This window comes from Trachemys scripta, chromosome 1 (assembly GCF_013100865.1).
Source record: "Trachemys scripta elegans isolate TJP31775 chromosome 1, CAS_Tse_1.0, whole genome shotgun sequence".
In the NCBI taxonomy this organism is placed as follows: domain Eukaryota; kingdom Metazoa; phylum Chordata; order Testudines; family Emydidae; genus Trachemys; species Trachemys scripta.
Window position 1 is genome coordinate 304,027,433 of NC_048298.1, and position 144,179 is coordinate 304,171,611.

Below are 144,179 nucleotides of genomic sequence, written 5' to 3' on the forward strand. Positions count from 1 at the left end.
GGAACATCACTAGTTACCCCTCTCCATTCTGAAAATTTACCATTTCTTCCTACCCTTTGTTCCTTGTCTTTTTTTTAACCAGTTCTCAATCCATGAAAGGATCTTCCCTTTTATCCCATGACAACTTAATTTACGTAAGAGCCTTTGGTGAGGGACCTTGTTAAAGGCTTTCTGGAAATCTAAGTTCACTATGTCCACTGGATCCCCTTTTCCACATGTTTGTTGACCCTTTCAAAGAACTCTAATAGATTAGTAAGACATGATTTCCCTTTACAGAAACCACGTTGACTTTTGCCCAACAATTTATGTTCTTCTATGTGTCTGACAATTTTATTCTTTACTATTGTTTCAACTAATTTGCCCGGTACTGACGTTAGACTTACCCGTCTGTAATTGCCGTGATCACCTCTCGAGCCCTTTTTAAATACTGGTGTTACATTAGCGATCTTCCAGTCATTGGGTACAGAAGCCGATTTAAAGGACAGGTTACAAACCATAGTTAATAGTTCTGCAATTTCACATTTGAGTTCTTTCAGAACTCTTGGGTGAATGCCATATGGTCCCGGTGACTTGTTACTGTTAAGTTTTTCAATGAATTCCAAAACCTCCTCTTGTGACACTTCAATTTGTGACAATTCCTCAGATTTGTCACCTACAAAGGACAGCTCAGGTTTGGGAATCTCCCTAACATCCTCAGCCAAGAAGCCTGAAGCAAAGAATTCATTTAGTTTCTCCACAATGACTTTATCGTCTTTGTATATCTATTTAAGTGCTCATTTTGTATTTGTATTTTGTATCTATATTTCTACTTTAAAATTATAATAAACTGCTTTTGAAGACTTTTAAGGTAAGTAGTAATCTCTCTCATACCTCCCCACCAAAATAAGGGCAAGCCTGGGTCACTTCAGAGCATGTGTTTGTCATACAAAATAGTATCACCCAGTAAACCTATTTATTCAGCAACTAGTTGCTTTTTTCACTGGAAAAAGAAGTTTACTTGAAATGTATAAAGTTAATCTTTTAAAATAAAGAACCATTTTGAAATATATTTTAATTACGCCATGTAGGAATTGTGTTGCTTCTGGAATTTAACTTATCAGATCAAAATATTATTTCTACATCTATATATGAACATGATTAAAAGATGCAGAAATAATATTGTGGTGTTTATACATATTGCACATAATATATAAAAAATATGGATAATTCACCTACTGCTTCTCTGATGTCTGGTAAAGAAGGAATTGTATTCTAGTGATTATCCCTTAGGGTTGGGAGTCAGGAAACTTTGACATTGATTACTATAGGACCTTGTGCAGGCAGATTCAGGTGTTGCCCTTCAGTTTTCCCCAGACCACCCTACAGTCTTACTCCAATGTTTGCTGTGACCAATGGAAGGTGTTGGGGAAGAGCTAAATCATAATTGACATTCTATAGACCTTGGTCTCTGAGCACAGACAAATTCAAACTCTCCTTAGTTGACTTCTCATGTCTTCCCTGATGCTAGATAGGTAAAATGTCTGTAATAGAGCTGGAATTTTTGCCTGGGCAGGCTGCATTTTTGACCCAGACTACTTAAGATGTTTCCCTCATAAGAATGGTCTCTCATAAGTGTCACTGTACTTAGTCACCACAGTTATGTGCTAATCTAAGTGGTATCCCATTAATGATCTGGAGGATGGCGTGCACTGCACCCTCAGTAAATTTGCAGATGACACTAAACTGGGAGGAGTGGTAGATACGCTGGAGGGTAGGGATAGCATACAGAGGGACCTAGACAAATTAGAGGATTGGGCCAAAAGAAATCTGATGAGGTTCAACAAGGACAAGTGCAGAGTCCTGCACTTAGGATGGAAGAATCCCATGCACTGCTACAGACTAGAGACCAAATGGCTAGGCAGCAGTTCTGCAGAAAAGGACCTAGGGGTTACAGTGAATGAGAAGCTGGATATGAGTCGACAGTGTCCCTTGTTGCTAAGAAGGCTAACTGCATTTTGGGCTGTATAAGTAGGAACATTGCCAGCAAATCGAGGAATGTGATCATTCCCCTCTATTTGACATTGGTGAGGCCTCATCTGGAGTACTGTGTCCAGTTTTGGGCCCCACACCACAAGAAGGAGGTAGAAAAATTGGAAAGAGTCCAGCGGAGGGCAACAAAAATGATCAGGGTGCTGGAGCACATGACTTATGAGGAGAGGCTGAGGGAACTGGGATTGTTTAGTCTGCAGAAGAGAAGAATGAGGGGGGATTGGATACCTACTTTCAACTACCTGAAAGGGAGTTCCAAAGAGGATGGATCTAGACTGTTCTTGGTGCTAGCAGATGACAGAACAAGGAGCAATGGTCTCAAGTTGCAGTGTGGGAGGTTTAGGTTGGATATTAGGAAAAACTTTTTCCACTAGGAGGGTGGTGAAGCACTGGAATGGGTTACCTAGGGAGGTGGTGGAATCTCCTTCCTTAGAGGTTTTTAAGGTCAGGCTTGACAAAGCCCTGGCTGGGATGATTTAGTTGGGGATTGGCCCTGCTTTGAGCAGGGGGTTGGACTAGATGACCTCCAGAGATCCCTTCCAACCCTGATATTCTATGATCTGTTGGCAACTGATGACTTCTGAATAGTGACCACTGGTACCTTTGCTCCCAGAATATTATTTATTATTGTCAGCACCTAACAAATATTACTAATAATGCTTAGCACTGGATAAGACATATCCAGATATATACTGTCCAGATACAGGCTAATGTAAACAATACAAAATGAATGAATTCAATGGGCTTACATAAATAAGGGCCACAGGATCAGGGCCATTATCAGCAGAGAGATGTCCTGCAGTGTCTTCAGGGAGACAATAACAATCCCAGCTCTGTTGTTCAGAGCAGACTCCTTGAAGGATTTCTGGAGCAGATTGTTAAATTAATCACAGGGATTCAGAAATGCTCTGCCACAAGGGCTTATAACTGTGTATATTCAAAGCTGTGTGTCATGGGTCAGAGAGAAAGAGGAAGATGCATTGACTGACATTACAATGCAAGGACTTAATTTTTTTCATATATCCAAGTGAAAGAAGGGCGGCCTCTCCTACTTGTAAGTGCTTTGATGCTCTAATTAATGTGCCCTGAAGTCAGTAGGCTGAATTCTCCCCACTGCTGCCTTGAGTGGAGATCACATAGACTGAATATGGGCCATAGTCCCTGGTGTCAGAAGGAGTTGGTTGCACAGAAGCAATTCTAACTCACTAGAAGCTCAGAAGTAGTGGAATTCTGCTCTTACATGCTGTGTCGCACAGAACGGCCCCCCATTCACCCTACCTCCCCTTACACGGGGGATAGCGAGGGTGGCTAGCACAGGAATTGGCCATGTAGCTTCCACTAGCTTGAAATTTGGTGAATGGCTGTTGTACGCAGGGGAAATTCTCCATAGAGGCTAGCTTAAGTGACTTTAACAAACCAGAGAATCTGGCTGTGTGTGTGTGGGGTAAGAATATTGTTTGCTTGCTAAGAGCAGCTGGAAGCTTTGCCATTTAAATTGTGCAATTGCTTTATGCTGCTGGTCATGGGTGGCTGAGTCCCATCTCCTCAAGGTGCCTGAACCCTGGTTGAACATAAACCCCCACGCCTAGGACTTGATGCTGCAGGTAGAACAAAACCTCAGTTGCCTGTTATACTTTCTCTTTTAGGCCTGGGGAGGGACAAGGATAGCAGTAAGCAGTGTCACCCCCACTTAGGGTAACCAGATGTCCCGCTTTTATAGGGACAGTCCTGATATTTGAGGCTTTGCTTTATAAAGGCCCATATTATCCCCCATCCCTTATCCTGATTTTTCATACCTGCTATCTGGTCACCCTACCCCCAACTCTCACTGGGAGGGTTATTTCAGCAAATCTTAGAACCAAGATTTGGTGTTGGAATAACTATTCATTCGTTTAGACATTAGGCCCAAGGAAGCAGACTAATACTTGTTATCCAAGACCTATGACAAGGGTATGTGAAGAACACAGCCCTCGGGACAAGAAGCTGGATTTTAAAGAAAGCATAAAGACCAGTTTGCTCTGCATTTCCAAGTGTGACCCCTTGGGTTGAATCCTGTACTTGGTGCCTCACACCTTAAACAAGCAGGGACTGACACTTGGGCTGGATGAACAGGGAAAGAAAAAACAGGAACGTCTTTCTGAACCTGAACTCCAACCCCCCTGAGGGTTCCCTGGCCTCTCCTAACTGACAGCCCTGCAGAAACTGAGCCAAATCCTGCTCTGACTTCTACTTCATGCAGCCTCCCTGAAGTCAACATGTGGCTAGAATATTAACTTGGGGGGAGGAGGAAGGAGAGAGAAGGTGCTGTCCTTCCAGACTGAGGAGGTACAGTTTCTGCTTTCACTTACCTTGGTGTAAATCTAGAATAAATCTCAACTTCAATGGAAAAAGAACAGGAGTACTTGTGGCACCTTAGAGACTAACAAATTTATTAGAGCATAAGCTTTCGTGGACGAAAACTTATGCTCTAATAAATTTGTTAGTCTCTAAGGTGCCACAAGTACTCCTGTTCTTTTTGCGGATACAGACTAACACGGCTGCTACTCTGAAACTTGAATGGAGTTGCCCTTGATTTATGCTGCTAGGAAAGCAGTACTTGGTCTAGCAAGTAGTTGCAGTACTGCAGGACAAGTGTACAGGGAGGTTACATGAGAAGAAAAAAAAGCCTTCATGAAAAGTGTAGTTTTTAACTGAATCTCTGCTAGGCCTTGGGTCCCACAATGAGGCCACTGTTTCTTTGTTTATATAGGTTTGTTGACTTTAGTTTGAATGATTCCTCTTTTAAAGAATCCAGGGCTCAGTTTTAGACAATTAATTGCAGTATAAATGTTCTCTGTCCCTGTGTATGTGTGTTCTTTTCTGGCCCATTGGATTTTTAGCGAAGGGAACTGAACCCAAAAGGGTTGAAGTATTTGTCATTTCAGAGACAATCCCAGAATCTGCACTCCCTTTTTTTTTTCCCCCCCAGCTGTAGTGCTGCTCATTAGAAACAATTAAACTCTAGTGCTCTCATCTGTTAGTTCACTCCACTGTCATGTGCCCAGTCAGCTGTGAAGAGGCAACCAGGCATCACAGGCTGACCATCTCTTCAAATGTTTCTCCATTTCCCCTTCTCACAGGGTTTTAAATACACAAGTGCATGAACACAGTATATTTATGACACTCGCATCTAAATGCAACAAAACCCTTCTTTGAACACCCTTCTCACAAGATAAAGGGTATCTGGGCACCTTCTGCTGCCTTTGAAAATTAGTCTTGTGATCTAATTAGTATTGGATTTTCAAGCGAGGGGAAAATTGTATTCATGGGTGTCTGAGTGCTTTGAGAGGACCAGCTCTGCTAGGGAGGATGATGAGGAGGATTTAGCCAGAGCCCTGCCCTAAATTTTCTCCAATAAGTGTTTTTCTTGTCAGCAAAGCAACTTGAAAACACAGTTTTAAAACATTGGCACATTCTCTCTAGTGGCTTCTCTTTGAATAACTGATGCTGTCATTAACCAGTGCAATTGCTGAAACACATTGGGGAGTGATGGGGCATCACTCAGCCAGCTCAGGTTCTATTTTTCCATACCCTTCAGCCATGCTCATTATATGAACCTTTGTAAAAACCTGTTTTCCCCTCTCCTCCCACATCTGAAATCTGGATTAAGGATTTCATGAATAGTGTGTGTGTCTCTGTCTCTCTATATAATTAATTTGAAAATGCTCTATGTATTTCAATGGTTTCCAACCTGTGGGCTGTGCACCAGAGGGGAGTTGCTAGCAGATGTCTAGGACGGCTAAGCTTGCTCAGTTCCCTGTCTCTCATCCTCATGAAGTAGATTTGCTTAACCCTTTGTAACCAGGTCCACACTGTGACAGAATACACCCCTGTATTCACACCCTACACTCTTGTAGTAATCTCCGTACAAAGAATGCCTTCTAAGGTATCCTTTGAAAACACACATTTACTGGTCAGTGTTGTCTTTAGTAAAATGAATATGGCAACGTTGTATGTGAAGTTAAGATTCCACTGTAGACTCTTAACACATGTTCCAAACCCCACACAGCCTTGCCCAGGCAGAAGCCAGGTCTGTCCTAAGCAAAGGAAAGAATGTATACTTGCCTTTAATCTGAATTTAAGTAGTAAACAGTCATCAAGCAGGAAGGGAAGACAAAGGAAGTTCAAAGAGATGTGGGGATAAACATCAGGGACTATCCTTCCATGTAGACTGTCTCCTGGATCTCAGCTGGAAATGTTTCTCAAGGGGGAGACTGAAACTATAAAAAAGAGGGACAAGCCACCCAAGGGACCCCTCTCTCCCCCTGCCCATTGCATTCACTGAACCTGAGAATATAAAAATAAACAGCTATTGGACTGGGGGCAGTCCTGACCTGAAAGCTTGTTCAGTAATCTGCTAGAGCATGTGGCAAGTTGTATTTTTTGGGGATAGATACTATAAGTATTTTATCTTGTAACTATTTGACATTTATGCCTCATTACTTATACACATTTAAAATCTCTTTATAGTTAATTTGTTTTACCTAATCCAATATGTCTAAATTAAAGTGTCTGGGTACTCATTAAAGGAATCATACACCAGCTCATTATTTTAAAGGAATTACAGACTTAATATATTTTATCCTGTCTAGGAGACCCACTAAATCAACCACCAATGCATTGATCACTGCATGTTGAACCCCCAGTAAGCATAGACAAGCCCTTACATGCTGGAGGATGTTTGGTGAGCAGTCCAGGTTGGAGATTACAGCAGCAAAGCAGTATAAAGGGCACCCCAGGTTACAGGGCAGAGATGACACAGCCCCCCTGTAATCAGGTGCAGATTCACCCAGCAGTGCCTCCTGCTGGTAGTCTCAGGAATTAGTATCCAGCCTTTGGAACACCTTCTGCAGGCCAGGTGTCCCACCTGTTGTTGGCCCCTGTGTCCCTCCTGGACCCCAGTGCCCTTGGCTTGGGTGCTGCCTCCCCCGCAGTCATAGCTACTGCCAGTTACCATCTAGCCCCATGCCCTGAGCAGACTGCAGTCTATCATCACAGGCAAAAGGGATTTGATCTGGCTGCCTTTACCCACCCTCAGGCTGCCCCTCTGCAACCCCAATACCTATGTGGGCCTAGGATCAGGCCCTGCAGCCTAGGATGTTGCTGGCCTAGGGCTTCCTAGCCTCTAAGGCCTTTCTCCAGCCCTGCCTCACTCTAGGTCCCCGGGTGAGGTCGCCGGCCGGCCGGCCCCTTCCCTTCCCTTCCCTTTCCTTTCCTTTCCTTCTCTCTCTCATATCAGAGTGAGACTCCTGAGTTTCTGGCTGCCCTGGCCTTCTTATAAGGCCTAGTTGCTCAGTTTGGGGCATGGCCCCAGCTGCAGCCACTTCCGCCAATCAGCCAGGGTTTTGCTCCCTTCCGCAGCCCCAGCCCTGTGCAGGACTTTTCTAACCCCTTCAGGGCTGGAGCAGGTGTTCACCCGCTACACCCCCACTAGTCTAGATTGTGCCCTAGTTTGTTGCACCTACTCAGAGGCCATAAGTGTCCCCCAAGACATTACACTGATTCCTGCAACAACTGCTGCCAGAACTGACTCCTTTAAATCACCATGGGAACCAGCACAAAGTGTTTTAGGGAGCACCCGAGGAGGACTAGGTGGGAAAGGCTGAATCCATATTCCCAGACTGAAAAAAGGCTGAGAATAACATCATGTTAAGATGTCTCTGTAAAGCTTCACACCGTATGCCTGGCTAGAGATCCAGATAAGCAGGGAGTAAATATGACCACCACTATACTGCTCTGTTGGCAGTGACATGATGTTTCAACACTTATTCTTTCCCTTGGGATTTCCTAGTGCTTCCTATTGTCCCTAGGCTGGTCTGTCTTTCAACCCTGTAAATTCTTCACAGCAGGGGCTGTCTTGTGTGCTCAACCAGTAATACATAGTAGTAGTCACCAAAAGGGTTAACAGTCTAAAAAGAACTGTGTTGTGTACAGAAAACCCCCAGAAGAAACCGAGAGCAGGTTTCTCCAGTCTGCTAAAATCACTCAGCAGAGTGGCATTACAATGGCTGGAGACGGCCAGTGGAGAATTTTCTTTGGTGCAGTGGAGCAGTCTGCCCAAACAGAGCTCCTTTGGACGCAGCTCTTTGAATTTCTGTGACAGCCACCCCGCAGGCTCCTGGCACAAAGGGAGGAAGGGGGCATGAGGGGTGTCCTGGGGGTGGTGTGTGGACAGAACAAGGGGGAAAAGAGGGCACAGTGGAGTGGAGCTTTACCATACACATTCTCCACTGGAGAAGGAACCTTACTCTAGTGGCATAAACTAGAGCATCTCCTGGGCAACTCTATTTGTCCCAGGACTGTGTGGCTGATAATCTGGATCTTTGACAGGGTTTTCAAATCAATCCAATTTTCTCAGCTTTAACCCCATCACTCTTGAGACCTCCTTTCTTGTGGTAGAAACAGACAAAATTTGCTTTGCAGCACGTTGACACCTTTCCACAACTCCTTCACGGCTGCTGCTTGATGCAGCTTCTGTACGTTGGTCAAAGGTACCTTTGAAGAGGTACTAATCCAGTTTCAGGGGTTGGCCAGAGTAGATGGAGTACTGGACTAGTACTCAAGAGACTTGGCTTCAATTCCTAGCTCTGCCACTGAGTAGCTGGATGACCTTGGGCAAGTCACTTCACTTCCATGTGCCTCAGTATCCCCGTCTATAAAATGAGGATAATGAGGCTTGCCTCTTCTTTTTTTTTTTTTTTTTGGACAAACACTTCTAGATTTATGGTTGAAAAGTGCTATATAAGATCTAGGTATTCTTACTACTTTTGCTCAGTGTACCTCGTCTGGCATCGAAATGGTTAGCTAGAGGAATTTGTAAAGTGCTTTCTAAGTACAGGTGCTGAGTGAGTTTCTTCTATACAGGGCCGGCTCCAGGCACCAGCTTACCAAGCAGGTGCTTGGGGCGGCCACTTCGGAGAGGGGCGGCACATCCAGCTGTTCGGCGGCAATTCAGCGGACGGTCCCTCACTCCTGCTCGGAGCGAAGGAGCTCACGCCGAATTGCCGCGGCAGATCGCGATCGCGGCTTTTTGTTTTTTGTTTTGTTTTTGTTTGGCTGCTTGGGGCGGCCAAAACCCTGGAGCTGGCCCTGCTTCTATATCACTTCCTTCCTCCACTAGTGTAGGCTGAGACTAGACATTTTTCTTTTTGGAGTTCTTTACGCAACAAGCCAAACCAATACCCAGTGCAGTAGTTAATACAAAGGTAGCAGGAACATGGCAGTGCTTAGATGTCTTTTGTGTTCAGGACTGGAAATTAATATTTTATCCCAATTTATGCAGAATATTGAACTGTGATCTGATAGAGGTGTGGGTGAACGAATCTGGATGACAAAAGAATCCACCTGACTCTTCACCCAGAACTTGATCCAAACTGAGCTGTTTTGAAGTTATCCTAATTGCTTTTTGTTTTTATTTGCTGTTGAAGGGTGATGTGCAGTGACTCATGATGCTTCCCAATGGTCTGTTGACATTTGGGATCAGAAGGATGAACTCAACGGTATGATGTGCCAAATGCCAGGAACTCAGCTGCCTCTGTGCTTGGTTGCTTATTAACCCAATGAGCTCAGCTGGGCCGAATAAACTCACTAAGTGATTGGTCAGAAGAGCCAAGAGATCATCATTTAAGATCTGCTGCAACAGCACTGTGGCTGATCAATGTTCCATGCCTGCAGCTGTGCTAATCTGCTTCCTGTGAAGCCCTGGCTCTCCCATAGCCTGCTCCATGCCAGCCTAGGCCCTGCCTATTTCTGAACTCCTGCCTTCCTGGCCACTTCTCCAGTCCTGTCCTCTCATTTTGCCCTGACTACTAGGCCAGACTCCTGCTCTGACCTCTAGGTCACACCACCTACACCTAGGTGTGTGACATCAAATACCTGCTGTGTTGCTTCCTGTTTGCTGTCTGTGACCCAGGGACCTCTTGGCACCAACTGGTAGATGGCACGGGGCTCCTAGGAGTTTACAGGGATCCCTTGGGGCTGGTATATGCATAATAATTCACCAAAGGGTGACCTGTAAAGTCTCTACCAAGACTCAGGAACTTACTGGTCATCATAGTCATTGTGATATGTATATACTGATAACATTTAAGAAACTGTATCCATATACTAGAAATTATGGTCTCGAAGTTAAAAGCAGATCCCCAGGAGGTGGCAGGTCTTGGACAGGTTCTGTTCAGGCAGGGGGTAGGAGACACCTCTCTCTGTCTGGTCAGGTGTGTATTGTGTGTCTCGCATTGAAAGTCTATTTGCAACATAGAGCCACCAACTAATCAAGATTGCAAAATTGACAAGAGATTGTGAAATCTCCAGAAAGGAACACAGCAGGAGGGGGTCTGGCTTATGAATGTAGATCAAAGGACTGTTTTGATATATCTGGGCTTGCAAGGAGAGAGACAATATCCTTCACCAAGGAAAGGAATTGCTAGCATGTTCTGCCTTATGAAAGGAGGGTCCTAGCCAATCTGGCTGAAAAACTTCGCAAAGCTAAATTTCATTAGACAGGGAAGTATCTTGATTAATTAAGTGTAGGCTGTAGAATGCATGCTATGGTTTTGTTTGACAACTAATTATTTCCAATATTTCTATTTTCTATCATTTTGAGTCTCTATCCTTTTGTTAAATAAACTTGACTTATTTTCCATTATAAAAAAACTAAGTGCTGTGTGTTAAATGGAGCAGTGACCTAAAGGGAATCTGGTAAACTGGTGTACATTGCTTCTCTGGGAGCAGAAAGTGGACCAGGGGATGGTCACTCCAGGGGGAATCTCAGAGGGCTTGGAGGTTGGAGCATGCCTATTGCTAACCTGCAGAGGATAGCAGGACCTGCATAGGCTCACAGAGAGAGTATTTGTGTGGCCTGTGAGCATTGGAGTCAGGGAACTGACTCATGGCACACAAAGGCAAGGCTTTTTCACAGTAAGGGCTAGTGGTTGCAAGGTGCCTCCCAATCCTGGGTGCCCCAGGAAAGCATCCCACTAAGGGCCAGAATCTGGTTCCTCACCCATGTTAACTGTTACATCAATCCACAAATAGTCCTATTAAAATCAATGGGACTATACTCGGAGTAAGGCTCTACGCAGTGGTGTGGTAGATCCAGTGGAACAGAGTGCCATAATGGATACTTGGCTGAACTGTCTGTCTCTGGTCCCCAGTGCCACAGCATTTCCCACATATATTCCCAGATTTCATCCACATATGGGCTCCCTGACTCTGGGTCAAATTCTGTTACATAGAAATCTGGAGTCACGCTGATTTCCATTATTAAGGACTGACGGACTATTAAGGACTGAGAGACTGTGATGTCAGTGGAGTGACTCTGGATTCTTACCTGTTTACGTGAGAGCAGAATTTGACCCTGCTTCCTGACACAGGAGAACAGAGTGAAACAAGGGTGACCCATTCTTCAAAAACAGGAGGACCTGCAACCATGTCACTGCCTTAACTAGGAGATCAGAGAGAAGTGTGTTCCTATGGGAACACTAAAGCTGAATATCTTGCTTGTTTATGGGTATAACTCTCATAGCTGTTGCATTAATGCCATTTTTATATTTAATTCTGCAACTTCCTCAGGCTTTTCTTTTGTGCTTTCTGTATCTGAGCTTTTGTTAGTCAATTGCTATACAGGGAGTTTTACAATGTTTCTTTTACGAACAGGCCTTTTCAGCTGTCATGCTTTGTGGTAATCCCATTCATTCTAGATGTATAGTACATCTATTGTTTGGGGTGTGTGGTTTTTTTAATGCATGTTTCACTTGAGATTCAATCTCATTTGCCACTTGTCAGCAAGATCAATGACCTGTTGAATTTAACTTGCAACAGCTTCTGTTCACAGGTCATTGCTGTCCAGGTCTTGTTTTATCAATAGCTGTAACGAGGCTGCAAAACTGTCTGCCAATCATTTATAGCAGATTGAAGATGGCACAAGTCTAAGTACAGACCAAACTGGGAATTCTTCATTTTTTTTACTAATCAGACAATGATCCATTTATTCTCATGTCACTAGTAAATGTCTAGAGCTCCATTTAAATGTGATGTGTAAAGAGAGAAGACAGGTTTGTCCTCTTTTCCCCTTTATAAAATATGAATTGTGTGGGGAAAAAATGTTTCCCTTTTTGCATTAAAAATCCAGGGCTTGTCCATGGATTCTTCCAGGACAACTGGAGTATTATGATAGCAGAGATACTATATAAGTGAAACCTGATTTATTAAGAATGTGGTCCATTTTTTGCTTTTTTTAATTATACCCACTTAATTCCAACACCCAATAATATTTGGGAGAAAAGATATCCTGGTTAAAGGTTTGGTAACTCTCTGTCCTTTCAGTCAAGGACTGGGTAACCACAGCTCTGAGACCTCCAGTGAGGTAAAGTAAGCAGGAAGAAAATTTTGCAACTAAGCAAAATTCTTTCAGGCCTTGTTACTATATAATTAAGTGAAAGAGCACAAACCCTGTTTATTTCCCAGGTCACCTTTTAACTGGAACTGAAAAAAGCCTTTTTGAGAAATTCCAATAAGCATTGTTGTTTGGTCTGGTTTATAACCAGAAACAGATTAACATGTAATGACTTAACTTTGCTGATTGGGTTTGCTGTTGGGGAAGCAAAAACAATTGCCAAAAGCTCTTAACAGAACTAGCAACATCCTTTCTAAAATACTCCAGCATTCAGCTCTAATGGTCTCAAATGCTGCAGCCTGCCCAGCAGTGCTACTGTAGTGTTTTGGTCATGACAGTGGTGGTTTGTGGTGTGTTTACTGGAGGACACCAAAAAACTGGTTCTCATTTTCTTTCCCCTCACCCCTTTTCTTTCGTTGATCTACCTACTTCCCGTGCATGTGTGTATTTGTAATACATCCATCATTGTGGCATGGTATCTGAGCACAGTTCTCCCTTCTAGTTCACTATTTAAAATAGGATTTGCATTTATAAAAAGCCCCATTATTCTGCTCCACTTCTTCTACCAGCTGCTGTTAATTTGCCTTCTTCCTTCCACACTATATGAGGGCTTAAAGAGGCAGCAGCAGCACCCCATGTTAGCCATTCTGGCAGGGCTGATGATTCTAGGGAGAAAATGGAGGACAGGGTAGGTTGGACAAATGATTTCCTCCCCCCCCCAAAGGTAAAAATAAAATTTCTATAATAGAAAAAAAGAGCTATCGCTAAGTTCACGTATTCACAACAAGGAAACCACCATGAACCACCAAGACAGAGCTGTTCCCAGCCTCAAGAGTTTGCAATCTAAAAATAAGGCTAAGGCAAGGCATAGTTAATGAGAACAACAAATGGTGTAGGGAAGGGGAAAGGGGTTGGGAGGGCGAAGGTTACAATGATACAGCCACATGGTCACTTAGTCGAACAATATAGGTCCGTACGCTTGAGCCTGTATCCCATTTCCATCTAACAGTAAAATCAATTCTTCTACAGCTCTGGGATATTGTCTGGTTTTATTGTTGACCCAGCTCTTAATTATGGGTTTATAGACAATTTATTTTTATTTCTTTTAGTTAATCACACTAAAATATCAGCAGAATTACCGCTTAGCTGAGGATCCTTCCCTGTCTTAGTCCCTCGTGATCACTCCCTGGTCCTCCCTCAGAACAGCACACTACAAGCTTTGTTCCTGTCTCCTCTTCCACATCTCTGCTGCAAATCATTCCCCTCCCTCCACACAAGGCCCCATCCCCTGAGCAAAAGAAGAGGTTGAGAAAGTCCAACCTTTCTGTCTAGGTTTTTATATTGCACCCATTATTATAGTATCTGATCACCTCGTTGCCCTAGGAGGCAGATATGGCTTCCAGTGCTATAGAGATTTCTTTCATAAAGGAAGGAGGTTTGGTAAAGGAAGTTCCCTGTAAATGAATATTTACTTACCAGCCACATCCTGGTCTACGTATTGAACCCCTGTCGGAATGCAAATATGTCCCAAGCTGAGGGATGCCGCAAGAAGCCTGAAATGCTGCAGAATCCTTTAGCATCTCTAGCATTTTTACGTCCTCCACTTCATGGCTTCTCATTTGTAAAAAGAGAAAATGCAAGGCGTGTGTAGGCCTGATATAGGAGAGGAAGATAAGTCTTGTGGTTTTGGCCCAAGGCAGGGAATCAGGAGACCAGAGACCTATTCCCAACATAGATCTGCTAGTCTGAGCAAGTCATCTAATTTCTATATTCCTCCGATGTAAAGTGGGGGTATTAATGTTTGTCAGTCTATCAATCATTCGATTAATCTAAACATTTCCATTAAGGTTGGTAAAATGAGTTTGAGATCCTTTTGTGGAAGCTGCTTTAGAATTTCTCCTGTGAAATGAGGGACAACCCCCACAAAAGGAGGAACAGCTCAGAGCTAAAGTAGCAGATATACTGAAGTGGGAGATGAGAACTGGCAGCAGTATGCAGCAGAAGTATAGTAGGATGAACCAATGGAGGGGGTGTGCGTACTACTAGTAGCTGAAAGCTCATGCAGTCACATGGGTGTGATTCATAAAGTCATATGTCTAGGAAGGAGTACGGCAGAAAGGGATCTAGGGGTTATAGTGGACCACAAGCTAAATATGAGTCAACAGTGTGATGCTGTTGCAAAAAAAGCAAACATGATTCTGGGATGCATTAACAGGTGTGTTGTGAGCAAGACACGAGAAGTCATTCTTCCGCTCTACTCTGCTCTGGTTAGGCCTCAGCTGGAGTATTGTGTCCAGTTCTGGGCGCCGCATTTTAAAAAAGATGTGGAGAAATTGGAAAGGGTCCAAAGAAGAGCAACAAGAATGATTAAAGGTCTTGAGAACATGACCTATGAAGGAAGGCTGAAAGAATTGGGTTTGTTTAGTTTGGAAAAGAGAAGACTGAGAGGGGACATGATAGCAGTTTTCAGGTATCTAAAAGGGTGTCATAAGGAGGAGGGAGAAAACTTGTTCACCTTAGCCTCTAAGGATAGAACCAGAAACAATGGGTTTAAACTGCAGCAAGGGAGGTCTAGGTTGGACATTAGGAAAAAGTTCCTAACTGTCAGGGTGGTTAAACACTGGAACAAATTGCCTAGGGAGGTTGTGGAATCTCCGTCTCTGGAGATATTTAAGAGTAGGTTAGATAAATGTCTATTAGGGATGGTCTAGGCAGTATTTGGTCCTGCCATGCGGGCAGGGGACTGGACTCGATGACCTCTCGAGGTCCCTTCCAGTCCTATAATCTATGAATCTATGAATCTATGAATCTATAAAAGCCTAAAATGGCTGAGTAGGTCTACACTTTAAACCGTTATAGTTGCAGAGCTGCAGCTGCTCTGTTGTAGCACTTCTCTTGTAGCCACTCGGTACAGGGAAGGAAGGGCTCTCCTACTGCTGTAGTTAATCCACCTCCCTTAAAGGCGGTTGCTAGGATGACAGAAGAATTCTTCCATCAACCTAGCGCTCTCTACACTGGGGGTTAGGTTGGCTTAACCACATTGACTTTTCCACACCCCTGAGCCTGGGTCAACTTGACTTTTTAAAATTGGATGGTAACAGACTGCGAATACCAGCGATGACTTAGCTTGGCGATTATTCTAAACAAAAAGAGTTGTCAGCCATGCCTGTACCTCTTCCCATGGAATCAACAGACAACCTCTGCTTCAGAATAACACATAGGTGGAATGACGGTCCTGAAATCTTCACTAGATGACATACAAAAACCTAAAAGCATTAGGTAACCTTAATTGGTTAGGCCCTCGTTCAGGAAAGCATCCCAGCTCAAGGAGGGCATTTAAGCATGTGTTTAAACATTACATTCCAATGACTTCAGTCGTGCTTAAAGTTAAATGTGTGCTTAAGTGCTTTCTTGGGTGAGGAGAGACCTAAGCATGTGATTAAGTGTTTCCCTATATCAAGGCTATAATGACTACAATTAAGAGAAGTGAAGGGAAATAAGAAGCAGAGGCTAAACTATTTGTACAGTATTTCTAAATGTCATTGTCCATACAGTAGTGTTGTAACTGTGTTGATCCCAGGATATTAGATAGACAAGGTGGGTGAGGTAATCTTTTGTTGTAGCAACTTCTGTTGGTGAGAGAGACAAGCTTTTGAGTGACACAAGGTCTGGGAAGTGTTCTTAAAATCTCACAGCTAAATACATGTTGGAACAATATAGTACAATACAATCTGTTCTACTCTGTATTTAGCTGTGATACTCTGAGAACACTTCCTAGACCTGAAGAAGAGCTCTATGTAAGCTTGAAAGCTTCTCTCTCACCAACAGAAGTTGCTCCAGCAAAAGAGATCACCTCACATACCTTGTTTCTGTAAGGCATCCTGGACAATATTAGTGTCACAGGCAATTGGCTCTAATTTTAAATAACTGAAACAATTGCATGATAAACTTAGAGGTATGTCTTCTTTTAGAACAATTCTCGGTATAACTGGCATTATTTCCCAGTCTATAAATTTAAAAATGAGCAGTCTTGTGCTGTTTTCTCATATATTTTGGAGTTTCTCAATCTGAAACCTTGCTTGCTAAGTTTTTCATTATGATTGTCATTGGCCTATTAATTCTGAAAGCTCTAGGGTAAATTCTATCTGATCTCTCCACTGATCTGTTGCATTTGAGTTGTCATTTATATAATCCATCTGCCTCTGATCTGGAAGCTGCCTATGGTCCTGGGTGTCAGACAGCATGTACTCAGTATACTGTAATCCAGGAAGGAGGTACAGAAAAACTCTACACAACTCCCAACTCTTATTCTCAGTGTCTGGAGAATCCGTGCGATTCATGTTAAAGGGCTGCACATGTCCTTCACATTTACAATGTGAACGCATTTAATGTATTGATTCTTAGTCTCAGATCCTGTTTCGGATAGGTGGTGAACACACAACTCTCACTGACTGCAATCTGAGTTACAGATGCTCAGCACTTCTTAAATAAGATCTTTATTAGGGCACCAAACCACTGTTGCTATGCAATAATTAAACGCAGATATAGAATTTACACAACCCTGCCTTTCCCAGAGATTAGGGCTCAATCCTGCAAGGTGCAGAGTGCCCTCAATGCCCACTGGTTGTCCTGGGAGGGGAGGGTGCTCAGTACATCACAGATTGGAACTTGTAGAGTGTAGACACAACACTGATGGGTGCCTATCTGCCGACTCTGTTGGACTCCATACAATAATGAACTTAACAATATTTTACAGTTCTCTAACACCTGCCATGCAAGGATTTTAATAATGTTCACGAGTAAGCCTAGCAATTGCATTGGGAGGGAAGGAAAGTATTATCGTTTCCATTTGTAATCATGCACTGAGGTGTGGGCTCACATCTCAATGAATCTTGAGCCCTTAAAAACTGGGCGCTGGTATTGTGGGGCACACGATTAGGAGTGAGCATGTGACCTTGAAGAAGCCAGATATAAGCCTTCTTGCCCGGTAGGCAGGGGTAGTAGACAGGAAACACAAAGGGTCACTCAGGGAAGTTGAGGGCTTCTCTGAGGGGCCCAAGAAGGGCTAAGAAAAGGGAAGGTCCTTTCTCTTTCCTTAAGCTGGTGGAAGGTGAGAGAGCCTCCTGGAGGTAATACCCAGTATCTTGAATTTAGTTGCTCTTGATTCGTGACCTTGCATTGACACTAGAGCAAGCCCTGAAGATAGAGACTTGGGATGCCTTGTATTTGGGACTGTATTTTCCCTCCCTGCTAGTGAATCTGCTTATACGATTTACCATTTCATAGATGAGGAAAATGAGGTATAGGGAGATGTAGTGACTTGCCCAAGGTTACCCAGAGCTGAAAGTAGAGCTCACAGATCTCCTGATTCCCAGTCTGGTGCGCCTCCTATTAAGCACTTGAGGAGATGGCTGCTATGCAGGGGTGGTTTCGTTTATGTACAATTTATGCCCTATCTTTCTCTCATGAATCCCCTTGACTTGTTAAGCTTTCTAGTGCTAGTAAATGTTACAGTGCAGCCTGTTAGACTGTGGAATGGTTTCCCAAGGGAAGAGCTAAAAGCCCATTGCTTAAACTGTTTGAAACTAGATTGGACAAAGCACAGGAAACAACACAGCTCTGGCAAAGAGACTAACTACATGACCTATTTTATCCCTAACATCTATGATTGGATGATTCCAGGGCTGCTGACAGCAGGAGCAATTGCTGTGCACAGAGTAAAATTCACTGTTTTGGAAATAATTGTCTAGTGCATTCCATTTTTACAGTGTCTGCCTCCAAGCAGAACTGTTATCTCTTTCTGTTGAAACTTCCTGCTTTATACAAGCAATGCAAACCCTGTATGTTTTCTAGCAACCAAACATACAGAAGAAATCTGCTGCCATGACAAGATAATGGAAATTGTATTACTATTGCTATTACTAATTATTTAATATTTATATTACCACAACTCTCAAAGTTGGCTTGGGGTGCTAGGTGCTGTACAAACCTATATGAAGACCAAAAAGTTTACAATGTAGGAAGAGCTACCTGGTACATCTTGAGTTGTGAGTGGGAGGGATACAATCAAATATAGACAATAGTCACATACTCTAATTATAAAGATAACATTTATTGCAAATGTATGTGCCAACTCTTCCCACCTTTCTGTCAGCCTTGCTTTCATTAAATGACTGACCTCTTATGAGATTCCTGACAGAGATACGCCTTAACAAGAGATTTGAAAAAGAAGAGGGAAAACGTGGATATCTATAAGGGGACCAAAGTTTCCTTTTGTGTCCTGTTCCCTTTTTCAATAGTGGTTTCTGCCTTGAAACTCTCCTAGGATTTTGCAAAGAATAAGGGAAAAATGTTCTTTTTCCATAAATTGTTCCCTTTTAGTCCACTGTTTTTTGAACAAACATGCTTATTTTAGAGGCAGTGGAATCTAGTGGCTTGAACAAGGGACTCAGAATCAGGAGTCCTGGATTGTGTTACAGAACTGGGGACACATTTGTTGCATGGCCTTGGGTAAATAATTTTACTTCTGTCTCTTAATCACCATTTCACAGCAGGAGAAAACTATGATGCTTCCCATACTAGTGTATAATACTCTGAAATCTGCAGCTGAATAGCACTCGAGAAGTGCAAAGTACTATTAATACTACATTTTTGTTTTTTATTTTATATTAAAAGACTCCTTGCAGCCTTCCTCCAGTTCTAGAACTGCCATTGATAACTGCTTCCAGTGTATGCAAATATGAGAGCAGTTTCCAGTAGGGCTGGAGCTATAGTCGCCTCATTTCCCTTCACTAGTATCATTAACATTGCTGGAAAATAGGGAGTGCTTAAGGAATGAACAAAATAAACATAAATACTAAGCAAATACTGGGAAATAGGCTCCTGCAGAGTAGGAAGAATTTAGAGGGGGCACAAGGACATGGAAGTAGAATGTCTCAACTGAGCAGTAACAGGAAACACACCTGGAAATTAATAAAACCTAAAATGTAGATAAAACACACAAAGGGGCTTTTCCCCCTGGGTAGAGTAATCCGTGTCTGACATTCTCTGCTCCGGAGAATCCACATTACTGGGTGTCAAGGATAACTGACAATTCCAAGATACCGATGGTGTTTCTCAGGGCATAAGAATGGCCATAGTTGGTCAGACCAATAGTCCATCTAGCACAGTATCCTGTCTTCTGACAGTGGCCAATACCAGGTGCGCCAGAGGGAAAGAACAGAACAGGACCAGTCAGGTGATCCATCCCCTGTTGTCCAGCCCAGCATCTGGCAGTCAGAGGTTTAGGGACAACCAGCACATGGAGTTACATCCCTGACCATCTTGTCTAATAGCCATTGATAGACCTGTCCTCTATGAACTTATCTGATTCTTTTCTGAACCCAGTTAAAGTCTTGGTCTTCACAATGTGCCCTAGCAACAAGTTCCACAGGTTCAGGTTGACTGTGTGTTGTGTGAAGTACTTCCTTTTGTTTGAAACCTGCTCCCTATTAATTTCATTGGGTGACTCCTGTTTATGTGAAGGGGTGAATAATGCTTTTTCTCTACACCATGCATGATTCCATAGATGTCTATCATGTTTCTCCTTAGTCGTCTCTTTTCCAAGTTGAACAGTCCCAGTCTTTTTAATCTCTTCTCACATGGAAGCTGTTCCATACTCTTAATTGTTGTTGTCACCCTTCTCTTACCTTTTCAATTTCTAATATATTTTTTTGTGTGCAATTCTGATTGCCCCACCTCAATGTTCAAGATGTGGGCGTACCATGGATTCATATAATGGCATTGTATTTTCTGCCTTACTATCTATCCCTGTCCTACAGGTGCCTAACATTCTGTTAGCTTTGACTGTAGCTGCACATTCAGTGGATGTTTTCAGAAAACTAGCCACAATGACTCCAAGATGTTTCTCCCGTCATTTTATATGTATAGTTGAGATTTGTTTTCCAATGTGCATCACTTTGCATTTACCAACATTGAATTTCATCTGCCATTTTGTTGCCCAGTCACCCAATTGTGTGAGAGCCCTTTGTAGCTCTTTGCAGTCTGCTTTGGCCTTAACTATCTTGAGTAATTTTGTATCATCTGCAAATTTTGCAATCTCACTGTTTATCCCTTTTTTCCTGCTCATTTATGAATATGTTGAACAGCACTGGTCCCAGTACAAATTTCTGGGGGACACTGCTATTTACCTCTTCATATTCTGAAAGTGGGATTAGATCAAATAAAAGTTGTGGGGTAGCATTCTATATTAATGATGAGGTAGATTCTAAAAAATTAGAAGTGATGGAATTGATAAAATGGAAACTGTTTGGGTCAAAATTACTTTAGGGAAGAGAGGTTCCAGGCTGCACTGGGATAATGCTTGGGGTCTGCTACAGACCACCAGGATCCAAATTGGATATGGATAGAGACCTTTTTAGTATTTTTAATTAAATAAATACTACTGGGAATTGTGTGCTTATAGGAGTCTTTAATTTCCTGAATATAGATTGGAGGACAAGTACTACTAATAATGGTAGAGACCGATATTCCTGGATATGTGATAGTCAACAGATTTCTTCATTAAAAAGTCACTGGACCAACAAGAGGTGATGCTATTTTAGATTTAGTATAGTGAGTAGCAAGGACCTCATGGAAGAACTAGTTGTAGAGGACAACCTTTCTTTGAGTGATCATGAATAAGGCAACGATTTAGTCACGAAATCTGTGACTTCCAGCAACCTGCATGACTTCAGTGGTGGGGAGCTGCAAGGTCCCCCGTCACCTGCGGGGGCCAGGAGCTGTGGGGTACCCCCACCACCTCTGGTGGCCCCTGCAGCCCCCAGATGCCACAGATGGCAGGTCTGCACATGTTTTCAAATCCAATTCTTTTTCTTGGAGAGCTTGATTTGTGTGGTAAAAGTGTTGTAAAATTTCATTCCACATGGTCAACATGAATACAAACTCTAGTTCTTGCATCTTGTTTGCAATGTTTTCTGCCTCTCATATAGTTTCTCCCTTTTGTGATTGGTCTTCAGCTATACTTTCTAATGTATCCACAATCTTTGAGTAGGACTCCAGAATTGCACTTGTTGCCGCTGCATGTGCCTCCCAGTGAGTATTAGAAAGAGATTTCAACACACGATCATTGTCCAAATATGTTTTAAGAACTGCTCATCGGTGTGTTGAGGCAGAGAAAAATGTATAAAGTAACTGGACTGTTGAGAAAAACCTTGTTGTCTGGGGGCAGTAATCAACAGCACTGCGGTCAACAAGATTGAGAGAGTGTGCAGCACATGGTATGAACATGGCATATTTGTTCTGTTCTAAAAGCTTCTTCTGCATTCCTTGATAATGCCCTGACATGTTGGCAGTGTTGACCTCTGCACTTTGAGAAATCTATTTTGCAAACTTGGCACAGATAACGCAGTACTTGATTTGCCATTTCTTCACCAGTGTGGCTTTTCAAATTGAGGAATGTTATAAATCGTTCAACTGGTTTTCCATCTGTGGGAGACGCATATCTTAGTACAATACTCAATTGATCAATATGTGAAAGATCAGGTGTAGAGTCGACAGATAAACTGAATAAGCTGTACTTATTTCATCCACAATAGCTGAATGAACTTTGTCACTCATTAGACCAATGAGTTCATCACATATTGTCTTGGATAAGTATGATGGGTTACCTTTGCCAGCATTCCCATATTTTGAGATATGACGTGCCAAAAATGGGTCAAACTGAGCCACAAGCTCCAACAATCCCAAGAAATTTCCATTCTGCAATGGTCCAAATGTGTCATTTGATCCCCAGAAAGGCAGGCCACGTTCAGCTAATGTTTGAATAACAGCTATAATACACTGCAAGACATGTTGCCAGTATTCACACTCCCCTTTAATTTGTTCTTCCAATTTTTGTGTCAATCCAAAGCCCTGTCTTCGATTTAAATATGTCAACATTGAATCTCTGAGTAGTGCTATTTTCATGTTGTTCAATTAAAACAGTATTCCGCTAGTCATTAAATTCATCTGCAGCAAACCAGGATGTTGAAGGTTTACATGCAAAAAGTTTGCAAACAAAACAGTACACAGACCTTGTTGATGGTGAATACAGTAGCCATTCTAGAGTGTATTTCTCACCATTTGCTTTCATGCTGAAACATATTTTTTGTGGACAATATCTTGTTTGTTTGCCACTTGGTAAAAGTCCAACATGATTTCTCAAATGGCCCAGTGTGGTGTTGACAGTCATTTGGTCCACGATCTATCCAGTAAGCTACATCATCGGTACTGAAATCAACCCACATACCAGGATCTTTTCTCCTATTATTTACAGCATGAGCTGGTTCAGTCTCTGACACATCCACACTTTCTAGAACAATGTCTGTTTTACCACCAAGAGTAGGATGATCAGTTACAGTATCTGACACATCCACATGTTCTGGAATGGTGTTTGTTTCACCAATAGAAGAAGGGTCAGTCTCTGAAACCACCTACAGGTTTTGGAACGATGTCTGTGCTACTGAGAGAAGATGTTGCTTCTGATGGATTCGCTTTGAAAAATGTCAGCTTTAGAAGATTTTGGAAAATTTCACTAGTTTGTTTGTTTTCTTCTTCCAGTTTACGTTTCTGTGCTCCTCTCAGTTGGTTACGTTTCATCCTGCCCCTTATCTCAGTTATCTGAACTTAAAAAAAAAACCAAATTACACAACGTACACTATTTTTGTGTGTGTGTGTGTGTATATATAATATAGATATGAAAGAAAAAAAACGAATCAAGTACGTATAACTCAGAAGAATATATCAATAATAAAACATAAATGTATTGCAATACATGAAAGGATCTGATTTCCTCGCATTATTTCAATCTACGTTAGTAGGACGCCCCCCTGGTTTAGATGGGGATAAGTAATAAAAAGAGAACAGAAAAACGGGGGAAGAGTGTATAGTGGAGTGTAAGGAAGTCTAACAAAGTTCTTATTTTTCCCATGATGACTACTTCGATGCTTTTTTTGAAATATCAAATATCAATTTTTTTTAATCTTTTTTTTTGGTGCCCCCTGCTTTGCTGGTGCCCTAAGCACGTGCTTAGTCTGGCTATTGGGTAATCCAGCCCTAAGTTTCTGCAACTTTGACTTAAAGTATCTGAAGCCTACATCCCAAGCAAAGGGGAAAAAATTCACAGGGAGGCATGCCAGACCAAATTGAATGAACAAACATCTGAAACAGGTTATTAAGAGAAAGCAGAAAGCCAAGAAGGGACTGATCAGCAAGGAAAGCTACCTCTTGTAGATCAGAAAGTGAGTACTGCCAAAAGCCAAACAGAGTTGGACCTTGCAAACAAAACTAAAAACAATAGTAAAGGTTCTTTTGCCATATAAATAAAAAGAAAACAAGGAAAGAAGTAGGACTATTAAGCACTGAGAATTCAGTAGAGTTTCAAAATAATCTAGGTATGTATGGTTGAACAGCTAAATTTAATACTTTGACTTAGATTTAATAAGAGTAACAAGGAGCTTGGGGACAGTGGCAGGGTGGCTAATGTGACCAAGGCTATGGAAGTAGATATTACCAAATCTGAGGTGGGCACCAAATTCAAACAGCTTAATGGGGCCGAAGTGAGGGGACCAGACAGAGGTGAAAGTAAGCCGGTACGGGCCGGTACGGAGGACCAGTAAGAAAAGGTGCAGTAGCATACTGGCAAGAAAATGGAGCATTCTCTCCCTCTCTGACTCCTCCTCCTGGCTCCAGCAATATTGAGGGTCTGGGGGCCCGGCTCCACGAATGTTTGGGGCCAGGGCTCCCCCCTGGCCCCACCCCCCCGTGCCTCCCCTGAGAATGGGCTGGCCCCCCTTTGCTGCCCCCGTGCATCTCCCTTAGGTGTCTCTCCCCTGAAGCTCCATGCTGCCTGCCTGCAGTAACTGCCGCCGCAGGGTCCTAGTGCCCCCCCCATTACTGCCAGGGCAGACTGCCCTTCGCCCTCAAACCCTTTCATTTTCCGGTGGGACCCTCCACCAGCACAGCTGCCCCCCCTGCCTGCAGTCACTGCTCTTGCCCCATGCTGGGCAAGGAGCAGCCCCATCCCCCACCCCCAGTGAGGCTACAGTGAAGGGCAGCAGCAGGGGAGGAGGTGCACATGTGATAGCAGCCCCCCCCACCAGCATGGCACCCACCACAGGGGAGGCGAGGGGGATTCCTGGACCTGAGAGGGGCCCTAGGAGCACGTGCAGTGACAGTGGGGGGGAGAGGTGGGTGAGTGTGCTGCCGGAGGGGAGAAAGGGGTCCCTACCCCAGAGCTCGCTGCTGCTGGCAGGGAGAGGGCTGGGGGGAGTCCTCCTCTCTGGCCCCAGTCCCAGGGTAGCCTGCCTGCACCCCAAACTCATCCCCAGCCCCGCCCCACCCCCGAGCCCACACCCCCAGCCACAGCCCTCATCCCCCCCCACACCCCAATCCTCTGTCCTAGCCCTGAACCTCTCCAACACCCCAAACCCCTCATCCCCATGCACCCGAACCCTCTGCCTCAGCCCTGAGTCCCCTCCCACACCCCAAGCCCCTCACCACCAGCCACACCCCAAATCCACCCCCAGCCTCACCCCACAGCCCTTACCCCTGCACCCCCTCCCTCCCCACCCTCTCTTATCCCCAAACTCCCTCCCAGAACCTGACCCCCTCCCTCTGCACTCCCTTCCATCCCCAAACTCCCTCCTGGAGCCTGCACCCCTCCTGCACTCCAGTCCCCTGCCCCAGCCCAGGGCCTGTACCCCAGACCTCCTCCCCCACCCAAACTCCCTCCCAGAGCCTTGGGCAGGTGGGAGGTGGAGTTGGGGGGGCAGAGTTTGGGCAGGACAGGTTCTGGGCACCACCAAAATTTCTACAAACCTGCCGCTCCTGCCGGCAAGAGCTGGTGCGCCATACCGGAGTGGACCAGCTTCCTGAGGCAACAATTTAAAGGGCTGGAGCCCAGGGCCCTTTAAATTGCCGCCAAAGCCCTGGGGTAGCGGCAGCAGGGCTCTGGTGGTGATTTAAAGGGCCCAGGGCTCCTGCTGCCACTACTGCCCTGGGCCCTTTAAATCGCTGCTGGAGCCCCACTGCCGCTACCCCAGGGATCTGGGGGCAATTTAAAGGGCCTGGGCCTGGGCCCTTTAAATAGCCCCTGGAGCCTGCCAGAGCCCTGGGATAGCTCTGGAGGCTATTGAAAGGGTCCGGGGCTCCCGCTGCCTCTACCACCCCGGGCCCTTTAAATAGCCACTGGAGAACCCCCAGGGCTCCAGCAGCAGGGCTCCAGCAGCAGGGCTCCGGAGATGATTTAAAGGGCCCTGAAGGGTAGCGGCAGCCGGAGCCCAGGGCCCTTTAAATCGTCCCCACGCCCCAGGGCTCCCAGACACCTCTGCAGCTGGAAGCTCAGGGGTGATTTAAAGGGCTTGGGGCTCCCAGGTGCTGCTACTATAGCCCTAGCTCCAGGCCCTTTAAATCCTGATTTAAAGGGTCTGGGGATTTAAAGGCCCCGCCTCTTCCGGTGGAGGCCACGCCTCTTCCGGTGGAGGCCCCTCCTCTCCCCAGGACTCTGGAGTACTGGCAAGTCCTTTAAGTTACTTTCACCCCTGGGACCAGATAATCTCCCTCCAAGAATATTAAAGAAACTGGCACATGAAATTGCAAGCCAATAACAATGTTTACTGAATCCATGAACTTGGGGATCGTACACTGTGACTAGAGAATTGCAAATATAATACCTATATTTAAGAAAGGGGGAAAATGTGATCTGGGAAACTACAGGCCCATTAGTTTGTCCTCGATTGTATGTTAGGTCTTAGAACAAATCTTGAAAGTAAGAGCAGTTAAGGACAGAGGTAAATGGTAATTGGGATAAATCACAACATGGTTTTATAAAAGGTAGATCATGCCAGACCAACCTGATCCTCGTTTGAGATGACAAACACAGTCTGTACCATTATGTTCATCCTTTTTACAAGACTATGATAAATTTTGTACAAAAGTGTCTTGTGAGGTATCCTTTGAAAACTCATAATTTGCTGATCATTATTGTTTTGGTGAAATGTGTGTGGCAAGGTTGTATGTAAAGTTATAATTCTACTGTATGACTTTACTGAGACATGCTCCAAGTTTAGAAAAGCAGGCACAAACCAGTTTCTCAGAGACAAAGGCAAACTGATGCTCAGCCAAGTGTCAACATAATCAAATGGACTTTGACCTGGTTAAGCGGTCATTCTTTGGCAGGAAGAAAAGTGTGAGTGAGAACTTTACATATTGGCAATGGAACAGCTGGCGGTTCCTGTTTAAACAGGCTGGCTGTTGCCTGAACCCGAGATGGAGACTATTCTTGAAAAGATATAAAAATGAGGAACAGAGGCCCCAAATAACCACTTCTCTCCCGTCATCTCTATTCATGGCATCAACAACATTTAAAGACAAAAGCATAATTGAAGTATGAGAGGTGTCCTGGTGGAAAGATCCAGCCAGATTTCCTTAAACATGTGGTGAGAAAAACCTTTGCTTTAAATTCACTTATTTTGTTAAGTTAGGTATTAGTTTGCATTTTACCTTTTTATTTCTTTGTAACCAATTTTGACTTTAATGCCTCATTTCTTGTAATCACTTAAAATCTTTCTGTAGTTAATAAACTTGCTTTGTCTTAGCTAAACCAGTGTGCTTGATTGAAGTGTTTGGGAACCTCCACTTGAGATAACAGTATTTGTGCATATCATTTTCCATTGGTGAAATGACAGAATTTCTATGAGCTTGTATTGTTCAGGAGGGTGCTGGGCAGTACAAGACCCACATCTCTGGGGACAAGTCTGGGACTGGGACAAGTTTGGGACAAGTTTGCTGGTGTCACTCTGCAATATAAGTCAGGAGTGGCTGGCTCTAAGCACTCCCATAATTCAGCAGGGGGTGATATTTTTTGCATGCTAGAGTAAACTGGCCAGGAGCGGTTGTTCTCACAGCAAAGCAGTGTAAAAGGCACCCCAGATTGGAAAGTTGAGGGGACACAGATGTTCATCAGTCCACATTGTACCCTGTGTAATATTGCAATAACCAATTTTCTAGACAAAGGAAATGCAGTAGATCTAATCGGCCTAGATTTCAGAAAAGCCTTTGTGCAGTTTCACATGAAAAATTTAAACTGGAGAAGATGGGATTCATGAGAATTGAAAGGGGGTCAGGGAACTGGATAAAAGACTCAGTGGGCCATACTGAAAGGTGAATGGTCAGGCTGGAGAGCGGTAGCTAATGGAGTTCCTCAGGGACTGGTTTTGGGACCAATCTTATTTAATATTCTCATTAATGATCTTTGCACAAATAGTAGGTGTGTATTTCCAGTAGAGATAGGGAAGTGTCATTACCATTATACAAGGTACTAGTGATACTGTGTGCCATTCTGGTCATCTTTAAGAAAGATGAGCTCAAACTGCAACAGTTGCAGAGAAGGGCTTCTAGGATGATCAGAGGAATGGAAAACCCTGAGAGAAGTCTTAAGGAGCTTGATTGTTTTGTTAGGCTAAACAAAGACTGAGGGGAGGTATGGTTGCTTTCTATATACCTCAGAGGGCTAAACACCAGGGAGAGGAGTTATTTAAGTTAAGTGCCAATGTTGACACAAGAACAAATGGATATAAACTGGCCATCAACAAGCTTAGGCTTGAAATTAGAGAACGGTTTCTAACCATCAGAGGAGTGGTATTCTGGACCAGTCTTCCAAGGGGAGTAATGTGGGCAAAAAACCTAACTGGCTTCAAGACTAAACTTGTGGAGGGGATGGTATGCTGAGCTTGCCTACAATAACGTATGTCCCATCTGTGACTGCTATTAGCAAATATCTCCAAAAGCCAGACATGGGACACTAGATGGGGAGGGCTCTGAGTCACTACAAAGAATTCTTTCCCAGGTGTCTGGCTGGTGGGTCTTGCCCACATACTCAGGATCCAACTGATTGCCATATATGGAGTCAGGAAGGCATTTTCTCCCAGGTCTGATTGGCAGAGATCCTGTTTTTTTTTTTTTTTTTTTTTGCTTTCCTTTGCAGTGTGAGGCTTGGTCTGAATTAAAGTTGAAGTCTTCAAATCAAAATTTGAGGACTTCAGAAATGTAGCCAGAGGTTATAGGCCTATTACAGGAATGGGTGATCGAGGCTCTGTGTCCTACAATACGCAGGAGATCAGACTAGATGATCATGATGGTCACTTCTGACCTTAAAGTCGGTGAGATACTGAAGAATAATACTTAGAACTTATGTAATGGTTTCGTCCATAGAACTCCAAGTACTCTACAAAGACAGGTAAGCATGACTATCCAAAGACAGGTAAGCATGACTATGCCCACTCTACATATAGAGGAAAAAACAAGACATAGAGAAGTTAAGTGACTCCAACACACAGCAGGTCAATGCCAGAGCCAGAAATGGAAGCCTTCCCACTCTTGTGCTCAAAACACATAACTGTGAAGGAAAGTGTTCAGTGAAGCGCAGCATGAATTCACTTGATGGACACTTACAAATGCAGGTGTCATACCAACACTTGGAAAGCCAAGCATGAACGGTGGATGGCAAGTTGTGCGCCTTTTGCAGGGCTAAGGGATCAGCCCAGATCACAATGAGCAAGGAATTAGGCTACTGCACATGTTAAAAAATGCCAGACATCACCCTCATTTTTAATAGTATTTGCCATAAGACTTTGTTCTCCGGAGCATTGCTCTGGAATCCATATATCTGAGTAGGACATGGCAGCCTGGTCCTGTGAGATATTTACACAACGGTGCCTGTAGGCAAGTACTGGTTTTAATATCCGATTAAATAAAGGGTGTTTCAACTGCATTCAACTAGTTGGCTTACATAGCTGAGCCCTAACCACATACATCTATCTTAAGGTTTTATCCTGCCATCCACTGTAGTATCTGAGTGCAGTGTCCATATAAATTCAATAACAATAATAAAGTCTGCAGTTTACTTAATGGAGTCTCTGGCTCTTCTCCCTTTTTGGAGTGAAAACTCTGCTGAGGTAGCATTTGTCTTGTTCTGGGGTTTTTTAGATTCTTTTGGGTGGGATGAAGGGGGTTGGGGTTGTTTATTGGATGTGGGAGGTGTCAGAGTTGTGAGTCATTCTCGTGGAGAAAAGGCTCTTTCGAAAAGCAAAGCTTTGCAGTGTCTCCTAAAGATAGACTCCAGATTTTCCTGATTTCCTCTGAGGGTTGTTCCACAGCCTGACCCCTTTACCAAAAGGTCATGTTATATCTTGACTTGAATAAAAATCCATGAACAGTGACATTAAATGGCTACCTTTCCTTTTATTTGTGCTCCTCTTAGAAACAGCCTGGGCCATAAAGTTCAGAGTCAAATTTAGATTTCAGCTTTCCCATCTCTAGAACCTCTGGGACATCTAAGTACACTTCAAGCAGCCATGATTTGTTTCTGTAAACGTTTCCTACAATGCAAAGTGATGCTGTCATGGGGTTTCTGGACCTTAAAGGGAGTCTGGGCCAAGGCTACCTGTGATGAGCTAATTTAAGGGGAATGAGTCCTAGTTTGTTAATTGAATAATAAGCACTTGGGCCTGATAAAAGGCCATCGGGACTCAAAAGAGCAGCTCTTGAGCAGCACCCTCTAAGGGTGAGGAGCTTTGAGAAACCGCAGGCCTCAAAGGGGAGGGCTTTCAACCCCTGGGCCCAAGTGTATTTGTATTTAATAAAGTAGAAGCCCAGGAAGGGAATTTCTTACACCCTTTTGGACTCTGAGGGGTTTCTAAGGCCCTCTGATAGAAGGAAAATTGAGGCAGGGAGTGCCTACAGCATCACACTAGAACAGGAGGGGTGCTCCATGGCAGGGCATCCTGTGACACAGGTACAATCCTTTTACATTTTATCACTGAAGTAGTTCATCTATTTGAAGAAAAATATAACAAAGCTTCTCTCCCCCTCACCCCCTGCGTTGGTTTCAAGCTTTCAAATCTGCAATTATCCTCACTGCAATTATCCTTACTGCCAGCAGATGGCAGCAGTAAAGCATCATTCATGTCTGATTTGCCTGCAGGTGTTAAGTTGCAAAACCCGTTTTGTTTTGAAAAATGTACGCTTTTAAAAAAATATAATGTCGTCAATGACATTCAAACATCGTGGGTCTATTCTTCAGTCACTGCAGGTGTGACTTGCTTTCATTTTAATGGGCTCTATGTATGTATCAAGAGTAGAACGCATCTTGTATGCATGCGTGCTTTTAAAAATCATGTGGGTTTTTATATTCGCAGAGACCAGCATACTATCTGTCTTAAGGAAAGTTGTCATGTTGCTCTAAATATTTTATACAGTATATACAATTAAAACAACCCGGTGAAAGGTAACTGAACGTCAGTGATTATTCAATCCAAACTATTTTTTTTAATTTGTATTATCATTATTTATTCTGTTCTGCTTTACAGTTTCTGGTGTCCCAGTGAAGACTAATTTAGAAAATCCCACAAAAAGTCTGAGATAGGAGTCTGTAGCAGGACTATTTATCAACAGAATAGATTCAAAGGCCAGAAAGGACCATTGTGATCTAGTTCATCCCCCCTGTCTAACATGGGCCGTAGACCTTCCCAAAATAATTCCTGGGGTCTGTGAGTACCTACATACATGGGAACAAATATTTAATAATGGACTCTTCAGTCTAGCAGAGAAAGGTATAACACGGTGTAATGGCTGGAAGCTGAAGCTAGACAAATTCAGACTGGAAATAGGGTGTAAATTTGTAACCGTGAGAGTAATTAACCATGGGACCAATCTCCCAAAGGTTGTGGTGGATTTTCCATCATTGACAATTCTTAAATCAAACCTGGATGTTTTTTCCAAAAGATCTGCTCCAGGAATTATTCTGGGATGTTCTAAGGCCTGTTATACAGGAGGCCACACTCACAATGGCTCATTCTGGCCTTGGAATCTATGAATACTGCCGCATGACACGCAGCTGAGAATGCACTCTATTGGATTAGAAGTAAAACCAAAGTACTGACCACTTGTCATCAGTGATGCCATGGCCCCAATTCCCATCTTCATGCCCCTCCCCAGACCCTCTCTTCAAAATTTCTCACCATATCAGGGTCCCTCATTCTGCCTGAGATTGTGTGTGACCTCTCCTCCGTTTCCTCCTCCCCAATGCCAGGGGCTCTGTATGCCCCCAGTTTCCCCCTTCCCTCCCATGCCAAGGTCCTCCATTCACTTCTTCCCACCACCAGAGGTTTTGTGACCCACCATTCCCTCCATGCCAGAGGCTCTATTTGCTCCTCTTCCCACACCATTGTTTCTATTTTCTGTGTGGGAGAGAAGTCATTCAGGGTGTCAACATGTTAAGCTTTTGGGAGGATGGGCTGAGGTGAGCTGGCAGGTATTGTTATGGTGCAAGGTGTTAACGGATGCCATCAACCAGTTCTTAACCTAGAGACAATTGCAGAGATGGTTGAAGCTGTGTTTTTCTCCCTTCTGCCTTTTCCAGTTTTCACCAAAATCAATAGGCTAGTGTCCACGGAGGTCAAGACCTTACCCATAAATTTGGGGTCCACAATCCTACCTCTACAATCCTACCCTCTGGCAATACTGGACCAGTGGGATCCCTACCAGCAAGCTCCAGAGATTGAACAGCTGGGGCACTGACCCTATCCCAGGCTGCCTCCTGTGGAAAAGCCTCAGTTCCTGCTGGAGCAACTAGAAGAGCAAGAGCAGCTGGTACTGCTGGATCTGCTGATGGTCTCTTCATCATCTCCAGAGGCCGTGATGCCAGTCTCCCCCGCTGTGCCAGAGGACTAGAGGCTGTATCAGGAACTGCTCAGGAGGATTGCTGAAATCCTCCAGAATCTGCTGAAAGAGGTCAGGATCCCACACACAGGTTCCTGGAGATCCTCCAGTCAATGGTTGCCTATAAACGAGGCCATTTTGGAACCAGCCAAGGACATTTTGGCAGATTCCAGGCACCTGTGCCCATTCCCCAAAGAGGGCCAAAAATATATATATTCCCCCTAACGGGTCAAATAGTTATTCTCCCACCTGAACACTTTCTGTCCAAGCAGTCCCAGAGTGGAACAGACTTCACCAACAGAAAGCCATTCTTTCTGATAAGGATGCCAAGAGGGTAGACCTCTGAGTGGCAGACAGAATTTCTCTTTGGCTAGCCGCCTCCTCTGGATCACGAAATACCAGGCACTCATGTCAAGATATGACTTCATGAACTTTAACAAGACTTTGGAGTTTGCCAATGAACTACCTCTGAAGTGTGAGACACAATTCTAGGCTATGCTGGATGAGGGGATGCTTGTGGCCAGATAATTACTTCAAGTGTCACTGGATGCGGTGGACTCGGCCTTTCGCTCCATTGTGACCCCAGTCATCATGAAGTGGACTTCCTGGCTGCAGTCTTTGGGATTCCCAAGGGAAATCGAATTGATAGTGGAGGATCTCCCTTTTCAAGGTATCCAACCTCTTCAGCAAGAAGACAGAAAAGTCACTTTACTCACTCACTCAGACTCTTTTGTCACCCTCTGTTCCCAGAGAATATACACCCCACTGCCACACAGGAAGTATTCCAGACCAGCACAGCATAGGTTCTGGCCAGTTCTGCAGCCTTCTATGACCAGAGGACATATGAACCACTGAGAAAGCACCAGAGGTTGCAGAGAGGCAAATATTGCTCCACCACTGTCCCCACTCCAGACCCAACAGATGCTCATGAAGGTGTATGGCTAGGATGCTTGAGAGCTGTTGACCAGTTGTCAAATCACCACTCTTGTTCCCTTTTGGTGGCCTCCTGGCCTGTTTCCTTCTGAGGTGGTGGTCTTTAACCTCTGATAAATGGTCCTGGACAGCATCTCAACTGGTTATACCATTGAGTTTGTCTACCCCGCCACCAACTCCACCTCCCCCAGAAGATGGGGGATGGGGGGAGGGCTAGAGACCAATCCTGGACTGCAGATAGTTGAATGTCCTAATATGTCTCAGAATGTTCAGAATGATTACTCTGGTCACTATGTTCCCCACCCTAAATAAACATTACTGGTTTGATGGCTCTCGATTTAAGAGACACGCGTGTGCGCACGTACACACCCAACATACAGGAAGTTGCTTCATTTTATAGTGGGTTCACAAAAGTCCACACTTCAGATCAACCTTATGTTGCAAGCAGTACACAGCATGCCAGCAAGTCCTACCTTTCATCTGCTCCACTCATGTCCAGGTCAAGTCAGACAATATGACCACTGTTTATTATATAAACAAATGGGAGAGCAAGGTCCACACCATTCTGCAGAAGGTGCATCCATCAGATCACCCTCTCAGCAGTACACCTTTTGGGGTAATGAACTCCCTAACAGAGAGCCTCAGCAGCCATTTTCATGAGGACCAGGAATGGGAGCTCTGCTTGTCCATGGCTCATATTTTTCATGAGTGGGGATTCCCATTTTGAGAGCTTTTTGCCACCCAGGCAAACAAGTGGCCAGAGTCCTGCTCTTGAAATACACAGGGACACAGCTCCAGAGGGGAAACCTTCCTAGTGCAATGGTCAGGCTCACTGGTACATGCCTTTTCTCCCATCCCCATCCTACTACGCATCCTCAGGAAAATCAAGATGGACAAGGTAACAGTAATCATAATAGCTCGTTGGTGTCTGAGGTAGTTCTAGTTCAGGATGGCTCTCCCGATGGCCTCCCATTCATGGACATCTCTGAACCTCCTGTGTCAGAAGAGGTTGGAGTGACTGGTTCTGACTCTGGCATCCATCATCTGACAGCCTGGCTTTGGGTGGGCAATGGACTTGGAGATCCTGCTCGCAGGAGGTCCAAGCTGTCTTCCTCAATAGTAGGAAGTCCTCCATGAGGAAGTGTTACACAGCCAAATGGAAGCACTTTTTTTTCCTATGGTCCCTTGAGCATCAATTGCTTCCAGGGGAAGCTGAAATTCCCCTTTAGCCAGACTATTTCCTCTCAAGCCGGACTATTTCCTCTCAAAATCTTCAGCCCCCTTACTCAGTTCACTGCAGTGTGTGTGTATATATACATATATATAGCAGCTGTTTTTAATGCCTTCCTTCCCCAGGTAGAAAATTGTTCAGTTTTTACCCATGTATAACAATAAAACTTGTAAAAGGTATCATAAGAACATTTCCATAATTATCAAGGCTGGCACCATCTTCAGATCTGAAGCTGGTGCTCTCTACACTAATGAGCCCACTGTTTGAACACTTGGCCTTCTGCTCCCTATTACATTTATCAGTTAAGGTTGCCTTCCTCATGGGTATCACCTTGGCTAGAAGGGTAGCAGTAGTACTTGGGGACCTTCATGGCAGATCCACCTTATTCCATCTCACAAAGACCTGAAATTGCATCCAAAATTCATTCACAAGGTTCCCTCTGATTTTCAGTTAAACTGGACAGTCCACTTACCTGTATTTTACCTGAAGCCTTGCAGGAATAGGGAGGCCATGAAGCTCTGCTGCTAGATGTGTAGAGAGCTTGAACACTGTCATGAATATAGGGGAAGCAGTTCAAATAACCTAGTTGGCACCTGACCAGAAGGACAAATGAGGAAAGAAGATACTTTCAAATATGGGGGGAAGGATTTGTTTGTTGTTCTCTTTTGTTGTTCCCTCTCTGGACAGAGGGAGAAGCCAAGCAGGCACAATATCTCCTGAAAATATACCTGAAATACTCCATCTAAAACCACAGAAATTGTAAGTAGGTCAAGGATATGCATTAGGTCAGTGATTCTCAAAGCCAGTCCGCCGCTTGTTCAGGGAAAGCCCCTGGCGGGCCGGGTCGGTTTGTTTACCTGCCGCGTCTGCAGGTTTGGCCAATCGCAGCTCCCACTGGCAGCGGTTCGCTGCTCCAGGCTGATGGGGGCTGCGGGAAGCGGTACGGGCTGAGGGATGTGCTGGCCGCCCTTCCCAGAGCCCCCGTTGGCCTGGAGTGGCGAACCGCAGCCAGTGGGAGTTGCGATCGGCCAAATATGTGGACGTGGCAGGTAAACAAACTGGCCCGGCCCATCAGGGGCTTTCCCTGAACAAACGGCGGCCCTAGTTTGAGAACCACTGCATTAGGTTATCTTTTGTTTTGGCTTGTGAATTTTCCTATGTTACAGAGGTAGTTTTATTCCTGTCTTTGTAACTGTGAAGCTGAGCCCAGAGGGGAATCCTCTGTATTTTACATCTTATTACCCTGTAAAGTTACCTTCCATCCTGATTTTGCAGGTGTGATTCTTTTATTTTTTTCTTTATTTATAAAGTTCTTTTTTAAGAACCTGAATGATTTTAATGTCCTAAAGACAAAGGGTCTGGTCTGTGCTCACATTGCTAAGGCAATTGGTTGGTAGTTTAGTCTCAAGCCTCCCCAGGAAAGCGGGTGAAGGGGCTTGGGGGGATATTTTGGGGGGATAGGGATTCCAAGTGACCCTTCCCTGAATTTTTGTGTAAATCACTTGGTGGTGGCAGCAATACTGGCCAAGGACAAGAAAAGAAATTTGTGCCTTGGGAAAGTTTTAACCTAAGCTGGTAGAATATAAGCTTAGGGGGTCTTTCAAGTGGATCCCCACATCTGCACCCCAGAGTTCAGAGTGGTGGTGGGGGGGAACCCTGACAGGCACTCTCTCTTGTTAGGATGAAAGCCTTTAGAAAACAATTATGTCTCTTCATCTCCACAGCAGAGAGGATGAAAGGAGAAGCAGTTTGCTTCCAGAGACACTCTCAAAATGGATTTCCAGCTGCATCCTTCTCTGTTATAAAATGGTAGGAGCTCCTTCTTCCTGATCCATCAGAGCTCATTTGACCACAGCAGGGGCAGCCTCCATGGAGTCTTTGAAAGGGATCCCACTCCTGGAGCTCTAGACACAATTTCACCAGGTGCTGTTCCATGATTCAAGCCTTGGTGGAGGAAGCTTCCATCAGGTCAGTAATTCTCTTCTTTGTGGTTCAAGACTCTTCTTTGCACCCACCTCTTTGTTAGTCACTGCTTGGGAGTCACCCACAGTGAATACCCATAGGAAAGAGCACTGAAGAAGAAACGAAGGTTACTTACCTTATAGTGATTGACGTTCTTCTAGATGTGTAGTCCGTGTGGGTACTCACGCCTCATCCTCCTTCTCCTCTGCTTTGGGTCCTCGAGTGATTCATGGCAGAGTAGGAACTGAAGAGGCGGTCAGTCTGTGCCACCACTTATGCCCTTATAAGGAGGCATAGCATGCAGGACTGGACTGATGGACATTGCTACTGAAAAATGTCCAGTCCCAGGCTCACGGAGTGTATGTGCACCCACAGTGAATACCCATGGGGATCACACATCTCAAAGCACTCCAGTTACTGTAAGACAAGTAACCTTCCCTTTTTTTTTTTTGGTAAGTATGCGTCTTGGCTCCTGCCTATATCCACAGATTAAAGTTTCTTCAAGTGGATATTTGTGGTATATATCATGATCTAGATCCTTGGCTACTGTAATTCAGTGTAGCTATTACTGTCTTTATTGAAGCTATGCTGATTCCACCAGCTGAAAATCTGGCCCCATATGTTCAAAAATTTATGATTCACCATGACAACAACTCACAGCTAATTCTGTCTCTTCTAGTTTCATAGAGATTGTAACTGATCTACAAGAAACAGTAAAGCAGTAAGTCTTGGTCAGTTGTCAGACAGGGAGAAGGATGTTCATGCATCTGCTTCTGTCTACTGTTTCAGACCTTCTGGTGAGAAGAAATGCTCATTCCCTTGCCAATAGCTATCCTCTGAGGACAGGTATACCCAATAAACAATTGTGGTGGTGGTTCTTCAGGGTCCAGTGAAATGCAGACCTAGAGCCTGATTTGTCACTGCCTTACTACACATTTCTACCAGTACAACTCCATTGATTTTAGCATTGTAAAATCTGTTTATACCTCAGATGTTGAATTAGCAGATTTTAATCAATTCCTTTAATACATGACAACCTGATTAGGGTAATGCTATGGGCAACTCAAGAGATAGCAAAGGCTATTCAACACTCGTCACCTGCCCAAGCTCCTGGAATCAATTGGATTCCAAGCTGATTTTATAGGACATTTTGGAAAGAGGTAAGACCAGTCCTGGGAAACTACCTCTCTCAACTATGCTAGAATGGTGTCATGCCTGAAAAGTGTCTTAAGTACCATCATGATCAAAGAGGACAAGGCAGGTCAGAACTGTGGAGAATTTCACTCTACAGCTAAACATAGAATGTAAGATTCCAGTAGAGATATAAGTAGCTAGATTTTTAATGACCTTATACATAAAGATCAGGTGGGGTTCATGAAAGGAAAACTCACAGCAGACAATACTAGAAATATTGTTCATTCACTCATCGTGCTCAGATGAAGGATCATGCTACAATAGCACTATCCTGAGCAGATAAGACTTCTATATAATTCTTTATTAGTATCAGTATTAACAAATGGGCAAACATCCACTTCATATCAGAGGTACCAGTAAATGGTGTCTCCCTTTTTGATTTAATTGTCATTGGAACTGTTAGGCAAAATCCTGTATTGTCAAGAAAACTTGAATGCTGATGATGCTTAAGAACACACCCCTATCTTGACCTCAATTCTTGACCAAATCATGAAATTTGGACGTCTATCTAGCTATAAAGTTAACTATACTGCAGCTAATTTAATAGATATTTCCAAAAGACTAGACTAGACTCAATGCCAATACTTCTCCATTCCAGCATGAGTGGTGATCACACACCTAGGAGTCAAGTTTGTGTGCTAACTTAGCTAATATCATGGTCTCTTTTCATATTCTCAAGATTTAGTATTTAAAGAGATTGCATGTCGACACAAACATCTTGCTATTAAATTGCATGAATTTGCTAGATACACATGTAGGACCCAAACTATTATAGTCTATGGGAATATTACCTAGAAGATATTTTTAAATGCTTAAATAAAGCCATTTTGAGTTGTGTAGGCTTCTAGGGGAAAAGAAATAGTCAAACACAATACTGAGAAGATCCTGGAGGAAATGGGGAATGGAGCTCCTAAATTTGTTCCTTAGGCTCCACCATGTGCTGGTTTGTCAAATTTTCTTCACTACAGGTGATTACATACCATCATGGCCCAGTGTAAAAAATGATTTAGCAATTCCATTTGATGCATTGCAGACATTTCCATATGTTAAAAACTTACCAGTACTCTTGAGAGAGAATCCCTTATTTAATACAACCTGCCAGTATCTTACAACAACTGATTCCACTTGTCAACTCAGATTTCATTTTCAGCCCCATGGGGGACAATCCAAAGTTTAAGATCAGAAAAATTAAAACACATGGATTGAAAATCAGCTCTCTCAGGCTCTGATTTTGAAAGCCATCTGTGTGACGAGATTCCTGTACTTGCATAGAACACCACTGAAATGAATGGGCTGTGCAGGGATCCCAGGGTCTGATCGCATGGAATATTTTACAAGATTGGGGCATGAGTTTGCTGTTTAATTTGTACTGACAAATTGAATTTCTTCCATTTCTTATGCAAAACATATCCCCTACCACTTTCTGTATATGACAGTTATATCACAGCAATTAGTCTATGCACAGACAAATAAACAAATGGCTCCAGTATCTTACGCTTAAATTGTAAACTTTGTAGGACAGGGACTGTCTTTTGGTTATGTTTTCATACAGTACTTACAAACCAGGTCCCCATTGTGCTGATTGGGGTCCATAGGTACTACCACAATACAAAGCATAACTAATAGATTTTAAGAAAGCTGGTAATGAAGGCTACAACTTTCAGGCATATGTTTCAGGCTTAGCTGTCTGTCATATCCACTGACAGTAGAGATGAAAGAGAAGTGGGAAGCTGATATCTCCCAGTCAGAAGAAAACTGGGAAGAAACATGGCAAAGTCAATGTATCTAAGTTCATTAACTCTACACATTTTTTTTTTCCCCCAGAACAAAATCTTAAACAGTGAGACGCTGTTTTGCAGAAACCTTTCTTTGGATTTTTCCACAGAAGGGAACAATTTAGCAATTAAATCCTGAAAGCCGTTAATGACCTGTAATCAAACTCTTTGAAAATCCCAGAGAAAAGCATTCATGACAGACGCTTAAATCTGTATCAGTCACTGTTCTCATAACCCAGCTGTTACAATTAGAGACAACCCAAGATCCAAAACTTGGATCTGAGCTTTCCCAGAAATAGGGAAGGTTTGGATCTAGGGTTTTGTTTATCCATCACGCTACACTTTTGAACTGACCCTTCCTCCCCCTTGCCCCCCCGCCACACACACACTGAGCAAAATAACCTGCATACAACTATGAACCTGTAATCCTTTATTTTATTGTTCCTCTATGGGACAGTGGCTGTACATGCAGGAAGATATATTATTGACGATGACTGGTTAGGCATCTTCATACCAAGGGGGAAAACCAGTATTATTGCTGCTAAATCAGACTCGCTCTTTCATCAAGCAGATGCTGGACTATTGGATTTTCCACGTTTCTCTTGATTGGTTGGTTTGATTGTGAGAATAGGATGTGACATCTGCCTGGGCTTTTGTGTGCAAAGTAGCAGTTACTTGAGATGTGATAGGCAATAATTGGCCTCCCACAGAGGAGGAAAACATTCACATAAGTGAGGTTCCTCTCTTCTAAAACACGATAGGACAGGAAACCTTTTGATAAGAGTTAGGCATCCTATCAGGAATGAACTGTCCAATCTGGTTACATCATTGTATTTCCCAGTTTAATGAGACTCAACTCAACCATTCATTAGTTCTGATGGTGCATCATCCTTCAATCACTCAAAAAGAAAGTGTCAATCACACTCTTTGCCAATCTTAGCGAAACTATTTCAATGCCTTTTAAACTAAAATTTAAATTCACATCCTTAGACCTTACTAATTTTGGAAGCAAAACTTTGCTAGCCTGTACATTTGTTACAGCCATGATTTTGGAGATGAAATATGTGACACGCAGGATTTTTACTTTTTTCCATAATCACAGACCACAATTTTATTTTTTTAAAGAAACTTTATTTATACTTTTCAGAGCAGATAAAAGTAAAACTTATTGTTCAATTTCAAATAATGTCAGAGCACCATGATGAGTTTTTGAGTAAGAGATGCTACAAGACCAGACATTTAGCATCCAGCAATTCTAATCAATCTATATACTGGCTGTTTAAAGGAACAGATAAGTGTCTGATTTTGTGGCTACCCTACATTCAGTAGTTGAGTGATTTCAACGGGATTTGCCCATGAGGAAGGGCTGCAGAGTTGAGCTACTAAACAAACTTGTAAATAGGAAACAATGCTGCCATCTGTGAAGTTGTCTAAACAAATGTGTAATAATTGGGTGAATAATGCTTCTCAGATGGAAAGATGTGTGGTGACGTTACTAGATATGGAAAAAGTAATAAATATCTTTGTAGATTTGAAGATATGGGGATAATATGGGGTTGTTTTTTCGTCTGTATTTTCTTGAATTTTTTTCAGTGTCTGTTAATTAAGGGGCACATTTCAGAATGAGTATAAGGTGTGTATTTTGCATTCCAGGAATGCAGTAATAAAATTGCACTGGGGAAGGTTGCAACAAACAGTGAAACAGAAGAGAGTGGTTTCAGTATTTTGAAAATTCACAAGCCTGGTACAATACTGTCTTTCTCCCCCTTTTAGTAAAGTGGATTTCCACGTGGGGCTGAGACCTGTTCACAAGCAGCAACATTTCTGACAATTTTTCAAGATTTTTTTTGGAAGTTTGTCACCACTGCTGTAATACCTACAAAACACTCAACAGTAGTTAGGCAGCCAGCATGCTGTGACCACTACTTATCATACAGTTCAGAATCAACCAAGATCTTGTGCTCCCCTGGCAGTCTCTTGCATCCACCTTTCATATAATTAGATTGTAATCTATTTAATGGTGGGAATCAGCCTTTTATTATGTTTGTATAGTATTTAGCACAATGGGGTTCTGATCTCTGACTGGGGTCTTAGGCACTTCTGCAATATAAATATTGTTATTCTGAAAGGTGTTAATGGCTGCCATAAAGCATGTCTTTGATCTATAGAAAATCTCAGAGATTGTTAAAGCTGATGGGTGTACTTACTACCCATCCTTCTTCCAGGCTCAATGGAAGGAACAGTTAAGCCTCTCTAGGGAGTAAAATAGCTAGAAACAATACTAACTGCTGCCCAAGGCAATCAGCCTTAGCATGGTTAAGCCATGTGATCTGAGGGGTTTCCTTCAGGCTGATTGCAAATGCAGGGGCTAAGGGATTGTTTGGAGGCAAGCTGTGTGTGAGAGAAGGGAGAGGAGCAAGGGAGCCAAGAGAGAGTCAGCAGACAGCCTTTGAGAGAAGCAGTGGTGAGAGTGGTCCCGAGAGAGAGCAGGGAGAGCTCCTTGGGGCACAGGACCTGCTGGAGAGGCAGGCTTGGAAACTCTGACCAAGGAAACTGCCTGCTGTTGTTTGTTCCCATTGTGTCCCATTGTTTTTTTTTGTTTTTGTTTTGTTGTAAAAAAACAGGATTGCACCAGAGAAATACCTGACACAATTTCTCCTAATAGAAACAACCTGAACAAGGCAAAGCCCCAAATACTGGCTGATCTTTTGGGCCAAAAAAGGGCAAAAGTAATAAGAATTTTGGTTCTCACACCTGGGCATCAGCAAGAAGCTTTTGACAGGAAAGGATTTTTAGAACACAGAAAAGCCCCTATCATCTCAAACTGAGACAGAGACCCAGAAAAAGCCCAGAGAAATCAGTAAATTAATTAGGGACAGGCAGGGAGAGTTGGTACTTTTTTATATTTATAATAATTTAAAAATTGCTCATATGGGTAACTTTTTGAAAAGCACCTAGGTGACGTAGGCTCCTAAATCTCATCGGCCTTTAATAAGTTTTAACTAAATGCAGCATTGCCTACCCTAGGCATTTCAAAATCATTCATCAGGCTTGGTTTACAAATCATGATTTTTAAACATAATAATTTTAGGTGCTTTTAAAAAAAATGTCCTTACTTGTTTCTGAGCTTTTCGGGTACACTTGGGTCATGTTTTCAAGCTTTTCTCTGCAACTTTGAGGATTAGAAATTGAAATGAAAGCTGAGTTTCTGCTCCAGAAGACCATTTTTTTCAGAAAAAAAATCAAGTAGTGCAACATTCACCGTAAAATTGTGAGATTTGGCGACCCTGTATATGTATAAATAATGACTATAACAACTCTGCAGGAGCTAGGGGAAGAGTACCTTATGCTGCTTATACAATAAACAGAGTGCTGAAACATAGACTACAAGGAACTTCTTTTTAAAGGAATTTAAAACTAATGATCTAATCCTGTGAGGTGCTGAATAACCCTCAGGTTCCACTGAGCTGAGGGTATTTGGTACATCCTAATAGGTTCTTAGTGCCTAACAGCATTGGAATGATGTGGCAAGCTGACCCCAAAAGAGTGGGGGAAATTGATTGTACAGGGGGTTGGTAATGGGCTGAGGAAGTAATGTTGAGGTGATGAGAGGCAGATGGCCTAGTTTATAGGACACCTGAGTTCAGTTCCAAGCTCTGCCATGGGACTGCTCAGTGATTCTGGGGAAGTCGCTTCACTTTCCCGTGCCTCAGTTTCGCCATGTGTAAAATGGGGAGAATGATGCTGTCCTCCTTTGTAAAGTGCTTTGAGATCTGTGGATGACAAATGCCATATAGGAGCTGGATATTACTGATTGTAGGGAGCTTTTCATCTCTAAATTGCTTGTTTAGTTTCATCTGTGGTGCAAGGGGTTAGTGCACAGTACTTATAGAGTCAATGATGCTGAGGTTGTGAGTTCAAGCCTCCTCTAGATCACCAGTTTAGGAGGGAGGGATAACTTAGTGGTTCGAGCATTGGCCTGCTAAACCCAGGGTTGTGAGTTCAATCCTTGAGGGGGCAATTTGGGGATGTAGTTGGGGATTGGTCCTGCTTTGAGCAGGGGGTTGGACTAGATGATCTCCTGAGGTCCCTTCCAACCCTGATATTCTAAGATCAGAAGTTGGTACATGGAGAGCATGGTCTGGAGAAGTGAGTTCAGGGGGTTCTGAAATCTCTACCACACTAACCATGTGGCCTTGGGCAAGTTTTCTTTGCATCTGTTTTCCAGTCTGAAAAATGAGGTCATAACATCTCAGAGGGTTGCTGCAAGGATTCATGATAATGCTTATACAGTGCTTTGAGCATCTAAATTGGTAGAAAAGTGCTAATATTAATATTAGGTTGTCCATGTGAAATTAACTGGTGCTCTGAGTCCTGTTCCCAGTGGATAGAGCTGCACATCACATACCTGCCCCATAGCCTTTGGCAGATTCAGCAGGGAAGGCATAGACTAAGCAGATACAAAATCCAAGCCGTTCTTTCACCACACCCACCCTCCCCAGTGAGGTCAAAAGCATGTTGTCAGGGCCGTATAGGGCCTGCATGCACGGACTATGCCTCTGTTGCCCTTGATCTGTGGATTCACTCCCAACCCTGCACCTTTCACCAGCGCCACATTCACTTTTTAAAATAACATAGGCGTGCGCACGGGATGTGCCAGGTGTGCCCAGGCACACCCTAATGCAGGGGTGGGCAAATGGTCCCACTCTCCCGGTGCGGCAAGCCGCTGGGTCCGCACTCCTAGGCCGGAGCGCCCGGCCGAGCGCAGCAAGTCACCGGCCCCTCTCCTGCCTTCCCCCCTCCTCTGGAGCCATGCCACCATGCGCACAGCACTCTGGGGGCCGGGGCTGCACACTTCCACAGGGCAGTGTTGGCTCCGCGGGGAGGCAGACATGCTCCCTGCTCATCCAGAGCCATGCCGCCATGCGTGCAGCATTCTGAGGGGTGGGGCTGCTTGCTCCTGCGGGGCAGCATGTCTGGCTCTGCATGGAGCAAAACATGCTGCTAGGAGCCTCATGATAAGGGGTCCAGGGCCGGGGGGGTTGGATAAGGGGTGGGGACAGTCAGGGGACAGGGAGCAGGGTGGGTTGGATAGGGGGTGCAATCCTGGGGGGGTGGTTAGGGGCGGGGGTCTCTGGAGGGGGCAGTCAGGGAGCAAGGGGGGTTGGATGGGGCATGGGAGTCCTGGGGTCTGTCAGGGGGCAGGGGTTAGATAGGGGTCAGGGCAGTCAGGGGACAGGGAGCAAGGATGGTCCGGGGGGAGGGCAGTTAGGGCTGGGGGTCTCCGGAGGGGGTGGTCAGGGGACAAAGATGAGTCGGCAGTTCTGCAGGGGGCTGTCAGGAGGCAGGGGTGTGGAGAGAGGTTCAGGCAGGTAGGGAGCAGGGAGGGTTGTATGGGTTGGGAGTTCTGGGGGTCCTGTCAGGGGCGGGGAGCGGTTGGATAGGCGTGGGAGTCCCGGGGGTCTGTCTGGGGGCGTGGATAAGGGTCGGGGCAGTCAGGGGACAAGGAGCAGGGGAGGTTGGGGGTTCTGAGGGGGGCAGTCAGGGGACGGGAAGTAGGTGGTGGGGCTAGGGGCAGGGCGGGGGTGGTGCTAGGGCAAGGCAGGGGCGGGGCTAGGGCAGGACTCCCTGGGTGTACACCCTAATGAAATGTGCTGCACACGCCTATGAAAAACAATAAAAGTAAATAAAACCAGCCTCACTTCCTTGCAATGAATGATCTTACTAAACAACACATAGGTAACTTACCTTCCATTTGATAAAAGTTGTAGGACAGTCTTACATGGGGACAGTACGGAATGCTGACAAGTCCCACAGAGCAGTCCCATGATTCCACCCAATTGGTGAAATGACGTTAGACCAAAATTTCTGCATAAAGATTGAACAATCAAACCCAGACCAGAGGGTTAAGCTGATGGTATTGTATGATATTACATGGCGGTGTCTAGTTCTGGGCTATTCACATCAGAGCAACATTCATTAACTAGTCAAAACACCACAGTCCAAAATGCATAAGACCAGCATAGAGAATTAGGGCATGAAAGACAGCTTATGTAGGAAGTCACAGACAATGAAAAGAGAGGGTATTGTGCTTGCGGCAATTCTCATCCATCAGAGTCTCGTCAGTCTGGTTAGAGACTGAAGAATAAATGTGTCTAATTACATTTTGTTTAACCAGAGTAGAAAACAAAGGTTACAAGGGCATCCCTCAATTTTTTTTTTCCATACAGCAACTAGAGACGGATGCACATGGTCTTCTTCTCTTTTACTCTTTACCATTTCTCTCTGTTTTATATTACATGGTGTTGTACCCTATATTATAAATGTTATGGAAATCAACCAACTTAGATACTTAAAACATGTGGGGCCAGATTCTCAGCTGGCATAAATCAGTGTAGCTCCATTGAAGTCATTAGAGTTATGCTGATTTAGATGAGCTGAGGGTGTATGTCCAGTTCTTAGCCTGCTGCCGGGTGCCTCTTACTGCTACAGGCCCTGAAAAATCCTTTAGGGCGCCCCTGTCTGCCTAAGTAGGGTCTCTATGGTGCAAATTGCCACAGATGGGTAGATGGGGCTAGGGCTCTTGGCTTCCACTGCCCTTGTCTGTTTTGTCCATTCTCAGATTCCTGAACCCCAAAAGAAGTAGAGGGAATCTGCTTGCCTTGGGGCTTTCCAAACCTCTCTTACCTGGCCAGTACACTAGGGTTATTGTCTCCATATAGGCATGGTGGGGGGGTGGGGGGGAGGGCTGGTAAATGGCCCTCTTGAGAGCAGTTCCCCTTTGATAGCCATGAGCTGCCATCTGATCTCTCCCAGAGCTGCCTAGCAACTGCTGGGAGTGGGAACTTTCTATTTTTAAGGCCTTATTCCACTCTTGACATGATTGACAGGGCTGGAGGGGTGGGGCCAGCCTTGCCCACAACAGCTCTTTAACCCCTTCATCATTGGTGTGTGGCTTATCTACCCTGTCAGAGTCTGGCACATCATCTGTAGCCATATTCTTCTGTCATTCTGCAAGTTCTTATAAGCTGGATTGGGCTGGGTCAAGATTTGGACGGGTGACTTCTAAAAAAAACCTTGTGTCACAGGAAGTAGTGATGATAATTCAGTGGATGAAGTTCTTCCCTTTGAGTCAGTAGTCAAGCAATGCCCCAACCCGGTGCTAGGGTGTGTTGCATTGCTACACATGCTGTCTTTGAGGTCAGACATAAAACTGTGGTCCTACCACTTATAGTAACTATTCCATGGCCTTTTGAAAAGATCCGGTTAATTTACTCTAGGGGCCTGGTTACATTCCAAATCAAGAAACTACATTCTTCCTGCTCCCTGACTGGATACAGTGAGGTCTTCTTCACTCTGAACTCTAAGCAGTTGTGCAGCATTTTTGTGCATGGTTAAACAGCTGCTGTGTCCTCCCCTCCCCCCCCTCATCCCCCCAGAGGCAGTTGCCATTCTAATGGCTTGCGGTCCCCTGTTTGGGACTAAGAGTGAGAGATCTGGGTGCATCCCTGTTTAAAGCTGGATAAATAATTCTGAATTCAAATTGCAGCATTCTTGTTTGCATTATTGTGTCTTCACTATACAAGTGGAAATGAAGGGTTTTACAGTAGTCATAACATTCACTGTAATCTAAGTAGCTCTAATGAAAAAAGGCTAGTTAATTAGCAGATGTTAGATGTGAGCAGTGAAAGAAATGTAGGAGGGAAAACATTGCTCACTTATTATATAAAATATTTCCATTTATATGCAGAATAGCTCCTTTGTGCAGGCATAAACCATGCATTCATTTCCTGTTGTAATCTTACCTAGAGAATGTGAGTGACCCCCAAGTTCTTATGAAATTTTCGTTCACGTACACTAAAACATTCTCTCCTTTTGCAGTCCTTTCTCCTTTGGCTTCACTGGCTGTCCTTTCCCTCCATTGATGGTTCATTGCCATCTGACAGCTTTGGACTGCTTTTGTGTGTATATATATGTCATTACAGTAAAAGTGAATGTGATCTAGTAATAAAAATCAGTTTTTCAAATTGAGTGAATCTTAATGTAGTCTCTCTCTCTCTTTTTCTCTCTCTCTCACTCACACACACACCTTTGTAACTGAAATACCGCAAAATTAGCAGATACTGTATAATTTCTTTTAAAGATCCTTTGCACCAGAGGATAGGACAGTGAAGGGATGGATAGCCTTGCCCACTTCAAGTCAAATTCTAAGAGCTCAGTAGCATTACTATAATCTTGCCCATTTCTGGGACTTTGCATTATCTTTCACTTTAGTATAAAACCACCTGACCGCCAAGAAAATAAATGACTGGCTTGTCCGTATGCCCCAGCTCCTTCCACTCACCAGTTACATTTTCCCATGGAGAAAAGCGGCTTTGTTGCTTCCCAGGCAGCAAGCCCCTTCTCCTCACCTCCCAAACAGTGTTCTTCACAGGGCTGAGGCTGTGGACAGGCTGGGGGAGAGGAGGGAATGGACATTAATTCCCCACTCTCCCCATCAACCTTGCAGAGTTCAGGGTGGAAAGATCATATCTGTATGATCTTTCCACCAGGAACCCTATGTGGTGCAAATCCCCCGCTCCCCCCCCTTCAGTAGGACTCGGGGCCAGCCGACTACTTCAGAAACTCTGGCAAAATGGCTGCAATGGAGCTGCACTGGCAGGAAGCAGGGGATCTATCAGAGCCATGTAAGTTCTGTGTGGATGGCCCTGGTCTCCTGGGATCCAACCCTGACCCTAGGCAATCAGCGGAGTCTAGAGAGCTGGCTCCACAGTACGTTCTGCAAGAGATGAACTCTTGGGGTACCAGTACCCATGAAATTTTCTAAAGAAAGGTGGCAGAGCTGTTAATGAACACAGATGGAGTTATAGTTTTCATGGATGATGTTCTGGTATATGGATATTTGATGGAAGAACACAACAAAACCTTCAATGAAGTCCTATGCCTAGTCAGTTAGTCTGGACTGAAGCAAAACAAGGAAAAATGCATATTTCACCTACCCCAAATCGAGTTTTTGGGGCAGACAATACACAAAGGTGGAATCAGTCCTAGCCCTAAAATAGTAAAAGCAATTTGAGAATTGAATGCATGAACTAATGTATCATAATGGAGACATATAGGGGATAGTAAATTACCTTGGTTGATATCCACATGACCTTTCTAGAGTGACAATACCACTGAATGAACTGTTAAAGTCCAACACATCTTGACTATGGGAGCCAAATCAAGAAATTGCCTTCAGAAAGGTAAAGGAAATGATCTCAACAGCTCCAGCTGTCAGGTATGGGGATGTGCACACACCCACAATGGTCAGTGTGTATGCAAGCCGCTATGGCGTAGTGGGGTATTGTTGCAACAACATGGCTGTGAGTGGAAGCCAGTTGCATTTTGCACTCTCACACTGAAAGAAGTAGAAGAATGATATGCACATATTGAAAAGGAGTCCCTAGCAAGCATATTGGCATGTGAGAACTTTCACAGATATGAATGGACTGGATTTGTTGACACCGATAATGGACAATAAACTGCTCATAACTCTCTTCAACAGAAAAGACCTGGATCAAGCACTGCTGAGAAGCCAACATCTATTGATAAGGTTAATGCGATTTTAATCCAATTGCCAAATATGTGCCTGGGAAATATCTGGTAGTAGGAGACACAGTGTCATGGAGCCAGCATTGCACCCAAATACCCATGAGCTTGAAGATGACCTAAAGGCGTACTTGGAGGCTGTGGACACATACAGCCTGGTCTTAGAAAAGAGACTACTCCAATTACAAAAAAAAGCAACCTCAACAGACAAGCAACTTCAGGAAGTTCTGAGTTACGTTGGGGTGGTGGGGTCAAATATCTAAAAGACACTAAGGAAGTGACAAGAGACTACTTGTGGTGTGTGGACAATTAAGGGAGTTAAATGGACTCATGTTTAAAGGCAAAATTGCATCATAATGTCAAATGAAATAAGAGGAGAAAATCCTAAACCGCATCCATGAAGGACATCAGGGATTAATTAAATACTATGAACATGCCGACCAGTCAATGTGGTGGCTGGGCCTGAGCAAGGACATGCTGACTAAGAAGAAGGCACGAGGAACCACAGACCCATGCCGTGGGTAGCAGAATCTACAGACTGGTGAAGACCCCAACAAGTAGAGCAAAGGTGGGAGCAGCCCAGGGACAAGATGAAGGAACTCTACTCAGCTGTCTTCAGGAGCCCAGAAGAGAGGGTGGTCCTGGGTTCTCCTACCTTTTTCACAGACCGGGAGGAGCAGTACAGGCATTGGGGGGTGGAAGAACCAAAAACCTAAGAATTCCAGGTGGAGGCCGAGGAGTGGGCTTAAAGGCTGCTAGATTTGGGGGTTTTCTTATTTTGGACTTTTCTGTTCACCCCGGAAGGGGAATGGCCTGAGAGGTGACCTGCCAGAGGGCTAGGCCACAGAAGCAGCAGATCGTTGTGGAACCAGGACAGACAAGGTGGCACTAGAGGAAAGAACCCCTATTACCCCGCTTTGACATGAGGGGGCACCCCAGTGGTGAGTGCACCCTGTAGCAGAGAGGCTAAGTGTAGCTGAGACAATATGCATGTAGGCTTTTATTGTGTTAAACTTTTCTTCTCTGCTTGTTAAATTCCTAGGAACAAGTAAATAATATTTTGGTTTTAAAGAAGCTGTCCTAAGTCACTGCAATTTCATACTGGTCTCAAGCTCCCAGAGAGTTCTGTTGTAGGGTCCAAACCTAGTCAGGCCTGCTGAGGTAATACAGCAGATAACAGTTGGGGTACTGTAACCCGGTGACCCAGTCCGAAAGGGGGTGAATTGTGGGATTCCACTCAGAGAAATGCAGGAGTGGACCTGTCACTTGGAAGAGTACCCATGGAAAGGAGGAGGAGAGTGGTCAATGGTTCAGTGCACCCGTGAACTGTAACAGCATCGTACAGCTAAAACAGTTTCCAGGAAATTCTAATCAACTACTAAACTTTTACTCCAGTCACCTTTAGCATAAGCAATTTCCATGTGTGCATCCACAAAACTAACGCCCATCTATGGTTTTTCTTGTAGTAGAAAAAATAAGTCTCTCTAATGACTCTGGATTGTTCATAAGTGTAAAACCTAGAAGATTATAATATTACATCATCAATATAGCAAAACACACCATGAATGCAGTAAAGCAGCCAGAGGTTTCTTTATATGTATTCCTAGTCTCTTTGTCCTTTTTGCCAAATTCAGACCTGGTGTAGCTAGGTGCCACTCAGCAGATAGCCGTGGAGTTGTTCCCATTTACACCAGCTCTGAATTTTGCCTGTAATCGTTAATCCATTCAAATGCTCTCTCTTCTGGAACTAGACACAACTGTACTCCGTGTATTAATCTCTCTTATCATACAACTACCAGTCACATAGCATTTTATAGCATTTATCCGTGGCCACCTGTAGAGATCTCTCGGTCTTTGTTTGGCTTTGACCATACCCTGATGAGTTTCTAGAGCAGTGGTTCCCAAACTTGTTCCACTGCTTGTGCACGGAAAGCCCCTGGTGGGCCGGGACAGTTTGTTTACCTGCCGCAGGAAGCGGCGGCCCGTACGTCCCTTGGCCCGCGCCACTTCCAGCAGCTCCCATTGGCCTGGAGCAGTGAACTGCCGCCACTGGGAGCTGCGATCGGCCGAACATGCGGACGCGGCAAGTAAACAAACCAGCCCGGCCTGCCAGGGGCTTTCCCTGCACAAGTGGCGGAATGAGTTTGGGAACCACTGTTCTAGAGCAAACCTGGTTGGAGTCCCATAGGAATAATAAAAGGATTAATGCCATTTACCACATATATTGTATGCAGGGCCAAGTCATCATGGATATACATAACATGCTAGATAATTGGATCATAATGTTTGGCCCACCTGCAGTTTGGCAGTTTTACTCTTTTGGAATTGTAGGATGTGTTTCATAAGGTGCTTTGAACTGTTTACTAGATGCAGAACTGTGAACACGTCATATCAATGCAACCATTTTGGCATTTTCTCCCAGGAAGGAGCAAGTTGTCTGCAGAGTAAGCAAACCAGAACCACTGACATGTGCATCCCCTGTCTTTATTTTGAACTTTATCGTGTGTGTGTATTTACACAAATCTAATCACTCTGACATCACAAACAAAAAATAATGTTAATAGATATGCTGATTAGGAGAAATCTATAGCTAACATGAAGAAAAACACAACTTTGTGTTCTTGCTTTACTGATAAAACAAAACACACAGTAAACTAATTCTGATTTGTTTGATGTTGTACTTATATAGGTTTTAGTTGAACTAAGACAGTGATTTTGGGAGCTAAGTTCGCTTACCAAACTAAAGTACTGATCCAAAGCCCATTGAAGTCAATGGAACAATTCCTAAATGCTTCAGCTGTACTAACCAGTGTTCACTGCTTCCCATTTTGTTAGATTCATATTATTTTTAATGAGACCAAAAGGGACCATTACAGTCTTTTAGTCTGACTTCTGCATAATACAGGACATAGAGCCTCACCCAGTAACTTTTTCATCAACCCCATAATTTCTGTTCTGAGCTAGGGCATATCTAAAATTGTGATTTAAGCACTTCAAGTGATGGAGAATTTCTAGGTAAGTTGTTCCAATAGTTAATTACTCTCACTGCCAAAAATGAGCACTTTATTTTTAATTTGAATTTGTCTAACTTCTACTTCCAGCCATTGGATTTTGGTATGGCTTTTTCTGCTAGATTAAAGAGACATCTGCTACTGGAAACCTCTTCTCCATGTGGGTACTTGTAGACTGTGATCCAATTACCTATTAGCTTTCTCTTTGGTAAACTGAATAGGTGAAGCTTCATAAGACCTATTTTCCAGATCTCTTAGCATTCTTGTAGCTCTTTTCTAAACCCTCTCCAATTTTTCAACATCCTTTTTGAAGTGTGGACATCATAATTGGCCACAGTATTCCAATAATGATCTCACTAATGTTGTATAAAGAGATAATAGTACCTCCCTTCTCCTACTTGATGTTCTCCTGCACATGCATCCAAGGGTCACATTCACCGTCTTCGTCACAGCATCACACTGGCAGCTTATGTCAGGTTGGTTATGTACCATTACACTATTTAAGGATACAGTCTCTCTTGCCATGTAAGTGTGACCTACATTCTTTGTTCCTAGATATGACTTTGCATTGGGCTGTATTAAAGTGTGTCTTGTGCACTCTCACACAGGAACTTGGGCTTCTCCAAAGCTGTCCTGTGAGCCTGTTTTGGAGCAGCCCAAACTCCACTGTGGTTTAGAATATGACCATTGAACGGAAGATGAACAGTGTTGATGTGACATACAACGTGTACATATATGTTTGTAGAAGATTATAATTTAGAGACACTCCCTCATACAGGACAGTTCTACGAACATAGGAATTTGGATATGTGCCCTGGAGGCTGAGGTTGGGAACACTGCATGGCTGTGTGCAGCAAGTCACCAGAGATGTTCTCCAGTTTGTCTTACTAAAGTTTTATTCCTTTCTCAGTCACTGGTTTGTTTAATGAAGATTGTTCCCAAGATTGTTACACAAGGATCCACCAGTGAGGCTCATCTTTAGATTAAAGAGGGGGCTCTTATAGTACCAGTCCCCAAGCCTGTAGCACTGTGGGGACCACTGAACTAAAGGAATTACTGTGTATACCCTGTATAGCCATATTTCTGTTACTTCCCCCACCTCCTCACCAGCACAACAATCTCAGATTCCCTGTCAAGTTTGGCCCTGTAAAGATTAGACCTTTCTCTAATTTGGATCAAGGCACTACTATGCCTACATTCTCTCTAATTTCACAAGATACAAATATGGAAGGAAGAGAATCTTTTGCAAATAATATTTGATAAGATAATCTAGTATCTTATTTCCCCATATTTTAACTTGTCTTTCATTCAGTTAATAAAGTGGTGATGCTTTTAACTGGATGTAGACTCAATTATCCATTCCCTTAAATTAGTAGTAGATACCTGCAAGAGTGAAAACTTCAAAATGACTAGTCAAGATACTTCCGTTTTTTCAGAGCGTGCTTTGCAGAACAATGTTCTTAGTAAATTTAAAAAGCTGGGGAAAATAATCAGTAGTGAATATTCTCATAGGCAATCAGAGGAAACGCTTCAGAATATCTCTCCTTTTTAATATGTAGTCTAAAGGTACAGGTAATAATGCAAAAACCTCATCAGTTTCCACAGGCAGAGATGAATGAGTGTTGGCATTATGAACAGAAGTGGCAAACTTCAAAGTGGTTAGTCAGTTTCAAAAGCTGGGGGCAAACCAGCTGCCTGTGCCATACCTGTTCTGTGGATGAATAGAGGAATTCTGTCTCTAGAGCTGTCAATACGTTTCTTTCACAGTCATTAAAATGACTTTAAAAAAGGAACAAGTACTAACAAGACAAAAATATAGCAAACTGCATTTGTGAGTCAAACTTTCTGAAAACTTTTTAGTGAATTTCATTTGTGTACTGGAAATTGATAGATCCGTTTATTTTCTATAATAACATTCGCTTCTAGCTGAAATAGTGGGGCTGCTCAGTGGGATTATCAATCACTTGCTTCTGCTTCTAAAACTAAATGTCTTGAAGTCAAACGACGGTGACCCACTGTAAGTACTATTGTGTACTTGATACCGTTGTGTGTGTACAATGGCAGACCTACATCATTATAAAGTGGCACATCCAAGTATAGACTACTCCACAAGACCTTTTTTCTCTCTCCATTCCAACAGGAGGTCATATCCTGCTGCAATTTACACAAGTATAAATCTAGAGCATCTCCAGTGAGTGGAATTACTCTGGATTTTTGCTGGGGTAATAATTGAGAACAGAATTTTAAGTCCTTAAAATTCCTCTCACAGGACCAGAGTTGCAGCTTCTGCTCTGTCCTGAGCAGAGGAGCTCCTCCTTTTTAGGACCCCCTGAGGTGTAACCCATGGGGTATTCTTTTCACTCCCCTGAGACCTCTATGGTGACTGTGTCACCAAAACGTGAGGTTCTACAGGTCTAAAGCCTGGGTCTGCTGATCCCCCAGCAACTGCCGCAGCCTCACTGCCATCCAACAGCCTTGGCAGAGCAGCCATCAACAGGCTGAGGGCCCACGCACCACAAGCTGTGCTGCCAAGAGGGGCTCTGATTGGCAGTGCTCCTGGGTCTCTGGTCTGGTGGGAACAGTCTGTGCAATTCGGTGAATCCTCAGCTGCTTGCTACGACAGACCCTCCTGCTTTGCCTCGCTCCTGGGTTCCTGGCTTCTGGCTATGAAGCTCAGCTCTGGTCCTGGCCCCTGGCTCCACCCAGTAGGCCTGCCTGTCCATGCCCCAGCTGTGACACACAGCCTCCACACAGGCCAATGTTCTTGAGACCACAATGGCCCATAATGATGAACCCCCCTCTATTGGGCAGGACCAAATTCAAAATGTCCTCATTTCTAGCTGTCCTTTCAATGCTTCTAAACAAGAGGTAGCCCCTCCGCACTGCCATAACTGCTTTGTCAGTGATTCAAACCCCATTACTTTGATACTTTGATACAACAGGTCAGAAAAATCCTTAACCCTAAAACACTCATGTACATATTGTTCTGGGCTGATTTGGACAATCCAGGAACAATTTCTGGAACCTGAACCAGCCTATCCTTTCAGACTATCACAAATACTCGAATTTGTATTGCCACAAGTACACTGGGCCCTTTATATATTGCTCTACCCCACTTCTACACTGCAGCACCCCAGGAGAGTTACCTCACGGAGGTGCTGCCTCCCATGAGGCCTTCAAAAAGACCGGGTAAGTGCAGCCTGTCTGCTGCTGTCCTTTTCCCCCTCTAGCTTGATCATTCTGCTAATGCATGGCTGCTTTATGGGGTGACCTTTTAGGTGACCCCTACTGTGGCTACTGCTCTCTCAGACGAGGCGGGAGATCTATGAATGGTGTAGCCAACTATCTAGTACAATAGCCTACAGTTTATGTGCAGGACTTGCTGCGATCAGTGAAAAGAAGGCTCAATGTTTGAGATAGCACAGACTGTTTTGGCTCCAGAGTGCTCAGGCTGCAGGAAAGAGAGAGGGGAGAAGGACTGTCCAGTTTTTCTGCAATAGGCAGAGGGACTGCACATTGTCTTGGGATGAGCAGGACTTCTGAACAGCCAAAGGAAAGAGCACTGGCAAATAATCCACCCTAGGTTTTACCCTGGACCCAGTGCATGCCGGGGAAGGAGTTTGAGGCAGTGCTTTTTAGAACTCTGAGCGTGACCAGAGTCATCCCATTGCTGCTGAAGGGAGGCAACTTGCCTATTCAGTGGCTGCCAGGGTCTAAGTAAGTCCCAGCACAGACTAGAACAGCCCTGAATGCTGCCCTAACTTGCATCCCTACTGCAATGGTTCCTGTGGACCATGGGAGCCTCATCCTCTGCAGAGATCCTCCTACAGGGGTCTGTGGAGCTGGGAGAGGCAGCTCTGTGACTCCTGTAAAGGGCTTCCAGTGGTAGGGTATTCCCCAGTGTGGCCTCCTGGCATGAATTTAGCCAGGACAAAGGGGCCACAGTGTCAGAGTAAATTCCTCTGACATGGACACACCCAGTAAACGATACCTCTACCCCGATATAACGCGACCTGATATAGTACCAATTCGGATATAATGCAGTAAAGCAGTGCTCCGGGGGGCGGAGCTGCGCGCTCCGGCGGATCAAAGCAAGTTCGATATAACGCGGTTTCACCTATAACGCGGTAAGATTTTTTGGCTCCACAGGACAGCGTTATATCGGGGTAGAGGTGTATTATTGAATATGGAATCTTCTTCCTGCATCAATTCAAGAATCTGTCAGCAACCTGAGACACTGATGGCACAACTCAGGAGACTTGTTTTGGGAAATTGCAGAAGTAACATTCCCACAGAGGATTGCAGGCATTACAAGAGCTAGTCTTTTCAGTTGACTTGCTGCTCCCTGTCAAGTCAGGTGTTTGGGGATAATTGTGTGAAACAATATTTTAGACTCATAGACTTTAAGGTCAGAAGGGATCATCATAATCATCTAGTCCAGTGGTTCTCAACCTATTTACCATAGTGGGCTGCATGGCCCACCCAGCCCTGCACTGCCAGCCTGCTCCTTCCCACCCCTCACTCTCTCCCACACCCCAACATCCTGCCCCAGCCCAGAGCCCGCACCCAGCACCCAAACTACCTCCCAGAGCCTTAGGCAGGTGTATTGGGGGTCAGGACTTGGACCTGTTCTGGGCACCACCAAAAATTATACAAACCTGCTGTCTGTGGGGAAGCATTCTCCTCTCTCTCTGATACAAACTCTGGACTTTGTTAATCACCTTTATTTTGTTTGGACTGCCCCAGCAGGGGAAAGCCCTAGGACTGATCTGGCCCAGGAGGGTGGGCCACACTGCGGGAGAAGGCAGTGCTGCCTGAGAGAAAGGAACCTATCATGCTATGTGCAGCTGCCAAAAGGTGCATTGTGATGAGTGAACACCCTTCATGCTGCCTTAACTCAAACAGTGACCTTGGGACTGTCACAGAGGGCATGATGGGAAGTGGCCCAGGGAGGGCAGCCTTAAGCACCCCTGATAGCCCTCAAAGGGGCCTGGGTCAGAGCACGGTGGAGTGGGAGGGCCTGGGCTCCCCTACCACCAACCCCCTGCAAGTCACCAGTCTGAGTCCTGACCACTAGGCAATGCTACCCTACCAACCAACTCCTGAGCAAGGATCGTCACAAGGTCTTGAACAGAGACTGCCAGTCATGCAGAAATGTGGCAGATTTGGTTGTGGCAGCTGAAGATCCACTAAATATTGGGATGGGGCCTCCCAAAACCGTTCTACCTCTGACCTAAATGACCCTCTAAATTCTAATGCTGACATACTAATAGTATGCAACAAGGAGCTACTAGCTACCAGCACCATACCTTGTTTACTGTTAAATAAAAAATAAACCATGGAAATGTTTTCTCTGAGAAAATTGCAAATATAGACTATGATTAAATATGTATTACTTGATTAAAATATTCAGTGACAATTCAGTTATTCTTTTTGATCACCTACACTCTTAGAAAAGCTTATTAGTAATTGATAAGTTCATGAGATTTTTGTCTGTTTTGGCTTTTCCTTTTCTAGCCATATGCACTGCATCTTTACATTTCTAGGAGTCTGCTGTAGGCAGTTGCCATGGGGTGTTCTGTTCAGACACAGCCTGTTATGAAAGAGTCACACAGGGTGCTTTTTTTCATGGAGACCTTACTTTTGTTCTTTCTTGTGGTGTTCTTTATTCTAAAGCTAAAGACCAGTAAGATGGCAATATGTGGTTGCCGTTAGAGCATGGAAAAACATACTTCATGTAAGCTATTTGGGGGCAAGGAGGGTTGTGCATCAAGGACAGTTGTGTGTTTATACTAGTTGCCACAACAAGGCCCTGATCCCTACTGGGGCATCTAGACTCGATCACACAAATCAATGATCAAATAACAAGAAACTGGATTAACCCTTAGAACTGTGGCATTTTCCACAAACTGCCAGCCCCAGGAATAATAATACAGAGTCTCCAGTTCAAGCAGTCTAAATGCACTGCTGGATTGAGCAGCATATAAATAAGTCCTGACGCACACAGGCGGAGGAGCTAGTCAGTAACCGTAAATTAAACTGGTGCCTGTCACAACAATCCATTTTCTCAGCTGCCTTTTTTTTTTTTTTAAAGCAGTGTGGAAGTGCCAGTAGGAGGGTCAGTGAGAGTCGCCTGCTTTTGTGCCCCTCTCAGGAATCTAACAGCGGTCCTAATGCTTTGGTTGCTTAAGATTGCTTGACCTGCCCTGGGAGATTTGAGGGATTGTGCAGAAAAGGTTTCTCTTCAGGAACACACACGCAGAAACAGAATAGAACTGAGAGAGTAAGGACAATACGCCAAGCTTCCAGGACTCAATAAGAGTGAATTTACTGAGGAGAGCTCAAACAAATCAGATGAATTCCTCCCCCACCCCCGCTTTCCAACAATTCAGTAGTTCTCTGGTGTGGGTAGATTGATGCATATGGGGACTGATGGTCTCTGCTTGCATTGCACAGTGAGCCAGCTTGATGTAGCTGCTCAAGAACATTTGAAGCTGTCAGGCTTGTTTTCTTGTTTGTTCCATCTGTGTGTGTGATGCCAGTGATGGTGACAGCCTTGCAACTTTTGTTAAAGTCTAAGTCCCTGCACAGTTCTTGGGAAATGTGGAGTGCATGAATTTGCCCCAGAAATAGGATCGGAAGACTCTGACTTGTTATTTGGGTGATCATCAGTTTTTCTCCTTACAAACTCCAGATCCTATAGCCAAGAAGACTTTCCTACAGTTGCAGGTGGTTCAGCTTGTGAACCCTTACATCTGCAGGTGCAACTGGGGTTAGACGTTTCCAGGTACTTGTGTAACCATCATTGTTGTAGCTGAACATTTATTGGGGCAAATTCACACTGGAGGGGGAGCAGATAGTGGTACCATTATTATCCTTCCCCACGCATTGCATCTGGAGAAGAGAGCAGGTCTATATTCTGTCCATGGTTCCACAAAAGTCCTGCTGGTGGAGACTGTGTGGGAGCTGTGCTGAATCAGTGCGGCTCCCAGTCAGTGTGCTTTCAGGCCAGCCACATTCACTTCCTGGACGGTGCTGCATAGCTCCTGGGCCTCCTGGCAGATCTGGTATTGTAGCTGGCTTGCACTACTATGCCCTGCTCTAAACAAGCTTTCCAATTCTGGGGACCCAAAGCTTGGTTCCCATGTCTCATCAAATGGATGAATCCCGTTTGGTAGGTGATGTGTTATGTAGGATCTTCCTAAAAGAATATGTCAAGCCCTGAAATATTCTAAATTCTGCAATTCATTCTAGAGATGTCCCAACGCTACCTGTAGACAAAGATTATAGATCCTTGTCAGCTTGTGGGTGTTTGACTAATTGCCCTGATAAATCGTGCTGTATGTTCATTATCTGAAAAAGGAAGGGGGAGGCTGAGACAGATTATCTCAAATTCTTGCAAAGGCATAAAAAAGAGGATTCCCTTCCCCCATCTTCCAAGGGATGAAAAATCAGAGAACACGCTTAAACAGAAGCAATGTAAGGACTAGAGCTGTCTGAAGTCTAGAGCACTGCTTAAAGGGATACTAAAATTCTGAATTTTCAATGCCCTTTGTTCCAAGTATGTTTAATAAACTGTTTGATTTCTGTCTGGCCATACCACAATACTAGAAACAAATCTTTCCTTTATTCAAAACCCTTGAAAAATAGTGGACATTTTGGATTATTTGGAAGGTAAATATAACCACATTTCATCAAGTCCTAAAATTGTATTTGCTTGGGATGAGTGAACTAGCTCATAAAAATACAGAGCCCGCTCAAGCCTTAGCAGTTTCTCCAAATCAAAATGAACAAGTAACATAGGACTACCTGGCCCCTCATTCCTATCTCCCATCCTGCATGCTCTCTCTTCCTGAACGCTATTAAATCTTTGCTCTCTAGGGAACCCACAACGAGCTCACTCTTCTTGACCCCATGGATCCACAGATCCTCTTGACCCTGACTCTTCTGCTCAAACATCATAATCTCCCATGTTGTGTCTTTCCCAAACAACGGAGTACAATATGTTCTGGGGCATCTCTGACAAGAGGAACTCTGGGATCCATGAGATTTGAAGAAAGTAGCTGAAGTACCTCAGCAGATGCTACTGGAACTGGAAATATTCCCAGGTGATCATGAATGGCAGGGGTCTTTTTAGCTGCTTATGGAAAAACCCTAAGAATTGAAGTTGCAAAGGGGAGAGGAAACCCCACTTTGGTTTAGGAAAGAAAATTGGGCTCAGGGAGCAGGGACTACGGATGGGGGAAGGAGAAGGATCTAGTTATGTTGGGAAGACAGGAGGAAGGGACAAGGATGGGAAATGGAGAAAGGGAAAGAAGCAAAACCTTCTTTGGGTAAACTTTGGTTAAGCACCTAAATTTTTTGGAGATTTATCTCAAATCTGAACATTTGGAAGATTGCTCACTCCTAGGGCTATGTCTACACTGCGCACCTTACTACGGCATGGCTGTGCCATGTGAGAGGTCTCACGGAGACAAAATAAATCCAATTAGGGGTGATAACTTCATCACCGGGAGAGTGTCTCCTGTCAATGAAGCGCTGTCCACACCGGTGCTTTTCGTCGTTCAAACTTTTGTTGTTCAAGGGCATCGTTTTTTCACACCCCTGAGCAACAAAAGTTTTAACGAAAGTGCAGTGTAGACATGGCCCGGTATTTAAAGCAAAGATGTGTCTCTCCTTTTTATATCACTTTTTAAGAAGTTGTGACCACTAGAACTATGTGGACTTTGATCTATTGATTCCATTTTGCATTGTGTGATGGAGCATTTCCTGGGAGAAGAACTTGGATTTATTTTTAATTGGGATATTAGGGGAGAAAAATACTCCAGTAATACTCCAGAGGATGGAAGGATAGTGTTATAGTTGAGAGAATCAGGAGACCCCTGCTTCTAACACAGACTTCCTTTGTGATGTGTGCAAGATACTTAACTTCTCTGTGGAATGGGGATAAGAATATTTTCTTCCATCACAGGGATGCTTGTGATGATGAGGGTTAATTCCTCAATGCTTGTAAATCATGGAGGACCATAGATGAAAGCTGCTGTATAGATTTTACGTTCTTCTGGGCAGGGACCATATTTTTCTGCTTTTTTGCAAAGCACCTAACACACTTTTGTGCATTTTAAAATTAAGAGCTATTCCAGGCTCCATCAGTTGGGTCAGACCATGCCAGCAAAATGGGGACATGGGCTCTGATTCTGCACAATGCTCCATGTAGACCATTTCCACACAAAGCAGTTTGCAGAATCGGGGCCATCGTCATTTAGAAACAGGTGGAGATGAGCTTTGCTGAAACCCACAGAGTCTATAGTTTAGTTATTTTTGGTGTATCCTGAGTCTCTTTTAAATCTTAAATCCTGCAGAATGTGTACTGATCTGGGAAGCTGCATGTAAGAGTTTGTAACTGTAACTATATAAAGGGGGAATGCCCAAAACAAATGTGATTTTTTTTTTTTCACAATCCCATTTGGAAAAATTCTGCAGTTCCTTAGCCAATTGTAGTTTATATGAATTGGGAACAGTTGGACCGAAACCTGCATTTTTTTTTTCTTTGACCGAGGGATACAGGAGGAAATGCTTTCTCCCCAATGCAATTTTTTTAAATATAAACATGGATTCTCTTCCTCAAACGGCTCTCTGCATCATTTCCAGTTCAAAACAACTCTCTGATTTCTTATCCCTGGGGGATTAAAAGGGGATGAAGACTGGCTCCACCTTTTGATGCATATGTATCAGCCCTGAGAGTAAGGAGGGGATAAGAGATCAGAATTTCAACTTGCCTCTGAATAAGCCTTAGTGGTTCCCTTTAACTAGGGGCATATGAGACTGGAAGGCTACTTATTGTGGAGTTCCCTGGGAGTTTTCACTCCCCTGTGAAATCTGATGTCTGGACCCACCCTCCAGAGCCTTGTTTGGATTCAGTGGCTATGAAGGTGACAGATCAAAGGGAGTCGCATCTCTCAGGAGAGTCCCCTCCTAACTTCTTTCCTTTTGAACATGCAAGTGACCCAGGATGTGGTGATGCTGGTTGTTGGTGGGGACAGCGAGGAGCAGATCTCTGAAGTGTTTTGTGGCTGAGCAAGACTTTACCTTTGTTTGGTGTTTTTCTTTTCCTTTTTTGAACTGCTTGTCTAATGGCTAAACTGCTCCAGGGATCAGCCCCGTAGCACTTATCAGGAGTGCTGGGAAAGGTAAGTTTGGAATGGAAAAATGGGAAATCGTTAACTTTGTGATGGCAAAACGTAGGCAGCTGTGGTGGGGTGTGCGTGCGCCTGCGTGGGTGGGGGAAGGATGGTTGTCTGATAAAGGTGAAGGGACGCCTAGACACAAGCAGGTGCACAAAGGGCTGAAAGCAGCTCTACGAAAGCGGCTAGTCCTGCCTTTCAAGCACTCACAGCACCAACACAAAGCGCTCACTATAAGGAGCCGGGCAAAGCTGGTGACCATGGAAACGGGGTTTTGAAATGGCTACAAGCAAGAAACTTTACCTCATTGCTGTGGAAATGTAACTGGTTACTGGGGTTACTAACGGGCCCAGTTGGGGGTGGAGAGTCTCAGAAGTCTTTAGGAAAGTTTCAGATTTACACGGCTAGTTTCTCAAATCTAGCAATTGCTCCTGGTAAGCAAAGCAGCCCAAAGGGGCTATTTTGTTTTGTCAGTTAACGGTCAGATCCTTTGACCTCTAGCTCAGAAAAAAAAACTCCTTTTCAGTTGGCTAATTAGGAAACATTCAATGATTTATTGAGCGGGATTTTCCTTCTGCTATTACTGGCTCTTCTGTCCATTGGATGCATCCATCGTAGATGATAATGATTAACAAGCAGGCCCCTAAAAGAATGAGAAGTAATGAAAGAGGTGTTAACAGACTCCTTGGTATTTTAATATTCCATCTGCTTACAGTGCCTCTGTTAAACTGCTTTAGAATAACTTAAGTTTGACACAGTGGAACTAACTGGCCTTCATCTTCCAAATCCTATGCCAAAAAATCCTTGCAAATCAGAAGGCTTTTTAAACCCAGTGGTGTTTGGTGTTCAGAGCACAGTGTAAATCTGGCTTTTAGTGAGGTGGGTATAATTCAGATCCCCAGTGATAACTCTGTTTGCACCTCAGGAGATGTCAAGGTGTCTGCTAGCGAATGCGAAGAGGGAGGCTGCTCTATTCACAGTCACTCAGGGCATACACTCGCTTTAAGTATTCTTGTGTGTAGACAAGCCCTTAGAAACATTTTAGACATCTCATTTTGCTTTGAGGTTGCTTGAAACATGAAGAATTTAAAATAAACCCTGGACTTCTTTCTGATCAAACACTACCTGTCAGTACCAGTACTTCCCACTTTTCTCCTGTCTTTTGATTTTTGTTTTTTAAGACAGAGAGGAGAAATTTTATTTAAATGCTAATAGAGGTTAATCTTTATTTCCGATTTGTTTAAGCCTGGAGTGGGGTAGTCAATATTAGTGTTTACAAAAGGTATTTTTCTCCAGGGGGTTAACAACTGAATTGCATTTGCAATGCCCGCTCTTAAGCCATCAGCCACCCTTTCAAACAGCTCTGCTGAGGTCAGAGTTGGCACTGCCAGACTTCCACAGAAGCAGGAGACCATTCATTCTGCACATGGTTATCACTGTGCAATCTTAACTTTTTTAACAATTAAAAAAATGAAATCCTCCTTTATACAAAAGAAGCTAATATGTCCCAAAGGAAGAGAGTCCTTGCCATCTTTTACTAACCAACAAGATTTCCTTCGAAAGTAACTAATCTCTCCCTGTTGCTACCAAAAGTGTCAGTTGCCAATATCTGGACACAATTAAACTTTTCTCACCAACTTTATGATTTTTTTTTAATGGACAGTTACTAAACCCAGATATTAGATGAGCTCTGTACTGCATTCCTAGGCCCTACATTGTTATTTATTTGTAGTAAGGTTGTGTCCAGAGGCCCCAAATGAGATTGCATTGTGCTATTTTCCCATTGTGCTAGGTGCTGTAATAACACACAGTGAGAGACATTCCCTATTCCAGGGAGCTGACAGCTCAGACAAGACAGGCAATGGGTAGGAGATGAAACCGGCAGAGAGAGATGACATGACTTGCCCAAGTCATACAGCAGGCCAATAGAATGAATGAATGAATAGAAGCCAGATCTCTTGGCTCTTGACTGTTATCCACAGGACCATGCTGCCCCCATGTTATCATTACAATCAGTTTATGATTTAGCTCTTGCTCAGTTCATTCACTTTTGACATCGTTGGACAACTGGAAGGATGAAGGGCATCTGGCACTTTGCTGTTCCATGACATAAAGGTGTGATTTAGGCCCACAGCATCAGGTCTAGTGCATTGCACATGCTTTCTTTGGCGCACAGCTGTATATATTGTTCTGTCAAGACTATTTGATTTTTCCCCGACAAAAACATTTCCCCCGTCAATGAAGAATTATTTATTTACCATCAGATGAGTCATGGGAACCGATCCCGTTCCCATTGAAATAAATGGGTGTTCCCCCAAACATTTCAAATCATGGAAGGGTTTGTCTTATTTCAGCATGCAGATTGAAAAGCAGAAAATACAGGACCTGCGCGTATGCACGCGCACACACCCATGGTAGAGTCAGTGACCCAGGCTCCATACAGGCTTCTGCCATCAGATAATCAGGTACTGGCTCATTGGGGATCCATTATGGTGATGAAAAATGGCTTCAACATCCCCTTATGGTTGGGGGGAGGGGCAAAAATGTGGGAAGCATTGGCTGGGGCATGTCTAGGGAAAGTGGTGGATCTGCTGATTCAGCATATTTTTGATCAGCCTTCCTAGGAGCTTAATTATAATATAAAGTTTTTCTTCTCCAACTGAAATCCTGACTGAGGGAGAAGCAGCTGCAAAACTGCCTGTCTTCCCTCATGCTGAACCTCGCCCAGAGCATAGAAGGCCAGGCTGGCAAAGGGATTGCATAATTTACATCTCCCTGTGCCAGCTGGGGTCAGCTGTTAGGTGTTTTGTCAGGTGGCAGAAAAATCTGAACATTGTAGGCTACTTGTGCAGAACGGGAGGTTTGATAAGAAGTTAAATTGTGATTTCTTGTGCATAGAGATGAATGAGTTACCCCAGAAATCAATGGCTATGAGCTAGGGTGAGCTGACATTTATACAATAGATGCTAGAAAAGCTCCAATGGATTTCAGGGGTACAAAATGTTCAGAACAGAGGGTGGAGCCCATGTAGTTCTGTGGTCCCATAAATCTCTATGATAGGAAGCTCAACAAGTTTATTCAAATATTAATAAAACCTCCCCCACCCCAAGCAGAACAACTAAATACGTAAAACTGCCTAATAGGCTTTGAATTCAAGAAGCCGTGAGGCTGCAAAATGATTGTTGTTGTGGGTTCTCAAATCTCTGTTTAAAACACTTGATTGTCTCCCTCTGAGCTCCCCAGCACACTTCTTGCTATCTTTAGCATGGATGAGTGGTGCCCAGAACAAGTTCTCTTGAGCTTCTCAGCCCTCTTGGAGCAGCCTTAGGAGGGACCATTTAAAAGCTACATAGCCTTCCAGCTATGCATGTATTTATTTGTATACTTATTTCTATACAGATTCTGCCCATCACCGCAGAATCTAGGCTTCTTTCCATAAATGTATCAGCCACACTTCATATTAAGCTTCTATTAATGGATGTTAAACATTCAGGTAATATTTATTATACATGGTTATAAGCCCATCAGTAGAAAGTGTTATAAACCATGGTTATAAACAACGTGTTGGGCTCTATTACAATCTATAACAATCGATTCACCATTTATTAAACATCTACTAATAATTTATTAACCCTTTATCAATGAAACCTTAATATCCAGGACGATCAGTGTATCAGAATATTAATTCCTTTGAGAGAGAGAACAAAAATCTCCTCCACCAATTAAAGCTGCTTATTTAGGAAGAATCAAATCTAGCTGGTTAGGGAGAGTTCAGAAACAAGCATCAATGCAGTGTGGCCATTGTCTCAGTCAGAGAGAGAGTCAGTTTTCTGGCATGACAAATACTTAATTAGGGTGGGATGGACGCCAGAGTTAGTAGTTTTAAAAATAAACATGAAAGCAAACACAGGAATTCCTTGAAGCAAACCAGTGTTTTCCGTTGCAGTTCACTGCAGACGGATTGACTTGGCAGGCCCATGGTGGAGGCTACAGTAGCTGGCATGGCTGATGCGTCATTCCAACTGTCACTTTTTGGACGTTTTGCTTGTGCCTAATGCTATCTCATCTCAGTGAATGTGCTGTTCTCCATCTATGGCATTAAAGAGAATTCAAAATCAACCCAAAGTGTTCTAAAATAGAGCTGGGTCTTGCAGTGCATTTTTTGCTGCCTGTTTATTAGATTGTAAACTCCATGCATTAGGGTCAGTGTCTTGAACAGTGTCTGACTTGGTGCTTACGAAATAATAATCATCAACATCCTTTTCACAGTGACTATGAGGGGTAATTCTTCAGAACTGCAGACATGTGCAATGTATCAATGTGCTGCAAGGTGTGTTTAAGTGACCAGTTAACTGGGATAACTAGCTACAAAGTTATGTGCAAAGATCTAAATTGTTTGTGCAATTACAGCAACCCTGTGCATGCAATTTGGCAACCAGTTACTAACTTTACATAAGCAGTCTTGGTAACTAAGAATTTGGCACATGATTGCATGCACATTTTTGCTCCTGAAAATGTTAATGTGTGTACAAGTCAGAAGATATGTCTGTTAAAATGATCACTAAAGCTGATCAGGGAACTTTTCAACAAAAACATTTTTTTTAACACAGATTTGTCTAAACCTTTTATTATGAAAAGTTTCAATTAGTTTTGACACACTTTTTTTTTAACTAGAACATTTTGGGGGGGAAAAGGGATTTGAAACATTTTGTTTTGATACTTTCTAAATGAAAAAAATCCAGTCCTCTGGTTCAAAATGACTTTTTGTTTTGACTTTTAAATTAATTTATATTTAAAAGGCTGGATTTTTTTTTCAATCTCTTGATGTTTTTTACCTGAGTTTCAGGTTGAATAATTGCTGGGATGAGAAAACATTTTTTTATTTTTACATATTTATTAGGTCTCACTTGTAAGTTATATTACAAGAGAAAGAGTCTCAGTGATGCTAACTCTGGTTGACAGATAGCACAGGGATGAGTGCAGCATAAAAGCTTAGATGAAACTAGTGCTTATTAATTCATAAGCTTTTCTACATGTTCAGCACTGTAATATCTGAGGACCCAACATTAATGAATTCATCTTCACAACACCCTTGTGAGGTACTGAAGTATTATTCCCATTTTACCGATGGATAACTAGAGCACAGAAAGATTAACTGATTAGTTGAAAATCTCACAAGAAATTGAGAATAGAACCTAGATCTTCTGATTCTTCATCCAGGGCCTGCAGCATAGGGTCATCCATCTTCTGTAAGATTCTACAATGAGTGTTTACAGAAACCCGTAAAATAGTCTATCATTAGAATGTTTAATTGATGACTGTTAATTCTAATTTGTTTACTGTTGCTGTAGTGGTAGATCATTCTGCAGCTTTTGATAGAGGATGCTATTAGTATCTGTAGAAGAGTGAGTTGGTCTGTCTGGTACAATATTTATATTGGCTTCATTCACACTTTATTAGTCAGCACAACTATTTAGAATTTTAACATGCTGCAGTTTATCATTCCTGTAGTTTGCATTATAGATAGATATGAGTCTGAGCCAAAAAGTTCTAATCTAGAGCCCAAAGATTGCTAGGGGTCTGGCTACAATAGTCCACACCAAAACTATGAAGAGGTAGAGGCTGTGGGGATGTTTGAATATAGATCCACATTTCCCCAAGATTTGGGGATGTTCATATGTAGGATTTTGGTTCAGGCCCCTCTGTAATTATAATCCACCTTCGGTGACAGCAGCTCTTTGGAAGGCAAGGGGGAATGGGGATGGGAAGTCTTAACTTTGTGGTCTGTTTAAAAAAGGCGCTTTAATTGGTATCCTGTCAAAAATACAGAGGTGTGGAAGTTTAAAAACTATGAGGTGTTAAACATTTAGCATAAATACAGCAATCAAATGGAACAAAAAGAGAAACACCAATATGTAAATAACTGCAACCTCTTACTAGCAACTTCTTGATATAGAGCTTCTTCTAAGAGCACTCCCTAAGAAGGGATCATGACCCCTTTTACTGGACCCTGGGGTTCCCCAGATGCATCCATACTAGAAGGAGCAAACAGTCTTCTCCACTCCTATGCAATCAGTCCTAGATATACAGGACAGAACTTTCCTTCAGGAGCAACCTTAGGGCAAGAGTCTTTCCAGGAAAAACTCCCAAATCTCTTCATAAACTGCTACACTACAATGACTCTGTCTCATCACTCAAGCTTATTCATCCCGTTTTATCACTTGTCTGGTTAAATATTTTAATAGTTCTTTTTGGAAATGGGATGGGGATTGATACAATAGAATGTGTTATTGTATCCAGGAAAAATAGTGCGGGTTGTGGGGTCCTTATTTCCAAAAGGTTGTGGATCAGAAACAAAAACAAGTAACATAGATGCTCCTAATGTCAGGACCAGATGATGTCTCTTTCTAGAAGTGTCCTTGCATGAGAATCTGGCAGTTGAGAGTACCACTTGGCTTTATCTCATGGCCCTTTTGATTTCATCCAAGCTAGTCATCCAATAATACTTTAATAATTAAGTGGACCCCATCTCTAATTCATTCTGAGCTTAGTGTAATGTTATTTCCTTAATAAGTTGAGTCTTTCCCTCCTCTCTCATGCTACTTGTCCACAGCTCTGTGTGTATGACACTCAAATTTATATTCCTTTCATTGTTTCAGTCCATTTCCTACTTTTTTATGAGCCTTAACCCCCTCAACTTCTAGCTCCTTCATAAGTTCCTTCTGTTCAATATATTCAGTGCCCCCAATGGGTAAGAATATCAACCTTAGTTCAAATGTCAGCACTACCATTTCATTCTTCTATACCAATTCCACAATCAGGACTTTGCAAAGGCTAAAGAAATAGTGATACTATCCAAAGCTATGCCCACAAACTAAACCCCAACCATTTGAAATAACATAATGAGATGTCACTCAGACTAGATTACAGACATTTTTATTATAATTAATATTCCTCTTTCTTGCATGCAGTGACCTCAGCTGACCTTTGTTACTCTTTATTACATTCTTTGTTTTGCAGTGAAATAGTTAATAATGCTACATTTAAATGATTAAAAATAAGCTTTAGAGTTAACACATTATTTAGACGAACAGGGGAAGTTCACACCTCTCAGGGTTGTTTTAGGCTGTCTGCAGACTCAAGCAGACATCAGTGCAAAACATGTCTTTACAAACAAAATAGCTACAGACTTCTTATTATTTTATTTTAACAAAAGTTTAGTTTCTGGAATACAAGATAGATGTGTTCTCCCCTCCCCCGAAAAGCACCAGCTTGCTCTGCCTCCACAAACTGGTTGTAGTCAACCTATATCAGCTTGACTCAGTGGTTTGAGCATTGGCCTGCTAAACCCAGGGTTGTAAGTTTGATCCTTGAGAGGGCCACTTAGGGATCTGGGACAAAATCAGTACTTGGTCCTGCTAATGAAGGCAGGGGGCTGGACTCAACTGGGGTCCCTTCAGTTCTATGAGATAGGTATATCTCCATATATTATATTATATTATTATTATCATCCACATCAGAACATGCATTCACCTATTTCATGCCTTCACCTCATCTCATCTTGACTACTCTAATATCCTTTTGTGATCTCACTATAAAATGCTCTTCGTGTCATTTTGTCCAAAATGTGCTAGCTTATCTCATTACACATGCTCAGAAAAATGGGTACTGACCAACCCCATCCTCAAATCTTCAGCGGGTTCCTCTGCATTTGAGAATCCTACTCTCTCGGGGTTTTTTTCACTGTATTACATTCAGATTAGCAATTAGAACTGTCTTTTACAACCTTTGGAATACAGCCAGGTGATTCCTCTCCTTTCGCATGCTGATTTTGGACACAAGTCATTGCTTTCATTATTATCCCTAATCTGGCATTCCATTACAGTTTGTCTCATGCGCTTCCAGATTCTGTTATTCGGAAACCTCATATTATACAAAATGCTGCACCTATTTCAGGATTCTCACTGGTACAAAAATGGCCTAGCATGTATTATGCTTCTTGTCATGATATTACACTAGCTACAAGTGAAAATATTGATTTGTTTAGAAATTCTCCCTGGGGAACAAGAGATTTCCCCCTTTTCATGACACATTTTTATTTTCATCTTCAACATTTTTTACAAACGTTAACTAATTGAGTTGGATTCTGATCTCTTTTACAGCAATGTATGTCCAGACTATTTCCACCAAAGTCAAAGGAGTTGCAAAGGATATACACCAATGTAAATGAGATCAGACTCTGGCCTGTAACAGCTAAGCAAATGGAGTTAGGTTTAGAATTAACTTCTCTCCTATTCAGTTCTGTTCTATTTAGGTTTTAATGCCCAGCACAATCATCCTAGAGCATGGTAGCACACACACACACAACTTACATTATTTAAACCAGCAAATGGAATGCACCACTTTGAATATGAATTTGAATTGCTGGAAAATAGTTGAAAATAGGAATCACCAAATATACTGAGTGTTCCATATTGAGATACTTATAATTCTGTTACCTTGGAATACCCCAATTTTTGTTTAACTACATCAAACATTACTGGTACGGTTCCAACTCTTGTCTTTCAATCCAATTCACTACATGAATGCAATTCTTTGGACTTCAGTGGAATTTCATCAGCTGATACTGCTGGTGAAGTTGGCCTGTGAGTTTTGGGAAACAGATCAGCTCTAAACCAGAACACAACATAATCCTTGTTACTCCATATCCAGTTTGTTAAGACTTATGTCATGTGACTTGTAGGATTGTGCTCATCCAGTGTGAAAGGTGGGGGAGAAATCAGGAGGCTGTAGCTACCACTTACTCCCATATGCTGTATATTGGACAACACATTTATTTTACCAAATAACATAAATATCAGGCATAAACAGCCATTCAAAAAATCGGTGTCTGACATTTGTGCTATTGAATATTCAGCTACCCATCTCTTGGTTAGTCCTCATAGCTCTAACTTGTCCAGCCCATAAACAGGCAGCGTTGGAACCACTCCAGGGCACTCCCAATCCCATGGTCTCTTGGGCGGGGGAGAGGAAGATTATCTTTCCCTTTAGTTCTCCTCCCTGGCCTCAGAGACAGAATTAAAGGACTCTCAGTCTCAAGGGGTAGGAGGGACAAAAGAGAAAATGTTTTGTCCTGCTGTCCCCCTCCCCAGGCAGAAGGGGAATGAGGAGTCCTCCCACTCCTCTGAGTCTTGTGAGGTGGGGAGTGAAAATTTCTGAAACTGCAAAGCTGGCTAGGGAAGCAAATTAGCACAGCTTCCACTCCGATCTCCCCTTTCCACATCCACCATAGGCCTCAGCACTCAAGCCTCTACTTTCAGCCATCTTCTGGGTGCATGGGACTTTTTACTCCAGTTTCATCCCCCTACAGGGCATGGGTTTGGGGGAGAGACCATCTGGCTCCCTCCCATCTCCATGACCTTTTGGAGATCAACTGGTTGCACCTACTACATCCTGCCCACCCCAATCCAGGGTAATATCACCCCTGAAAAGATGGCATCAGAAATCACAGTGGCACATGGAAGTGAAGAGGGTGCCAAGGTCTCACAAACTAGCAAACTAGCAGGACTTCTGCTTGTAGCTTTTGCAATTATTGTGGATGGAGGGGGAAAGCAGCGTCGTGCCCCCCCCCCCCGCGGTTTGTATGGCTGAATTCCTGCAAATGCTTTCTCTAGTGCAGCCCCTGAAAACTATTTTCATTAATTATTCCAGCACAAGTGCTGGAAAATTGCCCAGTCCAACTATTTTCCTAGTCCCATATGTATTCAACAAGAAGGGGAGGGAGAGGAACAGTTAGTCACATTGTGTTAGTATTTAATTGGTTAGTTAAGTGCTGTCTATTTGGAATTGAAAAGAACCTACATTAAATAATTCTGTATTGCAAGGGAAATGGCCTTTTTTATTTTAAAGAAACATTTTAATGTTTGAAAAGGAAAACCATTCTAAATAAAAGGTGACAGTAATGTGTTCATATTGACGCAAAACACCGCTAAGATTGTACAGAGGGAGGTTGTAGGTAATTAGCAGACTAAATACAATGAGTACGACAGTTCCCTGGAACTGGCATTTCCCCTTTGAATCTAACTCACCGTAGACCTGAGAAGTCAGCATGGTGTGGTGGTTACAATAGGGGAGGGAGCAGACAGGGATGTGAGTTCTGGTCTTGACTCTGCCACTGATTCACTGGCAGGAACCTCTGGTATTCCTTACTCAGACAGAACTCCTGCTTAAGGCAACATTGAAGTCAGTCAGAGTTTTGCCTGAGGGAGGACTGCATGAATAGATGGTGTGTGGCATTCGCTTGGCTGCACTTCAGCTTCCCATCAGTAAAATGGGGATAATATCCACCTTTGCAAAATATTTAGAGAACCTTAGATTAAAGGCACTACGTACGTGCAAAGTAGTTATTCTTAGGGTATGTCTACCCTACCCGCCGGATCAGCGGGTAGCGATCCATCTATCGGGGATCGATTTATCACATGTAGTGTAGACGCGATAAATCGATCCCTGATCACTCTCCCGTCGACTGCTAAACTCCAGCTCGGCAAGAGGCAGAAGCAAAGTCGATCGGGGAGTGGCAGCCATTGATCCTGTGCCGCGAGGATGTGAAGTAAGTGATTCTAAGTCGATCTAAGATACGTCGACTTCAGCTACGCTATTCTCGTAGATCTTAGATCTATCCCCACCCTCCCCCCGAGTGTAGACCAGGCCTTAGTAACAAAGGCGACCTTGCGCTTGATTCTCCACTCATTTACAATGATGTGAGGACTTGATCTAAGTCTCATTCAAGTCAATGGGAGTGTAGACAAGGCCTAGAAAATGGATGTAGTGAGGACAGGCTGACTGGGAAATGCTCAGGAGGGAATGACATGGAGTAGTTTTTGTAATACTTACCTACCCCTGCACACAAATCCACAGATGTCAAAAGTCATGAAAATCATAGTTCAGATAATGCTGCCAAAGCTGCAGCTGCATGAGGCCCCAGGTCATCTGCTCCCCTGAGACCAATTGAAATGCTAGTGTAGTGCCTGCTGCTCATGCTTCAGGGTCATGTAGTGTGGAGTACAAGCTGCTCCATGCTGACTCACAGCTTTGGAGTAGTGCTAATGACTTGACCTCCTTAGGGGAACATCGTCTCTCTTCACTTTAATGCCTGAATTGAGTTTTTTGCAAGTTCTCCCCTCTTCCTGTTGAACAGGAAACCTTAATTCATTATTTCCCTAACTCCCTCCACAGCCACACACTCCAGCTCTGGGCACTTCGCTACTGCCAAACCCCATCGGGTGAATTCCCCTCCACCTCAGTTGGCACGGCAGAGCAGTTTCAGGAGAGGTGTGGTGAGAGGGGACTTGCAGCAGGAAGCCCAATCAATGACTTCATAGTTGGACTCAGATTTGCTCAAACCCGCCCTGCACAGAGATCTTGACTCCTGTGCCAAAATTAGTCTTTATGGCTGCACGTGTACCAGCTGAATAACCTGGTGTGTGACTCTGTGTACATACGCTTTTCTTTTTTGAAATACATTTTATTAGATTTTCTTGATAAATGATCAAATGAATGTTAGGGATGCCATATTCAGTGCTGATTCCACTAAAACACATTCAAACAGAATTAAAACATCTCTCAAGCATGCACTTTAAAGTAATAAACATACCAGGGGTGACCGGGGTCCCAGTGGGGGCCAGCTCTGGTCACTCAGTTAGGGTGAACTTCAAAAGAATGGGGCAGACAATCCCCACAAAGCTGGTGGCTATTTCAATACTTAGATTTACCAAACCAGCATAAAACAGCTTCTTTATTACCTTACTGGTTACTCAGAAGTCCAAACAACACAGTTCCCTTAAAGTGATCCAGCCTCAGGCCTCTATCCAGGTACCACGTCAAATATGAAGAAAATTTATGTAAATCTTATTTCATCATATAAAAGAAAAGGTTCTACCAATCCCAAAGGATCGGATACATTACCTCCCAGGTTATTGAATATTCCAGTTCTTACCCAAATACACACTACAGCCAATTCTTATTAACTAAACTAAACTTTATTAAAAAAAACAAAAGAAAGAGAGTATGGTTAAAAGATCAATATACATACAGACACAAGTTCAATTCATTTAGGTGCAGATTCATAGCAGAGATAGTTGCAAAGAGTTCTTTTAGAAATAGTTCATAGATTATAGTCCAATGTCCAAATCGCATATTCAGGGCATAACTGGGACCTCAGTCTTGTGACTCAAACTTCCCCTAGTGAAGCCTAAGCAGATCTGGCACAATCAGGACCCAAGGATCTTTTATACAATTTCATGTCCTCTTTGACAAGTGGGGAGTTCCTCAGGGAACAAAAGGTAATTAGGATGACTTTGAAGAAGGTCCATCATTGGTACTTAACTATAGAATTAACATAAGGCAATTTGCTTGTTCCTCCACCATTCACAGTGCATTTTAAAGAGATGAATACCGAGATATCCCATGTTTACAATTCATTTAAATGCTAGAATGTTCTTTTGATCTCTGAACTATCAGAATACAGCATAGACAGGGACTGTTGATTACATTACTCATACATATGTAAATACACAAAAACACAAACATTATCTCTCGACATGTCTTTTGAGAGTTATTTATTTTACAGGATGTTTAACCCTTTCTACCCATGCATCACATCCCCAACATGAGACTGGTGTGGAAGGGCAAAATTAGAGCTCCTGGATACACCTTAAGGACCTTCCAACATTGATATGAGCTTTGTTTACATTGAATTCTTTGTAAGGCCAAATTATTGATGCATGCTTTGGCCCAAGTTAAAAACTTAGTCCATACTTTGTGAAATACTTTAGTGATTCCAGGGTTTGGGCTATGTGTTAATTTAACATAGCCATTAATGTTCTTCAGAGAGCACTTACTCTGGCATTCAGCCATGAACGCTGTAAGGTGTTGTACCTCAGTTTCCCTTTGTGCACAGCAGTTCAAACTTGTAGTGGTTTTTCTGCTGTGGAAAGTTTTAGAAATGTGTCTATGCATTAGCTGTGAAACCTTAATATTATTAGGCCTTTTAACACAAAGTGTGTTCTTGTTGAACCCAACAGCATAATCATAAGGGTTTCTATTATGGACCACTCTGAACATGTTCAAGGGCTTTTCCAAAAGACCTGCACATTGTACATTTTTACAGGTTTTGGTATCAGAAACAAGTTAGTTACAATCATTAGCAATAACATCAGTCTTATCACAAGTTTACATTTACAATCATTTTTGTCACGCCAAGCCTTTCACTTAGACAAATCATTCTTTAGGTCATCTTGTTCAAAATCCCCTTTGAACCTTTGTAGCTTTTTCTTGACCGCAGGGTCTTACTTAACATAGGCTTTCAGCTTAACCACTTCTTTGGGGTTTTGGTAATTTAGGGTTAACCTGTGGCTTTTATTTATAAGGCTTAATCGTTCCCTTCCTCCCTGTCCAGGAGGGTCGAAATCTGAACTCTTTTGTGTAACAGAATCCATTGGTTGGGTGGGTGTGTCCTCTTTGCTAATGGCTATGGGCAAGTCTTTCTCCCCCCAGTCAGTCAGGTTAATTTGCATCAACACAGACTCTAGCTTGTTTACTAGTTTTCAGATCCTCAAGCTTTACCAATTCCAAGGCTGGATTCTGTCTTAAAGAGATACCAATCATTTTCACTAGCATGTTGGACTCAAGGTTCTTTTGTCCATCCCCTACCAACCTCTGCTTCCACATGGAATCACATGTCAAGTCCACTAAGAGATTACAAGTCATATCCAAAATATCTAGAGATGAGAGTTTGCCTGCTCTCCCTGCATCCTTGTGGGTTCAGTTATAAGGCTGTTCTGCTCTGAAAAACCAGTAACCTGATCTTTCCTCAGTCCCTGAGTCACAGACTGCTTATTTAAAGAATCAACATGGAGACATTCATGTCCCAACAACATTGTTTCCCCAACAAGTGGGTTAAGCTTATAGGGCTGTTTAAACTCCCTAACAATTTTTATTCCATCTGAAATCTTCTCACAGCTATTCAAACTGGATTTTTTTCAAAGCAAATTCAGCGGATTCATTTTCATTTGAAAGACTTCGGCCATTAGGCACCAACACACTTTCCTCAGAAGAGAGACTGTTTACTATCAACAATGGCCCATTAAGAGTCAATGGAAACAATTCCTTTTCACAGACTTCAAAGACTTCAATAAAAAATTCCGTTCCTTCTGCAATATCATGCACTGCAACAGATTCTTTCTGAGCTTTATTTATGTCCAGAACAGACTTTGGCACAACAGACAAATCACCACACTCCTTCCGAGTTTCACTTACATCCAGAATCACCTCTGGCCCATCAGGAGGATTTTTACACAACCTCCTTTCAGGTAACCTGCTAGACTTCATAGTCAAAAGATTAGAAGCATTCTCTTCCTTGTTACAAGTTTCCACACTGTTAGTGGGTAATATAGTCAAATCACCTTCATGCTTTCCTTGTGCCCTGGCTAGGATATCACCCTGGTCAGCCAAGGTTGTCATATCTTTACCCAGCAACACACTAGCAACAGGCAAAATAGAAGCACCAGAATCGCTTGGTCTCTGGGAGCTATTTATGACATCAACTGAATGCAACTTGGTTACAATGTCATTACCCCTAGCAGACACAAATTTAGGACCAGGGGCAGCTACAGGCACCAGCACAGCAAGCAGGTGCTTGGGGGGCCAATGGGAAGGGGTGGCACGTCCGGTTCTTCGGCGGCGGGTCCCTCAGTCCCTCTTGGAGGAAAGAACCTGCTGCCAAATTCCGCTGAAGAATGAAGCAGCGGCGGTAGAGCTGCCACCAAAGTGCCGCCGATTGCGGCTTTTTTTTTTTCCCCCACCACTTGGGGCGGCAAAAACGCTGGAGCCAGCCCTGTTTAGGACCATTTCCTTCCTGGGCTTTAGTTGTATCCAGAATCAATTCTGAGTCAACTGATAAATTTTCAACCATCATAGGCTGACAGGCTTCTTCTGACTGCTTTACAGACAGAGAACTAGAGTCAAACTTTTTCTCAGCAGGCATGCTGCTATTCAAAACAGACAAACAATTGGAGACATCTTTTTCTTTGTCCCAGCACCCCTGGCTGATTTCAGACACATACCTGGAGAGTGGGACAAGTTGTCACTCCCAACAGATAAACTGCTATTCTCGACAAATAGTGTCTCATTACACTGAGCTACTTTAAGCACATCACTTTTACCTGGGTCAGGCTCACTTTTACAAACTTCACTAGCCAACAATTCATCACTCAAAAAAATTTACCCTTTTCTTCCTCAATTAGGGCTTTAATCTGATCACCAACTTTAATTTGCTCGAGAGAAACTTCTTCCAGAGCCTTATCTAATGCCAGATTCACTTCTGAGATACCAGACACTCAGAAATTTCTTCCAATATGCATTGCTTCTTTGCACAGATAAACTAGTATCTTCCTCATACAAACATTTGGAGAAACCCTCCATAGGCAAATCCTTGCGCCTAGTAGACACAGATTCAGGATTATTTCTTTCCTGTGACTAGTTTATGTCATCAACTTGACTGAACAAAGTTTTAATATCATCCCCAATCAAAAAATCCATAGGCAATGACTTCCTTTCACCAGCTATAACTTCATGTTTAACACCATTCCATTCAAAATGGATTCTGGCTAAAGGCACACTTACAGTAAACTCATAGAGGATTACAATATCCACACTCTTATCTGGTAAATAATCTTCCTCTTTGACAAGATCTGCTTTAACAAGAGTGATGTTAGAAGCTGTAATTTGCCCTAAACAGTTTTTATCATTGATTTTTACATTCTCTGCACAAGTTATGGGGTTACCTTCACCTGAGCTCACAGTAAAAGTATTTATATAAAAGGTGGCAGTGTTGGGGTATATTTGGTTACACACAGACAGCTGCTTAAAGTCAAACAATATACTAACATTGTTACAAACTGGCTAGATTCTATCCCCATCCTTGCTGTTGAGAGGAGCTGGCTTTTCTGGATGATACAGTTCCTGTTGTTCCTTTATTCTCTTGAGTTGGAGCTTAAGTTTTTGCACTTTTGCCTTAGCTTCTAGTTCCTGCAATCGAATATATGCCATTCTTTGTTCATGTTGAAAACACAGGTGTTCTTTCAACATCTTCTCCTTCTATATCAGCTATTTTTTGCTTTTGTTCAAGTTCTAGCTGCTGGTTTCTCACTGCAAGCATTTTCGCTGGGTCTGCTTCCCTACCACTGGCAATCAAGGGCACCCTGTCCATATAGGCTAACTAGGCGGTCACCTAGGGTGCCAAGTTAAATGGGGTGCCAAATTCGAGGAAAAAAATCAAATTAAAAAAAAAGAACATGAAAAAATAAAGAAAAAGATGAGAAAAAATACAAATAAAATAACGAAGATGTCATTATTTCAATTCCCGTGTGCGTGTCCCTCATACGGAGGGAATATGAATTATAATTAATTTCTCTACATTTATAAGAATTTATTAATATGTCAAATCTTTTATTTACTGAAAAAATAAATAATATTTTAGCAAAAAAATTTTCAATTTGTGATGTAGGGTCAAGATGACCCACCCCACAATTTTGATAAGCAATAACTCAGCCACAATGAAACACATCTGCCAGCGGCAAGAGCTGCAGTGCTAGCGACACCTAACTCAAATATATATCAAGGTTGCATAGCTGGAAATTCATGTAGAGCAGAGATATTGCGAGTTGATGCATGTCAAACGGTCATTTTAACACACATCGCAGGTAGATGGTGAAGAATAGAGCAAATACTGTGGAAAATTGTATTTCTTGGTGCCAAAGAATAAAGAATGTCTTTCAGCATTATAAATCCAAAATAGGAGTATCTTTAAGAGTTATTAAACCTTAGCATTATTATCGGGCTGTATAATTATGAACTTTTCTTTGTTATAACTGGTTCACATGTAATAAATAAGGTCCATAAAAGAAAAGTAACAGTGTTAACACTTAATAGACTATGAAAGTGATGATGTCACACTCCAACCGTGTGGGTAACCGTGAGGAAGGGGATTACTTTCCAAACAACCGGTGTCGGGTTATAATGTCAAAAAAGGTCATTTTGTTTCCGTGTAAATGCTGTAACTAACTGTTTTAATAGCTAAGTGAGTGTATGTTACTAATCTTTGAACCTTTAAGCAGTGACAAGACATGTTGGGATGGCTGTAATGTGGTTTAAATCGCCAACCATGTGATGTGTCAGCCATCCTTAATGCTGTAATGCTTGCAATCGGGAGCACAGTACATAACAATATTCAAATGCCCCATGGCAGAAAGAGGAAAAAGAAAACCCTCAGGAGCTGAGTATCGTAAACAAAAGGCTCAGAAGGGAAAGGACCAAGCAAAACAGCAGGAATCCTTCCTGAAATATCTTCTCTTCAATCCAAATAAAGATGGAAGCAGTTCACAGCATCCAGATGAAGGAATTTTACTTGGAGAGGAGGTTAGCTCACATCCGCATGGAAGCAGTTTGGACCATCAAGATGAAGGTACATTACTTCGAGATGAGGGTAGCTCACATCCACAAAAAAGCAGTTTGGAAACTCAAGATGATGGAAACTTACTTCTAGATGAAGGCAGCTCACAGCATCAGACTGCTATGGAAGTGGAGAAAATTTATTCACCTTCAGAGACACATGCAGAAATTGAAGTAAATGAAATAGAAGGAAGAAAGGATGAGGAAGTTACAAACGAGTTATAGTATGGGGACCCAGCTTCTTAGCCCAGATGTGATGACAGTGTATGGCAAATTCTCATGGAACATGGACCTGAACAAGTTAATGAATTTCCCTTCCCTCAGGATGGAAATAAAAGAAAATTCTCTGTTCAGCATTACAAGAGGAAACTCATTAATGGGGAAGAAATTCATTGAAACTGGTTACAATATTCAGTGTCGAAGGACTCTGTGTTTCACTTTTGCTGCAAGTTGTTTAGAAATCAAGCAATTGGTACATCACTTACTGAAAATTGTTTGAAGGACTGAAAAAACATATCCAATTCTCTCTTCACATGAAAGAAGTACAGAACATTTGGAATGTTTTCAAAACTGGAAAGAACTTGAATTACGACTGGAAAAAGAAAAATTATCGATAAAGAAAATTTACGTGTGATCAAGGAAAAAGAAGAATATTGGCAACAAATATTAGAGCATCTGATTGCTTTAGTGAGAGTTCTCAGTGGGCAAAATTTAGCATTCCATGGCCGTGGTAGAAATGAAAAATTATACACTTCAGGTAATGGAAACTTTTTAAAATTTGTTGAATACCTAGTTTTATTTGATCCAGTCACGAAGGAGTATCTACGTTAAATAACGGATCATGAAACACAGGTTCATTACTTAGGAAAAAATATGCAGAATGAACTGATTCAAATTCCTAGCAAATGCCATTAAAAAGAAAATTGTAGAAGCTGCCCATTCTGCAAAATACTTTTCAATAATACTGGGCTGTACACCAGATGTGAGTCATGTTGAACAAATGACGATGATCATTCGTTTTGTGGATATGGAAAAGTCTGTAGTTGAAGATAATGTTGAAGTGCTCATAAAGGAACATTTTTTGGGTTTCGTACCACTGAAGGAGATGACTCGAGCATTTATGACTGAAACTATTCTACAAGAGCTTGAAACAATGTCATTATCTGTTGAAAACTTACGTTGCCAAGGCTATGATAATGGGACTAATATGAAGGGTAAAGACAATGGTGTGCAAAGGAGAATGATGGAAATCAATCCTAGGGCCTTTTTCATTCCTTGCAGTGAGTATTCTCTGAATTTGGTTGTCAATGATGCTGCTAGATGCTGTTTGGAGGCAAGCAGTTTCTTTTACCTGGTGCAACGTGTTTATGTGTTTTTTCTCAGGCTCAACACGCTATTGGGAGATTCTAACTCGCCATGTGAATTCTCTAACTGTGAAACCACTTAGTCAGACAAGATGGGAAAGTTGCATTGATGCTTTGAAGCCTCTTCGCTATGAACTTGGAAACATTTATGATGCCCTAATTGAAATTTCTGGTGATACTACCTTTACTAGATCATCTGGCAATACAGCATGTTCAGATGCAGAAGCTCTTGCAAATGGCCTTTCCAAGTTCAAATTTGTGATTTCACTCATTTTGTGGTATAATAGCCTTTTCGAGATTAACCTTACTAATAAGCAGCTTCAGGAAAAGAACTTGAACATACATTCTGCTATTCAAAAACTGTAGCAAACTAAAAATATTCTGGAGGAATTCAGAAGTGATGAAGGGTTCAAAAGAACACTGGTAGATTCTCTCGAGCTTGCTGAAGAAATAGACTTTCCGACAGAATTTGAACCAGAGCCAATTTGCATTTGGCAAAGGAAACAGCAGTTTTCGTATGAAGGAAGAGACACACTCATTCAGAACCCAAAACAAAGGTTCAAAATGAATTTCTACTTCGCAGTCATGATACTGCTATTCACTCAGTTAACGAAAGATTTCAACAGATGCAGCAGCTAGAGTCAGTATTTGGCTTTCTATATGATATCCACAGCTTGCAAAAGAAAACAGCAAAACAGATAAGAGAATTTTATATAAAACTGGAGTTGGCATTGACTCATGAAAATTCAAAAGACACATGCTACAGATTTGTGTAGTGAGCTCCAGACTTTTTCAAGACGATTTAAGAAACATTCCACTCCTGAAGAAGTACTGAAGTTTGTTTGTGAAAATAAACTCACAGACAGTTTTCCAAACATTTTTATAGCTCTACGCATTCTTTTAACTTTGCCAGTTTCCGTAGCTAGTGGGGAACGTAGCTTCTCAAAGTTAAAATTGATAAAAACAAATCTGCGTTCAACAATGGTGCAAGAGAGACTTGTTGGACTTGCCACAATGTCAATAGAGCATGAAATAGCTGAAAAACGGGATCTAAAAGAACTAGTGACTGAACTTTCAAAACTTAAAGCAAGAAAAGTCATGTTTTAAGAGCACAGAGTGTTGTTTATTCAGTGTTTTGTAAATACAGGTTAAAGTTCATTGAAGAGTTTTTTTTATTTCTTTCTATATTGGATGTTGTGGTAATGGCAGTTAAAGCAAGATAGCTAATGGATGATTTTTTATTTGTAATAATAAAAATTATAATTAACATTTTAATGCATTTTTATTTGAAATCGGACTGAAATATCATCTAGCTATCGTGTACAAATCTATTCTGAAAATTTCGTGTCTCTATTTTATCTGATCTTAGAAACGTTGGTTGGACGGACGGACAAACTGAATAATTAAGTCTCTGTTTAAAAAAAAATGCTTAAAAAACATTAAATGGAAAAAGGGGCAAAATGTTCCCTAGTTTACCAAAAACCTCAGCCTAGATCTGCCCTTGGGGGTTGGGGGTGAGGGGTGCCGATTGCATGGTTCGCCTAGGGCGCCAGTTGCTGGCAGCTAGTCTAGGGCCGCGCCTGCTGACAATTAACAGATTTCTCAGTTCCTGCTCTGGGGCCTTTTCCTTAAAATACAACCTCCTCTGTGATTATTCCAGCCTTTTTCTGTCAGGATCTTGATCATCTACGCAGTGTAACTAATTTTTAACCCTTAAACTCTCCAATATCAAGCGTGTCCAAAAACCCAATTAACCTGTGGTAATGTGTATCCAAGCACGACTACGGGTAGGTCTATACTTACCTCCAGGTCTGGCGGTAAGCAATCGATCTTCTGGGATCGATTCCGGAAGTGCTCGCTGTCGACACTGGTACTCCTGCTCCATGAGAGGAGTACGCGGAGTCGACGGGGGAGCCTGCCTGCCACGTCTGGACCCGCGGTAAGTTCGAACTAAGGTACTTCGACTTCAGCTGCGTATCTACGTAAGTTGCATATCTTAGTTCGAAGTAGGGGGTTACTGTGGACCAGGCCTGCGACCCTATGGCCTGAGTCCCAGTGGGGGCCAGCTATGGTCACTTAATTAGGGGGAACTGCAAAGAATGGGGCAGACAATCCCCATAAAGCTGGTGGATATTCCAATACTTAGATTTACCAAACCAGCATAAAACAGCTTCCTTTATTACCTTACTGGTTACTCAGAAGTCCAAACAACACCGTTCCCTTAAAGTGATCCAGCCTCAGGCCTCCATCCAGGTACCCATGTAAAATATGAAGAAAATGTATGTAAATCTTATTTCATCATATAAAAGAAAAGGTTCTACTAATCCCAAAAGGATCGGACACATTACCTTCCAGGTTATTGAATATTCCAGATCTTACCCAAATACACGCTACAGACAATTCTTATTAACTAAACTAAACTTGGTTAAAAGAGCAATATACCATACAGACATGAGTTCAATTCATTTAGGTGCAGATTCATAGCAGAGATGGTGAGCTTTGTAGTTGCAAAGAGTTCTTTTAGAAATAGTTCATAGGTTATAGTCCAATGTCCAGATATCATATTCAGGGTGTACCAGCATAACTGGGAGCTCAGTCTTGTGACTCAAGCTTCCTCTGATGAAGCCTAAGCAGATCTGAGATGACAGAATCAGGACTTAAGGATCTTTTATACAATTTCATGTCCTCTGACAAGTTGGGATTTCCTCTGGGAACAAAAGGGAGAGATCCCATGTTTACAATTCATTTAAATGCTAGGATGTTCTTTTGATCTCTGAACTATCAGAATACAGCATAGACAGGGACTGTTGATTACATTGTTGACCCTATTCATACACATGTAAATACACAAAAACACAAACATTATCTCCCCACATGTCTTTTGAGGGTTATTTATTTTGCAGGAAGTGTAACTCTTTCTAGCTTTGCGTCACACAAGGATTATCCCTCTAGTCTAGATTTTTATACAAGGTTAATCACCACAGTATCTGAGTGTGTTGTTTGCAACAAAATTTTTTTTTTTTAAACAACCTATACACAGAAACTCCCCTCTTCTTCTTATCTAGTCACTGAAACATTGGCTTTTGTTTTGCATCCTTAAAGCTACCGTGTGCTGCACTAGGGCTCTGGAGTCCTGCTATGAAATAAGAGCTTTGTTTCAGTATGATAGAACCTGTATTCCAATACTAATTGCCAAATTCTGGCTCTACGACAGGGCTTTGGAGAGGATGTGTTGACTACAAAAAGCTTTCTGAACAGGCTACCATTCGGCTTGTTCAAAATGCAACACCTTTCCAATACCTTATCATAGAGAAAGGTCTTAACTATAGTCCTACATCTGTGAACCCTTTTTAAATTGTGTGGAAGGTTGCCTCCAGATCAGGCTATAGATTTTACAAGGTAGGCCTCTCTCTACATTGTGCACATAAGGCCAGAACTAGCCCCGAGAGACACAATTCTTCTTCCATTTGATGGTATTTGAATGTAAAATTTTACCCTTAATGTTTTTTCTTTCACTTGCCTGATTTTCTGAATTTGGATGTAAAATGTGTGATTCATATGACTGTTAGATACAAAAGTCAACTGTTGCTTTTCTGACATTTCTAGTGGGGTCCCTCAGGGTTGTTTCTTGTTCCAGTGCTATTTAGTATTTTTATCCACAATCTATGTACTGATATAAAATCCTTGCTGGTAAAGTTTGCTGTTGACACAAAGAGTTGTGGGAAAGTAAACAACGAGGAGGAAAAGCTTTTATGGCAGAGTGATCTGAATTGCCTGGTTAGATGTTCACAACCCAACAAAATGCATTTTAATGTAGCCAAATGAAAGGCAATACACCTGTGAACAAAGCATGCAGGTTATACTTACAGGAGGGGAGACTGTCTTGGAAAGCAGTGACTAAGAGAAGGATTTAGGGGTCATTGTAGATAACCCCCTCAGCATGGGCTCTCAATTAAATGCTATGACAAAAAGGGCTAATGAAATCCTGAGACGTATAGAAAGGGGAATACCAACTAGAACTAGGGAAGTGAACTTGACTTGTACTCAGCATTGGTCAAAAGGCAGCTTTTGGAGACAAAACAGTGGAGGTGTACACACTGCAGTGCCACTTTTGGTGACAAAACTCTTTGGTTTCAGCGACAAAACTCTTCAGTTTCAGCGACAAAATGAAACCGTTTCGACAAGAGGCATAAAGCTTTTGGCAGCAAATTAAAGTGATAAAGTGTCAGTGTAGACCCTGCCGTTCATTATATTGCCAGAACTGGCTTCCCCCAGTATCCCACAATGCTGCCATGACCGTTCTGCTCACTGCTTTAAACTCGGCTGCCTTGCAGGCATGTGCCCCTCCCATTTCAAAGCTCCCCAAAGTTCTGACAGCTCAGCCTGCTGCTCAACTCTGGCAGGAAAGAGCAAATCATTAACGTGGAATGCTGCTGTCTCTGGAACACAGAATCAGGCCTATTGTAAAGAGCCCTTCATGTGATCCACAGCTTATCTGTTTTTGTCCTCTCTCTGCCTGCTTAATGCTCAAGTCAAATTTTAGCAAGACGTGTGTCTCTTAGCCAGACCTCCTTTTCATGTTATAGAGCTCTGTTCTGCCAAAGGACAGCCCTGGATTTAACGAGGCAGATTGCTCACTAGAAGAGCTGGTTCGACTGAGAACACCCCATGTTGATGAATGGGCAATTTGCCACTTTTCAGAGCCTCCAGTGCTGCAGATGGATGTGTAGAGGAGCCCTTTCCCTCCATTGTCCCTCTATCCCTTCCTGTTAAAAGCAGGGCACTTCTAAGTGCTCTAAAATCCTCATGCTTGCAGATTCTCTCAAAATTTGCTATGGTTTGTGGGATAGCAGAGTAGGGTTGGTGACCCACATTTGGTATCATTCAATCAGGAGTTCCAGAGATATAAGGCCTGAAAAAATAGCTGTTTTTCAAAACGTTTCTCAGTGGATTTTGTTTGCACAGATTTAGAAATTAAATTATTGAGGTGATGTGGGTCAAAATGGTCTCAGTCGGTGTTTACTCAAGGTAGCACATGGCAAACACTAAGTCTTGGGAGGACCCACATTGTGAATAGTATTTAAGAACACATTGACTTTGCTTGCTTAGACGTGCAATCTGGAAGGATCATAGTGATCACGGACCACATCCAGGGGAAAAAACAAACCTGTGAAAGGGTTTCTTTGCAGCTACTTTATGCTTGCCTGGGTAGTCCAACGGAATGTACCAATGCCATTGCACCGATGAACACCCTGCCACTGATGTTTTTAGTCTGAACTTTGTACACCCATGCAATAAAGATTTAATAACCCATGTTGCTTGCTACAAGTTGTCTCCGTTATATTATAACATGTTTTTATTTTATAGGGAGGTTTACTGTGAACACAGCAGACTGGTCAGCAGCTGGTCTAACCAAAATTGTTGTTGTATCGAGTGGGGAGGAACTGTAGGACTTTAGGTGGGGGGGAGGCAGGACAGGGTGACAGGGACAGCGAGAGGGGTTCCAGCTGGTTAGGGGTTGGGCAATTAGGATGGATGGTAGGCAAGCTTTGGACTGGTTGTTGGAGAAAATTTGTATTTTACTAGATCCTAGGGAATGGGGTGGGCAAGAGGCTATTTCCTGATCTTGGGCAAGATTAATGTGGTGTTCCAAGTAGTGTGAAGATTTGAAATTGACAGGGCAGGTACCTTGACTTTTGAGGGAAAAGAAATATATGTGTGGCCATATGTGTGGATTCTGGGAATTCCTGGATTATGAGGTTGCAGAAATTTCCAGGAGAGCAAGAAGTATGTCTGGACATGGGGATTGCTGACTACAAGCTGATTTGTCTCAATATGCAAACTGCAGGACACAATATGTAGAACTGCCTGAACTGCAGACTAACTCTTGTCAATAACATCTCTCTTCCTGTTTTAAAAAATATCTAGGAAATTCAATGGCAAAAAACTACGTTTATGCAGAATTAAAGTTGGTTGATGGTATGTTATCCCCTTGCAGTACGCTGAGTTGAGCAAAACTCAGATGTCTGAAAATCTGGAAATGCACAGTTAAGATTGCCCATTGCAACCTTAATTCCTCCTTCTTTCAGCAGTGCCCACGTACACCCGGTTAACACTCAGACCTTTACTCTGCCAACCCCACAGTTACTGAAATGTACAAACTCTTCACCTCCTTTTATAGCCCATTTACTCTCACCCATAGGATTCCATCTAAACCTAGTAAAGGACAAAAAGGAGGGGAAAAAAATTAAAGGTTGCTCCCGTCACCTTCTCTCTGCTCCCTTCAAGCAATGTCTCCATAGCACATAGTAACACTGGCCCGTGGCACTGTAAGATTCAGGAAGTTCTAGATCCTGGCACGCACACACACACACTTTGTCAACTCCCCCAAAAGAATATCACACGTGTGCAATTTAAGAAACCCTTCACAGCCTTTTACAACTCCACTTACTCACAGGATACCATCTCAACCTACACTTTCACTTTACCATGATTAAAGCATTAGCATTCTCTCATATTCCACCTCACTGCAGACAACAGCCTTGGTAATAAGAGCCCTATCCTCTGACATAATCTACACCGTACTGCATAGAAATGATGCATCCTGGAGGTATACATGCACCTCTTACCTTTCTCCTCACGTCACAATCACAGGCCTGTCACACTCCTCAAACTAACCCACACATCTCACAAACACAACTCTACCAAGCAGAGCTAACTATTGCCTCCACCATTCAATACAGCTACACCTGACACTGACCACACTCACTTTGTCTGGAAGGCATGCAGAGAATAAATTCCTAGGCGAGACTGCTCTCATATCCCAGGTTGCTACTGACAAAACCCTTTGTAATAAAACCCCGTCCCCTGCTAATTACGGTATATAACGTACACACTTCTGCACTGAAATCCTGATCCTGAAGGTACACAAGCAACTCTTCCCTTTGCTCATACACATGAGAGGGTGCAAATCATAGATCTCCTGTCACAATCACAGCTCTATCACACACCTCAGAGTAATCCACACATATCCTCATATCATAAACACACCTTTACCAAGCAGGCCCAACTACTACCTCCACCATTTAGGGTAGGTAGACCTAATACACTGATTTCACCTAGAGTGAGTGCAAATAATTCCCATTGGCCACTGCTAGCTCCAGGGCTACAGAGGGAAGGTGGTGTAGGCAATCTTGTTTTTTCCATTTTGACCTTTAATAGTGTTAGATGGAATCCTGTGGGTCAGAGTGAATGGGTTGTAAAAGAAGATGAAGAACTTGTACATTTCAGCAATTGTGTGGGTGGCAGCAGAGTAACGGTATGTGTGCTAACGGGGCATATTGGGACATTGCTGAAAGATGGCAGAGTTAAGGTTGTACAGGCAACCTTAACTGTGCATTTTTAGGTTTTCAGAAGTTTGCATTTTGTTCAACTCACCATTCTGCCAGGGGAATGACATACCACCAAGAAACCGTAACTCTGTATTAAAGTAGATTTTTGCCACTGAATTAAAACATGGTCTTATTATTTGTGGTAATGAGATTTACTGTATTTACCCAATACCAGGAATCAGCTGCACAAGATATAGAAGTACAACAGTTGGCCTGATATGGTTCATTATAAGAAAAGTCATTCTTGTAACTGTACACTCAGTAGTGACCTATACTAGCTGAGTCTTAAGCATATGAAGGGTTAATTCCTCAGCCGAAGGGCTGCTTCCCCGGCTCTGCACTAGGGAGGGAATGCATCTGAATATATTAATTGGACAAGCTAGAAGGTCCAAGGATAAATGGAAGAGCTGAAAATGTAACTGCTTATAATTGAAGGCTAATGATCATTAATGAGCAATTGGACACAGATGTTCTATGCCACATAGAAACTGAAAGAGAGACTGGAGAAACAGTAGAGTTTTTATTTCCATTCAGAGAATTGGTAAGAAATGCAGCTCTCTGTGCATGTAGTAACCCTAAACTGAATATACTTTGTGTGGTGTATAATTTTCAAAGTGGCTGTGTTAGGTTTGCGACAATTCTTTTGTTTCTGTCTTTCTGACCATTTCAATTGCCTGTATATCATTTCTCTGACTTTAGCTCACCTGACTTGTTACACTTATGTCTTTAAACTGTTGCTAATTAAAATTTAAAAATCCAGTTGTAGGGCTAGCATTGAATCATAATGCCATTCCCCTTTTATGTTGTTTAGTAATTTGCACTATTCAGTGGTAAATAATATAGCCATGTTAAATGGCAGAAACACTAGTTTCCCTCCCCACCCCACTACGATAAGGCTCTATAAATGATGTGGATTTCCCAAGTAGCAGTTTCTATATATGGCCCTAATCCCTATCTGCATTGCCCAGATGAAGCCTAAAATATTAAGTATATTCCATTGTATAATAGAGAACTATCAAGCTGTCTCATTTAGGAACAAGAAAAGGACATTTGGCACCTACAGGCCTCTCTTCTACCTTCCTCTCCCCTTCCTGTGATCTCTCTTTTTAGCCATATTTGTTCATCCCCCTCTTCTCCAGAATGAAACCTCCATGTTTTCACACATTCATCCTTCGGCTCAACTCCTTCCTTCAAACTATTTGTCCTGCATATTTGTTCCCATCTATAGCATGTGTTTCTGCCTGCGTTTCCTAATTGTTCTTTGGTCTAGTTACCCTGTTTTTTGTACTATGTTAGGAACCATATTTTAGTTCCTGCCTACACAATTTGAAACAGAGTAAAGTTGAGAATGTTTTAAGCTACATAGGAATCACTTTAGCTCAGTCAATGTGGATGGGGTCAAATGATGTTTTAAAGAAACCTGTGTTCTTGCTGGCTGGAGTACAATTCTTAAATGCTGGTCTGATATTGATTGACCCAGCCATTTTAGAAACTAGTCTAAATGGGACAATGTTGTAGAAATAGTCTTTAGATATACTTAAATGTCTATTGTAAACAGGGCCTTCTCCTAGTCTTGAGGAGAAAAACTGTCAAAAGTGGTGATGGTAAGGTGCTACCTGCACACTCTGTAGTGCTGGATGCTTTTAAATAATCTTTCTTTCCTGCTTGCCTCCAGTATCAAGTACTATTTTTATTACAGTAGCGCCTAGAGGCCCTTATCAGGGTCACAATGCGTAACACCCTGAACTCACCATAAGAAAGTCATTCCCTGACTGTGATGGGGTGGACTAGGCCCAGAGGCCCCCAGATGGAGGCTCTGTGGTCCTACCATACACCTTTCCAGAAAGGAAGAGTAGCGAATTTCTCTAGGCTGCCTAGAGCGGCTGCGGGGGAAGCAGCCACTGAGAGAGACTGCATGATGCAGCCAATCAATGCCCAGCAGGCCCATATAAAAGGATCTGCAGTACTGGAAGACAGTCAGTTGCTGCCTGGAGCTGGAGGACTCAGAACTGTGTTCCTAGCTAACTGAAGGAGCTACAGGACCATGGACAGAGCAGTTATTGGCAGGGACTAGGGGAGCAAAAAGGGAGAACCATAAGGTAAGTGTGAAGCATTTGTGAAGGTGCTGGGGCTGTGGGGACATGGCCAGGGGATCTGTAGCACCATAGTGACTAGTTAAAGGGGATGCAGCGGCATGTCGCTACTATTCATAGGGTCCCAGGGCTGGGATCCATAGTAGTGGGGTGGGCCCAGGTCTTCCCTGCCCCATTTGCCACTAGGGAAGTGGCATAAGCTCCAAAGAAGGGGAATTTACATAAGCCCAGGAAAGGGGCTTAAGACCTGGAAGAGGGTCAGCCTTTAGGACTTTGACACCACAGAAGGGGGCCCGAACTGTTAAATGGCCCAGCTGGAGAGCTGGGACCAGAGTGGGCAAAGACAGTGTCTCCAGGGATTAAGCCCTGGAGGGTGCAGCCAGGTACTAGGGCCGGAACCGTTTAAAGACTGAGCCCAGGGAGAGCTACAGAGATACCAACAGAGGGATACTGGGGTAGGACTCTGTTGGACTGCATACCCTGGAAGGGGTCTGTTTTGTTTTACATACAGACTGTGTATGTGACTTGGCTGGAGGGCTGAGTCATTGAAAAATGCCTGAGAAACCACTGATAGAGGTCACCGCAGACTGAGAGTCCAGGCACACACACTTGGCCAGGGAGCACTCACAAGAGGTGGGTGTCACCCCGTCATGCTGTTCCAAAGAACTTACCATTTACCTGGCAACATGCTCTTCCTTGCCTTTGTAAAACGTATTCCCCCATTATGGGAGTCTCTGCGATTGTAAGTTACCATCTTTTTTCAGTGTTTTTTATGAAACTGCTAATGATCTGCCACCTTTGAATTGTGGTTCTCATTCAAGAGCTATTTGTATGATCCGCTAAGGGGTAAAAAAGACAAGGTTTCAGATTGCCATTTTCATGCTACTCATATAACCAAGCACAGCTCCATCTACTAAAGGAGTCAAAGGATCAATATTAGTCTCAGTAAATGGCACCCACAGATGATTTTTTAAAATATTTAAGAGCTACTGATTTCTTACATTTTTTTTTTTTTTTTTTTAAAGATTAGAGACATGTTTTTCCATTTACTATTGATGAGCTGTTTAGAGGAAAAATTCTTTCATGGACAACTTTTCAATCTCGGTGCTATGTTAAAATTTAATTCTCAGTAGAATGAAAGCTGGAAGGCTGTCTGTGGCAGTCCCAAGGTCACTTCTGCAACATTGCAAATACTGTGAAACAAATGCTACTAATCAGTAAGACACACAGTTGGTACTTTCAGAACATGACCTGTTGACTTTGTTCAATATTTGCTGTGGTGCATAGAGACGTGCCAGAAGCAATAAGAATAACTCTTGCTAAGCTATTTTTGTCTTACAAATGTAGCTGTTTAAATGAATATACAGTGGAAGGTTGAGGGGCCAGGGTCTGTCATTGTCCCCACAGGAAATCAAGTATGTGTGCTGTGCTCCTTTGATTCCATTCCCAGCCAGTGCAACATGTGACAGTTTGATACTGTAGATATTTGTTCTTCAGAACCTCTTGCAAAAATTCTTTTTTTAATTAAAACTCTTATTAAATATGAAAACTGTATAGAAACCACAAAATTCTGGTACATTGAATAAGTTTCTAAAATTGGATTAAGCCTTATACTGGCGACACCCAAAACTTGGACATCGTGGTTATTAACAGTTACCCAGAGCTTTCTCATTCTCCATTTATAAGAAAGTCAAGGTCAGTCTGATCCAAAACCAGAGAAATTCCTATTGTTAAACTTGAAGTAACATCTAAAATTAACTACTGCATGTAGGAAATAGAACCAATTTGTTAGTCATCATTTTTGTGAGGAAGGGAAGACCTGCACCTGCTGGAGATAATGTTCTAAATTACTACACCAAGCTCATTTCTAACGAATGCAATTAAAAACCATATACAGATTTCTGGCATACTCTGCAAAATGGGTACATCTTTAATTCTTTAGCACAGTTAATAGTCATAAAGGGCTCATTCTTGCACTCTTTACCCAGGAAAAACTCCTATTTATGTCCGTTGATGCGTTGCATGAATGATTGGCTTTCCACAATAGTATTTGGTGACTTTGTGACAAGCTACTGAATTTACCAGAAGATCATAGAATTATAGGACTGGAAGGGCCCTTGATGTCATCTAGTTTAGTCCCCTTATTATCTAGACAGTCACTGACAGGTGTTTGTCTAACCTGCTCTTTAAAATCTCCAGTGATGGAGATTCTACGACCTTCCTGGGCAATTTATTCCAGTGCTTAACCACCCTGACAATTAGGAATTTTTTTTATAATGTCCAACTTAAACCTCCAGTCAAGGCTGAATCCCCACTCTGGCACTTTGAGTGCAGAAGGTGGGGGCCTGAAAGGAGTCTAAAAATTAATACTAGCCACTCCAGGCTTGTATTAAACTCTCAAGGTTACAGCTTTTCTCTGACCTTGGCTTGGTAGAGGCTGCCACTACCCAAGTGCAAAACCTCTTTGAGAACCCAGGAAGGTGCACTTGGGAATTCCTTCCTTTGGGGTAACCTCAAGCCCTTTCACACACACCCCTCTGGGGAAGAGCTGAGAAAGAAAAAAACAAAGGAAATCAGCTGTTGCCACCAGCTAATAAAAATAAACATGTGCACAAACCTCTTAAGACACAGAACTCCAATTCTGTTATTAAAAAAGGTAAATTTTATTTAAAAAGAGAGAGAGAAAATACATCTGAAAACTCAGATGTAGATTGCTAGATTTTAAAAGAGCAAATACAAGAATTAAGCATCAAGAATATCTTTCCTGAGGTTCAGCTTAAAGGTTACAAACTAAACAAAAGCACCTGGGGTTAGCACAGAGGAATCTACAAGCCATAAAGAAATAAAAGATAAACCTAATTGCGTCTTCCTAGACATTTCCTGATCAATTTACATATCTTGGGTTTCAAATTAGTTTTTCTAGGTATGATACAGATGATTTTTCATACCTGGCCCAAAGCTTTTTACAGCATCGCTGTTCTGTCCCACTCTTCCCAGGAGAACAACAGACAAAGTGGAAGTTTTTTCTCAATTTTAAAAAGTTCTAGCCTTCCCATTGGCTCTTTTGGTCAGGTGCCCACTCACTTCCTTTTACCTATGCCTAGCAGTGAGACTTTTAACCCTTTACAGGTAAAGCAAGTAGAGAACAGCTACTAAGAGGGATTTTATAGCTAACTGGCTGGCTGGGTGTCCATAAAAGGGAGCAACGCCCCTCTCCCCCATTTATCATACCTCCCTTGCTGCAATTTAAGCCCGTTGCTTCTTATCTTGTCCTCAGAGGTTAAGGAGAATAATTTTTCTCCCTCTTCCTTGTAACAATCTTTTATGTATTTGACAATTATGTCCCCTCTCAGTCTTCTCTTCTCCTGACTAAACAAACCCAGTTTTTTTCAATCTTGCCTCATAAGTCATGTTTTCTAGACCTTTAATCATTTTTGTTGCTCTTATCTGGACTTTCTCCAATTTTTTCACATCTTTCCTGAAATGTGGTGCCCAGAACTGGACACAATACTCCAGTTGAGTTGAGTGGAAGAATTACTTCTAGTGTCTTACTTGCAACACTCCTGCTAATACATCCCAGAATGATGTTTGCTTTTTTTGCAACTGTAGTACATTGACTTGGGGACTGGACTCGATGACCTCTCGAGGTCCCTTCCAGTCCTATAATCTATGAATCTATGAATATTTAACTTGTGATCCACTATGACCCCTAGGTCCCTTTCTGCAGTACTCCTTCCTAGGCAGTCATTTCCCATTTTGTATGTGTGCAACTGATTGTTCCTTCCTAAGTGGAGTACTTTGCATTTGTCCTTACTGAATTTCATCCTAGATGTTTTACTTTGCTTTCAGTTTTTAATGCCCCCACAGAAATAATCAGAGTCCTTTACTATGCAATTCCATTCCTCCAAACCTTGTGTGATGATGGCCTTTACTTTCACTGGCCCCAGGGACTGAATCAAGAACTTGCACAGCTAAAAGCATGAATCTTTACAGTTCCTACAGAGGCTAATCCCATTTTGGAACGTCCTATCACACAATAACTTGCAGGTCTTCCTTTATTCAGTGCAGACCTAAACTGCTTCCTGACAGTTTGGGCTAGAAATATAAGCTACAACATGGCAAACAGTCAACTGTAAATAAAAACAGATTTTTAAAAAACACAGAGTTTATTGCATTGCAGTGTTTCAGCATTGCATTTGTATATCTGTGTATGGACAAGAGTAAGGGGGGAAAGATATACTATGCATAGAACAAGTTTCTCCAGCATTGAAGTTAACATTAATGGAGCATCATGTACTTGTGTTTGTGGAAGTCTTTCCTGAAGCTTTTGCTGTCATTATACTAGGGTGCACAAATGGGATTTAATACTGAAGAACCAATAGTTTTTTCTAAAATTATCTTCAGAATTACTGGGAAAAGCAGAACTGATAGAATAATTGGGGAGGGGAGAAGACTTATGAAGAAGCAAGCGAAATTTGATTTGCTGCTATTTGTGGGGTCATGCCATTCCTTATCTGTGAATATTTCAGTGCCCACCAGACATCCAGGGAATGTTTGTGAATGCTGAAAGTTTCACAAATTTGTACTGGAAGCGTATTTCACAGTATTATTTGTTTGCTTTATGCATTATTCTCGTGTTTAAAAGATTCAGTCAGGAAGAGGAAAAAAATTATGTAAACTGGATCACTAATTTCTTCACTTAAATAGTGAATATCAGCATCAGATACTTCACAAATAATCACTAGTCTGCCATTGCTCACTGGGGATGCATGTTGTTTATCTCCAAACACTGAACATATTCACAAACACTGGGATGTGTTTGCGAATGGTTCATGGAGTCCCAAAACCTCAAACATCATAAAATGTTTGCAAAATACTATTCAACCTGCTCTAAACAAACAAAAAAATCTTTATGCGGAACACTGGTGGAATTGCATCTGTACTGTACTGTCTGTGTGTCAAGTCAGCAACTGCCATTGACTAGTTAGCGCTCTCCCTTTCTTTCTCAAGTACCCTATAAATCTATCACAATACAATGCCTCACCATGAGTGTATCACTGGCTATTATTGCTTAGAAAGCACTTCAGATTTTTCAGCAAGAGGCAGAAATAAGATCGAGTATTAATTGTGGTCAGATTTACTTAAACTTTGCTTGGTTTATCCATAGGTCTGTGTCTCCAAAACCTTTAAGAAAGACCCAGTCCTAGAAAACACATGAAGAGTTCCATTGATTGGTTAATCTGAATGCTGTTCAATTTGATTGAATATGGGATTCAATATTTGTAAGCCTACTTGACTGTAATTTTCATGTAAACACCGAGCGCTCCAGGCCAAAAGGTTGTGTTTATAATATTCAGATTCTAATACCTAATTAGTGTATTACTTACACTAATGATTGGACAGAATGTTTAGTCTGAGAGACAGGTGGAGAGCAAATGGGATGGAAGAGATGTAGTAGATTGTTTAACCTATAAATACAGCTATGCTCTCAGTAATAATGAAAATATCTTCCTGTTGCATACTGATACTTCCTTTCAAAGCAAATGAAATTCCCGTATATCGTCCTGTAGTAATCATAACATGTTTAAATAACTCATTGTATATAGGTATAAGAACCTAGATGGGTATTAATAGAAAAAAATGAAACCTAAATTGAATTAGAGCATTAAATTGTTCATCTACTGTGATGAGATTTTCTACACAGCTAATTGTGGGGATGGGGAGCTTCAGGGGCTTGGGGCAAAGGATCAGACGAGCGTGCTAATAGATGAAGTTGCATTAGTCAGCACGGTTCGACACGGAATAGAGTAGGGCAGAGGATGATGAACAGAGGTAAGTAACATTTTGCCTTTCTGATATTGGGAAATGGGGAGATTTCCATTTGGTGAAGGGAAACATTCTGCCGGAGCTTACCCTTTGGAGTGAAATAGTTTTGTGAACTAAAATTGGTAGAGACAAAACTGATCTCATTAACACTGTGAGAATAAAGAGTAACCAAAAAACTATTCTCTCAGTCTCGTGACAAAATTGTGGCCCCAGTGAAGTCAGAGGAAAAACTCCTATTGACTTCAGTGTTGCCAGGATTTTTCACCCACACTTCACTTTGCAAAACACAGTGGCAATTGCCTGTGGAATCTGATGGAGAAGAGAGAAAGCAGAACATAACAGGCCAAATTCATGCCACGTGCTGTTCCATCAAAGTCCTGGATGAATCCTATCCCATTTGTCTTGCAGAACTAGAGCTAAGAAATGTGACCAAACATCATGTTGCTGAAGTGCTACTGCTTTTAGAAAGCATGAGACAATAATAAAAAATCCAGTTTGCAGCCTTAACTGGCAATGACTGAGCTGTCATTACCCAGATACAGTGCATAATAATGATACACCGTAATGTGCTTCAGAAGTGACACTAGACAATGTTTTAATTTACTGAAATCATGATTAGCTTAGATGATGAACCCAGAGTTTAATTAATAAACTTTACTTAACTCTACTGCTAATGACAATTTACACAATTTATTTTCCTCCCCAGGGGAACAGATGGCTTAATGCACAGATGCTCAAGGACAGCAAGCTGAATTAGCTTTGTCCAATTGAATATTTTCAGACAAAAATAATTGATTTATGTCAGTGCAGTGCCTAGCTTACCAAGGACCAAATGGGCACTTGGGCCTTTAAAATAAGCAATTCAACACTGAATAACAGAGGGATGCTAAATTCATGTGTTTAAAGAGTTATATAAATTCAGTTTCTCTGTCCAGCATTTATGATGTCAGTAATTTGATTCCAATAATAAACAGGAGATAAGAGCATGTAGGTAAACTTGGTCTACTACAAATCACCTAACAAGTTCAGGGGTGTTGGATTGTGAGCTCTTTGAGACAGAGCCAGTCTCTTTGTTCCATGTTTTGGGGGAGGGATAGCTCAGTGGCTTGAGCATTGGCCTGCTAAACCCAGGGTTGTGAGTTCAATCCTTGAGGGGGCCATTTAGGGAATTGGGGTAAAAATCTGCCTGGGGATTGGTCCTGCCTTGAGCAGGGAGTTGGACTAGATGACCTCCTGAGGTCCCTTCCAACCGTGATATTCTATGTTTGTACATTATCTAGCACAATAGGGTCCTGCTCTGTGACTGGGGCTCCTGACCCTGCTGAAATACAAATAGTAGTGTTCTGGAAAAGGCTATCATCTAGCTGGGTTCTAAGTATTTAGAGTTGTACAGATTCCTGTGTAATTAGTGAAAATAGCTTTGCAAAGATTTGTTGTGAAACTTTGGCTGTTAGCTTTGCACAGGATAGCAGTGGTCATGGAACATTTATTTAAAACACTATTTCTAATATATCAGTTTCTATTTGGCACTGGAAGCTGGCCATTGTGTATAATTTAATACAATAATTAATTCCCCTTTACTCAGCGAGCTCAATGCACGTATCATCCAAGTCCATTCATATATTCAAATCATTTACTGCATTCCTGTTGGCTTTTCAATTAATAGTGCTGATCACTGATGTGCAGCTGTAGTTTAATAATTAGAAAAAGAAGACGTACTGTCTATTAAATTAGCTTTTGCTGCTTTCAAGCCTGGGGAAAGAAATATTTCTCAGCCTGCCTCTATGAAATCATTTTCAGCTAATTGAAGATTTTCTCGCTCCATTTAGCTGTTAAACCCAAAGCATATGGGCTTTGATCAGTATTCTTATTCAAGCAGATCTTTGGAGAGAACTAACAGTGAAAAGAATATTAAAACAAAAATATGTCTTGGATTGAATAAATCTGAGATAATTCAGTGCTCATGAAAATGGTCAAATTGACAGCCCAGGAATATGAAATCCTCCCTTCATCCAAGGAACAGAGGTTGGCATGGGCAATGGTACAAGCTTCCCATGCTGCCCTGTCAACATTCCTCAACCCTGGAGGGACCATCTTTACAGGTGAGAAGATAGCTCAGTCTCCATGCCCATTCTGACTTTGATCTCTGCCATGTTGTCATCAAGTGTAAAGCAGATGGTGGTACGAGATTAATCCTTTGGCAAATGTATCTATGTAGGTAAATCCCCCTAAACAATCATTTGAAAGGTAATCTAGTAAAATACTTCCACGGTAGGTGCTAAGCAAAAAGAAGCATTCGCTTGGTGTTTGCTTTTGGGAAGTGGGAAGAGAAATGAATGATAGCAGTCATGAACAGAAGTTTTATCATCTGTCTAGTTACTTATATGGCTTACTGATCATGCAACATTGGAGTCCTTATTATTAGACAGAACACTGACCATATGCTATGAAACCACAGTCTTTGTCTGATGTGTTTAGCCAGCTAGCTGTCAGTTGTTGCAAAGGGCTTGCTACAATTGATATTGTAATTCAGTTTTCTTTGTTAACAAAATCTAGCACAATACCATTCTTTTTGTTGTTGGGGCATTTTTTATTTATTTTTTATACAGAGATGTTTTGCTTTTCCTATGAGCTGTGCCAGGGAGCTGTTATGTGTGGTCCTCTGTGTCTTTCATGTTTTCTGTAGTGTAACATGACACTCAGTTCAGTGTTACCAAGCCAAAGAAATATTTGGGCCCTTTTGTTTCCAAGATTATTCTTGAATATTGATAATTGGGACGAGAAAATGTTCTGTACCTGATCTTCCTAATTAAATTTCATGACCAGTGATTTTTGTTATGGTGTTAACTGATTTGGAAACATGACAAGGAGCCCGAGATACATTTAGAGAGTCTGATTTTACTTTTAGGAAGGAATTCATCACAATCTAAAGGCCCAGTCATACTGACATTTACATGGTTGAGTAGTGTTACTCATATAAATGTATGTGGCAGGATTGGGTCCTAAACTTGGAGGGAAATAAAGATTATCTACCTTTATATCTGCCTCTTATTGCAGGACTTGCAATTTAGTGCTAGCCTGGCTGCCTTTCATAACCAATTGTATCTGCAGCAGACAGCGTGTGACTCATTATTGTTGCTATTGACCAGAACTAAAAGCATTCACTCTTTCAATTCTCCAAGTTAAATTTCACATTTTTGGAGTGTTTTCAGTTTATACTTCAGATTTGGAAAGTTTTTTATTCCTGGGGGAATTCCGTGCCAAAATAATAAAAATTCTGCGCACGATATTTTAAAATTCTGTAAAATTCTGCAATTTTTATTTGTCAAAATAACACTACATGATTATGTCAGTTTCAATTATTTTGGTAATGTATTTCAAAATACCTGTTAGCAAGTATGTCTGTAACAATATTGACAAAAAATTCCCCAAGGAATAGACAGCTAAAGGAAACCCCTATGATAGCCCAGTTCCTGCTTCTCTGCCCCCTCCTGCTCAGAGCCCAGCCCTGGGCCCCCCTAGCTCAGATACCCACACACCAGAGCTCAGCCATTCCCCCTCCCCCCCCCGCCCAGATACCCACATGCACTCCCCCTACCTCTCAGAGCCCAGGGATCCAGAGGAAGAAACAGCCTGACAACTTGTGTGGGGTTTCGTGCACACCGCTGTTGCCTTCCCTTAGGGCATGTGGGGAACTGCAGCTGCCGGGAACCCTCTAGCTCCCTCTCCCTCCCCCAAGCAGTGTCTTCTATGTGTGAGCTGGGTTCTGCTGGGTCCAGCAGCTCCCAGTGGCAGCCAGCAGCACTGCAGCCGATTTCTGGGGATGGGGGAGGAAATTCTGCGTGCACAACATTAACATTTCTGCAGAATCCTGCATTGCACAGTGGCACAGAATTCCCGCAGGAGTAGAAAAGGTATTTTTTGGTAAGTAAGGGCAATGCATAGGAGCTTGGATGTTTCTACAACACACATGAATTATTATACAGCTTAAAGTAATATATGGAAAATTGTTGCAGCACAGCTACCTCTGAAATCTGATTCAATCAATCCAGCTCTCCCATCTTCTCTGTTTTATATATATGGTACCCAAAGCTTTGGATGACAAACTTCCAAGCCATGAGCTTGATTAATTGAGTTGCCTAGTATTAGCAGTACTGTTATTTAACTGAATTTCATAGTGCTGTAGAGCAAACCTTGGCTCTGTCTAGGAATGGATCAGATGGTACTTCCATATGGAGAAGGTAGAATTCCTCATGTATATGAGGAAGATGTATGGCTCAAGGTACATTAATCCTTTTTATTTCCTGTTGCAGGAAAGTTTGGGAAGAAACAGCTGACAAAATACTAAAATATCACACATCAAGTAAACCATTCTACCTCACCCCCAAAAACGAGAGAAACTTCTTGGACTTTTGTCTAAGTTTTGATATTTCCACTAAAAAAAAATCTCTATAGAAAATTCTCAACCAGCTCTACTCCTGCTATTGGGGTTATGTCAACAGCAGTAGTATCAGTACAAAAGGCTACAGTTAAGTAACGCAATAATGTGTAGGGGGCACCCACAATTACAAGCCTTTTGTCAACAACATGCGTGTAAGACTTGAACAGCTTCAATGATGTAAGACACCAGATTATTTTGTCACGGGTAATTGGGAAGCTGCAAATCCTGAATAATGCGATTTCCCCAAGTGTAGGGTCGTTTAACATGTAGCAAAAGGCATTTTCAGAAGGCTGGATGGTACACTAATGGCCTTCTGTGGTAACTTGTCACAGGTTCTGGTCTATGCCTCAGCCTGCAGCCAGTCTCCTGGGAGTGACCCCATTAGTGTTCCAGGCCCCAAGGACTGCACAGTTCCACATGAGCAGGCCGGCGGCCTCCAACATTCCAAGACTGGGCCTTCGGTACCAGCTAAACCTGATCTCTCCGTGTCTCCCTGCAGCAGATCCAGCCAAGCAGACTCCTGCAAGAGGCTTGCACTGTAGCCCTTTAGGGTGCAATGCTCTCAGTGAGTGTTCACAGTGACACAGGCAGCCTTTTCAAAAACAAGGTAACCATTTATTAGTCACCAGGTGCAATTTAAAAGATGTATTATGAGGTTTTCCCACACCTTCATCTGCAGTGGCACTTATTGGGAAGGCTCTTTATCATAGAAAATGTTGGGAAAAAAATCGTGGATGACCCAGGAGTAGAAACAGCAAGTGCTGGGAGGAGGAATGGCAGAAACTGTGGGCCAGATTGGCTGGTGTAAATTGTCATCGCTCTTTACATCAACCAAGGGTCTGGCCCATCATCTCCCTGCTTCAGGAGGAGAAGTGGCAGATCTCTGCATCCCTGAAAGGCGGCACCCAGGAAAGTCTTTTTACGAATACATACATGTAGGGAGCTCTGACTTGGAGTAGTGAGTCTCTTTAGCCCTTTCAGGTCTGAACAGTAGGGAGAGGTCATGTGCTCCCTGAGGGCGGGGGGGAGGGGGAATGGGAATCCTGGAGGTTTGTAACAAACCAGGCCTAGCTGTTGCTCACGGCTGCAATCAGATACCAAGCTAGATTGACACATGGACCAGTATGGCAAATCCTGTATTCTTAGGTCCATATTTATGACTACAGGACCTGATTGGAAGAAAAATAGCCTGTCTTTAGTATGTGGCTCTTTCATTTTGTGTAGTTACTATTATTCTCCAGCACTGCAAAGAGTCTGGTGGTTTAGTTCAATAGGCTAGTCCCAATGTGCTACTTGAAGAATCAATCATTTTTGTTCTTTTGGGGGCATTAAGCCATGCACTGGCTGCTCTGCCTGTTACATAAATGTTCTGTTTTGCTGTAAACGTCAAGGTTGGCCTGAGGTCATATGAGCTCTATGATGTGAGCAAATATGACCTGAGCTCGTAGCATATATGTAACCCCTTCCAACTACCTTCATACACATGGCAAAACCAGCTATTGTTTTCAAAAGAAAAATCCATCATAGTGGTACCCATAGCAAAGTGCGGTTCTTGTGTTACATACCCTGGAATCCCTGCACTGTGGATGCAGGAGGCAATGGAGTATAATGCAGATATTTGGGATTTCTTACTGAATCTCAAATTCCTCTGCGGAGGAATTCACTTTTATGAGAGAGCAAGTAACCTAGAAAGAAGAGATCTATTGGTCTCTCTGCAGTGCCATAGATGTGCATGGTATTTTACAGACAAATATAAGAAATCAAATTCTCTGGCCCAAGGAAGCTGCAATCTAGGAACCCTAGCCTAGCAAAAGTTCACTCTTATCTGTACTCATGTAAAGTTGTCATCTGTACAGTATTAAATATGCTATTCTTTGAACCTGGTGAGCATCATCTCTGTGTCCCCTCCCCTGTGACTGTGTACATATTTTTATTTTGGAGCAGATATCAAGCCTTAGTTAAACTAGAATTTCTCTGTAAAGGGTAACAAGGCAACTGCATGCATGCCTGGACGTGGGGCCTGCCAAGTCAACCTCTGCACCACCGCAAGCAGGGCCGGCTCCAGGCACCAGCCCTCCAAGCATGTGGTTAGGGCGGCACCTGGAGGGGGGCGGCGCTCACCCAGGGAGAGCGGGGCCGCGGCCGGGCTCACCGCCCTCCTCCCGGCGCTCCGGCCGGTTGGGGAGAGCAGGGCCCCGGCCGGGCTCGGCGCCCTCCCCTGCTGCACTCTCCGCCGGGGGGTGAGGGGCGGCGGAAGGCTTTTTTGCCTGGGGCAGCAAAAACGCCAGAGCCGGCCCTGACTGCAAGGAATGGACTGGCTCTGCTCCAGTGACCCTAATTCTTCCATCTCATTGATAAATAACCATTATGTTAGATGGGCATGAAAAATCACCCCCCCCCCCCACCTTCTGCAGCTTCAGATCCCAAGCTTGGCTCCTCAGCCAAGCTGCCGCTGTCAACAAAGAAGCACGAGGCATCACTGGGGAGAAATGGAGAGTGTACTCTGAGAGAGACTATTGAGAAGTCACTTTTGCTGTAAGGCCTATTATTTCATTAGTCTGGTTTATTTCAAAAAGAGGCAGCAGCTTGTGTATTGCCCTAGCAAGGTAACTGGGAGGTAGGTATTGCACAGAAAACAGCAAAGGATCTGACTTAGGGTAAGTTAGCCTTGACTATTCAAACCCATGAATGGTTAACAGAATCCCATCATTGCTTTCCCTATTCCGCCTGCTTGCCGTTCTGGCTCTATCAGTTTCATTGTTTATTAGCATCTATTATAACTAACATCTGTCTGTGACTGGCACAGACAACTTGGTGTCTACTAGGTAACAGGCAGGGAGCTGTAGATATGTGATAGGAAAACAGCCCTGTCGTTGTTTGGAAGCAAACTACTCTTGTGACATAAAAAGAGAAATCCACCCAACATTATGTATTGACCAGTAATCTGTATTAGAGAGTTGTCCAATAAAAGCTACAGGAGTCACAGTGAACAAACTCATTTCTGATAAGATTATGTATATTCATAATGACAGACCTAGATGAAGTTTGCTAAGCCCTTCATGATAACAGAAACCTGATGTTCATGTTGTTGCTGATGCTATTGCAAATATAAAGTGGCACACAAGCCAGTGTCCCTATATTTCTACTGACTACTGTATGGCAGTATAAAACAGTATCTGTTTTGTTTAGTAGTGAATTACAGCTGGACATTAAATTCTGCTTTGGTCTTGTAAGACATTTTTTATACAGTCAGTACACCACTTGCCAGGATGCCCTTTTAAATAGTGTGAAAACAAGTTGGACTAATTTTTACATCCACGTAAGGGCTGATTAATATTTGAAAAGCACTAAGTATTCTTTATGGTTGTTTCACCAGTTCATACATCAGTTATGTATGTTGCCTAAACAAGAGAATTATCGAAGTACCACTTTATACCTGAGGTTCAGTCACTCAACCTCTCTTTGTGGGTTTATTTTTCACTGTAATTCACAAGGTGAAATTCCATGTGTCCATTAAATTAATGGTTAAAGTAAATGAGATTTTTGCAACCGACTTAATGGAAGTAGGATCAGACCCCTTAGACAGGAGTAATAAATACTTTATGACTAGGGCTGTCGATTAATCACAGTTAACTCAGTTGATTAACTCAAATTAATCACAATTAAAAAAGTAATCATGATTAATTGCCGTTTTAATCACACTGTTAAACAATAGAATACCAATTGAAATGTATTAAATATTTTGGATATTTTTCTACATTTTCATATATATATATATATATATATATATATATATATGAAATCAAAGTGTATATTTTTATTACAAATATTTGCACTGTAAAAATGATAAAAGAAATAGTATTTTTCAATTCACCCCATACAGGTACTGTAATGCAATCGCTTTATCATGAAAATGCAACTTACAAATGTAGATTTTTGTTGTTGTAAGATAACTGCACTCAAAAACAAAACAATGTAAAACTTGAGAGGTTACAAGTCCACTCAGTCCTACTTCTTGTTCAGCCAACTTCTAAGATAAACAAGTTTGTTTACATTTACAGGAGATAATGCTGCCCACTTCTTGTTTACAATGTCACCAGAAAGTGAGAACAGGCATTTGCATGGCACTTTTGTAGCCGGCATTGCAAGGTATTTATGTACCAGATATGCTAATGTTTGTATCCCCCTTCATGCTTCAGCCACCATTCCAGGGGACATGCTTCCATTCTGATGACGCTCGTTGAAAAAAAAATGTGTTAATTAAACTTGTGACTGAACTTCTTGGGAGTGAACTGTATGTCTTTTGCTCTGTTTTACCCGCATTCTGCCATATCTTTCATGTTATAGCAGTCTCGGCTGATGATCCAGCACATATTGTTCGTTTTAAGAACACTTTCACTGCAAATTTGACAAAATGCAAAGAAGCTACCAATGTGAGATTTCTAAAGATAGCCATAGCACTGGACCCAAGGTTTAAGAATCTGAAGTGCCTTCCAAAATCTGAGAGGGATGAGGCATGGAGCATGCTTTCAGAAGTCTTAAAAGAGCAACACTCTGATGCGGAAACTATAGAACCCAAACCACCAAAGAAAAGAAAATCAACCTTCTGCTGGTGGCATCTGACTCAGATAATGAAAATGAGCATGAATTGGTCTGCACTGCTTTGGATTGTTATCAAACAGAACCTGTTATCAACATAGATGCATGACCTCTGGAATGGTGATTGAAGCAAGAAGGTACATATGAATCTTTAGCGCATCTGGCACATAAATATCTTGTGACGCCGGCTACAACAGTGCCATGCAAATGCCTGTTCTCACTTTCAGGTGACATTGTAAATAAGGAGTGAGCAGCATTATCTCCTGAAAATGTAAACAAACTTGTTTGAGCAATTGGCTGAACAAGAAGTAGGACTGAGTGGACTTGCAGGCTCTAAAATTTTACATTTTATTTTTGAATGCAATTTTTTGTACATAATTCTACATTTGTAAGTTCAACTTTCATGATAAAGAGATTGCACACCAGTATTTGTATTAGCTGAATTGAAAAATACTATTTCTTTTGGTTTTTTACAGTGCAAATACCTGTAATCAAAAATAAATATAAAGTGAGCACTGTACACTTTATATTCTGTGTTGTAACTGAAATCAATATATTTGAAAATGTAGAAAACATCCAAAAATATTTAAATAAACGCTATTCTATTATTGTTTAACAGTGTGATTAATCGCAATTAATTTTTTTTCATCGCTTGCCACCCCTAATTATGACCCAACTCAAAGAATGGGGAAGATAGTGTTGAGAAGACGTAGCGCTCAGTCCTGTGAGCTGCTGAGTGCCCTCAAGATTTGTTGAAGTCAGGGAGTAGAGGCTACCTTTTGTGAGTAAGTCTGCAGACTCAGCTCATGAGTGCCTGGACATGACAAGGGCTCTGCAGAGTACAGAAAACTGTTTGTTAGAAGTCATTTTACACGGCTGGGGATTTGGATTGTAAACACATTGGATGAGGAAATGCCTTATCTAAATAAAATTATCCATAGGAGCAGTCCAGCACTCATGAGCAACCCCGCCGTGCCATGCCAGTATGTTTTCCTTGCTCTCATACATATACACAACATGGTCCCAGCTTCAGGCTGCCAGTAAGTTTTAATATTAACCACAATGAAAACATATTTTAAGATCTTGACTTTAGCAAAGCTTTTGATATGGTCTCCCACAGTATTCTTGCCAGGAAGTTAAAGTATGGATTGGATGAATGGACTATAAAGTGGATAGAAAGCTGGCTAGATCGTTGGGCTCATTGGTTAGTGCTCAATTGATCGATGACTAGTTGGCAGCCGGTATCAAGTGGCGTGCCTGGGGTCTGTCCTGGGATCGGTTTTGTTCAACATCTTCATTAATGATCTGGATGATGGGATGGATTGCGCCCTCAGCAAGTTTGTGAATGACACTAAGCTGGGGGAGGGGGAAAGAGGTAGATACGCTGGAGGGTAGGGATAGGGTCCAGAGTGACCTAGACAAATTGGGCTAAAAGAAATCTGATGAGGTTCAACAAGGACAAGTGCAGAGTCCTGCACTTAGGATGGAAGAATCCCATGTACTGCTTCAGACTAGGGACCAACTGGCTAAGTGGCAGTTCCGCAGAAAAGGACCTGGGGATTACAGTGGACAAGAAGCTGGATATGAGTCAACAGTGTGTCCTTGTTGCCAAGAAGGCTAACTGCATATTGGGCTGCATTAGTAGGAGCATTGCCAGCAGATCGAGGGAAGTGATTATTCCCCTCTATTCGGCACTGGTGAGGCCACATCTGGAATACTGCATCCAGTTTTGGGTCCCCCATTAAAGAAGGGATGTGGACAAATTGGAGAGAGTCCAGTGGAGGGCAACAAAAAAGATTAGGGGGCTGGGGCACATGACTTATGAGAAGAAGCTGATGGAACTGGGCTTATTTAGTCTGCAGAATAGAAGAGTGAGGGGGGATTTGATAGCAGCCTTCAACTACCTGAAGGGGGGTTCCAAAGAGGATGGAATTAGGCTGTTCTCAGTGGTGACAGATGACAAAACAAGGAGCAATGGTCTCAAGTTGCAGTGGGAGAGGTCTAGGATGGATATTAGGAAAAACTATTTCACTAGGAGAGTGGTGAAGCACTGAAATGGGTTATCTAGGGAAGTAGTGGAATCTCCGTCCTTAATGGTTTTTAAGGCCTGGCTTGACAAAGGCCTGGCTGGGATGATTTAGTTAGGGTTGGTCCTGCTTTCGAGCAGGGGGTTGGACTAGATGACGTCCTGAGGTCTCTTCCAACCCTAGTCTTCTGTGATTCTATGATCTCATGGCAGGCACCTTGCCAGCATCCTTCTAATTGACACTGAACTGATTCTTGAGCTCTTTCTCCCCTCATTCAATTATCTGAGAGCAGCACAGAAAAAACTTTCAGAAATGCCCCCCCCCCTTTTTTTTTAACCTGCAAGTTAGAAGTTTAAAGCAATCCTAACGCCAGTCCCCCAGTGGTTTTTCTCTGTGCTGTCACTGCCTGCCTGCCAGCCAACACGATTCCAAAAATTCAACAAACCCCATTCAGTCACTCCCGTATTTGGGGCAACATTCATTTCTCAGAGAAATGCTTACATTTTTGGTGATGTTTTCTGATATAAACCTTTTGAAAGTTAGAAAAAAATTAGAGTGGTAGTGACGTCAGGAAACCAAAACCTTTCTTATATAACCATTAATTAGGCCCTTGGAATCAGAAATACAGCTTCAAAGTAACTTTTAAGCATTTCTCAGCCTGATGAGTTTGGTTTCTGACAGCAGCCTAGCCAACTTGACTGTGCTGCTACAAGGTTGTTTGTTTGTTTGTTTCCAGCTGCTGGCTGAATTTTAGACAGTTGCTCACAAACAATGCTTTAATGTGCTGCTATTTTTCATTTTACGAACAATTAAAGATAGTGAGCCAAACTTTACCCTCTCCTCCACTGAAATCAAACGAGTTATTCTGTGGTTGCATATGGCACATCGTTTTAAGAGCCATTTTATTAAATGCTAGAATCAAAGCTAAAATCAAAACCTCCAGGGTAGAAGAATTAGGCTGAGGAAAAATTACCGTTGTGAATTTTGTAACAGTTTTTGTACTGGAAAAAAATGCATTTATATGAAAAATTGAAGCCTTTTATTCTAATTTCTTACCAAATACAGCAAACAGAACTTCACTTGAGTTTGAATAGTAATATTTTGCACTTACACAGCTTCTTTCATCATAGGATCCCAAAGCAACTTACAAACTTTCCTTAATTAATCCTCAGCAGCCGTTTGAGGAGGGTAAGTGCTGTACAGACAATCAAACTTAGATACAAAGAAGTTAAGACCAACATTCTGAAAAGAGTTAATTTATGTTGGATGCCTCTGTTTTTTTGGGTACCCACCTGTAAGCCATCCAGAAACCAAGGCGCTCCGGCTTAATGGACTATCTTAAACATTGGGCCTAACTGACTTAACTAAGGTCTCACAGTAAGGCCAGTGTTAAAAGTGGCCTCCAATTTTGGGCTCCTCTGTTTTTGTGGCCTGCTTGAGACAACTTAAGTCTGATTTTCAGAAGTGCTAAGTACTCACAATTCCAACTAGAGTCACTAACTAGGAGCTGCAGGTGATCAGCATCTCTGCAATCAAGCTTAAGGCATCTCAAACTGGGCTCACAAAACCAGAGGCCACTTTTGAAAATTGGGTTCCAGAGGCCCAATGTTTTCCTCGTGCTGAGCATCCTTAATGCCCACTGAACTCAATAGGAGTTGAGGGTTTTCAGTACCTCACAGGATTGAATCACTGGGTCACATTTATCAGTGGCAGAATTAGCAAAATAATGCAAGAGACCAGCACTAGCTTCCCAAGAACACTGACAGCCTGGTTATTTCTAACTTCCAAATCCTGCATTTAGGCTTGCAAATGTATGTTTTTACCTGCTAATGTGCTGACTTGAGCATTCAGGCAGGTGATCTGAATATCCTATTTAGGCATCAGCTGGGTCTCAGTTTACACACAGTACTAGGCTGTGAGCGGAACTGTGATTAAGTTATAAGTGGCCATCTTTAATGTAGAATTTTCCTTGTCAAAACCTGCTATTCAGACCACATAGAGATTTTCTGGGATTAAGAGGTGCTGGCTGAGACATTCTGCTTTAGTTAATACACTGTCTACCCACTTCTATGTATTGACCTGTTTCTTTCTTCTGTCTCTTCCCAGAGTTTGTCTGTGAGAGCTGTCATCACTCCCAACTTGGTAAGAACAGCTAATTTTTTCCCCACGTGATACATATTCCTGCTGCCTTGATAAAAACCTGCTTTTATTGAGCTTGGAGATATGCAAAATGTGTCTTGAGAGTAGTGAATTCACTCAGTGGCATCTCTATTCTTAAGAGCCTTTTCAAAATGCAGATTAGAACCTAGGCCAATGGAAACAAAAATTTTAGAACATATGTTAATTTCACAAATCTGAAATGGAGGCACTGAATGCTGTGCAGTCAGTCAGGCTTGTGTTAATGTGCACTCTCCAAGGACTTGTATCAGTAGCTTAGAGCAGCTTGAGAGGAAAAGCAAATCTGTTCTCTAACATTAACTGCAAAGCTAACTCCCAGCTCTATCCACTTGTCCATGAGGTTTTGGTTTAATGTTTGTTAACACAGTCAATGCCTTTGTAAAAAAAAAAAAATTGCATCCAAATCATTTATTTAGGGGCTGAACTGTTTTTTACAGTGTAAGTATGTAACTCACATGGTAATGGAACTTAACAGAAAACTCTGAGGGAAGCCCTGTGACCCCAGGCTTTTTCAAGAGACATTAGTGTTTGGTTTTGTATACTGTGCGTGTGGGTTTATGTGAATCCTTTACACTGAACAGCTAACAAATCTTCAGTAGCTGAATTGTCAATATTAGGGGGCTATTATATCTGACCTTCATATAGACACGTGCTCAAATAGTAGTGTACACAAAAGCCCTTTTTAAAGTTATTGGGCATGAAAATGTGATCCAGTAGCCAAGTAAATGAAGGAGTGGGAGACCTATTGTTGCACTGCAACAGCTTCAGAGTTTGTAGCGGTGGAGCTCATTTTTAAGGCTGTGTTTCTGTTATGTGTGGCTTTTGAACAAAGCTCCCCAAAACCCCACCCTCTTGTGTCCACCCCACTGATCTAGGGATGCTAGCAGTGCCCATTGTTTTTGACATAGTCCTGATTTTAATTGGATCAGTCCTACAAACCTAGTTTACAAGACAATTATGAAGTCTTATTTTTCTATCACACCTCACAACTTTACTTTCTTGCCATGACACTGCTTCAACAGCTGGAGTTGACTCTATGCTGGGACGACCACTATAAAGGACTAATGAGAGGACCAATTGTTATCAGGCAAAACAAATGTGTGCAGCCCAAAAGACTCTTTCTCAGAGTCCCTTCTTGATATAGGAGTCCTTCCCCTCTTGGAGATGCTACACCCTTTAGGGGTTCTCTGCTGATGTAACTCTAACTTATGTTAGTGCAAGTGAGCAGAATCAGGCCTTGCTTTGGCTAGACAACAAAACATACCTGTGACACCCTGATGCCCCAATATTCACCACTGTCATGTAATTAGGATACGTTCTGTACAAAGTATGTCTTGTGAGGTATCGTTCTAAAAGTCTTGATCTGCTAGGCATTAATATCTCGTTGGATTGAATGTGTTATCGTATGCGAAGTTATGAAGTTTGGCTATGTATGTGTTACTGAAATGTTGTGAGGTTGAAAGCACCCACAAACAGCTGTTCAGGTACACCAGTAAAAAGGCTAAACAATGTTAATGGCTTATTGAGGAAATGCACACAAGCACCAGGATTACCCCAGGAACTGTGTACAATAGAAACCTCTCAGAGATAGCAGTACACAATAGGAATTGTTTGACCCAGGTCACAGCAAAAGAGCTGTCCAGCAAGTGGGAAGAAGATATAAAAGGGAGACAATGACATCGGGGTGTGGGGGACTCACTCTCCCTGCAACAACACACCTGGAAACACCTGAGGGGCAAGGACTGAATGGTGGGAAGTGATGGACCCAGGCTAGAAGGATATTTAGTTTGTGTATGAAAACCCGGGAAAGCCAAGACAACTTGTGTCTTAAGAGTCTGCCAGTCTGTTTATCACTCAGGGTGAGAATTTGCTAATTTAAATCTTACCTATCTAGTGTGTTAAGATCAGTTTGCAGTTTTTGTTTATTTATGAAGGCAATCTGCTTTGATCTGTTGGCTATCCCTTATAATCACTTAAAATCTACCTCTTGTACTTAATAAATTTTGTTTTTGTTTTAAACCCAGTTTGTGTAATTCATAACCGGGGGTGGGGAAGCTGTGCATATCTCTCTCCACATTGAGGGAGAGGGCGGATTTCAAGTAGCTTACGCTGTACAGTTCTCTGTCCAGCACAAGACAATACTATTTTGGGTTTACTCTCCAGAGGATGAGTGCGCTTGAGTGCTGGGCAATTCCTTAGCTGAGAGCCTTCCCATGCAGTGCTGATTTCAGTGTCTGTGTCTTTCTGCAACTGTGTGTGTGTGTGTGTGTGTGTGCGCTAGAGGAGGCTTGAGGGTCTAACTTAGCAGGACAGGGTGAGGGAGCCCAGGCTGGTGGAACAGGTAGGCTCAGAGGTATCCCAGTACATCAGGTGGCACCCTGAAAGGAGGGGCAACCCATCACATATTGAGTCTGGCCCTGCCTGGACATATATTAATGACATGTGATTGTCTTGCATTGGAAACTTCATATCTATGGGGTAATGTGCCTCATAGTGAAAACTGTGACAGGTACCACCGAGTCCAGCATGGCACAATGCTGGAGGAGAGACTCAGTATGCACAGTAGAAAGGAGCAAACACTCACCGCATAGAGCAGCTCAGGGACCTTGACCGCTGTGAAATTATTTATCTTTTAGTCACATGAGCTGGTCAATGCTGGCGTGGCGTGAGCTGCAAGGTGTGGCTTAAAGTAGTACGTGTATGAATGTACCATACAGCTATATTTGGGATAGCGTCTTTCAGCCAAGCTGTATCCCCACGTGCTGTGCCATGGGACTTACATAATAGTTACAGAGAGGTTAGGAGGCGTAGGAGAAGAAATGCTTTCTGATCTAGCTCCTCAGGGAAAGGTAATTCCATTTTTTGGAGGATTTTGAAATTGTTTCATTACACTTTGGAATGAAAACAAAACATTTCAAAACTCTCCATGAAAGGGACAGGCCTGGGTCTGCAATACTGGGGTAGTCTGCCTGGCTGACGGCCATGGAGCCACAGACTCTGGGAGTGAGGATCCACATCTTGAATCTGGGTCCATGGGTCTCCAGGCAACCCTTGTATCCCAGCCACCATCTGGCAGTTTGTGAATAACTGCTAGGCTGAATGGCTAATGGAACCCACCAGAGGCGCCGCCCACAGCAGTCCTGACTGGAGCAGCCCCCAGCCCCATTGATTGGTTGGCCTGTGCTATTTAAGCCAGAAAGAGGCACAGGAAGGTGTCTGTGCAACTGGGTGAGTTCCTGGCTGGCTGATGTGTTGGACCCTTCCCTCTCACCTGACTCCTGAACCCTGCTTATCTGACTTGTCCCTGGGTCCTGCTGTGTTACTGATCCCTGCTCCTGTTCTCTCTGATTCCCACTCTGACCCTAGGCCCGGGCATCTGGGTGCTGACCCTCAACTCTGTCTCCCGGCACCTGACTCCTGTTCAGGCCCCTAGGTCAGACCATCCATGTCACAGTCCCTAACATTGAGCTGATGAGGAGCTGGGAGATTGGAAGCTGGTGCTCCCAAATCTTCCAGATTCCTGTCTCCCCTTCGTCATGCCAGGAGGAGCCTGGCAGTTCTGCTTCATGGCAGCCCACCAGGTGAGCAACAGAAAAGGCTGGAAACTTAGAAGCTTGGGAGCAGGCTCTCAGCTCCCCATCAGTCCACCAAGTGAGCTGCCAATTGAGGCAGGCAGGCGTCTGCGTGAACCCTGCCTGCTTTCCCTCAGACGTCCATCAAAAGTCAGCCATCTTGTTTGTGATGAATTGGCATTCTCTGATGGGAAAACAGCCTGTTAGGGAATTCCAACCAGCTCTACTTTCTGATGAGATTTGAAAACAGATGGTGGCTTGAAAAGGCAGAGAGGCTGATAAGGAATTATGGGGGAGAAGGCTCTTACCCCAGCAGCAGTGAGATTGTGCCTGTAGGGATCTGTCTTCTACTCCTGAGTTTTCATAGCTACACTCAAGTGGATAACCCTGTGATGTGGGTTAGGGGTACCGGAAGAACTGAGCTGCTACCTAAACAGTCTGCAGTTTCCCACCCAATGTGCATCAAAGGTAGCTTGCAGCTGGGAAGCAGAGTTTGTCTCTCTGCTGTGTGGACAGGGAGAGTGGCCTTATTCATACAGATGGTTGACCTATGCCATCCTGCCTGGAGCCACACAGTTACGGTTATGGCTACCTCACCCATGCCTAGGTCAAATCTTCCCTCCTATCATGGCTGACAGCCCAAAGTAGGTGTGCAGTGTAATTGCAGCTGTGTCAGTTCCAGGATATTAAGAGAGACAAGTGGGTGAGGTAATATCTTGTATTGGACCAACTTCTGTTGGTGAGAGAGACAAGCTTTTGAGCCACACAGAGCTCTTCTTCAGGCCTGGGAAAGGTACTCCAGCATCTGCAAGGTGGAACTTGCAGGAATGACTGTTCACAGCTGGCCTGCATTTAATTCATGCAGATACTTCCCCAGCGTGCTGCCAAGGGTGATAGTGAATAAGAGTTCAGCTCCCCTCCCCGGACAGATTTTGGGCAACTGCAGCAAGTTTTTCGGCACTTTCATTCTACAGCTAAAATCTATAGGGATATTTTGATCTTACATTTGTATCCACCTTTAGCTCTCTGTTCCCTCCCAGTGCATGGAGCTGCAGTTAGAATGTCTTCTTAGAGACTGGAGGCAGCAAGCAATGCTGAGTCTCTCCTCTGTGCCTCCTCTTCCTATCTTTCCAAGAGAGCTAGAGAAGAGAGGTTTTAGTCTGGCCTCTCTCTTCCTCTTTCAGCCTGTGGTTTGCAACCAGCAGAGCTTTCAAAGAGTAAGGTCAAAAGAGACGTCTCAAAATAGACTACGGGGATTTGTCACCTGACACCACGCTCACCTTTTCCCTTGAAAAATACATACAGGAGCAGTGTGATAACTGCTGGCTACAGACAGATCACCAGCACTTAACTTTTCTTAGTATGAGCTAATTGCAAAGTGCACAAATATCAGGCTCTCACACTTTAACTACTTTAATAAAAGCCACTCGCTGCCTTCCCTTGAACATAACAGGCTCTAGAAACTTTCAGTATAGACAGCATAAAGATCCAGAAAGATTTTTCTCCAGAGCTATTCTAGTCCCTCCCAAAGGCCTGCAGTCCCTCCTGGATGTGACCTCAGATTTCCTGTGTGGGAGCAGATGGTAAGCAGATGTCTGACACAAGGGACCAGGGGCGGCTCCAGGTTTTCTGCCGCCCCAAGCGCCCCCCCCCCCCAAAAAAAGCTGCGGCAGCGTGATCGTGTCGCTGCACTCTTCGGTGGCAATTCGGCGGCAGGTCCTTCGCTCCAAGAGGGACGGAGGGACCCACTGCTGAAGAGCCGGACGTGCCGCACCGCCCCAATAGCGGCTGGAGTGCTGCCCCTTGGTATTGGCCGCCCCAAGCACCTGCTTCTTTAGCTGGTGCCTGGAGCCGGTCCTGCAAGGGACAACTGGGTTTTCAAGGTTTTGCCCCTTCTAGTGATCTTTAGAGTGGTGATAGAGGAGCAGCGATGCTTGGGAAGGGGGGCAGAGGCAAAGAGAGAGCTGGTTCTTAAAAGAGCTTTAAGTGTTGATATCAGGGGCTGCAGTGGAAGAACAGCAGTGGTGCAGTGTAGCAGATTTTAAACAATTGTGTCAGCTGGTGAGAAAGATCTGGGTGAGGACTGGGGTGCGTGCTGGCATCTGGAAAAGGCTTGTGGTGCTAGACGAGCTGATGGTTGGACAGTCTTGGATGCAGTTGGGTCAGGACCTTCTCTGTGCTGATCCATTGACAAGTGCGCTCAGCTACCGTAGAGCAGTATCTGCTTTGTATTTTCTAGCTCACTTCCCTACCCCCTTGAGAAGCACAAACCAAACAACATTATCATCACCCATAAATGCTTAGACTCTAGGAACATGTCAGAAAATGTAACTAATGGATAACCTGCTTAAAAATTTCCTGGACTTGACTAGAATATTCAAAGGAACCTAATGAGGTTTTCAGTTGGAAAATAGCGCTACACGACAGACCCATTTCTGTTTAAAAGGAAAAAGTTAAAATTGCAAATGTTAAACCTGGTTTGGAGAAAGAAGAGGTATTATTTGTAGAAATAAATGATTAGAATTTCCCATTGTTGCAGCTCAGGTTATGTGAAACAAATGTGTTTTGACTTTCTAATTCTCCATAGGGTCAGAGTAATCTTTCTAACACCCACATTGTCAGAAAAACTTTAGTCTGAAACAAGAAATAAATTACAGCTGGTATAATGTCCTGAAAAGGTTAACCATGCTGAATTTAGTTCAAGAAAATGACAGACAGCTTTGTTCATATATAATACAGAAGGGGAAGAAGGAGAGTCTTGTAGATAATGCACTGGACTGGGACACAGAAGATGGGGATTAAGTTCTGTCTGCCACAGATTTCTTGTGTGACTTTGAGCAAGTCACTTTGGCCTCAATGCACAAAAGGAATTAAGTGCCGATGTCCCTGTTTTAGACATTGTTTCGGCACCATTGCAATGCACCAATCTCCCCCCTCCCCCCAACCCTGCAGGTGCCTAAACTCATTCAGCACCTAAGTGTTTTTTTAGTAAAAATTCCCTAGGCACCTATGTTTCAGTCTCTGGGCATGCACTCTGCTGCCTCTCTCTAGATGTCCTGGTGCCTCTCTCCTGTCTAAACTCCAGAGCAATTCACAGAGGAAGATGTGCATTCAGCTGCCTAAGTCACGTGCAGGGCCTGATCTGTAGGTGTGCTCAGAGGCTGCCTAGTGGATTGGGGCTTTCAGGTGAGTTTGCACAAAACATGGGGTTCTGGGGAAGAGGACTTCTAGCCCTGTGGTTCAGGTACTCACCTGGGTTCTGGTAAGATCCCCTGTTCAAGTCCCCGCTCCACCTGAGAAAGGACTTGAACTGAGATCTACCTCATGTTCTGCTGTGTGCCTCCCTCAATTTCTCCTGTTGAAGCTGTTCCACTATTGAAAAATTAAGAGTCATTGGAGCAGGGGTCTCCCACATCCTCGGTGAGTGTGCTAACCACAAGCTACAGAGTCACTTGCATGGTTATGTGTGTGTGCACTCACTTGTGCTTTCTCTGACCCAAAGGACTCTTTATGACACAAAATGAGTCTGAATGAGAGAACACACACAGGCATGACAGTGACTTTACAGCCTGGTGGTTACAGCACTCACCCAGGAAGGATGTGGGAGACCCTGGGTCCAGTCTCCTTGCTCCAAAGAGTCTTCATTTATACACAGGGGAATTAGTTCAACCAGAGAGAGGGAGGGAGTCTCACATCAGAATGTCCCCTAGCCCAGTGGTTCGAGCACTCACTTGAGAGGTGATGGATCCCTGTTAAAATCCCATCCCTAGCAAGATCAAGTACTGATTTTGCCCCAGATCCCTAAGTGGCCCCCTCAAGGATTGAGCTCACAACCCTGGGTTTAGCAGGCCAATGCTCAAACCACTGAGCTATCCCGCCTCCTGTTTAGTAATGTTGTATGTTTCTCAGTCCATAACTCTACTGCTTTTGATAATTCTTGTATACCCCAGAGTTACTACTGATACAAATGTCACACTTGTGATCACAGAAATGAATTCTTCTCAACAGGCTGTTTTATTGGACTGTTGGCAAAGCAAAATGACAGTATTTCCTTTCGGGCCACCAGAAGGAGCTGTTGAATTCCAAAAGCATTTTCTTTTGGGATAAGGAATCCCTTGTACATGAGAGCCGGCTGCACTGACAACAATAAACAGGCATGCAGTCTTGCTTGCAAACAAGTCCTGTTTTGAATAGCGCGGGAGATTCTCCCTGGGAGTTTACATCTTCTTTCAAACCAGTGCTCTGCACTGATCAAAATTGATTTCATAAAGTCTAACGTGCTTCAGGGACAGACTTCAGGGCTTATTCCTAAAACACATAATGACCAAATCCTAAGGCATGGGATGTTCAGTGAGGCAATTCTGTCTGTAGATTTTTCAAAGTGTGGGCCTGCTATCTCCCATTGAGTGTAACTGGAGAGGCAGGGCTCAAAACTCTGCACAACGCTCACCAGTAACCTAAAGTGCCAGAGTGCGGTTTGAAGTACTGCCCTTTCAAGTAATGGTAATAGTATGCCAAGACGCACCCTGGACTTGTAGTGCTCTGTAGTGGGATGTTACTGCACGGCAAGCTGGTGTGATGTAGATTCACATGCTGGCTTGCCATACAGTAATTTGCTGTGTAGATAGACCCAAACAGTCAATGCCCACATGACTAAATGAATCCTGAAGGTTAGCATCTTCTCTTCTCAAAGATGATTAGTGACTAAAGCATTGATCTACGGTTGTAGTTATTATGATGGATATTTTGATGCACACTTGTCTCTAAAGTTATTCATATAGTGGAGTTCTGGGGCCAGAGTCACCAAAGCTGGCATAGACAAGTGTAATTTACACTTGCCTGGCCCTTTGGACTTGAGCAGAGGAATCCTTCCCAAGGGAGAGCAAACAATGTTGCATCTGCCTGCCGTCCCTTTGGGCTTTCTTCTGCTTGGAGACAGTTTTCAACTTCACCATGGGTTCCTGATAAGCCTTGCTGGTGGTGCTGCTGAGGGGATGTGCTCAATCAGCGGTAGATGCAGAACCTAGATTAAATCTGGCCCCAGGTGTTTATAGTCTATTGTCTTGTTATAACATTGTCAACTTTAAATTTTCACATCTGCTTGGAAAACTATGGCAAGATATAATATAGTAATGGTGCAGGTATCTCCAAATATGGCCCAACAACTGACCCAAGGGGGGAAGCAGGTGCCAGAACAGCACCTCAATAACCTAGTTCCCTTTACCTATCTGCAGAGGAGGGCAGAAATAAGTCATGGTGGTGGAAAGGCTGATTCTCTGCATTTCTGGAAACGTTGCCTTCCGTGGAAATAAATTTTGGGTTCTTCTCAGTACCAAGTGGTGTGTGTAGGGATGGGAGGGAGGGGAAAAAAGAGTATTGTGCATGGACAAGAGGCATGCTGACATCTTGAGGGGGTTACCCACAATGAGTGGCTATCATTGAGTCCTCCAAGAAAACAGTAATTAATACTGCGTTTTATAGAATCATAGAAATGTTGGACTGGAAGGGACCTCAAGAAGCCATCTAGTAGAGCCCCCAGTGCAGAGGCAGGACATAGACCATTCCTGACAGGTGTTTGTCTAACCTGTTCTTAAAAATCTCCAGTGACAGGGAACTATCAACACTCATGAGTGAAGGAGACAGAGCTTGCTTGGGAAGTGGCCCAGAAAGTTGGTACTCAAAGAGATGCTCCTCCACATACTTAGGGAAAATGTGAAACTCATGGCTTTATCTTCAAGAAAAGCAAAACCAAAGAGAGGGAAAAGATACAAATAACTGTGTCTATACTTTATCACTTTTGGAGGTGCTCAGCTAGCATGGTAACGTAGGGCCATATAAGAACGTAGGTTGATAAATTAATGCAAGTAGACTAGAATAAATGAATATGAATTATTAGCATGAGAGAAGTATCTTTAACTGTACATTAGTCTCTTTGTGAAATACTTGATTGTCAATAAATTACTAATAGGAAAGTGAATCTCCTCTCCCCTTTATAAAAACACAAAAGTCCTCCAGAGGCATAATTCCAGTAGAGAATGACAACCACTGCATATCTAGCCAATCGCAGGCATTGCTATTCCCCCGACACTGTAGTGTCTATGCATTGGACAGGTGCATTAGATCTGCATGGCAATGTCCACGGTGGACTTCATAATGGTCGCTTTTCTTTGCTTTTTCCAGGTAGCTTTACTTTGCTGTAGCTGTTTTGTTTGTGTTTTTAGGGAGGTTCTCTCTGCTTTTGGGCAATAGGTTGTTTTGTTAGGATTCTTTCTTCTGGTTTCAGTGACGGAGCCTTGTTGCCTTTTGAAAACTGTGTGTGGGCTCCAATCCTATCATTGGTAGCTCTGAGGAACAGCAGCAGTCCATCCACATACTGTTTATGGTAGGATGGGGCCTTTGTCTTTGCTCACACTCTGAGTCAGAATGAATCAGCAATAAACATTATAACAACTTATTTTCTGGTAGGGTCAGATTGTGAACCCCTTGCATGATTAGTTTAATTTCAATGTAAGTACTCATCCGAGTAACTACTCACCATCAAGAATAAAGAGTTCATGGTCTGGCCCTTTCCTACATATAAAATGTTGAGTGCATTGCATGTAGTGCAATTATTCATCATTCTTACTAACCCTGAGATGTAGATTTAAAACAATCCACTTTTTCAAATAATAATTGTAAAGTCTCTTATTTTTTCTGTGACAAAGATCTGGGTTGGGTCAAATTTTAGAGCTGTATGAGCAGGCAGGAATACCGTCAGACAACAAATGTCTAGAGTCCATCATAAATCTACTAGAAAATGTAGCCTGTTTTTCTTTTGCAATGCTAACGTTTTCATGTATAATGATATTAAATAGCAGAGATGGAAGAACTACTTGGAGGTGTATTCATGTCATGAATTGGCTGTCTCCACATACATTTTGACCATCTGTGAATCCTGTTGAATAACACTGGGCAGAGCAAATCACATGACTAGCCTCTTTGCTCAGCTAGTGTTTGTTGCCCTGGCGTAGTAAGATGGATCAAGCGCAATGCACATCGGTAGGGACAGAGACTTGTTTATCTACACAACATCCCAGCCACTTTTTTGAGCTCTTTCTTTGGTGCTGCCAGTGCCCACCAAAAGAACAGCATTGACATGACAGTGAAGGTAAACGCATGGTTAGATAAATCTCTCTCCACCCTCAGCTCTTCTGAAGCAAAGCTAGATGTGTGCAGTGTTTGTCACCTCTCTGTTTGAGCCCTGAAAAGGGAGACAAAGGCACTCTCAGAAAATCTTTCATCTGCTTACTACATACACTAATTTGATTTGTTTACCAAGGTCTCTGCTCCCTTCCCCCACCCAAACTGTTCTGCTAACCTGTTAGTCTCAATGCAGACGGTAAAACCAACTAATCTGATTAGTTCTGACACCGAGGAAAGGCTGCTGGGAAAAGCTGGGTCCCTGCAGCTATTTCAGGTTTGATCAGTCTGTCATGGGTTTGCCAAACGGATAGTGCAGCGTAACAGGAGCAAGGCAGGATGCACACAAGTGAGCAGTGTGGATGCCACTGACCCACAATTCCAACCCTACAACTGAAACCACATGAATCTGAGCCATGTTTCGAGTCACGTTCAATGTAGTGACCGAGAAAGTTACCTTCACCTTGGCAGCCTGCCCCTCCATCACATGGAAGGTAAGCACAGCAACGCAATGCATACAAGCACCGAAGGAACTGCCAGGAAAGGAAATATGTATTTGAACCATTGCACTTACTTTCCCATGAGCTAAGGTTGTGGGCTGTATGTACAATATTTTAAGGAGGTTGCAGTAGGAAGTGGTATGTTTCAGGACTTTACTTGGTTAGGAGGATAGAATTATCTGGATCAGCTTTTAGGAACCAAGCTGCCATTTCTCTTTTTTTTTTTTTTTTTTAAGGCAAAAAGTTGGATGTTCATTAATTTTTTGTCTCTGGCAAGGAGGTGACTATTTTGTGGGACGTTCTTTGAACTGCCTATATGAATTTGGGAGATGCCAGCCTTCATAAGCTGGGAAATGTATCTCTATCAGGGAAAAGGACCTTAGTCTGCCCTTGAAAGAAATTTCCATAAATGTGGCAGAGGCCTTCTCCAATGAAATCTTTCACTATATGCCAGTTTCTCACTCCATGCAGTAAAGGCCCAAGGGTCAAACCTTGGACTCATTTTAGTGAATGGAACATTCTACATTTATTTTAATGCAGCTAGAATTATGCCTTTTTTATTCCCACAGTGTGAGCTTCCTCTTCCCACAGTGTGAGCTTCCTCTTCCCACAACTGGTTTGAAAATATACCAGGCATCTCACAAGGTTGCTTTGCAAACCTCCATTTAATTTCCATCGTGCATAGACTAGCTACTCCAGGGAACTCACCTCCATCATAACACCGTTAAGAATTCTGCCTTTTAATGGTGGCTGGATGGAGAGGCAGATGGGGATAACTGCTACCTACTTCAGCTATTCTAATCATTACAAAGCAAGTGTATCTAAACATTGTATATGCTTATTTGCACCTCTTTCTTTGTCCTTTGGATGTCATGTCTCCTCTTAAATTATAAGCTCCTCAGGGCAGAGGCTGTCTTTTTCTATGTATTTTGTACAGTGTTTAGCACAATGCGCTCCTAAATCCTGATCATAGCCTCTGGGCACTGCTGCTATATGCTGTGTTAAATAAAACTAATCAGAGCTTGTACAGGCAAAACAGGCATGGGATAAAATTAGTACGGAGTGAGTTTCCAACTCATTTCAGAGCTGTGGTCTGTGTTGAGGCAACATAGACAACCTAGCCTCTGAATAGATCTGTTTCCATTTTCAGTGACATCAACTTCTTACCTGCACAAGCCTGAATATTCACTGCAAAATAATGGATAGTGGCAAGATAATTTCAACAAGATGCACTGTAGGTCTCAGATGTGCTTGATGACTGCACCCAGAATACTATTTATCCAGGAAACCTTGAAACTGGTTGCCTGTCAGGCCGCAGAGAACTGTGAGGAATGGGCTTGAATGAATAACATGCTGTATTACAGCATTCCTAGGTGGGCGTGGCTCACCATTTCCTAACACAGTGTAACCGGGGTCCAAATATAACCCAGCATAATGCTGCATTGGATATCTTCTCTTGGATTTGCTTCTCAGCATTCATAAGATGGGGAGTGTTGGATATACATTTATTGTGGCAGATGCAACTACAATGAAGTAGTGAATGCCAGTACCTGCACGCTGGCACACAGTTCTAATGCGTCCACTCCTTGCTTCTTGACTAGCTTGATACATAGCATATGAGCATCTTCAATAGGATCATATTTGATATCTGTTGAATATATACAGCATACATATTTGACTTATGCATTCTATGGAAGCACAGATGAGCACTTTATTGCAGAGTAGTTTCTCTGACTTGAGCTTTCACAAATGCAGCCCCATACATCTGTTAACAAGGCAAAATCTATGAATAAAATTATATATGCAACGTGTTAGAGAAACAAAACAAGAAGCATCTCCTGATTTGGAGGCAGAGCCCAGAGAAGAACAAGCCTTAGACTAAAGCCTGCAGAGAGAGTGCTAAATTTAACAGTTCGGAGCTGAAAGAGGTTGCATTGTTTGAGGTGAGGGAGGGTGGAGACACAGTTGCTTCCCAAGTTCTGAGCCCTTTTCTCTTTAAAAGAAAGGTGGCTCAGTCCATCAGACAGTGCTTCAACTTCCTAGACCTCCACATACACACATCAAGGCTTGGTAGTTGTGATTCATGCTGGGTGGTACCTATAGAGCTCCCCAAATTCCCTCCCACTCACAACATGGGATTCCCCAATCCTCTCACACTGTGTATAGAAGAACTGTGCTAGTTCTGCCTTTGGGTGGCCAGGGAGTCTGGTGGAGGATTTGCCCCATGCTGTATATGTGACTTTTCATTGCTACACCCTACTTGCAAGAGCCTAGTCTGACATTTTGGTTATGTCAAACACTAGTATATTTGTTTATTGAATGCCATCAATTTACATGGCACTTCACAAAATGCAGAAAAAGACAGGGCTCCTGTTCCAGACAGCTCATAATCTAGCCTGGACTAAAACAAACATGTGACATCAGCTGAGGTATGGGAGGGGGAGGAAAGCAACATCAGAAGGCTTCATGGAAGGGATGGGTGAAAGGGACACTGACCAGGTCAAAAGGTTCAAAACTGACTCTATCTTTTGAAAGTGACATCTTTTAAAAAAATGTGCCAGGCTGCCTTGGCAATGCCGGCAGGCTCCTCACAGAGCAGAATACTGGCACTTTTCAATCTGCTCACAAGAATGGACCAGACAGGCAGAGCAGAGAGACAGACACGCATGCCCCTGTGCAAACCAAACCATGGCTGATGTAAATTTGGGTAGTTTCCCTGTTCAAAGTTACTTTTGCATGGTCAGGAACTGTTGATTGCTGTGCCATTTTCAGTCATGAGCAATTTCAGACATGAGTCTGTGTCCTACATCTGACTTTGAAACTCGCTGCTCTGACCAGGAAGCTGCATTTTAGATATACAAATAGACTCCTGCATGTGATATTGCTAGCAGTGAACTGTTGATATAGTGCTTGGATGATTACAACTGGTATCCATAGAGTATAAGCGTACTTAGCTATGGGGTGTGCTGGCTGGCTGAGGATTAGCTACAGTTGAGTCCTATTGATTTTCTCTTATCAGTGATCTTAAAACCTGCTTTAACTGTTTGTAGGGGAAGCTGCTGGAATAGGTCTTTTATAGCTTTCTGTTCAGGGATAGGACATTTGCTTGATGGGGATCAATCTAACCCAGAAATCATTTGCAATGTCATATTGGCACTGTGTCTCTCTGAAATGGATACATAAATGAGCTCCGGTCTGCGATGGAGATATTTGGAACAGAACCCAAATGCGTTGACAGCTTTCCAAATATACACAATAGCTGGTGTGAAAAGGCTGTCTCTCTCTGACACAGCCGTTAAAGTAAGGATTCCTCATCTGAAAAGCTATTGTGTAGTGATGATGTAAACTCTTACAAAGGAAGCGGACACTGTTATGTCAGAGTCCTGCAAACAGAATAACAACCATAGCAGGAAAACAAGCCAAATCGGGGTCTGGGAATTAATTTTCATTAGCAGACATTAGTGTATTGAACTCTAGGCTCCTGTTTTTAAATCAAGTCAGCCCTAAGGAATGTCGGGATCCCTGGGAACTCTGCCTATTAAAATGAGCCTGTTTTGTGGTTCTACTTTGGTGACAGAAATCTTAGAAGGCTAAATGAAGCTTGGGAAGAGCTGGCACCGGCCTAGTTCAGCAAGAATAACAATTGGTGTTCATGAACATGTCACAAAGGGAACACATTCTTGTAAGGCTGAATCCTATTAGATAACTACTGCCTCCTGGTGAGGGGTTCAGTTACCTCCGTTCCCACTGAAGCCAAGGGAATCCTTGGAGCCAATGGGAGTTCAGGGGCACTCAACTAGCAACTATCAGGAGGTGCTTAGCTTCTTACAGGGTTGGACCTTTAGCTACCGAAGATTTTTTTGTTGTTGTTCAGTTAACAGAACTTTTGCCACAGGCAGCACAAATTTAGTTTTTACATATAAATGTAAGTATGAGCTTGATAAAACCTTTGTGTGAGCTGCTTGACAAGAGTCTAATAACTACTGTTGTGTTGTAGGCTTTTGGAATGTCCTTGTAGCTGAGGTCTCTTCTTGAGCCCTAACCTCAAAACCAGGTCCCATTTATTTGCATGCAGGGCCTGGTCCCAAGGAATCTTTACATTGATTCACTGGACTTCGGATCAGGCCCACAGACACCAGGAGAAACAGAAAAGACACATCTCACACACGGGCAGGTGGGCAAACACAGACTCAAGCCATTTTGTTATGATAGTCATTAGTATTTTTTCTCGTGGGGTTCTACCCCATTGTGCTGCCGGAAGAGAGGTTTCCCAAAGGTCAAATCAAATTTAACTCTTCTTATTCACTAATATTTTTGTTGGCAGTGGTTCTTGGTTTGCAAGTCCAACATGAAATGTCATAGCTAGTCTTGGCCCAGGAGGAGGGAAATCCCCTTGAGGAAAATCCAGTTCCACCACTACTTGTTTCTGTGTTTGAGAAAGCGTAAAATATTTGTAGCAAATCAGAAATCTTACTGGATGGCTGGGCTGGCCTGGAACAAAATCACTCTGGTCTTTACAGGCTATAAGAGAGCTGGTCAAATAATCCATTGAAGATACTATTCCCTGCAAATTTTGTCCCTATTTTTTCATGTATTTTTTTTTCATACATATTTAAAATGTATGCATCACTTTCCAGGGGATTATTATCCACCTCGAGAAACTACCACCATGATTGACACTAGAATGGCCCTCTTTTCTGGCAGACCCAGCAGAAAGGACAGAGACTAACTAGGCATGGAGACTCTCCTCCTCCAACTAGGCATGACCTCACCTCCCTAAAGCTGTTCCCTCTGACTCAGGGTTGAGGCATGTTGGCATTAAGGAGAGGTTTGCCCTGCCATACTCCATGGTGTCCTGTTCTCTGCAGAAACAGAAGCCTTCAGTCTCGTTCAATCCATCCAACAGCTTTCATGAACACTAAGTTCATTGGTTGATAGGTTGTTTTTGTACTATGCCCATGAATGAGAGAAATGGGATGGGAACCTTTCTGTAAGTCAAGCCCTAATTGTCGTCTTCACCCGTTCCAAGGTCATGCTCTTCAAAAGAGGGAAATCTTGCTGTTACTAAAATCGAGTTAGTTTTTAGTTTGTGTCTTTGTTTCTATAGCCTTTACTTCCAGCTCCGAGGGAGAGCAGCTTGAAGGGAAAAGATGGGTCAGTCACAGCCTGATCCAAAGCCATTGAGGTCAATGGAAAACTTCCCCTTGACTTTGGCAGGCTTTGGATTTGTGTCTCCTGAGTGAGACTCTAACATTCTCCGTTGCTTCCTTGGAATTACAAATATCTTTGCTTTCGAGGTATCCTCTGTCTCTCACTGTGTCTTTTGTTATAGACCTGCGAATGGATGTGTGGTTTTGTTTTTATTTAAACAACTGCTTCTGGTAAGAAGGAAATGTGATTCTGTGATGAGTTGCCTGAGCTTGATGTTAGCATGCTGTAGTGCATCATATGAGCTGTTCATTTCCCAACAGAGGAAATAATCTGTAAACAACATAGTTGTGCAACTCAGGACAAGGGAGGCAAATATTTTGTTTCGTAAATCTCTAATGTGCTGGAAAATATTACTGCACTCTTGAGAAAATAAATTTAAGTACAGGCCCAAACAAAAGCACTCCCATGACTTGCACTGAGCAGCATGGAAAGCATTTTGGTGTCCCTATTACTGTTCTCATGATGATAAAAAGGGCCATTATTGGCAACATAACAAATGAACAACATTCAAAGCCATATGGTAAAACCAAAACTGCTCCAAGGTCTGCTCTGTCTGTGTTTGTTGACCCTTCATCTTTTCACAGAAGATAAATGGAAAGTTCACTTGAGCCATTTCTAATTGCTTTATTTTTCTTCTGAGCCCTACATCTCCTTCTCTTTTAGATTTAGTATGTACCTTTGGCTACCACTGTCATTCATCCTCTTCTGTGTGCTACTTATTTATATAGCTTGGTGTGACTACAACTCCTTGAAGTCTTTTTCTTGTAGCAATAGTCACTGAAACGCATAAAGTTAAACAACCTAAATTGTGGTGCAGTCCCTCAGAGGTCACTTCCCCTCTTCAGTTAACATTGTCCATGCGAGAACACGTCAAACTATTTGTTTGATTTACTGGGGAAAATTCATCCTTGTTTCTGTTTGCAAACAGACTTTAAATTGTAGTAATTTACTGTTTGCAGTCATGTTGATCCCATGACAAGGTGGGTGAGGTAATATCTTTTATTGGACCAACTTTTGTTTGGGGAAGGGCCACGCTTTCTAGCTTCACAGAGCTCTGAGGAAGAACTCTGTGGCGGTCGAAAGCTTGTCCCTTTCACCAATAGATGTTGGTCCAAAAAAAGATATTACCTCATCCACCTCGTCTCATAAACTTATTGGTTAGGTGAGGTGAAATGGGTTGAACACTTCCTGAAAACACATCTCAGCCTCTGAGTGTGCAAACAGCCCTGTCCTTTGACCATGTCATTGCTTAGTTCTTCATGGTTTGTGATGTGATTGGTCACCGAAGTCTCATGGCATGACTGAAAATTGCTTATATGAATGTTAATGGGAAATAAAAAGAGAGTTGTGAATACCATTTTAAACAAGGTAATGGCTTTTCCGTGAATAAATGTTAATACCTTTTTCATTACTTATCCAGCTGTAAGCCTATACATCTTTCATGTATAGGTTTACAAGACAAAAAGAGAAATGGAAGAAAGGAAAATACTGTGCTATATTGTTACCTTTCCAGGTAACACTGCAAAAACCAGCAGAGAAATCAAGAGATCAGCTGCATCTCCCATTAAAATCAGTGGCTACTGGACGTTTGTGGGAATGCAGTGTGAGACTGGCAGAATTTTGCCCTGGATTTAAAAACTATCTATTTCTTTTGATGATTTTTAAAATAATTTCTATACAGTGGGGCAAATCCTCTGCTGATATAAACTATTATCGGTCCATTGGCTTCAATGTGTCTATATGTGTTGCTGTCTCAACAATCTGTTTACAACCCACCTCTGAATTCAGCTTCTAGCTCTGCCCCTGCTCACCAGTTGTTCCTCCTTCCATGCTGCTGCACTAAAAGGCAGAGAAGCATGAAAGGAGCTGTGAGGTTACAGGAGCAACCCAACAGCATATCCCTAAAGTAACCACGAGCTTCTGTTGCTCCTACAAAGACCTGAAATTGGATGACGTCATTGGCAAGAACTGCCTGGTGTCCTTGTCAGTCCCACTGCGCTCAGATTCAAAGCTGCTGTGCTGATCGCAAAGAGAGAGAAAACAGTAGGCAAAGCATTTAAACTTTTACTAGGTTTTGGTGCAAATATTTTGTCTGTGGTCAGCTAGAATTTCCTCATTGTTTCATTACTGTAATTAGGAATTTCACAATAGTAGTAGGGATAGAGCTCAGAATACGTGTTCCAAACACACAGGCCACCCTGCCACACACATGTTAAAGGACGATCACCATGGACAGAATTCTCCTGTCCACATAGCTGTGTCTACACTGGGGGTTCTGCTGACATAGCTGTGCCAGCAAAACATTTTTGCTTTGGCCAGGTCTACCCAACAAAGTGAGCAGTGTATGAAATAGAAATCAACTGCAGGATTCAGATCCAGATTTCCAAACCCCCAGACACCAAGGGTATTTACACTTGGGGCTTATGTAAGTCTCAGTATAAAACTCCCTATCCAATTTCCAGAACAGTGAGCTGGCTCACTCCTGGTGCAACAAAATGGTGGTCAGTCTTAGCCCTGATCTGCACTACAAAATTACTTTGATATAACTACATCGCTCAGGGGTGTGAATAATCCATAACCGTGAGCACATCATTATACTGACCTAAGCGCCAGTGTAGACAGAGCTATGTCGTCAGGAGAGCTTCTCCTACCAACATAGCTACCACCTCTCGCGGAGGTGGAGTTATTAAGCCAACGAGAAAGCTCTCTCCCATCAGCTTAGAGCGTCTTCGCCAGAAGTGCTACAGCAGCATAGTTGCATTGATGTAGCTGCGCCAATGTAAATTTGTAGTGTAGACCTGCCCTTACGTTCAGTGCAATGCAGAACCCCTTCTGTAATAGCATTGCCTTACCCTGGATCATCAATTTTTAATCCAGTGTAAATAAAATCCCCTTATTCTGTAGTGACATGCCAGCAGGGCCGGCTCTATCTTTTTTGCTGCCCCAAGCAGCAAAACAAAGCACTGCCGCACCGCCGGAACCCCCCCACCCCGAGCACCGTGCCCCACGCTGCCCCCCCTTGAGCGCCGCGCCGCCGGAGCCCGCCCCCCCCAGCCGAGCGCCGCGCCGCCAGAGCCCCCCCCCCCCCCCCGCGGAATGCCGCGCTGCCTCCCACCACCCCAAGATTGGCCGCCCCTTACCAGGTGCCGCCTCAAGCATGTGCTTGGTTGCCTGGTTCCTGGAGCCGGCCCTGCATGCCAGGCTTCAGACTGTATTGCAGTAACAAAGGCATTTAAACACTAGAACTTGTCAGAAATTTTCCAACAGAATATTTTTCCCATCAGAAAATGCTGATTTGTCAAAATAGAAATGTTCTGTTCTGAAAAAAGAAGAACAGGAGTACTTGTGGCACCTTAGAGACTAACAAATTTATTAGAGCATAAGCTTTCGTGGACTACAGCCCACTTCTTCGGATGCATATAGAATGGAACATATAATGAGGAGATATATATACACATATATATACATTATATGTTCCATTCTATACATATGTGTATATATATCTCCTCATTATATGTTCCATTCTATATGCATCCGAAGAAGTGGGCTGTAGTCCACGAAAGCTTATGCTCTAATAAATTTGTTAGTCTCTAAGGTGCCACAAGTACTCCTGTTCTTCTTTTTGCGGATATAGACTAACACGGCTGTTACTCTGAAACTTGTCGTTCTGTTTTGAGTTTCCTGCCAGCTCGCCCTGCTGGGCTGCTGCGGAGCAGGGAGCCTAGAAGACCTGGGAACCTTGCTTGAACGGGGGCTGCCAGGCTCTCGGCTGAAGAGCCAGGAACCTGGAAACTCTGCAGGCTCTCAGGGCTTCCAGGGTCCTGGATTCCTGACAGCCAGCTTGGAAGGCTGTCAGAGCTCTGGGCAGCTCGGAGGGTCTGGGGAATATTTTGAAAAGATCTAAACAAAAAAATTATTTTGATTTTTCTAAACAAAAGTTTGGAATTCCTCTTCCCCGGGACACTGTCTACACAACAGAGCTAAGTTGACTTAAGTTATGTTGATGATCATAAATCAGTATAATTATATTGCTTGTGCATGTTCACACAATGCTTCCTCTGTCAGCAGAGTGTGTCCACAGTAGGTGCTCTAGGATCGACAGAGAGCAGTGCACCATGGGTAGCTATTCCACTGTGCAACACACCATCTTATGCTGCTAGTAGTTGTGGGAATGGAGAATGGATCGCAGTGCATCATGGGAGTGGGCTCACCACCCCATGATGTATTTTTCTCCATCCCATCATTCTATGGGCTTCTAACTACGTTTTGGGCAGTTTTTCAACAGCCCCTGGAAACTGTGTGCCCGCCATCTCTGTCTGAAAGCACGGATCCTGCTCTGCTCTCCAGTCTTGTTATGAGCATTATGAACACAATGGGACTAATCCTGCAGTGTCTACATAGGGGGAAAGTGTACAGAAGGGAGTGATTTGTAAGAGCACTACCATGTTGAGCATTAATTGATCCTGCTGGTGCACACTAAAGGTCCCCTAGGGCGCTTTAATGTAGGGAACCTTTAGTGCACACTAGCAGGGCCCCATCCCTGTAGCAGGCATTGGTGCACCATAGACACAAGCCCTGAGTCTCTGTTTCTGTGCAGATGTTTAGCACTTAACAAACACAGTATAACTGGGGTATTGTAACTCAGTTACACATCTACTGCTTGTTTAACAATATTTGAAGATGGTCTCAGTATTCTAGGAAGGGCAGTCACATGTGGCTTATTACATAGACACTCATTCCACAACAGTCCTAATTCATTTCTCTTCACTCACGTATAGTGTCATATTCAGATGATAGCTCACAAGTATGCTAGGCATGTGACAGATCAAATACAAAGACGTGATCTCTGGCCCAAAGACCTTATTATCTAAATTTAGACTTGACCAAAATGAGTAAGAGTAATAAACAATAGGGGGGATGGGATGAAGAAGGACAAGAGTTACTTACAGGAATACGATTACTCCGTTATGGAATGTACACATCTTCAGAGTTCCATTAGTTATCTTTTTTAAACGTTAGCTTGTGTTTCTTAGGTAACATAGAAGAAAGTGAGATTTCGGAGGGATTAGAACAGGGGTGGCCAACCTGAGCCTGAGAAGGAGCCAGAATTTACCAATGTACATTGCCAAAGAGCCATAGTAATACGTCAGCAGCCTCCTGCCCACCCCCATCAGCTCCCCTGCCCTGCTCCCAGCACCTCCCGCCCACCGGCAGCCCCGCCAATCAGCACCTCCCCCTCCCTCCCGATCAGCTATTTTGTGGCATGCAGAAGGCTCCAGGGGGAGGGGGAGGAGCGAGGGCACGGCAGGCTCAGGGGAGGGGGCGGGAAGGTGGAGTAGGGGCAGGGCCTGTGGCAGAGCCAGGGGTTGAGCAGTGAGCACCCCCAGCACATTGGAAAGTTGGCGCCTGTAGCTCCAGCCCTGGAATCGGTGTCTATACAAGGAGCCGCGTATTAACTTCTGAAGAGCCGCATATGGCTCCAGAGCCACAGGTTGGCCACCTCTGGATTAGAATAAGCATTTTATATGACAAATTAACTGCATCTAAATGCCTTAGAGTGATGACAATTTTCTTTTTGATCTGCAACTGGAAACTCTTTCTTGCTGAGTGTTACATGTTTTCTAGATGAATATAATACTTGTAGAAGGGTATAAACAAGGCTCCTGCAGGTAGATCCACTATGGCTCCTGGATTACTTACCTCAACAGCTCCTAGTGCCTATTCATAGGACATCACCCAAATTCCTTGTGTTGATGTCCACATCAGACACTCAGAAAGAAAGCACCTGGCAGAGTAGCACAGGAAACTGTGGCTTCACTAATTCATCTGAGCATGTGCTTATTAGTTGGAATCCTGCTAATGGCTCCACCATGTGGCATAACTTTCACACTGCATCTGAATGGGATTTTTCTTGTGGTGGCTGAGAAGTATTTTGTCTCCCTCAGTCTGGTTTACATTTGCCCAGGCCATTGAGTAATTTTGAGAGGGTGGAAGCTCTGGACATTATAATGTGACAGGCTGTGTGCATTTCTTTGAACGTGGATGGAGTTTCTGTCTTTCTGTTCTGCATAGCATGAGAAGGGAATAGAAAATCCGCTCCAGTTAAGAAGCACCACCACACCCTTCCAACTGTTTTGATAACCAAACTCAGACTGACCCTTCTCAGAGCTTCTTGTGTGTACTTGGGTAACTGTTTGTTTTGATGCAACTCTGCACTGGGGCCAGCTAGCACCAGAACTCCAGATGGCAAAATACCAAAAGAAGTGCCCACTTGCAGGTGCATTTGGAAGATGCAAGCTCTCTAGCAGGGTATCCAGACTTCTGTATACTTTAGAAAATTGAACCACATCTCTGAACCTTTTGAAATCTGCCCATTGGTAATGCCAACGTGCTTTACAGTACATCAGTGAAGCAGTACAGTGCTTTACATCTTATCTGGAGACAAATTGAAGTCCTGTCTCTGTAGTAACTGCACGTACCTTGGTTCTAAACTCGATAAAATCCTCTTATAACCATCCATTGCCTCCACCTCTTAATAGCATTCAAATTATCTTTTGGCTACGGGAGATGATTTTCTGATATCAGTGGAGAAATGGAGAGTGTGTGTGTATATATCCCCTTTGGTTTTAAAGTCAACTTCTTCAGCAACTTCTAAGGGGCTGCTTTCTCTTTACAGCATTAAAATATAGAGGGAGGGCAGACTCACTGGGCAATCCTAATATAAACATCTCAAAAGGTCAGACTTTCTCAGCAAATTTCCATAATTTGTTACAGATTCCTAACACATTAAAATTCTGTAATAAATTTCCCTACCCAGAAAAGTGGAAAGAACGCCAAATGGAACAAATTAGACGACTCTCAAGACAAGGACAGCAGTGAGAGTAGTAAATGGTACACAATTAACTCCTTAGCAGACTTTAGGCTGCAATCTCAGGTTCAGGGCTGTAGAAGGCAATTGCAATTGAGTTGCTTAGCTTTTCCATGTGATTCAGGTCACATTACTTGAGTTACAAAACGACAGTTTACAGCAGATTTTTTTTTTTTAATCGTGAGTGAGTTCACTCAAATAAAAATGGCCCCTTCCTTTTAAGACATGAATTATTTTGTGGTGTGTATAATGTCTCTAAAAGAGATACTTTGGCACAGGCAGCTTTCACAAGCTGCTAAATGCAGTGCTGTACCTTGACTGAGGCTGTGCCCTGAGGGTTTGTCTTGCTGATAATGAATCTATCCTGGTGTTTCTTTGTTTGAATATGTCAGTTGTCTTTGTGGTGAGTTTTGGGGCTGGAGTTTGGTGGCATCTCAAAACTTAGTTTTTTCCCCTCTTCAGTTCAGTGAAGCTCTCTCTCGCCTTCCAGACTGGCTAAACATACGTACAAACTAAAGCTGTAACATGGATTACTTCTGTCCATTCAGGGCATTTCTCTAGCCTAGAGAAAAACAGCATCTCTTGTAACCCATTAGCTTACATATGAGAAAATTAACTTGTTAGTTACTGGAGTAAAACACTGTGCTTTTCTCAGCTCTAACAAATTGTTGCCCCACCCCATTTAAGAAATTGGTTCCCAGTAACTGTAGATAGAAGAAAAGAGGAAAAAACACTAGACTTAGGACTCCTTATCCTTGATTTTATTAGTTACTCTAGGTCACTGGTGTCAATGCAATGCACTGTTTTGTCAACTATCAGCCATAAACCATAGAAATAAGAGGAGAGTGCCATTGTGTGAAATCTGCATGCCGTATGAAATCTCTGGCTACCTCACAGCTGATCTGCTGATGTTGAGAAAAATTGTGAATAAACTCTAGCAAATCTGTGACTTGCCAAAATATCAGTAGGTATTGCAGCTGCTGTCTCAGAACTAAAGGGAAATATGCATGAGTGTATAAGGTAGTATTATTTATAATTTTCCTTCATGTATAGACATGAGGGGCCTGCTCCGAAGCCCGCTGAGGTAGTGGAAAGACTCCTATTCCTGTCAATTTCAGTGGGCCTTGGTTCAGGCTCTAGAATCAATGTAGTACCCTGATAACAGAAGCCGACTTTGCTATACTGGAGGTGTGTTAAGGATTCGTTAGTTAAAGGTTATAATGCTATATAAGTGTTCAGTGATATTATTAGAACAGCTAATCAGAGTGTGTAAAAAGCAAACCGCTCTAGAAAACACTGAACACTGTCTGACGGATTACTAATAGTCAGAATGCCAGCTTTTTAAAGTGAAGGAAAACGTGTTTTCCCTAGCAGATTCCAAAAGGTGATTATTGTGCCAAAGAAAATATAGCAAACCATGTATTTTAATACTCTTAAGAAAACAGCGTCTAATGTTACACACAGGCTTTTGTCTTCCAGGACATGACTTCAAGGTTCTCTTCTAATAGCTTTTAGTGATGTCATCAACTAACGTGCTGTGGTCCTGTGTTCCTTATGCTACTTTAGATGTTGCTTGTACCATCCTTAACTGTAGTGAGAGAGAGAGAGAGAGAGAGAGAGAGAAAAACCTAAGATCAAATCTTGGCAGGGAAGCAAAGGGAGAAATTATTTTTTAGATCTGTTTTTAATTATTTTAAACTCTCAGTCTATACACATACCTTGTTAGTGCACTGGGATCTTACGGAATGTTTATGTGTAATTCAGAAAAGCCTTTCAGTTCATCTTTGAGTTACTCAAGGCTATAATATTTAGCCAGGGCTAGATTACATTATTGAATGAACAGTGGTAGACTGTAACTGACTAAATAACGAGGGGCTTACCCTGCCAGGTAATACCTATCCTGGCCATTCTCCAGAATTCAGTGCTGGAGGAGGCCACAGAGGTTTACTTACTTTGTACAGTGCTTTACAAATCTTTATATGAACAACTTTGCTCATTCCAATCCATTCTTTTAATCCTTTTTTATAATATCTCTCCCTTGCTCCTCTTTTACTGAAAGATAAAAGAGAAGTCCAAACTCCCACTTTGAGAAAGGGAGATGGGGCGGGAGAGATGGGCCCTGTCTCCACTTGAGGAATCTTTCATCAAACTTTCCCATTGTCACGAACAGTTCAGCTCTACTTGACTTAGCAGGGATGGGAGCAGACAGGCTGCTGCTGGGTTTTGTTTGTTTGTTTGTTTGTTTTTAAGCACTATAGCATGCTTCCCCTGCTGAGGGCAGAGTTCCATGACGGACGCCATTTGTTATGGTGTTGGGGAGAGGAGTTCACGTAGGGAAAATCTGGAGTTTGTCAGCTGTGACAGTTTCCTGTCATGCTGCCATGGGTAGAGCAGCTGATTCTGCTCAGTCTCCCGAGTCCTATCTGATCCTTGCATGTCGCTGGACCCCATTCACAGGCCACGAACTCTTGAATGTCTGCTTCTGAGTTGAGACATCCAATGGGACTTAACATGTATTTTGAAAAACGCGATCCACCTGAGCCTTCATGATAGCATCGTCTTTAGGAGCTGACAGTTATTGTGAAAAGAGGTGGAATGACAAGGCTGATCAAGTCTAATGTCCCCTACATCTGCAGGTGGGAGGTGAGATTTAATTCTCTAGCCACATGCATTAATAAAGCACTTAACGCTGTCCTTGTTTAAGTCCTTTGAAATCCTGCTGTAGAAGATGCTATGTATTACTACAATGGTTTTAGTTTATCTATATGGCAAAGAGGAGATGGTCTGGTAACGAAGGGTAAAGGGAGAGGTTTTCAAAGGCACAAACGGCAGTTATTGACATGATTTTCTGTAGGAGTGTGATGGACGGTGTTCACTGGTGGCGTCACCCAGTGGTTAGGGTGTTAGGCCCTCGTTTGCCATGATTCTAATCTTCCCCTCCAGGCCACGATCACACCCTGTGGCAGTCTGTCTTTTGATGGGGGTTGACCCTACCTTCCAGTCACGTCACCAATCAGTCTTATCTCTCCCTGCTGTGAGAGGGATTCCAAGGAAGATATGGGGTCCACCTATTGACCCCTGCAGATGTCCAATCCCAGCTAGGGCTTTCCAAAGGTTTCCCTGGGAAGATTCTAAAAATGAGGGTTTTCGTGCTCCTGTTAATGAGGGAGGTTGGTAGAGGAGCCTAGGCCCTCCCACTCCACTGGGCTCTGTAAGAGGTACCCAGGAATGCCTTAAGGCTGCCTCTTGGGGCCACTTCCTACCATGCATTCTCTTGCCAGAGTCTTAGAGCTTGCCACAGTAAAGGAAAAGATAAGAGCTGAACTGCCAGCCCATCTGGGCTCAGTAGACAGGCTTTTTCTCTCCAGAAGGTTTCTGCAGCGCCCTTTCCCAGGAGCTCTCGGGGTAAGTCTCTCTCTCTCTGCTCTGCTCTGCTCTGTGAGGCCCCTTCTGAGCTGCCTGACTGGCTCCTTTTAAGCTCCACTTCCAGCTGGTGCATACCCCGCAGGTGTAGCTGGGCAGGGTTGCCTGGGCCGTGAGTTGATCCTTATTCCCTTCAGTTCCAGTATGGGGGGTTATACACCCTGTCATATGGAGTTCGGTGCCTAGCTGCCATTTATGTCTCTGTAAATCACCCTCAAAGTGGGGGCAAATTCTGTCCCCTCTAGAGCCATGGAGGACCCAAACATCAAGGGAAAGGATACATTTCTGCTAGTCAGGTGGAGAAGGAAAGATCTGGGGCGCTCCATGGAGACTCCATGTCCATCCATGACCTGTGGGGTCAGCTGGAGTGGAGGGGAGCAAGGGAGGTTGACCCATGGCTGTGTGGATTTGCTTGCCATTGCCCCTACAGAGCAGGTGGAATTATTGCCCCTGTGTAGGCTGCAGTAGTAGCCACAGAACAGCCTGGGAGAAGAATTGCTTTTCTCCAGGCCCTGAAGAACACCCTTACCCCAAGCGTGGCTGTTGGAGAGGGTTTAGCTTTCAGTGCTCGTTATGAACAGCACAATTAATCGTCAGTTTGGAAGTCATTTAATATTCACCACAGAGACTACTGGGCATTTCCCATTGTTGAGGGGATCTTTGAAAATGTTAAAAACTCAGTCAGAAATCAATGGCCTTTCAAAACCCGTGTGTGGGACATTCGAGCTGAGCCATGTAGCTGTGAGCCTTAATTTCATTTTTTACATTACTTGCCAACACAGCAGCAAAACCTGATATAAACTTTAAGAGCTGCTCCTCATTTTAGTTCCTTGAAAACAGCCAGTGCACATACAAGGGAAAATGTCAATCCTGGACTGGCTAGTTAAACTGGCTTTGCTAGCCGTCTCATTCAGACAGTGCAGGGCCTGCTCCCAATGAACTCCCACTGTCTTCATCGGGAGCAGGATCAAGGCCTAAGGAGGTGAAAGAATAGAATGCTTAGATATTTTGGTCCTTATCCAAAGCCCATTGAAGTCAATGGTAATCTTTGCATTTACCTGAGGCTTTGGGTCAGAGTTTAATGGCAAGCCATTCTGACTTTGTTTCCTAAACAACAGCACAGATTCATGTAAGATAACAAAGGAGCTGGTGTACCTTACAAACATTTAAGTTGACAAACAGAAAGGGAGAAGAGTTCTTTGAGAAGCCTGGGGATAAAGTCTAGTTCAAACAATCAAACTTGCTATGGGGACTGGGGCGGGGGCACAGGAACTAGTGGGGTGCCAACACTGAGCCAGGGGCTGAATGGGAGAGGGGTGCAGGGCCACAGGGAGGAACGAGGGATGTAGGGGATGGGGATAGTGGAGGTGTCTGAGTGGGGATGCAGGGCCACATGGGGATGGGGCAGATGTGCCTGACTGAATGGGATAGACTAGGGGTCAGCCAGGGTCTGCATTGGGGAAGCTTTCCAACTCCCGAACAATCCCTGCCCCCTTCAAAAAAAAACAAAACAAAAAACAAACAAAAAACTGTTCCATACTTCTTCCACCCACACCCAACAACCCTGCAGGTTCACTCCCAGGCTCCTTCCCAGCAATTACTTCCCTTTCCCTCAGCTCCTCCATTACCCCTGATTCCCCCAAGCCTTGGCACTGCTTCTGTAAACTGGCTCAGTTACACTAGTGCAAACTCCTAATGTGCCTAATATAGATATGGTCTATGCAGTTACAGTGCTGGTGGCTGTGTCATCATCATCCTCATCAGTACTCCCCGCACAGGGGTTTGTAAAAGATGCTTTATCTTTTTATGTTTGCAGCAATTAGATGTAGAGTGGGAGAAGAAAGCAAATGGAAACTAACCCGGTCTATTCCCAGCATTACTCACTTTGCAGTCTAAACAAGATAAAGGTTCGTATCACAACTGAAAAATATCTGTAGAGTTGGATTTAAGGTGTGTGTATGTGTGTCTATAGGGAGGGCCATGTTCCCTCCCACCCATTCCAAAGCTTCAGAATAGGACATTTTGCTTTAGTTGGAGAATTCTGTCAAGCCATAACAGCTGGGGAAATGAACATTCTGGGCAAACACCAGACCTCGAGGGGCACATGCTGCTCTGGCACGTTTTATTTTTGAGTGGAAATCAATAGTTTGTTCTGCTATTTAGTTAGTTATAACATGGTATATGTTTTACTAGTGATAAAGTTTACTTTTACTTTGGCTATGACTCTGTGCATTTACTATTTATATTGCAACAGCAGCCAGAGGCCCCAATCAGAACTGGCACCGGTGTGTTAGATACTGTACAAAAGCATACAAAGACACTTCCTGCCCAGGAGAATTTATAACCTAATAATTCTGGTTCATTTCACACACAGGCTATCCAGTAAGGGACGCAGTCAGAAGTCTCCATGTGATGGCGCTCTCTCTTCCCCCTCCTTCCCTTCCCCTCACAAAATGCCCTGCTGCGTGTGCTTCTAGATAGCTAACTAGATGCCAGGTAAATGGACAATGAACCAAACAAGGCTTGGTATGGCCAAACTACTGACCCGATCCTTGTGAAAGCAGCTGAGTACCCTCAATTCCCAGTGACTTCCATATTTACTTCAGTTGGAGTGGAGTGTGGGCAGAGCCTTGTAGGACTAGGCCCCATGTTGTCATTACAATACCTCTATTTCGTTACAAAGAAAACTCTTGTGAAAATCAGATTGAATAGTCAAAGTTCACCCTAGCTATCCCAGCCACTGTCAGATTGAATTAATGGAATCTGGAGACAGGAGAGATCTTGTCCAGTGTGTGCCAATGCAGGATTGTTTCCTACCTAATCTGAAATGACTAGAACATCAGGGCTTTTCTTGCTTCCTTTGAGAAATTATTCCACCGTCTAATAGGCCTAACTCTTTGAAACTTTTTCTTGATATTCAAACCAAATTTTACTGTACTCAGTATCATCCGAATGTCCCTAGGTATAACTCTTCAACCACCTTAATCCATCCTTTCTTGTCCTTTATTTTCTGCCAAAATGTTTTTTAAAAAGTACAAACTACTCACTACAATGTTCAATTCAAAAAGTTTTCCTACCAGTCTGGCATGCCATTTTAAACCTATATACAATACAATCTGCAGGTTTTGATATTTTCCACCTTCATACTTTTGTAAAAGTATATCGAAAGCTCAGTGAGGCCAATTACTTCTGAATGATTTAATATTAAAAATGACAGGCAGCATCAAACATAAATCTCTTCTAATGAGACTTAAATAGTGCCACTGGGTTGGCTCTGTGGCTCTGCTTGTATCAATAGTGTGCTGATTCCACTAGTGGGGTGCAGGGGCGCCCAGATGATTCAGGGGGCCTGGGGCAAAGCAATTTTGGGGGCTCCTTCTTTAAAAAAAAAGTTTGCAATATTATAGAATACTATATTCTCATGGGGGCCCCTGAGGGGCCTGGGGCAAATTGCCCCACTTCTCCCCACCCCACCCCCCACGGGTGGCCCTGGCGGGGTGCATGACTACAAAAAGCATCATATAGCCATGTGGAGTGAAACTCAAATGTGTTTGCTTTGGAGAGAGTTTGGTGGCTTATCACAAGCTTATCTGAATTCTTTTTGCCTAGAACCCAGGCTGGAAATTTCACTAGAACAGGCTTAATTCAGTGATTCTTGTTTTCAGCTCAGCAGTAAATAAGAACCATTTTGCTGTTTCTGTTTGTTTCCAGATGAAGCCAGGAAGTGCAGAGGCAAATGAAAATTTAAAACAAACAAGCTGCTTACATGAAACTTTTTTTTCCAGTCTTGAAAAAAGCTGTTTTAGATTAAGTTAAAAGTGAAGTTTAGACAGTTCCAGTAATCCAAATTTTTTCTCCTAGTCTTATTAAACAGTCCTCTGATTCAGACAGGGGATGGGTCCAAACCAGATGTCAGCTCAGCATAGCCCTGAGCTATATGTGGAGTTGAAAGTCCATCTGGATTCAAATTTTGTAAGTAACCTCTCGCTTTGTACTAGGGCTGCATTGCAGCAAACCCCCAGATCAAACCCCCTCCCAAACTTTGAAGTGTTCAGAATGTAGATTCAGCACAGGTGCAGTGACTGGCACTACTTGCATGTATAAAGTCAAGCAGGTGCACATATTTTTGCAGGCCAGATTTACAGACACAGTTTAAAGTCATATTTTCGGTGGACTGAAGATTCGAAGTTGCAGTTATCACACTTACCCCTAGAGGTCCCAAGATGACACAACTGAGTTATGGTTCCAAAACCACTTCTGAGGAACCACTCAGAATCCAGCACTGCGGGAATACACTGAAAATGTTCTGTCACATTAGTCTTAGATGCCCACTTCACTCTTTGGCTCCTCAATTAGATTCTGACTATGTAGTAGTGCTGGATGTGACGTTTTAATTTTTTCAGGAAAAGTATAACTGTCATTAGCAATATGAAGAAAAATCCTGTCTAGATTTTCAAAGACCAGTTGATGAGTCACAAGTTTCTACATAATCTAGTTCTCAACAACATACAGGCTCAGAAATTAATTTGAAATCACCCAGTACAATAAAGATGTCTTTCATGCTGCTTTTTGCAGTCTGTGCCTATTACTATTACTTTGAATAAGATTATTTCATAGAAATTACAGTGAAAACAGGTTTAATCTTCCCCATCACATTTAATAGAACACATGGATGAAGTCAATTTGAAACAATAATAAAAGAGGCAGAGAGAAAATTTAGCATGTATTTCTATGGACAGAACCAAAGCTAATATTACAGTCAAACTCATTGACCCTTTGTCACTTTTGATGTATTGCTTCAAACTGGCTTGATACTACTCAGTTTAAGTAAAGTAGTTCATTATGAATAATTTTGTATTCGTTCTTTTCCTCCAAAATTTTTTTTTCTATTGATCACAGAGTAAAAAATCCTTTACTTGTATTGGGAACAAGGATGTAGGTGGGCTGGCCTACTGGTTAGAGCAGGAATCCGGTCTACTGGGCAGAGCAGGTGTCAAGGACAGGAGACACAAACTGATTCAGAGCTGGAGTCAACTGCCAAATACCAGAGCCAAAGTCAGGGCCAGGAATCAAAGCCGAGGATTGGAGCTGGGGTCAGATGGCAAAGGTTGAGGCAGGGTCAGAGTCCGAGCCAGGATTGGTAGCTTATGGTCAGGAGCAAGGTGAAAGGGCAGGAATCAGAGAGAGGCAAGGATCAGGCACAGAGCAGGAACAAGCTAGGAGCGATGACCAGATCAGGAACGATATTGGAGCAGACTGCAGGAGTCAGGCAAGAGCAGAATCCAGTGTGTTTGCTATAAGGAAGTCTGCACAGCTTCTCAGAGAGCCCAGTCAGATCATTTCCTGGTTTAAGTAGCAGGTCTGAGCCAATCAGGTGCCTGCAGGCCTTGGCTACTCCAATTGGGCTTCCTGTGCAGCCTAACCTTCCAGGTTTATCAAGATTGTTCTGCGCCCATTTCCATTGGTGGTGATGAGGGAGTGTTAGAGAGCTAGGGCCCCTTCCAGGACTGGTTCTAGACCTGTACCTTTGGATCCTTACAATTTGTGTGTATTTTCATGACCATCTCCTGCCTCTTTCCAGCCTGTCTTTACAATAAAAGTGACTTTTGTTTTAAACTCTAACTTCACAACTACGTAACTCAGGAATTTAAAAAGAACTGAAAAAAATCTAGCAAACTCAGATTTATTATTTCTCTTACTTTTCTCCACAAATATTTAAGTCTGAAAAGGTCCCATTAAAAGGGAAATTCTGACTAGCTGGATTCACTCCTTCCTCGTCCAGTCACCTACTTACACAAATGACTTTGGCATAACAGTCAACAAAGAGCCATGAACAAGAACAAGGTGAGCACATCAAATGCTCTGTGCTCAGCTCTGTAAATCCAATGTGACATTGTGCAGCGTATATGGTTTTATAAAAACATGATAATAAGTGAATATAATGTAACTGGGATATGCTTCATGCAAAAGGTCTCTTGTAAGGTATCATTATAAAGCTCATAATCTACTGAGTGTGATCATCCGATTTGTAGAAATGTACCACTCTTGTATCTAAAACTAGAAATACAAAATATAACTCTGAGGGCCTATTGTAATTATGTAAAGTGTGGGCCATTAATGATGGTTTGGAATCTTGATGACTGCCATTAACAAGGACCATTGTCTGCAGATGGCTGTGTTTACCTATTAGTCTCCCTGTATATGTGTGTGCTGGCAAGTGGGCAATGAAGTCTTGCAGTGATATGTGATCAGGTCACCTGACCTGGAATCCATCTTTAACCTGGTGCTTTTCCAGTGGGGGGGCTGGGGGGGGTGGAAACCCAGAGGGACAAAGGATTCCCGCCTGATGCAAAAGATATATAAAGGGGTGGAAGAGAACAGAGGGAGAAAGGAGCCATCATGAAGAATCCCCTAGCTATCACCTGAGCTGGAACACGAGCTGTACCAGGGGAAAGAATTGTGCCCAGGCCTGGAAGGTGTTCAGTCTGAGAAAAAGCTTACTGAAGCATCTCTGAGGGTGAGATTATCTGTATTCAGTTTGATTAGACATCGATTTGCGCATTTTATTTTATTTTGCTTGGTGACATACTTTGTTCTGCCTGTTACCACTTGGAACCACTTAAATCCTATTTTCTGTATTTAATAAAATCACTTTTTATTTAGTAATTTACTCAGAGTATGTATTAATACCTGGGGGAGCAAACAACTGTACACATCTCTCTATCAGTGTTATAGAGGGCGAACAATTTATGAGTTTGCAGGGTAAAACGGATTTGTTTGGGTTTAGACCCCATTGGGAGTTGGGCATCTGAGTGCTAAAGACAAGCACACTACCTGAAAACAGCTCACAGAAAACTTGCAGCTTTGGGACAAGTGATTCAGACCATGGGTCTGTGTTGGAGCAGACAAGAGTGTTTGGCTCAGCAAGACAGGGTGCTGGAGTCCTGAGCTGGCAGGGAAAACAGGAGCAGAGGTAGTCTTGGTACATCAGGTGGCAGCTCCCAAGGGGGTTTCTGTGATCCAACCCGTCACACAATGTAATGCACAGTACAGCACAGTTGTAAATTTCTGTGCACCCATCCACTGGTGCTTCCATTTGGTTTTGTGTCAAGATCCTGGCGCTGCATATTGTAGGTTTGAGGTGAGATGGTGGTTCCTTTATTTAGCACACAGTGGGAGAGGATATTGCTCTGTGTTTGTTCTTAAAAGTGCCCAGTGAACTTTGTAAAATACTCTATGACAATATCATCATTTCAGGGAATGAGCCTGGTGACATTCTTACTGCTTATTGTGAAGAAGTCTATTGCAGAGAATTTCTTGTTTTACCTGGACACTTCCATGCCAGCACTTATAATTTAGTGACTGTGTGTAGTTCATGCAAAAGGTCTCAAAGATACTCTGCAGTACCTGTGCTGTGGTTATAATTTGGTTATAAACCTTATAATTTTTAGCAAACTGGTGATTAAACTCCCTCCAGTAGTCAGAAGCCCTGATGCTGGGATCTGGCTAGATGCACCAGTCAGGGTAATACCAGCCTTAGGAATAACATTGAAAAGCTATGTTCAGTTGTTTAAATTCAGATGTAGAAACCACAACCTTTGCATTTATTGGTTCCTTTATTGCTCTAATCCTTGAGGCCAATGGACAGATGCAAATAGCTCCTTGTGATTAGTACCTTCTGCTTCATAGGGGACCTTATAGAACGGATATAGCGCCTCACATCCAGATGCTTACTTGAAGATTTCATCCTGGGACTTCAGTTGAAGCTTCTAAAACATTGCCTGAACACTCAGCTCCTTCTGTTCTATGTGGATGCTTTCTTCTGCCTTAGTCAGAGTGTCTTGAATGTTGGCTGAGAACGGACCAATGTTTTCTGTGTTTTTGAACAAGATCACATCCA